Source organism: Megascapheus bottae, chromosome 11 (assembly GCF_031878675.1).
Source record: "Megascapheus bottae isolate mThoBot1 chromosome 11, mThoBot2.hap1, whole genome shotgun sequence".
Classification (NCBI taxonomy): Eukaryota; Metazoa; Chordata; class Mammalia; order Rodentia; family Geomyidae; genus Megascapheus; species Megascapheus bottae.
In genome coordinates, this window is record NC_143519.1 from 41,885,932 (window position 1) to 41,988,948 (window position 103,017).

Genomic DNA, 103,017 nt, shown 5'->3' on the forward strand with positions numbered 1-103,017 from the left:
AGAAGGCTGAGATCAGAGGATCTAGGTTTGAAACATCCCAGGCAGAAAAGTCTGCGAGATATCATTTCTGATTAAAAAACAAATTGATGGATGTAAGCATGGCTCAGGTGGTAGAACACCAGCTTTGAATGAGCAAGCCAAGCTAGAACTTGAGGTCCTGAGTTCAAGCAAGATACCAACACCCCAGAATTAACTGAAAACAAAATGATAGCATCTTGGTCGTGCAATTGTTATAAAATATATAAAATACTATCAGCATAAAATACTATACTTACTAAAGCTAAAAAAAAGCAAAAAAAAAACCATGATATTAACACTAATGTTGAATGTCACAAAAGATGCACCCATATGTTGATGTTAATTAACTATGGAAATGATAGTACCAACAAAAGCTTTTATGAAGTCAAATTCATTAACTCATAATATATTTGGCTCTTTGTACCTATCACTGCTTGGTGACACTTTCTAGAAGATGGGAATTCTGAACTGGCCTTGAAAACAGAGGGAACAGTAGATACTGAGTCTCAAACTGCATTTGTAGGACTGATAAATCACTTGAAAGAAATAGCTAAGACTTGGATCCTTTTAATGACTAAAATGAAATTGTTCAGAGGATTGAACTCTGTACATGCTAGGCAAAAACTCTACTTGAGCCATGTCCCCCAAAAGAATTACTAATATTTTTCCACTCCTTGGATTAGAATTTAGGGCTTTCCACTTTCTAGACAACTATGTTTCCAACAGAAGCTTTATTTGGGGGAATTGGTGTGTGTGGGTGTGTAGGTTGGTATTGAGGCCTGAACTCAGGGCCTGAATGCTCTCCTGTAGTTTTTTTGCACAAAGTGACATTCTACCAACTTGAATCACACCTTCACTTTCAGCCTTTTGATGGTTAGTGCTAAGAGTCTCATGGAGGAGCTAGGAATGTGGTTTAGTGGCAGAGTACTTGCCTTGAGCAAAAGAAGTTCAGGGATAATGCCCAGAGCCTGAGTTCAAGACCCAGGACTGGAAAAAAAAATCATTGACTTTTTCCCCAGGATAGCTTAGAATGATATCTTTCAGATCTTAGTCTCCCGAGTAGCTAGGATTATAAGTGTGAGCTTCCAGCACCCATCTCAGAGGCTTAATTTTAACAGTGCAGCTCTAAGCTCTCCAGGATAAAATGAATTGACTTTTTCTTTCCTGGCAAGGAAAAGGTGTGGGACAAGCTGATGTTGCATTATAAAAGCTGAGAGAAATGTGGGAACTGATGCACCCCTGAACCCTCTCTACTGCTTTGCAGACAGATCCCCAGTCCTGCACTACCAATGACTCATACATACAATACCTGGATTCTCCCTGTGCAGTCAGAGGCCCTTGGAATTGAACCCAGGGCTTCATGGATGCTAGGCAAGCACTCTACCACTAAGCCACATTCTCAGTCTGGGTCTTGGCTCTTGGGGTTAATAGAGAGCCTGCGGCAGCAAAGTAATTACAAAATCCATCCTCTCAGAGGAAGAAGGGGACTTAGTGGCAATCCAGATTCACCATTACACAGGATTATTCAGTTTTAGTGATAGACACACCACTTCTCTGCTACATTTCCCTTATGTCCTTGCTGGAGCTAGTTGTGTAAATAGCACTATTCCACACCTTACTGATCTTCCTGTTTTCTGTTTTTGTTTCCTGAAATTTATGATTCATCTTAAATGAAGGATTAATGGGTAAGGACAAGTAATGTAGTTGACAGAGACAGGTTTTTTTAAAATCATGTTTTGAATCATGTTTCTCTGTGGTTCTCACAGAAAACCAAGAGTAGGGAACAGCTCTCAGCTGAATTGTGGGCATTTCCAGCAAGGCTTTATGAATTGTTGTTTACCTGACATTTCTTTGGCACTCACATCATGCTAGGTGTGATAAAGTGAGGACTGGCAAAAAGCCATTTGTGCTTTTGAACACAACAGAAAGAGAAGCAAAAGCACCCCACCTACAGCAATTGTCAAATCTTCTATACCTGTTTTATTGGCTTGTTTCACTCTGTGGAGAAGCAAGGTGACATTTGGGAGATTGTTCCAGAGGTGAGAGGTGTAGGGGCGACATCTGGTGATGTCTTCTTTGGTGGCAGTCTGAAAATGGCTCAGGCATCCCATGGCAAGGGACATGTGTCTTCCTTAGCTTCTATTGTCCAGTGAACTCTGATGAAGGAAATCTTTTTTGGGGAAGAGGTCATTCTGTTTATTCATTTATGTGGGGAACAGACACTGTGGCAATGTATAAAGGGCACTTATTCTCGGAACTAATCAATAAGCTCCAGTTGGGTGTTACTGTTCACTTGTAAAAGTGATTAGGTGAAAGGGGACAGAGGTGACATGTGTGTCCTTTTGGCCTGATTGCAGGGTTTTCCCCCAGACTATCGGAAAATCCAAATTCAAAGGAGTCCTGAACGTAGAGAGTTTTTAATCAATCCAAACTGCTTTTCTGGTGTTCAAAGAACGAATCTGGCATGGCAATGAATGTACATGTGACTCAGCCATCAAGTAAGCAATGACCTTGAACTGTTGGGAAGGACAAGAAGAGAAAGAACAACATGGTGCTGTTATGAACCCCCAAGTAAGCACAGTGTGAGCGTGGGCTCTGCTGGCTGCTTGAACTGGCCCTCTGCAGAGGAATTTGCTAGTTAACCAGCATCTGTCGAGAGAGTCACGAATTTGTAGTATGATATCCAGATTAGGCTCCTCACAGGGTTCTTTTTAATTCTTTTACCTAGAGTATTTTAATTCATAGCTTCAATTGGGTATAATCTTTATACCCAAACTGTATATATCTAAACTATACATACTTTCTATATAAATAAATATTTATATATATTTTGCAATAAATTTTATTTTTATGTATTTTATTTTTACACATTTCCATTGTTTTATTTATATAAATATATTTACATATGTACATATAGAATATATGTATATGACATGTATATATGTGTAAACTGTACATGTTTAAAGTATATATGTTATATAAATATATTTATATATAAGTTATATATAAATATATTTATATATATGTTATATAAATACATATAAAAGTATATAGAGAGAGAGAGAAAGAAAAAGAGATAGAGAGAGAAAGAAATAAAGAAAGAAAAGAAAAATAAACAAAGAATAATTTTCACTAAATATCCCAGATAGCCTTGAACTTTTCTGTTTTTTTTATTACCATTGATTTTGACATCATATTTCAAATGACATGCTTAACAAACAAGTGTTCAAGAAGGGAATCTCTCTATATAATCACTGGCATTTAGTTTTTAGAACATAATCAAAATTAGGCTAAGGGTTTGTATATCATAGATACATATTAATCTATGTAATAAAGCATTATATCTATAGAGTCAAACATCCCAGAGAGCCTTGAACTTTTGATCCCCTGTTTTGGTTTCCTGACTGACTGTTGGACAGGCATGCCTCTACAGGTGGAATAAGGTATACAATTTGATGAGTTTGGACATGAGATATACGTGTGTGTGTGTGTGTGTGTGTGTGTGTGTGTGTGTGTGTTATTCTGCTTCTCACTCTCTCTATATGTATTAAAAACATTTAACATGAGCTTTAACTGTTTTCTGTGCTGGTATTGGGTCTTGAACTGGGCCTCCTGCTCAATAAACTTCTGCACTCAGGGTTGTTACTCTATCACTTGAGCCATTTCTCCACTTCTGGCTTTTTGCTGGTAATCAGAGATAAGAATCTCTTGGATTTGTTTGTTGGAGCTGGCTTTGTATTTCTCTCTTTCTTCTTTCTTTCTTTCTTTTTTTTTTTTTTTTTTTTTTTTTTTTTGCCAGTTCTGGGCTTGAGCTCAGGGCCTGAGCACTGTCCTTGGACTTTCTCAAGGCTAGAGCTCTACCACTTGAGCCTCAGCACCACTTCCGGCGTTTTTCTATGTATGTGGTACTGAGGAATTGAACCCGGGTCTTCATGCATGCTAGGCAAGCACTTTAACCACTAGGCCAAACTCCGGCCCCTCTTTCTTTCTTTCTTTCTTTCTTTCTTTCTTTCTTTCTTTCTTTCTTTCTTTCTTTCTTTCTTTCTTTCTTTCTCTCCTCTGTGTGTGTCTATCTCTGTCTGTCTCTGTCTCTGTCTGTCTCTCTCTCTCTCTCTTTCTTCCTTTTCTTGACAGTAATGAGGCTTTCACTCAGGGCCTGGGCACTGTCCTTGGTCACTTTTTGCTCAAGGCTAGTGCTCTGCCACTTGAGACACAGTGCCCACTTCTGGCCTTTTCTGTGCATGTGGTACCAAGGAATCAAACCCAGGGCTTTGTGTATGCTAGGCGAGAGCACTCTATCGTTAGTCCACACACCCAACCCCTGGCTTTGTATTTCAACCCTCACATCTCAGCCCTTCTGAATAGCTAGGATTACAAGCGTGTGCAATCAGTGCCTGGCTCCCAAAATTAGACTTTTTGTTTTGTTTTGTTTGGTCCTGGGGTTTGAACTCAGAGCCTGGGAGCTGTCCTTGAGCTCTTTTGCTCAAGATGAACTCTACCACTTTGAGTCACAGCAGCACTTCCTGTTTTCTGGTAGTTATTTTGAAATAGGACTCTTATAGACCTTTCTGCCCAGGCTGGCTCTGAACCGTGATCCTCAGATCCCAGCCTTCTGAGTTGCTAGGATTACAAGTGTCAGCCACTGGCACCAGGCAAGATTTGATTTCTGAACACAATTGTTTTTGCCAGTCCTGGGGCTTGAACTCAGGGCCTGAGGGCTATCCTTGTGCTTTCCTCAAGGCTAGAGCTCTACCATTTGAGCTACAGCACCACTTCTGGCCTTTTCTATATATGTACTACCAAGGAATCGAATCCGGGTCTTCGTGCATGCTAGGCAAGCACTCTACCACTAAGTCAAACTCCCGGCCCTTGAACAAAATGTTAAGTGTGCAACACTACTGTGGGAGATAAGCATAATTATACAGCAGGTTCTAGAACCCAATCATCTTGTATATCTATAACTTCCTTTTTGTTGGTGGTGGTGGTGGTCACAGGGCTTGAACTCTGGGCCCAGGCACTATCCCTGAGCTCTTCAATTCAAGGCTAGTGCTCCACCACTTTGAGCCACAATACCACTTCCAGTTTTTTGGTGGTTCATTGGAGATGCAAGTCTCATGGACCTTTTGTGCCTGGACTGGCTTTGAACCACAACCCTCAGATGTCAGCCTCCTGAGTAGTCAGGATTACAGGCATGAACCACCAGCACCTGACATATAATTGTAACTTTCTACCCAGTGCACATTGCTTACTGCTTCCCTCTGCCTTTACCTCTTTTTTGGCAACCTCCACTCTATTTTCTGCTTCTTTAAGCTTGATTACCTTATATTTTTATTTTTTGCTGGTCTTGGAGCTTGAATTCATGGCCTGAGCACTGTCCTTGGGCTTTCTCAAGGCTAGAGCTCTATCACTTGAGCCTCAGCACCACTTCTGGCTTTTTCTATGTATGTGGTACAGAGGAATTGAACCCAGGTCTTTGTGAATGCTAGGCAAGCACTCTACCACTAGGCCAAACTCCCGTTCCTCCATTATATGCTTCATGGAAACGTTATATGACTCAAGAGGTATTTGTAACTGACTTACTTCACCAGTACGGTATCTTGGGAGTCCATGTGATTGCTGTGATTTGTCACTGACACTTTTTGGGGACCTGAACTGATTCTATAGACACCCCCTGTCCTGTGAGTACTGATAAAGAGTGCTTCCCTGTGTGTGAACCAGGTCTTCACATTCTTACTGCATGAGACCCTGTGCACCAGGCTGCAGAAGTAGTGTCTGTGGTGCAGTCCGTGGCAGTCATTCCCTTTCTAGCCTGCCTGCAGAGCTTGTCCATTGTCATATGCAACAAACTGTAGATGTCCTGCGTGCAGGGACATTGGCAGTAGGTTCTCCTTAACCCAACAGTATTTAAAAACAACTTGACGTACAGGAAATCATTGGAATAATCTTATTGTGGAATGAACGGCATGTAGTTTGTTTTTAAAAAGGTTGTACATTCAGGCTGGGAGTTTGGCCTACTGAAGACGGAGGTTTGATTTGTCAGTATCACATCCATAGAAAAAGCTGGAGGACCGGGAGTTTGGCCTAGTGGTTAAAGTGCTTGCCTAGCATGCACGGAGACCTGGGTTCAATTCCTCGGTACCCCACATACATAGCAAAAAGCTGGAAGTGGTGCTGAGGCTCAGGTGGTAGAGTGCTAGCCTTGAGAAAGTCCAAGGACAGTGCTCAGGCCCTGAGCTCAAGGCCCAGGACTGGCAAAAAAATATACATTCATGATCCATACCTCATTAGTTTTACAAACACAGTGTTAACAGTGAGCAAAACTCCAAGTTTGCAGAACCCAGTGTAAGTGGTACTTTTCTCGTGGAACAGGAAATAAGGAGGTTGGAAGTAGCTGTTAGTCTAGCTGTCCAACAATGCTTGTGAGAACCTTAACTCTTATTCTTTAGGTCCCACACTTCTTAGTATGTGGTATTTATTTACATGTTCGTTTATTCATTCATATTTATTTATTTAACATGCTATTTTCTTAGTAAGATGCTGGCCACTGGTGCAGTACCGTGTTCACATTTAAGAATGGACGACTAAGAAGGGACAGAGGGGTAGATAACCTATTATACCTAATAGGATTATAAAGGCTCTGTGCCTGGTTCCAGGTGTCCAATTGCTTCTGTACTTGGTCCTTTTGCAGGTGTTTCTTGGAATACTATGGGAACTAATTCCAGGACTCTTAGAATCTGAGAACAACAGCTGGGCACTGATAGCTCACAACTGTAATCCTAGCTACTCAGGAGGCTGAGGCCTGAAGGCTTAAGGTTCAAAGCCAGCCCGTGAAGCAAAGTCAGCAACTCACTAGAAAAATGCTGAACTGGAGGCATGGCTCAAGTAGTATAGTACCAGCTATGAGTTATAAAGCTAGTACAGAGTCCAAACCCCATTATGTGTGCCTGTGCCCACTGCGCACACTCATGCACACGTTCTGTCTCTCACACACACAAAATGAGGATGCTCAGGTCCCTTATATATTTGCACATCCACCTACAACTTCCTCTACTTTAAGTCATATCTAGAAAACCTACAGTACCTAACAGGATGTTAGGTACCGAGTGGTTATTATGAATGCTTAGGAAATGATGAGAAGAAAATAAAGCCTGCACTTTTTCAGTACAAATCAACCATTATAGGCCAGATACATGTTACTCACATGAGACATATGAAACAATGTCTCAAGAGTGTTGGAGAGAGACAGGGCCTGTGGAGCAGTCGCAGTCCCTTGGTCCCTTTTCCTGAACTCTACAGAGATGAGGGCTATTTTTTTATAGAGAGAATAGCCCAGAAAGAGTAATGGTCTTAGGGGGTTTTGCTTTTGTTGTCTATTTTGTTTCAGTGTTGAGGACTGAATCAACGACATCACACTGCCTAACACACATACTATTGCTGAGATACACCCCTAGACCAACAAGGAACATAGTTTGATCATATTTGTGTATGTAGAATGCCTAAAACAGGACATATAGTTTTGTAGGCTGTGAACAAAGTAAACCCCAAATGGGTTTATGGAAAAGAATAATAAATAGCAGAGTGCATCACAGTCCTTCCTGCTATGGCATGAATCCAAGCCTCAGGACTGGCACCAAAACCAACAACAAAACAGAATCAAATAACTAAAATGAATGGTATCAGACATTAGGTGTGGTGACACAGGCTGTAGTTCCTGCATTTGGAAAGCTGATGCTGGAGGATTTTGAATTTGAGGTTAGTGTGGGCTGCACGTCAAGACATTTTCTCAGAAAAAAAAAAGTATAAGGAAAGAATATCCTCATATCATTCTGGGTTTGCTATCTCTGGCTATTCTACAAATTACTGGAATGTCCTGGAACAGTTCTGCAGCCGCAGGCCAGGCTAGTGACCTCCCATACACTCTAGAGGCTGCTGCAGACATGCTAGCTATAATTACCATGTAGGCGTCACCTGTTTATTCCCTTTATGTTTGTGTCTTTCAGCATTAGTCCTTGCTGGTCACTTACAGTTCCCCAAATTCTTTTTCCTGGAAAAAGCCATTCAGTCTATCTGCTACAGATTGCGATGTGTCTTTAAACTTTGCTACTGGTAGGTAAGTCTGATTGTCTTGGCACTATCCACAACATGAAAGCAACCCAGAAAATTAGAGCATAAAATATTTAGTTAGAAAACAGGCAATTTTGGTGAGAGCTAAGACTGATTTTGTTGTTGGTGGTGGTGGTGGTCATGGGGCTTGAACTCAGTGCCTTAGCTCTGTCGCTGAGCCTTTTCACTCAAGGATAGTGATTTATCACTTTGAGCTATAGCTCCATTTCTGGGTTTCTAGAGGGTGATTGGGGATAAGAATCTCACAAACTTTCCTGCCTTGGCTGGCTTCAAGCTGTGACCCTGAGATCTCAGCCTCCTGAGTAGCTGGGATTATAGGTGTGAGCCATCAGCATCTGGCTTAAGATTGATTTTTTTTTTTTTTGCCAGTCCTGGGTTTGGGCTCAGGGCCTGAGCACTGTCCTTGGACTTTCTCAAGTCTAGAGCTGTACCACTTGAACCTCAGCACCACTTCCAGCTTTTTTCTATGTATGTGGTACTGAGGAATCGAACCTGGGTCTTCATGCATGCTAGGCAAGCACTCTACCACTAGGCCAAACTCCCAGCCCCTAAGATTGACTTTTTGATGCACTGATTTCGTTAGTTTTCTTTGGGTCTCATCCCATAAATAAGCTATAAAAATTAGTATATAGTCATATGGTATGGTTTCCTCATTAGTCAGCTTTCATCATTGTTGTGGCCAAACAGCCAGAGCAACGGGTGTGTTTTGCTTATGCTTTTAGACTCTTCAGCTATGGTTGCTTGGCCCCACACACTGGGGCAGACTAGCACAGCAGTGGGGAATGTGCTGTAGTAAGGAGTTTCATCTCCTCATGGTGAACAGAAAGCAGAGAGGAGTGGCAACAGAAAGGGACCAGGACAAGATACAGCTCCCAAGGACAGGTTGCTCAGTGAGCTGCTTCCTCCAATCAGGCCCTGCCTTCCACAACTCCCAATAGTCTATTCAAAATTGGAATTCATGAATGGCATAAACCATCTATTAAGTCAGAACCCTCATGATTTAATTGCTTTGTCTTTATTATTATTGCTGTTTGAAAGTTCTCACTATCCTGCTCAGGACAGCTTCAAATTTTGAATCATTTTGCCTCTGTCTTTCAAATATGGGACTATAGAGTATATGTCCCACCATGTTCAGCTATTGTTTTTATTAAGATTTTATTCTTGAAACTGTATTAGTAAGTTGGGTAACAGTGATTCCTAGCTACTCAGGAAGATGAGATTTGAAAATGATGGTTCAAAGCCAGATCAGGTAGGAAAGTCCAGGAGAATCTTATCTCTAACTAACCAGCAAAATCCAGAAACATGGCTGAAGTGGTAGAGTGCTAGCTTTGAATGAAAAAGCTAGAGGATAGCTCCTAGGTCCTGAATTCAAGCTCTAGTGCCAGAAAAACTAAACTGAAACAATAAGTATATATATATATATATTAATGAAAAACTGAGCTAGGACCAGTGGCTTAAGCCTATTATCCTATCTACTCAGGAGACTGAGATGCAGAGAATCTAGTTAAAGCCTGCCTGGAGCTGAAAAGCCTGAAAGACGTCATCCCCTAAAGAACTAGCAAAGAGCTACATTGGAGATATGGCTTAAGTGATAGAATGTTAGCATATCAAGTAAGCCAAGAAAGAAAGAAAGAAAGAAAGAAAGAAAGAAAGAAAGAAAGAAAGAAAGAAAGAAGAGAGAAAGAGACGAAGAGATGAAGGAAGGAAAAAATGAGAGAAAGTTCTGATTATAACCTACTGAGAAATATTAAAAGCTTTAATCATATATCGTTAACTGTTTGACAGTATTGTTTTTCATAAATTTAGTGGAATGTTTTGTTTCTACCATGAAAGAGACAGTTGGAAGGCTTGGATGTAAAGTCCAAAGATATATAGTTCCTCTATAAAAAAGGGACACACAACAGTATGACCCCTATGTCTGAGCCCCAGGCTCATATTTTTTCAAGATAAACAATATCAACTATGTCCTGATTTTTTCCCCATCATTCATTTATTCAGTTGATCTCAGCTGGCAATTTCATTGTTCTTTACATAGTTATATAACTGCCTCGTGATAGTTTTTACTATAAGGCACTACTAGCAAGAAGGCTATCACCAGATATGGCCCTGCAACTTTCATTTCCAGAACCATAATCCCAAACAAACCTTTCTTCACAATGCATCTGGTTTATGGTATTGTGTTCTTGGCAACAGAGAAGAGACAGAAACATGTTAACAGAAATACACACAGGAAGTAACATCACATGAAATAAACTAGATTGCCAGTTCATTAGGGCTGTAGTGCTGGCTTGTGGTTCTGTGGGCCTTACCACACATGCAGATTACGCTAATACAAGGCCTCAATGCAAATCAGGCTAAAAGTTCAGGATCAGACTTAAAATGCATGGGTGAGAGGTGGGGTGAATGAAGGAGGAAATGGGGAACTGAATTCCTGTACCTGGAAAGATTTAACAAGTCTAGGTTCATGGGTCTTTTTTTATCAGGCTTAAGGGTTTACTTGCCTTAACCTGAGCACATTGGGAAGCAATAGAGGACTTTAAGTTGCCAAGGGATGGGTCAGATGAATTTGGAAGACATTTCTTTCTTTCTTTTTTTTTTTTTTCCGATCCTCGGCTTGGGCTCAGGGCCTGAGCACTGTCCCTGGATTTTTTCTCAAGGCTAAGGCTCTACCACTTGAGCCACAGCACCATTTCTGGCTTTTTGCTATGTATGTGGTACCAAGGAATCAAACCTGGGTCTTCATGCGTGCTAGGCAAGCACTCTGCCACTAGGCCAAACTCCCAGCCGAATTTGGAAGACAACTCTACAGCAACTCTATTTCACAAAGTATGTTTTGTATACTGCTATAATTGGGGTCTGGAATATTTCCCAGAAGTCCATGCTTTAGAGCCTTTGCTTCCACCTTGGTACTACTGAGGAGTGGTGGAACTTTAAGAGGTGGCGTCTAGGAGGAGGCTTTAGGTCATTGGAAAGGGCATGTCCTAGAAGGCAGTTTGTAGGACCCTGCTTGCTTCCTGTTTCTCTTAATGGGCTTCTCTACTGTGAGGGAAAATGTTTTTCTCTGTCACATGCTGCCACCATGTTGTGTCACCTCCATCAACAGAGGTTTAAAATCAATATGTCTATCTAATCACAGACTGATTGTCTCAGTTAACAGTGGTGCAAAGCTAACACACACACACACACACACACACACACACACATATTCTTCACTTCATTTAACATTCTCTAGGCTACTGTTTTGCAGCTTAGGACTTTCATCAACTGAGATGTTAATCAACCAAGGCCAAAGAGCTAATAAAGCTGTGGCCAGGATAGAACAGAATCAAGGTCTTTATTTTATATTGCCACCTGGGTGTATTTACCATAGTCAGGTAAAACACACACACACACACACACACACACACACACACACACACACACACGGTATGAGGCAAAAGTAGAAAGCAAACAATAGATAAAAAATAAGTTGTGTCCAGCAGGAGCTAGCAATAAATGGTTAGTAAATACAGTTCTATATTAGTTGCATTTTGTTTTTCTTATTTCTAAACCAATTATGCTGTTGTGTTTTTTTTTCCCCCAGTCCGGGTGTTTGAACTCAAGGATAGTCCCTGAGCTTCTTTTGCTCAAGCTACCACTCTGCCATTTGAGCCACAGCACCAATATTGGCTTTTTCTGTGCATGTGGTACTGAGGAATAGAACCCAAAGTGGAGTTATGGCTCAAAGGGATAGAGCATGAATCTTAAGGGCAGCACTCCAAACTGAAAAAAACAAACAGATGAACAATAACTTTAAAATTGTTACAAATGAAAATAGCAATTGGGGGCCTGGAGTTTGGCCTAGTGGTAGAGTGCTTGCCTAGCATTCATGAAGATATATGTATATATATATATATATACATACCCAGGACTGGCAAATAAAAATAAATGTAAAAAACGAATGAACTGCCAAGTCACGGCACTATAACAACTATAGAAAGTTCACCACTGTATGCTATTCCGTTGACTAAAAGGGTTGTCAGGGTCAAAATATTCACCAGGTTGCAATCTATGACTGAAGTACTGATCTCCATGGCAGAAGGCAATTTCGTGGGAGAGAAATGAGCCAGAAGTTACCCGGATCTAGTAAGGGTGATGACGTCACTGACCATCTGGGGCCCCCCCTCCCCGGAAGTAAAGCGAAGTAACGGAAAAACACAGCTTTTCAAGCTTACTTTCCAGCTTACTTTTTCTCATTAAAACGTTTAGCATGGATCTGTTCATAAGGGAACAATTGCAGGACGCGATGCGGTCTGCAAGACGACTGGCCTGCACTTCAAACACTACGAAGTTACGTCATTTTATAAAGCGAGGAGTTAAGTAGAGATCTGAGATCAAATGCATCAGGTTAGTCCTTAGTAGATCTGCAATCGAATATAGGTGTGAATGTCCGTGACATTTTGGGACAGCAAAGAAAATGCAAATGTGGATGTTACATCAGACATGATTGAAAGTATATCCTATTTCTTGCGCGTGACAAATGCCAATTTATCAACTTAGTATTACATCACATTATTAATCTGGCTCAAGGAGAAAATACAGTGACAGGGTAGACAAATGTGGTGAAATGTGTGCTTTCGGCGTCTGTCTAAACCGGACGCTCTACAAGGTCCGTTTCCTCCACTTTTTCGGTTGGTGTACACATTTTCAAATCAAATACCTGGGGTGTGAAAACTAAGAGCAAGTTTACTTCCTCTGGATGGTGGAGGCTCTCGGGGACAGAGAACCACCCACCTTAGAAGGCTCCTGCTGCGAGGCCTCCCCACGTTTTCTCTAATTAGAGGGATCGCCTCTCTGCCGGGAGTGGTTCCCGGTTTCCCCGTCCCGGCTCTGCCTGGGCCCGGTCACTCCGCGGACCACTCACCGCAAGCGTGGGGCGGGTCCAGGGCGGGGCCGGCTCTGATGGAGACCAATGGGAGTGGAGATGGGCGTGTCCTCGTATGGGCGTGGTCTGAGCCGGGCTATGCGCAGGCTCCTGGGCAGCTCCCCTCGCCAGCTTCACAACCCTTTCTCGTCGTCTCCCCATTCAGCTGCAGCTGATCCCGGGTGGAAAGGCGGCGGACGGCAGCCATCGCGTGGTAAGTTCCTGGCTGGCGCTTCCTTCCGCCCGCTGCCTTTCCCTGCAGTGCTTCGTGGTGGGGTGTGTGTGTGCGGGGGGTGTGTGACTGGGGCCTCCATCTCCCGGGAAGCGACCTCCGGCCAGGCGTGCTTAGGGCTGCCCGGTGCTCTCGGTAGGCTCCGTGCGGTGTGGCGCGCGGTTCCCGGGCCTGTTCTGCGGGAGCTGCTCTGGATGGTTGCGGGGCAGTTCCTCTCCCGACGTCCTGAGGATGCGGGCGTGAAGCCGGTTCTGGCCGCGCGGTGCGGGCGCCCTGGCTGCAGCGGTTAGTCCCTCCTCTGGGTGTCCGCCCACTCGCGGGCTCGTGCCCGGTGCGGCCCCCGAGCCCAGCGCGGCCCCCGGCGCCCGCCAGCTTCCGATGCCGGGGACGACAGGCAACTGCTCGGGCAGCCAGCCAGGTCGGCCCACGTTTGCAAGAACCGTCTGAATGAATTTGCGCGAAGAGTTCGGGAAGCTCTGGGTTTTAAGGTCTTCGTGGGCCGAGCGTGTCTTTCTTAGTCATCTGCTGCATTGTTCCTGCGCAAGAAGAGCAAAGCGATGTTGGAGCTGCCCTGCACGAGATGCACTCCTCCTCCAGCTTGGGTAGTGAGGAATCTTGGAAGCCTTGCAAATGGCCTTGACTTAGCTGTGGCTACTGCCAACCTTTGGGCTCAGTTAGGAGAAGTGAGGCAGAATTTTCCAAGTCTGTTTTTTTCATTTTTTTAAATTTATTTTTATATCAGCAAGGGGTTTGAATTAAGGGCCTGGATACTGTTTTGCTCAAGGCTTGACACTCGAATCCACTTTCAGCTTTGTGCTGGCTAATTGGACGATAGGAATCTCACACATTTTTTCTGCTCTGGCTGGTTTTGAACCAGGCTTTCAGCCTCTTGAGTAACTAAGATTACAGGCATGAGCCACCAGCACCCTGCTAAGACTTCTTTAAAACCTAAGTTTTTAAGTCCGTGCTGATTTTTTTTTTTTTAATTTCGTTTTGCACTTTAAAAAAGAATAGGAAACGGGAAATGCTCATGAAAGGCCAATAAGATTAATGAGATCACATTTAGATGGGTTACCATTTGAGACTACTGAAAAGAGAACACCAAGTAAAACTGGAAGAATTTATGAAGAATTATATAAGAGAAACTTGGAAAGCGTTCAGAGGTTCTAGCAGCAAGTACTGTACTCAATTACCTCTCCTCATAGCTGTACAAATAAGGTCAATAATATTAAGTAAACATAGGAGACAATATATAGTAGAGAGGATGGGTAACTTAACCATATCTTTTTTTTTTTTTTTGTCCCTGATCTTTGTGCTCAAGGCTAGTACTCTACTGCTTGAGCCACAGATGCAGTTCTGGCTGTTTGGTGGTTAATTGTAGATAAAAGTCTCAGGGAGTTTCTTTCCTGGCCTGGCTTGAAACTGGGAACTGCAGTCCTCAGATCTCAGCTTCCTGAGTAGCTAGGTTTACAGGCTTGAGGATGTGGGCATGTATGTTGAGTGTGCTTAGCTTTTTCTTTTTGGCGATTGTGGGACTTGAACTCTGGGCCTGGGTGCTTTCCCTGAGCTCTTCAGCGCAAGGCTACTGCCCTACTTACTCCTTGAGCCACAGTGCCACTTCCAGTCTTTTAGTGGTTAATTGGAGATACAAGTGTCATGGACTTTAGCGTTTAGGATAACTTTGATCCGTGATCCTAGATCTCAGCCTCCTGAGTAGCTATGATTACAGGCGTGAGTCACTGAGCCTACCTTAGCTTTTTCTTCTTAATGCTGGAGCTTTTACCACCCCTCCCCCCCATAACTGGAGATAACTGATTAACTAGAGTTGCTGGTTAAATGACTGTCATTGATCTTGGGTCCTCAGATCTCAGACTCCTGAGTATCTAGGATTATAGTCTTGAGCCACTAGCACACAGTTTAACCATATATCTTGAGCGTGAGGAGAATCTTTGAAACTCTTAATTTATATAGATATTTTTTCAGAAGTTACTTAAATATAAGTTGTTCTGTATCACTCCAGAAAAAAACATCATGTTTACCCTCCCGTGTGTTTTTGTAGTGCTAGGAACTGAACTTAGGACTTCCTCTATACTAGACAACTGCCCTTCTTTTGAGCTACACCTCCATCCTTAATATTTGTGTGTGTGTGTGTGTGTGTGTGTGTGTGTGTGTGTCTGTCTGTCTGTCTGTCTGTGTCTGTGTCTGTGTCTGTGTCTGTGTGTGAGAGTGACAATATTAGGGCTTGAACTCAGGGACTGGGCTCTGTCCCTTAGCTTTTTCATTCAAGGCTGGTGTTTTACAACTTGGACTATAGCCCCATTTTGGCCTTTTGGTGGTTAATTAGAGATAAGAGTCTCAGACTATTCTTTTTTTTTATTGTCAGGGTAATGTATAGAGGGGTTACAGTTACATTCACCAGATTTTCAGACGATTCTTGCCTGTCTTTGAACAGTGATCCTCATATCTCCAACTCCTGAGTATATAACTAGGCTATCTCCAATATATCTGTCTCTCTGTCTCTCTCTATTTTTTAACCAGTCTTTGAAAGAAAGTCTTTGGCTACAAAGTAGTGCATAGAGGGAATCTTGTGATACCCTTCAGAGAAGCATTGGTTTGAATGCCCTGTACCAGTGACTAAGGAATGCTATTTTTCTCCTGTTTGGAAGAGTAGATGAGTAATGACACCTATTTCATAGGTGAGGATTAAGTCAAGTTCTTTGTGTGGAAAATGTATAGCAATATCTGACATCAAATAGTGATAATAGCTGATGCTGGTGGCTAGTGGCTCATATCTGTAATTTTAGCTATTCAGGGGGCTAAGATCTAGAGAAACACCATTTGAAGCCACTCACTCCTGGCAGAAAAGTCAAAGAGATGCCATTTCTAATTAACCAGAGAAAAGCTGGGTTGAAATTGTGACTGAGTAGTAGAGTACCAGCCATGAGCAAGAAGGCCAAACATGATCAAGGCCCTGAATTTAAGCCCTAGTACATACACACACACCCCACCACCACTACCACCACCAAACCACCTAAAACTGGGTTTATAATGCAGCAAAGAAAAGTGAGATTTAGTGTGACTTACCGTGCGTGCGACCCAAGCAGGAGGCCCGTGGGAAGTGATTTACAATCTTTTGCTAACCCTGGATTTCTGTCAGTTGTAATTCCTTCCCTGACCTCATGCAGAGATGCTGCCCAAACAGTGTTAGTTGCAAAGAACAGTCTCTGACTGCCTTGGCCTATATCACTCTTGGTACTTCAGTAGAAAGATTTCCTAAAATTTGGTTGGAAGGTAAGGAATGTATGGGAGGAGATCTCTGAGAATTGGCTTACTGACGAGAGATTGCAGCCAAAAATAACAGAAGCTCTCCTTTACCAATACAGTTGACCAAACACCAACTCACCTATTCTAGCCTTGACTGGAACCTATCCACATTTGCATGTTTGTCCACCACCCTCAGCTTTCTGGTTCTTAGTGTAAGCCAATTTTTTTTTCCTTTTTCTTATCAAACATTAACTGAGGAAAGCCTGGTAGTCTTACTACACAGGGATCTACGCTTAACTATTTGAAAGGAAAAAGAGATGAATCAGGAAGAAGTTTGTCGCTGCCTTAGATTTTTTTTGGGGGGGGGGGGGGAATTCCAAGGATTTAAACTCCCAGCCTCACGCCTGATAGTCTAGTGAAATTCTGCTTGAGTCATGCCTCCAGCCAATTTTTTTTGAGATGATGTCTAGTGAACTTTTCTATTCAAGCTGGCTTTGAACATTATTTCTCCAGACCAGAGCCTCCTCCTGAGGAGCGAGTGTAAGCTACCAGCACCCTGCTACTAGCTAACTTTTAAAAATTGTCATTGTCTTTATGTAGTTGTGCAGAGGAATGTCAACTCAATATATTAGATTATGAGTATACTACATCTTGGCCAATGTCACCTAGATAACATTTATTTATTTATTTATTGCCAGTCTTGAACTCAGGGCCTGAGCACTGTGTTGGGATTTCTCAGGGCTAGAGCTCTGCCACTTGAGCCACAGCACCACTTTCAGCTTTAAAAAAAAAAAAAAAAAAGAGCGAGAGAACATGGGAAACCAGGAGCCAGTGGCTCCTATAATCTTAGCTACTTGGGAGACTAAGGATCAAAATTCAGAGCCAGCCCTGGCAGACAAATCTGAGAGTCTGTTATCTCCAGTTAACCAGCAGAAAAGCTGGAAGTAGAGGTGTGGCTCAAGTGGTAGAGTACCAGACTTTAGCAAAAAGGCTGAGCAAGCTTGTTCAAGTCCAGTTCCTGTGCATATTTAAAAATAAATAGAAAAGCTTGAGAAAAAAATCATAAACACTAGTGTGTTCATTGCTGTACAGTATACTGTTTATTGGAAAAATAAATGATTGCCTTTCTGAATATTTTTTCTCTTAAATTAGGCTTTTTTTTTTGGTTGTTATTTATAGAATACATGCTGTCAGCCATGACCTTGTCAATTGTCTTTAAATGAATGGAATCTCTTCAATCACCACACCCTCCTTGTGGTTCTTTATTTTTAAAATATTTTCTCCAGTTTGTGATAGCGAATAGCCTAAGGCCGCAAGTATAAAGAACTTAATCCTCAAAGTCTGAACTTGGGGTTGTCAGTCTCATCCTGCCTGCACCAGTTATGTGGCCTTAGGCTAGGCAGTTGATGTGCCTTGGTTTATGATCTGCTTGTGAGAATGGTAGACCTCGGCTTCCTAGTCTGTGCTTGTTTTTTCTGGGGGTTAGGGCTCTGAAAGCAGTTCAAGGTTGGTTACAGAACTTCCATGAGCCACTGTTACATAATCATTGTTTTGTTTTTCAGTTTCAGCAGTCAGCAAAACAAAAATGAGCTGAGGAAGTTACTAGTGGATGGTAAATAAATGATTAGATTTATTAATGTCTATTCTTATGGACATTATCATGCTCATAGTAACATCATGTTGTTATCTTAGCTCTAACTTCAGTACAGGCGTTAAAGGTTCCCAGAGTTATTAGGAAGATAAGAGTAGTTTTGAGACAGGTATTGAAAAACATACAATGACTTTCAGTGTCTATGCCTGAGAAGCCTTCTCCCCCACTTGTTTGTAACTACTCTAAATTTCATTAATCACCACAAATGAGGAATCATGTGTTTCGTTTTTGAAGGGTCCATGTTTGAACTCCTGTGTTTCCTGTTAGTTTAAGGCCATCGGGCTTGTTGAAGCTGACATTCTGGGCCAGAGTGACTTGTGGTGGGTTCTGGACAGGTAGACTTGGGAAATAACTAAACACATACAAAACAACAACAACAACAACAACAAAACCCCCCAAAACCCACTGAGCACATAAGCCAGGCCTAGGGGGGCTCATGCCTGTAGTCGTAGCTATTCAGGAGGCTGAGATCTGAAGATCGAGGTTTAGAGTCATGTTGGGCAGAAGTCTGAGACTTTTACCTTCGATTAACTAGCAGAAAGCTGGAAGTAGAGATGTGACTTAAGTGAGTCCAACCTTGGTTGAAAAAGCTCAGGGACAGTGCCCAGGCCCTGAGTTCAACAGCTTGCAGATCCTGTCTTGATTTTGCAGGAACTCGGGCACAAGCATGAATGTGTAGCATAGTGAACAAAGACAGAAAGTCAGAGGCAACCATTTATTGAGTGTTTTTAGCACATATGTTATTTAACTCCCACTAGAGGCATTCAAGCTAGGCATTTCACTTATGTAAGTGGCCTACTGTTAACTGCTTGCATTGTTAACTGCTGATCATTAGCAGGAAGTGTGTGGCTTTGACCTGGCTCTGTCTCTTGTCATGCCAAGCTCTCTCCCAGCTCGTAATGTAATATGGCTCAGAATGAGCTGACATTTACAGAGTGTACGCTACAAGTAGATTGTGGCCATTTTAAGTAATTGTCATTTATCATATGACGCAGGTCTATAACCTTTTTCTGCTCTAGTGCACCCAGGGGTGCCTTCCTTTAGGGACTCACTGAGAGAATGGTGAATGAATAGTCAATATTCATTACATAATGAGTTACAGATCTAAGATAATATAGACTGAATGCATACCTGAGTATCAAGGCATCAACCCAGCAGATTATATTTTGATTGCTGAATGAAAATTAAGGCCACTGATGAAGATTAAAATGTACTGAAAACCAAGAGGGGTGGGGGATGTGGGGGGGGGAAGGGAAATGGGTACCAAGACAGGTGAAAGGGTATCAATGTATGTGAATTAATGCACCTTCTATCTGGCAAATATCATGTAACCCTTTTACTAATTACATTAAAAAAATTAGAAAAAAAATAAAATGTACTGATCTAGGTCAGATGCCAGTGACTTACATCAACACTCCTAGCTACTCAGGAGACTGAGATCTGAGGATTCAGGTTTGAAGATAGCCTGTCAAGAAAAGCTTATTGGGACTCTTATCTCTAAATATCCCTCAAAAACCCAAAGTGGAGCTATGGCTCAAGAGGTAGAATACCAGCCTTAAGCAAAAGAGCTAAAGGACAGTGCCCAGGCCTTGAATTCAAGCCCTTAGTACTGGCACACAAAAAAACGAAGGGACGGAGGGAGGAAGGCAGGGTGGAAGGAAGGAAGGAAAAGGAAGGAAAAAGAAAAGGAAAAGGAAAGAAATTGCTGATCTAGGGCTCAGGTGGTGAGAGTACTTTGCTTTATTAAGGTGAGACTCATCTTGGGGACTGATACAGGGGTCTTCAGTGATAGCCCCTGATACCACTCCCTAAATAATTCCCAGAGAAAGACTAGAGAAGCAGGCACCTGTGTGGGACGTTACAACTTGCAATGATCTTTTTGTGTCTAGGAAAGCCCGTTTGGAGGTGATGTTTGCATAATTCAAGGGTGAAGGGACAGTGGAGATGTCATCACTCAACTGGAAGCCCTTTGTCTATGGAGGACTGGCCTCCATCACGGCCGAATGCGGTAAGGAGCCCAGGACTCTAAAGTGTCCTCACTTGCCCTCTGTGACAGCATTTGAAACCTAATGTTGATACTTGGTTCTTGGTTTCATTTTGTTAAGATTCCCAAGTCGTCCAGCTGATTGGGAACTCATTATTATCTTGCTTCAGTCTCCCAAGTGCTGGCCTTGTGAGCCTGAGCAAATACAGAGTGAGTTTGTACAAACATCAAGCTCAAAATTCAGAAACACTTTGTATGGTCTGTAATAGTCATTTTGGCTACTTATTAGCAGCTTAGGGTTGAAAGTTCAATGAGGAGAAGGTTGGGCCTGTTGATCTATTCTATGAGTGCTGTTTGGATTGCATCTGACTCTGTTTTCCTTAAACTTCCCCTACTTTGTCATTATTAATCTATTTGGCTGTAAAAAAAAAAGTTTGGGAAGCTCAAGGGTCTCAGAGCCAGATTAGATGAATTGTACTTACTTTCTAACCCTGTGATTGTCTGTGTTCTGCTGCTAAATTCTTTATCCTTGGAGTTTCCCATCTGACCCTAGTTGTCCCTGTGTTTTTGCTCTGAGTCATTCATTCAACCTGTATTGATTGAGTCAGGTACCAGTGGCTCATGACTATAATCCTAGCTACTCAGAAGGCTGAGATCCGAGGATCCAGGTCTGAATACAGCCTGGGCAGATCCACTCATGAGACTCTTATTGCCAATTAAGCAACAAAAATCCCAGAAGTAGAGCTGTCGCTCAAGTGGTAGAGTGCTATCCTTGAGTGACATAGCTAAGGAAGAGTGCCCAGTCCCTGAGTTCAAGCCAGGCAGAAACACACACACACAAACCCACAAAAAGTAACACTCATGGATTGAGCAGCACTGAGTCCGCTGCTGGGCTGGACGGTCATTTGCTCAGTTATCTTGTTTGACTCATTGATCACCTACCCACTAGCTTACGTCCTCTCTGATGGTGGATTTTCAATAAATTAATTGATGAATTTCAATGAATTATTCAATGAATCAATGTTGATTTTCGGAATCAAAGGTACTATTTGAAAGACAGGTTTATATACTTGGGCCAGCGTTAGGTATTATGTTAATTTAGGTATTATATGAATGTATTTACATTATTAGATTTACACCTTCCATCTGGATCTGACGGCGCTCACCACCTGTAAGGCTAATATGTGGGAGGCTGAGGTGGAAGAATTATGGATTTGAAGCCAGCATGGGCTACATAGCAAGCCCCTGTCTCAAACCAAAAAACAACAAAAAGACCACCACACCTTTTCCTTTCTAAGTGAGGATTCCTTCAGGAAATGAACTCTTTTACATCTTTTCAGTTATATTGAACCCAGTTTTAGGCTTGGCATACATTATGAACATTAACTTTAGGATTATGAATATTAGAAATGCAGCCTCAGATTATTTATAGTTTAAGAAAAGTAAAAATGTAAGTCAAGAAAAAATGTGCTGGGTATGTAGCTCAGTGGTAGAGGACTTGCTCAGCATATGTAAAGTCCTGGGTTTGATCCCCAGCCCTGCAAGGAAGGAGGGAGGGAGGAAGGGAGGGAGGGAGGGAGGGAGGAAGGGAGGGAGGAAAGGGAGAGAAACATGTATGCTTTTTATTTAAAATTTTTTTTTGGTCTAGTCCTGGGGTTTGAACTCAAGGCCTGAAAATTTGTCCCTTAGTTTTTTAATTGTTGTTTCGTTTTTGCTCAAGATTTTTGAGCAAAAAAACATGTGGCTCATGAGCTACAGCTCTACTTCTAGCTTTTTACTGCCAAGAAGATAAGAGTCTCAAGGACTTTCTTGTGTGGGCTGGCATTGAACTAAAATCCTCAGATCTCAGCCTTCCGAGTAGCTAGGAGTACAGAGTTGTGTCACCAGCACCCCGCTATTAATTTTTTTTCCAGTCTTGGGGCTTGAACTCGGGGTCTTGGCACTGCCCTTGGACTTTCTCAAGGCTGGAGCTCTACTACTTGAACCACAGTGCCACTTTCAGCTTTTTCTATGAATATGGCATCGAGGAATTGGGTCTTGGTGCATGCTAGGCAAGCACTCTACAACTAGGCCATATCCCCAGCCCCCCCTCTTTTTTTTTTTTTTTTTTTTGCCAGTCCTGAGTTTGAGCATTGTCTGAATTAGAGCTCTACCACTTGAGCCTCAGCACTATTTCTGACTTTTTTCTATGTATGTGGTACTGAGGAATTGAACCCTGGTCTTTATGCATGCTAGGCAAGCACTCTACCACTAGGCCAAACTCCCAGCCCCCTCTTTTTTAAGGGGAAAAAAAGACTGTATAGTGTGTATACTATTTCTTAATGTTTCTTCCTCTGTGTTTTAGTTTGGATAGCTCTTTAGTAATGCGTCATCATAGGTACTTTGCTTACTGAAGTTTCTGTAACACTTAAAGGTACATTTCCAATTGATTTAACCAAGACACGACTTCAGATTCAAGGCCAGACAAATGATGCCAATTTTCGAGAAATTCGGTACCGAGGGATGCTGCATGCGCTGGTGCGGATTGGTCGGGAAGAGGGGCTGAAGGCCCTGTATTCAGGGTGAGTGAAGCCTGTGTGCTTCCTTTCCAGTGGAGATGGATGAGTAGGGATTTGAAGTATATTAGAAAACAATAACTAAGCATGGTAGATTCTAACATTTTAATTTCAACTCTTACTTTCTATATATTTTATGTAGGGATTGTTTTGGTGAAATGTGTTTATTATATTTAAGTGCAGACAACATTGCAAAAAATGGCATTTGTTTAAAATAGCCTGCTCATTGGTTTTTCACTCTTGGAAAGAAAAGCTCTTAGTTATTCTAGTGAGTGCCATAATGAAAATGCTACAGTGTAGCACTGAACTTCTTTTTCTGTCATTTAGCCTTGAGTGGCTACTGCTGGCTTGTTTTAACTGTTTTTTTTTTTTTTTTTTTTTTTTCTGGTTCTGCTCGGCTACTACCTCACTTGGCTTTTTTCGTTCAAGGCTCGCATTCTACCACTTGAGCAATAGCTTCATATCTAGCTTTGTGTTAGTTAATTGGAGATGAGAGTTTCATGTACTTTCCTGCTGGAGTTGGCTTTGAATTCTGATCCTTAGACCTTAGAGTCCTGCATAGCCAAGATTATAGGCATGAGCCAAATAGTGTTTACCTGCCTGATAGTCTTGAACTTATTTCAGTATCATGATCTGAAAACTTAGGAAAAGGAAATACTAGATACGGAGATATCAGAGGTATCAGAGATGAACCCCAGAGCAATAGCAGTATTCTTTCTAGTACTTGAGCTATACCTGGCTCAGGGCTGTTTTCCTAGTACTTTGTGCTGAGAAGGGATGTACTGAGAATCCATTTAAGTGTAGTTTGAGTTGGTTGTGATGGGCTCACGCCTGTCATCTCAGTTTTTCAGGAAGTGGAGGTAGGAAGGACGGATATTCAAGCTTGCCTGGACAAGAGTGGAGATCTTGGACAGAAGGGAAAAAGCTGGGAAATACCAAGGGAAGGGATGCCATTGTCCAGAAAGAAATGTACCCTTTTACCTGATTTATGTAACTGTAATCCCTCTGTATATCACCTTTGTAATAACACTAAAATAGAAAAAGAAAGTGAGACCCTATCCAAGAAATAGCTAGAGCAAAAAAGGCATGGGGGAATGGCTCAAGTGATAGATCACTTGTCTACCAAATATGAAACTCTGACTTCAAAGCTTGTTTCACCAAAAAGCCCCCCTCCAACCCCTCCCCCCAAAACAGTGTTGTTGGATCATGTTGATCTTCTTGAGGATATGAGTGACCTTTAGATGTTGTTTGTCCCCCTGCATGGTGGTGTGACAGGATTGCCCCTGCAATGCTCCGACAAGCCTCCTATGGTACCATCAAGATTGGCACTTATCAGAGCTTGAAGAGATTGTTCGTGGAACGCCCAGAGGGTGAGTGGAACTCTGTTTTCTATCTGGAAACAGCTGATGGACTATTGAGAGAGAGAGAGAGAGAGAGAGAGAGAGAGAGAGAGAGAGAGAGAGAGAGAGAGAGAGAGAGAGGGAGAGAGAGGGGGAGAGAGACAGAGAGGGAGACAGAGACAGACAGAGAGAGAGACAGAGACAGAGACAGAGAGAGAGACAGAGAGAGAGACAGAGAGAGAGAGAGAGAGAGAGAGAGAGAGAGAGAGAGAGAGAGAGAGAGAGAGAGACAGAGAGAGAGAGAGAGAGAGAGAGAGAGATCGAGCATGTGTGTGAATACGCCAGTCCTGGAGATTGAACTCAGGGCTTAGGTGCTGTCTTCTGAACTTTTGACCTCAAGTCTAACACTCTACCACTTGAGCCACAGCTTTGCTTCCAGCTTTTTTTGTGTGTTTGTGGCTAATTGGACATAAATAGTCTAATGGACATTATTGCCTGGACTGGCTTTGAAATATGATCCTCAGATTTCAGCCTCTTGAGTAGCTAGGATTACAGGCCTGAGCCACCAGTGCCTGGCTTGTTGATCTTTTCATTTCAGTATTTTTGGAGGGGATTTGTTCATCTTGTAATCTTACCATGGCAAAGGAGAATGTTTGGGTGTAAAGTCTCAACAAATTGTGCTTATACAATCAGCCAATAACACTTAAGGAACCATCTCTACAAACATTTTAATTACTTATTTTCGTGTCCTAGACTAGGGGGTATGTTATTATTTATTATTATTATTATTATTATTATTATTTTGCCAGTTCTTGGGTTTAAACTCAGGGCTTGAGCCCTCAAGGCTACCACTTGAACCACAGCACCACTTCCAGCTTTTTCTATGTATGTGGTACTGAGGAATTGAACTTGGGTCTTTGTGTATGCTAGACAAACACTCTTATCACTAGGCCAAACTCCCAGCCCATGTTATTATCATTTAATTTTGGGTAAAACATCTTTAAAATCCTGTGTATTATCACCTGTTTTTCAGGAAGGCATTAAATACTTCGTGTTAAAAGCTCTGTGCTCTTTTTCTTTCATTGGTACCCGTACTGGGGCTTGAACTCAGGACCTCTTGCTGTCACTTGACTTTTTCCTTTCACAGCTACTTGAGCTATGCTTAAAGTATCAAGAGCTCCATGTTCTCATAGTCTGTGACTGGTTGGTTCAGGGCTTTGTTTTAGTCTGGAAAATTGCTTCTGTCTCTTTCTGTCTCCTTCAAATGAGATGGATTACCAGTCCCTGATACACAAGAGTGATGAACAAGAGTGTTGAAAGTATCCATCTATATCAAACTAAATGCCTAGCATGTGCTTTAGAAACTTCCTATGTCCAATAAACCCTTGTGTTATCTCCTGGGTACATCTCTTACTCTATTGTCTGCCTCATTTTAATCATGAAGCCCTGAAGCCACACACAAAATTAAATTGGTACATAGTTCCTTGTTTTGCATGATGATTTGAATTGATTTTTAGATATCAAGAAATTTGGCCAAGTAGAACCCCTTTAGTCAGCAGCATTCCTTTTTAAATTGCTTGATTCATAGAGACACCTATCTTCATTCTAAGGTGAATGAGTAGTATGTTACTGAAGTACACAGGAAGAGCTCTGTGTATATGAAAAATCACATATGTTGTCTTTGTTTACAGATGAAACTCTGCTGATCAACGTCATATGTGGAATTCTCTCTGGAGTCATCTCTTCATCCATTGCCAATCCAACTGATGTGCTAAAAGTAAGCTGTGCGGGCTGGGAGTGGGACCTAGTGGTAGAGTACTTGCCTAACATGCACAAAGCACTGGGTTTCAGTTCCTCAGCACGACATTCACAGCAAAAGCGAGAAGTGGTGCTTGGCTCAAATGGCAGAGTGCTAGCCTTGAGAAAGCTCAAGGACAGTACCTAGGCCCTGAGTTCTAGCCCCAGGACTGAGGAAAAAAAAAGTAAGCTGTGCTAGCTATATCTTAGGAACACAGGAACACATCCTACACTTTCCTTCTTTTCCTTTCCCTTTTTTTTTTTCTTTTCTCTTTTCTTCAAGACAGGGTGTCATTCTCCAAGACTAGCCTTGAACTTGCAGTCATTTTGCTCTGTCTCTCAAGAACTAGGATTATAGACTTGTGCCACCATGCTGGTCCCACATGCTACTCTTATTGGGAATAGCATTCAGATAATGAAATTATGTGCATATAACATAGGTTAATCTGTTGATAATTTATGTCACACAGTCTAACTCTTAAATATTTACTTAAGTGGATTTCCCCATTGATACAGATGAGTCTAAAGTAGAATTCATTTTGGGGACAAGGTTTTTAGTGATTGAACAAAAAAGAAAAATTTAAGTGTGCATGTATGAGTTCTTTGTTCATAAAAGATCCCCTTGTTTTATTGCTTCATTAAAGTTAGATGGGATGGCAACATCATGGCATATATGCATGTAGTCTCAGCTACATGGGAAATGGAGATTGGGGTGATTGTGGTTCTAGGCAATATACTGCAAAAAATGAGAAGACTCCATCTCAACAAATATGCCAGGCATGGTGGTATATAATCTGTGATCCCAGATGTGCAGGAGGCCTTGGTTGTGTAAAAATGCCAACACCCTATCTGCAAAGTATCTAATGTGAAAAGAGTCAAAGGTGTGGCTCAAGTGGTAGAACACCTGTCTGACAAGCATGAGACCCTGAGTTCAAACCCTAGTATTTGCCCCTGCCACAATAAAAGATGGGTTGCCAAGTGTGGCAATATATACCTGTAATCCCAGCTACAGGGGAGGCAGAAGCAGGAAGATTGTGAGTGGGAGTTCAACACAGAAAAAATTAGTAAGTCTCTGTCTCAGTAACAAAGGGGCTAGGTTAAGTTGAATATATTGACAATTACTAGCAGTACCACCTCCTTAAATCCTTTTTGGAATAAGACTGTGGAATAACTAAATAAAAAGTTCCATGTGAGTCACTTCCTGAGCCTTCTTAGAGTAACCCTCCCTCTTCCACTATTTAAGTAGTAATCTGTGTTTCTGTTTTGTTCTTTATGCGGGCATCCTACACGAGCCCTCAGAAGTCCCTCAGTCTCATCGTCTAGCCTCAACACTAGGAAAACTTGTTAGGTAGTTTTGCATATATAAGGCCACAGGTTTATTTTACATTGGGGTAAAATTTCTATTTTAGTTTATTTCCCCATGTTAGGGTAGCACCAAACAGTTCCCTTAGAAGGCTGTGGTGATATATTTCCTTTCTAAATAACTCCCCAAAAGCTGGAAGTAGAGGTGTGGCAAATGCTAGAGCATCAGCTCTGAGTGGAAAAAGCCAGGGGAGAGTGTGAGGCCCTAAGTTTAAGCCCCAGAACTGGCAAAACAAACCAACAAGGTCAAGCGCTACATCAGCCATGTTTTGAGGGTCACTAGTAAGTTCAAGTGCGGTAGAGTATGACAGTATCAGGTGGCCATCCTCTGAGCCAGCTCACCTGTGTACCTTTTGGTCCAGTGGGTTGGAAATACTAATGGCTGGGAGCGCATTCAGAACCAAATTTGCTGGATGCATCTGATTTTACTGGATAACTAATTAATCCCATCAAGTCTCCAGAATTGTCATCACTTCTTATTTCCTGTTTAGTTAACCTAATGTGAAATATATTTTCTGTCTTTCCCAGAAGTCTTTTTCTTTTTCTTTTCTTTTGTGCTAGTCTCGAGGCTTGAACCAGGGCCTGGGGACTGTCCCTATGCTCAAGGTTAGCTCTGTACACTTGACCACAGCTCCACTTCTGGATTTTTAGTGATTAATTAGAGATAAGAGTCTCAAACTTTTCTTCCTGGGCTGGCTTTGAACCTTGATCCTTAGACCTCAGCTTCCGATTATATATGAGCCACTAAGAGCTTGGCTCCCACCCCTTAATTTTGTATTTTTTGAGACTTAATAAAGGAGTTTACTTAGGTACTTTGTAAAAATTGCAGTGTTCCTAAGAACAAATCCTTTATAGGCTTTTTAGTCTACTGAGGACATTTTGAAAGTAGCATTACAGTCATATTTGTATCAAGTTTGTCCTAAGAGTTTGTTAAGCAATAGCTAGAATGATTTTCAGAAGTGGGTGGTGGCCGTGGTGAATGTACTGGTTTTCTTCTCATGTTGGTCTTTAAATAATCCCTAGATCAGAATGCAAGCACAAAGCAGCAATCTCCAAGGAGGAATGATAGGCAACTTCATTCACATTTATCAGCAAGAAGGAACAAGAGGGCTGTGGAAGGTAAGCTAGAAGAATAGATCCAACCACCAATTCACTTCTTAACTTTCTTCCTATTTAAAATTTGTCATATTTCTTCTTTGCTTGGGTCATGGGGCTTGAACTCGGCACCTCAACACTGTTCCTGAACTCCTTTGCTCAAGGCTAGCACTCTGCTACTTGGAGCCACAGTATCACTTCTGGTTTTCTGGTGGTTAATCGAAGATAAAAGTCTCATGGCCTTTCCTGCCTGGGCTAGCTTTGAGCCACAATCCTCAAATCTCAGCCTCCTGAGTAGCTAGGATTACAGGCAAGAACCACCAGTGCCTAGCTTAAAACTTGTCGTATTCTATTATTTAATTTTAGCCACTGGTGTCTGGCTGTTGTTTAAATCTTTACGGAGTTCTGCTGAGTGATTGGTCAGTATGCTTTGGAGAATAGTAAGTGAAGTCTATTTTTAGTGCTGGTATGGTGTACTGTAACCTTAGTGAGCCTGTAGCCCTTGAGTGTGATCAGGAAAACAGAGCCTCTGAGAAGTGAATTATCCCCATCCAGATCTGCCCCCAGACCATACAGTTAGTGTTAGAGTCCGCAGAGTCAACTAGAGTCAGTCAGACCAGAGAGCTTTTGAGCTTTTTGAGTGCCCCCTGTGGGTTTTATTACTTTTCTACCTACTAACAGAAACATAAAACATATCCAGTGCTAGTGACTCATTCTTGTAATCCTAGCTACTCAGGAGGCTGAGCTCTGAGAATCATAGTTCACAGTCATCCTGGGCAAGAAAGTTTATGAGACTCTTATCTCAAATTAACCACCAGAAAACTGGAAGTAGTTCTGTGGCTCAAAGTGATAGAGTGCTACCCTTGAGCAAAAAAAGGCTCGGGGATAGCAAGCACTCAGGCCCCGAGTTCAAGCCCCACCAGGGATAGCAAGCACTCAGGCCCTGAGTTCAAGCCCCACCGTTGACACACACACAAAACCAAAACCAAAAGTCTTGGTTGTAATTTGTGGAATGGAAACCTTTGAACACTTGTGTTCCATAGAGCAGTGTCTGAATCATCTCCTCATTCATGTTTTCACCTAGGGCGTGTCCCTCACAGCGCAGAGGGCTGCTATCGTGGTTGGTGTGGAGCTTCCCGTCTACGACATTACCAAGAAGCATCTCATGCTCTCAGGTCTCATGGGAGACACTGTCTATACCCACTTCCTGTATGTTTATGGAGTTTAAAAACTAGTTATTATCAAATAGTTGTACAAAGATGTTTCGATTCTTTAAGTCAGGATATGAGTACAGTGCTTTTTGGACAATGTTACCTCTTCCTTTATTTTCCCCCATTTTTCCCCTGCCTTCCCTACCCACAGGTTGTCATGAGGTTAGGGTGGAGATAGAGTCTAAATTTATTAAACTGTTATAGTAGTTTATTATAAAAGTATTTACATATTTGAAAAATTATGCCAGTGATCAGCCAAAATAAAAGACTATCTTTCTACATAGGTAGGTGTGGCTGATAGTTTAACAGGCAATATGTCTACAGCAGTGTATTAGGTAGTGCATTTTATTTGTGGTGGTACTAGGGTTTGAACCGATGGCTTTGTGCTTGCTAAGCAGATGCTCTTCTGCTGAGCAATGCCTCTCACCCCTTTTTTTCCCGACTGGTTATTTTTGGGATAGCATAGCTCTCTCTAACCCAGGCTGGCTCTCTAACCCAGGCTGGCCTGAAGGGAATTCCTACTGCCTCAGCTTCCCAAGTGCTGGGATTAAAAGTATATACCACAATGCCTACCTTAGCTTTGTTTTTTGTTTTTGTTTTTTTCTGTTTCTGAACAGTGTATTTCCATGGCTTTTTTTTCCATATATTTTTTATTGTAATTAATAGAAAGGTTACATTATATTCACCAGATAGAAGGTATATTACTTCACAAACATTGATACTCTTTTTCATGTCATGGTCCCCATTTCCTTCCCCCCCTCCTCCCGCTCATCTTGATGCTTTGTTTTTAATAGCCATAGGTGATCAATGAATTTATTATAGATTCTTTTTATCCATTAGTGGTGTGTATGACTGCTATGTCATGAACATTGTCAAAGTGTGGAGACTATTCTGATTGCCACCACTAGAGGTAATGCTATTGGCATCAAGTAGGTGGAGGCATTGAGCAATATATACAGGTAAATACCATGTCCTGGACAGTCTCCACACCCAAAGGATGATTAGAAGGCTGAGCTTGGTGGTACATACTTTCAATTCCAGCTATTCCAGAGGCAGAGGTTGAAAGAACACAGACCCTGTCTGAAACACAAACTAAGAGCAAGAGGTTGGAGGCATGACTCGGGTAGAACACCAACTATGAGCAAGCAAGCCAAGCAGTCTTGAAGCCCCAAGTTCAAGCCTCTGTGGCAGATGGGGACATGGCCTAACAAGGGCAAGTGTTCCAGGAGGGAAAGACAGAGTTGAGGGAGAGGGGAGGAGAGGGGAGGAGAGGGGAGGAAGGGGAGAGAGAGAGAGAGAGAGAGAGAGAGAGAGAGAGAGAGAGAGAGAGAGAGAGAGAGAGAGAGAGAGAGAGAGAGAGAAAATAAAAGGAAGAAGGCAAGAAGGAGAAAAGAGAGAAGTAGGAAGGAAAGAGAAGATAGTTGAAACTAAATTATAATGTTCGTTAAGTTGGGTGAATTAAGTGCACTTTTATGTTTTCAATTTATGGCAGATTTTTTTTTGGGGGGGGGGGGCGTTGTTGTTGTTTTGCCTGTCCCAGTGCTTGAATTCAGGGCGTGAGCACTGTCCTTGGGCTTTCTCAAGACTAGAGCTCCACCACTTGAGCCACAACACCATTTCCAGCTTTTTTCCATGTATGGAATCAAGGAATTGAACCCAGGACTTCATGCATGCTAGGCAAGCACTCTACCACTGGGCCACACTCCCGGCCCCGACAGATTTTTTTGTGTGTCTTGTCTACATCCATCTATATATTTTGACCCAAAATATAAATAATGAAAAATTTACTATTTTGACTGCTTTGAGGTCTTGCCAGCCATCTCCTCTCTCCTCCATCAGCCCCTAGAAACCACTCTTATGACAGATTCATTGGGACACAGTCCCATCACGAATTGATAAGCATCTGTCTAGAGCTAGTCTGAGTGCAGTTTTGAGTTTATCTTGCCTGGACATATTTTTGCAGTGCTTAGCCTGTGATTGGCTTAGACTTAACTGCTTGTAATTGTTCAGATCAGGTTATTTACACATTAAGTTACATCCTATTCAGTTAAGTACTGAGGCAGCTTTAGGCTCCATGTAATTTAGTTTAATAACACCTAGTAAGTTCTGTTGTAAAACAGAAAGTCTAGTAGAACCTACCACGTGTGGAAAGCAGGATAATGGGGAGATCTTTGTGTTTGATCTGTAGGAACAATGTGAACTTGATATGGCTAGGATAACTCTAACCTGCTACTTACCCCGACTCAGGTAACGAAATGGAATAGGTCACCTTTGGAGGATGTGTCTTCATGTTTCACTGATTTTTTTTTAACTTTCTACATCATAGGTATTCTTAGCTATAACTGGAGTTAATAGCTATGGTCAGTGCTGTGTTTAAGAAGTTTATATTCCATATTCATTGTACATGGTTTGGCAAGAAGGCTGCTTTCTGCTTTTGACAGTAGTAGTTGTAGCTGAGCAGTGGCTGACTTTTTGCTTTTTTCCAATCCTGTCTTCATAGCTCAAGCTTCACCTGTGGTCTTGTGGGGGCCCTGGCCTCGAACCCTGTGGATGTTGTGAGAACTCGAATGATGAATCAGAGAGTCCTTCGAGATGGCAGATGCTCTGGCTACACTGGTACCCTGGATTGCTTGTTACAGGTGAGGACAGTCATGTCTGAACATGTCTGTGTAGGGTTGTGAATTGTATGCACATATGTATTGTTATTGACATAATTAAGTTATGGTAGCTGGGCCGGGAGTTTGGCTTAGTGGTAGAGTGCTTGTCTAGCAAGCACGAAGGCCCAGTTTCAATTCCTCCATACCACAGACATAGAAAAAAGCCGAAAGTGGTGCTGAGGCTCAAGTGGTAGAGCTGTAGCCTTGAGAAAGTCCAAGGACAGTGCTCAGGCCCTGAGCTCAAGCCCATGACTGGTAAAAAAAAAAAAAAAAATATGGCAGCTAAGCTAAGACGAAACTGGTGGCTGGAAACTGGTGACCCATATCTATTATCATAGCTACTCACATGACTGACACTTGACAATGGTGGTTCGAAGCTAGACTGGGCAGATCAATCCAGACTTTTAACCAGCAAAAAGTCACAAGTGACTAAGGAGGTTTGATTAAAGTATCCTCTAAACACTGGGAAGAAAAGAGAGAGAAAAGCTAGAAGTGAAGGTATGCCCTCAAGCAGTACAACCCCAGTTTTGAGGGGGAAAAAAAAAGGCTAAGTGAGATCTCTAAATCCTGAGTTTAAGCCCTAGTACAAACAACCGCTGAGTGATACTCTACAGCCTTAGACACATGACATCCCATTTTGGCCACATTGGGATTAGCTTTTTTTGTTTGAACTACTGGCACAAGCCACCACACCTTGCTGAGGTTAACTTTGACAAATACAAAAATGTAGTTGAATCCTAGCTACTCAGGAGACTGAGATCTGAGGATTGAGGTTCAAAGCCAGCCCATGCACCGTGAGACTCTTATCTCCAGTTTTCCACTAGAAAACCGGAAGTGGCACCGTGGCTCAAGAGTTAGGGTGGTAGACTTGCTCTGAAGAGCTATGGGACAATATCCAGGCCCAGGGGTAGGGAGGTAGCCTTGAGCTGAAGAGCTCAGGGATAGCACCCAGGTCCAAAGTTCAAGCCCCATGACTAACAAAAAACTAATGTTGAATATTTAGAAATAAAAGCTCATTTTATTTTTGTACACTGTCACTCTGCTCTGAAGGGCAATACAGTAGTAATTCTTTCAGTACACCCAGAACTGTATCTGAAATCCACCTTCTTCCTGAAACATGAGATTGGACAGAGCGTCCCTGTGCAGGCTCCTCTTAGAAGAATAGTCTCCCTGTAACTCCGCGTTCTGATACCTGGGCTTCCTCATAGATGGATGAATGTTGTCATTGTCTTCCCATTGGATTGGTCCAGGAATTCTGGACCACGTGTTCCCAGTTCTCTCGCATAATGCTAGTGTATCATGTATTCAAGTATCGCTTTAATGAAGCAAAAAAATAGTGTCTTTTTTTTTTTTTAAGGAGAAACAGGTTTACTTGAATCATTAAAGAAAAATGGTCAACTAGGCAAAGAATGTAGTGCTTCTGTTCCTCCTGCCACAAATGCCTTCTTTTTTTTCCCCATGTTTTTTAGTACCCATCACTTAGTTGAACAAAGGGAGATTCATTTTGACACAAAACATGACCCTGTGTACAGTAGTTTGATCAGACATAACTCCTTCATTATTCTTCCTTGTCTCTCTTCCTCTATCTTGTCTTCTTTATCCACTCAGTAATTTAGAAAGTAGACATTTCTGAGTGATAGCTTTTAGGGCCTTGGACAGTGCTCTACCACTTCAGCCATGCTCCCTGTTCTCTGAATGAAATCCTTACTATCATCCACGTCTTCCTTTCTGACCTGTTACGAAGCCCCAGGGGCATGGAAGCAAATGATCCTATTGAGATTAAATCTAATTTCTTGTTCATTCAGTTTCATGTGGGGTTCTATCTTTTTTTTTCTTCACTCTGCTACTTGAATCACACCTATACTTCCAACTTATTAGAGATAAGAGTGGCTTCCGTTTTCCTGGGCTGATTCTGAACTATGATTGTCAGATCACTAGTTACTCTCCTGAGTAACTAGTATTATAGGGGTGAGTTACTCACTGATGGTTGGCTTTTTCTTTTTCTTTTTTATTCATATATTTTTATTGTAATTAATAGATGGGTTATATTATATTCGCCAGATAGAAGGTGCATTACTTCACATACATTGATACCTTTTCTCATGTTTTGGTCTCCATTTCCCTCCCCCCACTCCGATCCGTCCCTCATCTTGTTTTCCCCCCCTTCCCTATGGCTTTTTCTTTTAATATATATATGTGTATATATATATATGTGTGTGTATATATATATATATATCCTACATAGGAACTTCATCATGGTAATCTCAATTTTATATAATTTAATCAGATTGCCAGAGACCAGTGGCCCATGCCTATAATCAGGAGGTTAAGATCTGAGAATCACTGTTCGAAACCAGCCTGGGCATGAAAGTCTATATCTCAAATTAACCACTATAAAACCGAAAGTGGTGCTGTGGCTCCAAGTGCTATGCTAGCTTTGAGCAAACAGAGCTCAGGGACAATGCCTGGGCACTAAGTTCAAGCACCGTGATCGTTGAATGAATGAATGAATGATTTAGTCAGATTAACCTCATCTATTATTCTCTTTTCCTGACTGTTATTCCGTAGCTTTTAGTGAGTTTCTTTATATCATCTTCACACATAAACATCAGTATTATTTATATTGGTCTTTCCACTCAACCACTGAGCCATAACCCTAGCCAGGATTTAACTTTTAAGGATTAAGCATTCTATGTAATTGGAAAGTTGGGCACTAAATCGTTTTTTCTTTTTTCCTTTGTAACAGACATGGAAGAATGAAGGATTTTTTGCCTTGTATAAAGGGTTTTGGCCAAATTGGCTGAGGCTTGGTCCCTGGAATATCATTGTATCCTTTTCTGTTGTAGTGGATTTGAAAAAAAAACAAACACGTAGCAGAGTGTTATTTATATAAACTAGCAAAGTATTAACTTAAAAGTAAGTTCTTATGCTTGAGTTCTTCTGATTCTAAGATGTAACTATTCAGTTTCTGTTTCAGGAAATACAAAATCTGGGTGCTGGACATTGTGACCTTCGTTTAATGAGATAAATAACTAAAATGTATTACCTTCTAACTAGGCACTGGTGGCTTATATTTATAATCCTGACTACTCAGGAGGCTGAGAAAAGAATAATCTTGGTTCAAGGCCTGTTTAGGCAGAAATGTTTACAAGACCCTATCTTGAAAAGTAACAGCAAAAAGCAAGCCTAGATGCATGGCTCAAGTGGTAAACACCAGGGTAGCAAGTGAGAGGTTCTGAATTTAAAGCCCAAATAATAATAATATTAATAATAATAATAATAATTTAATAATAATTGAAAGTTGGATTCTGCTATATGAGCTGAAGGTATTCATAATTTCAAAGAGACAAGGTTTGATATTTCTAGCTGCTCTGGGGAAGGATGTGGTTCATCACAAGACCCAAGAATATTTCCTGTTGAGACTGCCTGAAGGTAACCACACAGGAATTAGCTGTGGGGTTGTTTGGCTGGCCTGGACTCTTCCTTTACAGAAAAGCCAGAGGCAGGAAAAGGCAGAATTGAGAAGGGAGGAATGTTGGATTATTTGTGTGTGTGTGTGTGTGTGTGACTCTTGGGGCTTGAATTTAGGGCCTGGGTTCTGTCCCTGAGCTTCTTTTGCTCAAAGGCTAGTACTCTACCACTGAGCCACAGTGCCACTTCAAGCTTTTACAGAGTTAATTGGGAGTCTCATGGACTTTTCCTGCTGCATGGCTTTGATCTACAATCCTCAGATCTCAGCTTCCCGAGAAGCTAGAATTGAAGGTGTGAGCCACCAGCACCTGGGTAGGTTATGTCTCTTTATGTTTCTTCCTCCAAAGCAAGGCTTACCAAGGAAGCTGTCTAGGGCTCGCTGCTCAAGAAAGTCTTTGTGCCTCAGCAGTGTCACAAAAACCAACCAGATCAGTTGTGGTCTTTCTTTTCCAAATTGACCTTGGACACATTTATGGGGTGGTAACTTGAGGTAGTTTAGGGTGTGGCTCCTAAGTTTGATTATGTCTGGGGCATGGGTCTGCAAATTGTAGGTGTGCAAATTGATAGCTGACTTGAGGAGATCACATTTAATGTAGGATTCGTTTGGCAGCCTTAAACCATTACCCCAGTTCTTTGTGACCTATGAGCAGCTGAAGAAACTGGACTTGTGACCCAAGTTCAAGGCCACCCGTGACAACCATCTGAAAGCGCAAACTGGCAGTTGTTGAGCTTTTTGTATTCCACTCTGCTTCTTGCTTAGCTCATCACAGGTCTGAGATGGGAGCCACAGGTGAAGACTGGGTTCGTTCAGATCGCTGTGTGTCGACATCGGATGCTCTTCACCACTGCTCATGGCCTGAGTGGTTACCTCCAAACACCAGGCTTTACCACTGAAGTGCCCTTTGGCATCCAAGATCATACACAGAAATATGTATTTCTTGTTAAAGAAAACTCACCAAAAAAAATAAATAAAAGATGAGGAAGAAGAAAGGAACCCCCTCCCCTGCCACACAGGAGCTGTACTTTCGTCAGACTGTTCTGAAAAAGCACTAGAAACTATGTGATGCAGCCTGTGAGACGATGTTACTGTTTCTGAACTGCTGGGAGTTCTTGCTGCTTGTCAACTGAAGATATTTCAGGCCCTGGAGACCTGGACTTTTTAACCCGAGGTACAGACAGTGCTGGAAGTAGATCCTCAGAGTATTGCACTGCTTTTAAATTTCTGACTTTTACATGATCTCTCACTTATAATAAGTGATTTTAAGCCTTTGAAGATTTGACCTTTGTGAGGAATTGTTAAAATATGTTAACACCTTGATTCAGGGTGGTGTGATGTGCTGGCTTTGAAAGTTACCTAGTGTATGTTGTTTTGGTGTATGTTGGTGTAAGATGTTTCAAGCTGTTTGACTTCTGTCTTAGGTAATTTTAGGAATCCGCTGTGTGGTTCTTTTAAAAATTCTTTTTGGGCTAGCATTGGCCTCAGCTCATGGGCTTGAGCTTTTTGCTCAAGACTGGTGCTCTACTGCTTGAGGTACAGCTCTACCTCCAACTTTTTAGTGATTAATTGGAGATAAGAGCTTCATGGATTTCCTTGTCTGGGCTGGCTTTGAACTATGAGCCACACATCTCAGCCTCCTCAGTAGCTTAGATTGCAGCTATGAGCCATCAATGCCATACCACTTTTTCTTTTCTTTAAAAAATAATGTATTAGCATATATTATTTGTATGGGGGGAATTTCCTTGTGATACTTGTATAGATGCTTCTAGTGGACTCTGTCAACCTCACACTGTCTATGGCTTTTTAGCCCCTTCTTAAAAACAATTTCAATTGGTTTCACTGTTTTGTTTTCATGTAGGCATCATAGTCTACTATGTTCATCCTCAGTCACTCTCCCCCTCCAGCTGGTACCCATCCCCTGCTTTATCTTCCTGTCATTCTTTTCAGTGTATATCAGTTATACCAAAGAATTTAAAAAACAATTTCACACCCTTCCTTCTCTCATTCTGTCTTTCGTCCCTTCCTCTTCCCTCCCTCCCTCCCTTTCTTTCTTTCTTCCTTCCCTCCTTTCTTCCTTTTCTTTCTTCCATGCTGGGGACTGAAACCAGGGCCTCGGACAAGGAAAGCTCTTTTCCACCACTGAAGCTATAACCCCAGACCCAAACAGTATCTTTTTTTTTTTTTTTTGCCAGTCCTAGGGCCTGAGCACTATCCTTGGGCTTTTTTTTCCCTGAAGGCTAGCTCTCTACCACCTGAGCCACAGCACCATTTCCAGCTTTCTCTATGTATGTGGTACCAAGGAATCGAATCCAGGTCTTTGTGCATGGTAGGCAAGTACTCTACCACTAGGCCAAACTCCTGGCCCCATAATATCTTCTTTATCTAGTTTCTGATCATAGGTACCTGCTTTCATCCTGCTTCTAATGATATATCAAATCATTTTTCTTGCTTGTCATTTTGTTTTCCCCAGATTTTCAAAATGAAAGATAACTTTTAGAACCCCAAGAACATCCTACCTTAGAAAGCTGGAATAGGACTAGATATACTTGATGTCTTCTAGCCTACTCTTTGGTTATTCCTGGTGCTGGAATGGAATCCAGTGCTTTATGCATTTCAGGCAAGCACTACTCAGGCCTGCCTTTGAGAACCATACACTGTTCTAATGCAGGCTACTTCCACATTATACGCCATGCAAATTTTCACTTTAGTCCCTGCTTCTTCCTCTTTGAGACAGAAGGAATACAAGATTTTCTTAGGGTCATGCAGTTTTTCTTCCAGTCATTTTCGCTTTTTCTTCAATAATGTTTCATTTGAAAAGGACTGTGAAGCAGAATTTACTTCTGAATATAAGACAGTCTTGAAGAGACCAAGACAAAAATTATTAAAGGGGCCAAGACTGTAGCCTAGTGGTAGAGTGCATGCCTAGCATGCAGGAAGCCCTGGGTTTGATTCCTTGGTACCACATACACAGAAAAAGCTAGCAGTGTTCCTGTGGCTCAAATAGTAGAGCTCTAGCCTGGTCAAAGCTCAAGGACAGTGCCCAGGCCCTGAGCTCAAGCCCCAGGACTGGCAAAAACATACACAGATATATTTTATAAAAAAGGGCCTGGGCATGTGGCCTAGTGGTAGAGTGCTTGCTTAGCATGCATGAAGCCCTGGGTCTGAATCCTCAGTACCGCATACACAGAAAAAGCCAGAAGTGGTGCTGTGGTTCAAGTGATAAAACACTAGCTTTGAACAAAAGTGCTTAAGGACAGTGCCCAGGCCCTAAGTTCAAACCCAGGACTGGCAAAAAAACAAAAAACAAAACAAAAAAAACAAAAAAACCCAACCAAAACCAAAAAAATATTAAAAAGACAGAAAAAAGGATCATTGGTGGCTTATAAATATTGTTTTTGACAGATAAAAGTCTGTACTAAATGGCAGTAGAGCTCATGCCAGCCTTGTTTCTGGTACTGAATTACATGTTAAAAGATTTTTGTTTGTTTTTTTTTTTTTGATTGAGGAATGGAACCCAGGACTTGGCGCATGCTAGACAAGCACTCTACCACTAGGCCACACTTCCAGCCAAGATTTTTTTTCTTATCAGAACATTCCATAAAGCAATAGGCTTTCTGTTGCGAATCTTTCATTTTTGATTTCTTCAAATTAAAAGGATTGCTTCTTTTGTACTACTATTCTACAATGTTGAAATACACACACACACACACACACATGTATATACATACATATGTACATAGGTACATGTATATCAGTAATGGGGCTTGAATTCTGGGCCTGGGCACTGTCCCTGGACTTCTCAGTTTAAGGCTAGTGCTCTACCACTGAGCCACAGCACCACTTCCAGTTTTCTGGTGGTTAATTGGAGATAAGAGTCTCACAATCTTTTTTTGAGCCAGGGCTGGCTTTGAACCTCAGTCCTCAGATCTCAGCCTCCTGAGTAGCTAGGATTACAGGCATGAGCCACCGGCACCCAGCTTGAAAAATGTTTTTATAAAGTATGTTTGTAATTTCTGAAATAGAAACACATCTTAAAGATGGTTATGAAGGGTGCAAGCATCAAGACATGACTGTCAGTTTATTCAAATTATGGACAAAAAACTCAAACTTCACTGTAAAACTTTGGTACATTTTAAGACAAAAATATGGTATAGATTTATTAAGTGCCTTATAGAACTGGATCTCAACTTGCCTTTTCTGTTTCCTGGAGTTAATTCAGTGGTTGGAATTTTTAATCAAGAAACAACATAAGGTATTGGGATACTCGATCCTCTTGTTTTCTGGGTGTTGATACAGCCCTCTCTTCCTTTGGATAGTGCTCAAATATGGCAAAAGGATTTATAAATTTTGTTTTTGTTTTGTGTATGTGTATGTGCTGATACTGGGACTTGAACTCAGGGCCTGGACACCATTCTCTTAAGCTATATCACTCAAGGCTAGTGCTCTACTACTTGAGTTACTGCTTCACTTGAGGTATTTTGCTGGTTGATTGGAGATTAAGAGTCTCATAGACATTTTTTTTCCTTGGACTGACTTTGAAACATGATTTTCTGATCTCAGCCATCTGAGTAGCTAGGATTACAGGTATGAGTCACCAATGTCCAGTAGTTTGTTTTGTTGTAACTTTATGACTAAGTGGAAGGAACTGTTTTGCTTCTTGGTTTCTTTATGGATTTGTGAACTTATGATTGTAAGCATTTCTGATCTATAATACTAAAGAGTGGCTCCTATTCATCTTTAACCATGTGCTAGTCATGTTATGTAGACTATACCTTTATACTATGGCCTTTATACTTCATGTTCTATTTAAGCATTGTAGAAAGATGTAGTGTAAACCTCATTTCCTATATTTAATAAAATGGAGTAATATATAAAAATGCAACGACTGTGGCTATTTCTTTTCTTTGGTCCAAGATGGGAACTTGAATTTGGCCCTGATACTTTTACTCATTGCTAGTGCTCTGCAAATTGAGCCATACCTTTAACCTGGACACTGTTCTCTTAGACTTATTTCTCTCCTCTTCTCCCTCCTCATCCCTCTCTCTTTCCTCCTACACCCTCCCCCCCCAGATAAATAGGGACATTTAGACAAAGGCAAACCCCAGAGAGTCCAGAAGGCTGGGTGGACACAATATGTGTGGGAGCGATGACAATCTTTTAGTCAGCATGAACAACTTGGTGGGATCATCTTCCTCATGGCCAAGTACCCGTAGAACTGCCACTCTGTCATATGAAATACCCTGCTGTTCAGTGGAGGCCAATGAACTTGACTCTGAAGTGGGTTGGCAAGGCAGCACATTCACAACACGAATGCAATGGGATAGAAGTACTGTAAATTGTCACGTCCTTTCAGTCCTCCTTCCCACGGAGGGCAATGCTGGAGGCAGGGCTGGGATCCTTGGTTGGCCATGCAGGGACAGCTGTGAAGTAGCTGGGCCCCACAAGAGGCATTCTGGAAATGATAGCAGGCTGTTCTTGCAGAGCTGAGAGAGGTGAGTCTCTCTGATTTCTTCATTGTCAGGATGGATCCCTGGCTCCTTCTCCTTCCTTTTCTCCCCCTTCCTGACCTGGAACATGCCTGCACACTCATTCCCAAGACATTTTCCTCTTTCCAAGGACTCAATTTAAGACATTACTAGGCGAGGAAACTAAAGAAGCAAAGGCATGACTGGAATGTGGCAGTTCGGGCATCTGGAGCAGATAATAGAGAAGTTACCATTGGTGCCTCTACAGGAACAAAAGTAGGATATAGTGTAGTCTTCTCAATTAGAGCCTGTCAGAAAGTTTTAAAAGTGTGTGTTCATTTCAATCTATTCTTTTTTTTTCATCTTTAACTTGAATTGTACAGAGGGGTTTGATTCAATAAATCAGGTTATGAATGCAATGCTTCTTGATCAGTATCACCTCTTCCATCATTCTCCAATGTACTCTTAAAAAACTACAATTAGTGCAACTGGGCATCAGTGGCTTATGCCTGTAATGCTAGCTACTCAGGAGGCTGAGATCTGAAGCTGCTCTGGCAGGAAAGTCTGTGAGACTCTCCAATTAACCAGCAAAAAGCTAGAAGTGAGACTGTGGCACAAGTGATAGAGAATTAGTCTTGAGTAAAAAAAGCTCAGGGACAGTGCTCAGGCTCTAAGTTCAAGCCTCAGTACTGGTGCGTGTGCATCCGCATGCACATTCACACCCACACCTACTACATGAATGCATATTTTGAATCACTAATGTAACTTCAATAGTTTAGGATTATCCTGCCACTAGGCTACACCCCCTGCCCAAGAATTATTATTTTTTAAGATAGCTTAAAGCAAATGCTTCCTGTGCTCTCTTCTGCTTGTCTTTCTGCTTTCTTGTCCACACAATGCTTCATTGCTGGGCAATGAACTCTTTTTTATTTTTGTCTGTATTGGGATTTGAATGTAGGACCTTGAGTTGTTAAGCAGGTGCTCTACTATTTGAGCAATGCCTCTTGCCAATTTTTCTTTAGTTGTTTTGCTCTTTTTTTGTGCCAGTCCTGGGGCTTGAGGGCCTAGGTGTTGCCCTTGTTTTTTTTCCTTCTTCTTTAGCTAGTGCTCTAATTCTTGGTCCACAGTTCCACTTTGGGCTTTTTTTTTCTTTTTCCTTTTTTTTTTTTTTCCAGTCCTGGGCTTGAGCTCAGGGCCTGAGGATCATCCTTGGATTTTTCTCAAGGCTAGAGCTTTACCACTTGAGCCTCAGCACCATTTCTAGTGTCTTTATGCATGCTAAGCAAGCACCATTTCTGGGTCTTTATGCATGCTAAGCAAGCACTCTACCACTAGGCCAAACTCCCGGCCCCACTTTGGACTTTTTGATGGTTAATTGGAGACAAGAATCTCATGAACTTTTCTATCCAGGCTGTCTTTGAATTGAACTGCAATTCTTGGGTCTCAGACTCCTGAGTAGCTAGGATTACAAACATGAGCCACCATGCCTGGCTTAAGATACTTAATGAATGCTTTTTTTTTTTTTGCCAGGCTTGGGGCTTGAACTCAGGACCTGAGCATTGTCCTTGGGCTTTCTCAAGGCTACAGCTCTACCCTTTGAGCCACAGCACCACTTCTGGCTTTTTCTATGTATGTGGTACTGAAGAATTGAACCCCAGTGTTTGTGCAGGCTAGGCAAAGCACTCTACCACTAGGCCAAAATCCGGGCCCGAATACGTGTTTTGTTTTGTTTTTATTAATAAGTTTACATTTATGCCTGGGTGGGAATGAACTGTGTATATTTCATCACATTATCTGTTTAGCTCACACATCTTGGTTGTGAAGGGCCCTCATAAACATTTTGTCTTGAGAGGTATCAACCCATAGTCCTCCTTATTTCTGCCTCTGGTACAGCTAGGATTTACAGGCATGAATCACTGTTCCTAGCAAATTTCCTTTCCTTTTAATAATTGTATGGGATCTGTGACAGATTAAACATGCGGTGACTTTTTTTTTTTTTGCTGCTTTTCCCATGGAGAGGTGGATCTAATTCCCTACTCTTGCATCTGGCTCCCAGTGACTTGTCACTGGACACATGCTAGGAAGAGCAGGAGGAACTAGAGGCGCAGAGACCCTGTGAAGATGTTGCATTGACCAGTCCCCAGGTATCCAACCTGTAGCTATCCATTTGAGTTATGCCAACCATGTCATCACACTGTGAGAGAAGAGAAGACAGGCCTCAACCAATGGAGATTCTTGTCTCACAAAATCATGAAAAGTTATAATAAATGGTGGTTAAGACAGAATTCTTGGATTCACTGTGTTTGTGCAGCCAACTACAATTTATATACCCAATTCTAAAACGTTGGGATTTTTAGATTGCTGACAGCTACTATTAATATATCTAATAAGTCTGGAAAAAATGTTTTGAGTGTTTCCACAAACTATTTTTGTGACAGAATATTCTTGGATTTTGGAGATGTTATGCTCATACATTCGATCTAAGTGGGCGCGGGAGAAAGACTGTCTACATGAAACTCACCCTCTGTGAGTAGAACCCTCTGAGCAGCAAAGCCTCCTGCCGGCTGAAGGACTTCCTGCAAGCTGTCAATAACCCGAACAACACGTAACAATAAAGTTATTGTTGTTGAGGCGGAGACTTCCGGTCGGGGCATTTCTATTTCCGTCTGAACCAGTCTCCTTTACCACCTTCTGAATCTCAACCGGAAATATTTGTGCCGGGTAAAGAGCCACGTCTGTTCTGGTGTAGGTCCCGCCCCCACGCCGCAGGAGCGTTTCCGGGGTCAGAGCCCTCCGGCGCGCCCCGCCCCGCAGCTGCCGCGGTGCTTGGAAGCCTCGGGTCTCCCGGAAGTGGCCTGGGTCTCCGGGTCCGGGTCGCCTCCGCTCTGTGCTGCAGCTGCCGCGGGGACGCGGGGCGATGGCGGGGGCGGGCGCGATGGCGGAGGCGGCGCTACTCCCGCCGCCAGAGGCTGCGGCCGAGCGGGACGCTCGGGAAAAGCTGGCTCTGTGGGATCGGAGACCCGACAGCACGGCGCCGCTGACCGACCGGCAGACGGACTCGGTGCTGGAGCTGAAGGCGGCGGCGGAAAACCCGCCAGTGCCGGCTCAGGTGAGGTGCTAGCCGGAGCGGACCGGGGCACGAGAGGCCCCGGGGGCGAGGTCGCCACCCTCCGTGCCCGGTCTCCGTCCACTCCTCCCCGGCCACCGTGGCCGGGGCGGGAGGGGTGGCGGGCGCTCGGGCCGCGGGGCCTCGAGTCCCCCCCACACCCTGTCAACCTGGCCCCGGGAGCACCGTGACCCCGTTTTGCGCGCTGAGGGCTGCTCCGAGCGGCGTGGCACGGTTGGCCCCGAGCTTTGCCGCGGGCATCTTGCTCCGGGTCTCCCCCACGTCTGCTGCTCCCACCCCATCTCCCGCCAGGGCCACGGAGGCCGAGGGTCTTGGCAGCTGGACGCTGTCCGGTTGGTGCCCACTGGCCACTTTGGTGATGTAGCTCCCTTGCCCCGGAGAGGACTTGGTGGGGAAGGGACCACAGAGCTCGGTCCTGAGTGGATTCAAGTGTAAACTCATGGGAGGTATTTTTTTTTTTAACCTCCTAGCCAAAGTAGTTAAAAGTTAAGTTTTCTTTGCAAGTGAAATCAGGACGTTATTAAATAATATTTTGATGTCCTCTTCATCCTGTCGCTGCTGGGGTGTTATGCATCTTTCTTGCACATGTGGTTCAGTTCAACCAGTTAAGATAGCAAAAAGTATGTTTTATGTTGGATAACCTTTGTCGCATTATTTTACAAGCAAGGGTGGTTTTGATATTGGAGGCATTCTTTATATACGATCTAGAATTTATGTCCAAATGCAGATTAGAGTGTAGTCTTCACCTCTGTCAGCCCTCGAACTTCAGAAAGTTCTCTTTGGAAAGTTCTCTCACTTTTACTGTTGTATGCCTTCACCTTTATGGTTGTATGCACTGCCATAAAAGTAAATATTCTTCCTTGAGTGTGTCTGTTTACCTCTAGGATATTGAGCGGGAAGTGGGTCGTAAGTAGATAAATGAGGAAGTGAACATTTCTAAATCTTCTTCAGGTCTTTTAGGTTCTGGAAATAGAAGGTTTTTGTTTTGCTTTACTTGTGGTGCAAAGGTGGAACCCAAGACCCTATGCATGTTAGGCAAGTAAATACCTCACCCTTGCGCTACATTTCTGTCTTTTGATAACTGGTTTGGTTTATTGCTGTAGTAGGATATCATGGGGTTTGTAGCACACCGGGAAAGGGACTTACTCTACAAGAACATTTGTATTTATTGCATTGGGTTATTTAAGTTTTATTCTCTTTGAGCATGGGATCAATTGGGGAGTGAAGTAAATGGAATTTTGTTTTCACCCCATTCTTCCTTAATTATCTAATCATACCTGTCATTAGCTGCATGCATGTATTGAACATATCCATGCTCACTCTTAGCTAGGAGTTATAGAGGAAAAATGAAATTCTAGCTTCATGGAAGGATATTATTATGAGGATTATGAGAATGTTCTGAAAAGAACAAGGGTACATGTAGAGATCCATGAAATAAGAACAAAGTTAGAGGGGAGGTGTGCCTTTTTAGCGAAGACCTAAAAGAGATGGAGAAGCCTTTCTACCTAAGTGTAGAGTGAAAATTGATGGTGTAGTGTGAAAACTGATGATGGGAGGCAAGAAGCCAGCCTCAAAAGGACTAAAGACATTCTAGCTGGAAGAAAAAGCATTGCAAGGTCATCGATGGAGAATGCTTCATCAAGTTCACGTCTTCAGTGAGGGTTTCTGGTTCTGCAAAAAGTAGAGCTTGGGAGAGGAAGGTAGTTTTGGTTTTGCCTGGACCTACCGACCTGCCGATGGTTTCTTGTAATTATTATTTAGTGTGTTAGTGTCTCCCTTTGCATAAGCTCTACAATAGCTCTCTAGCACTACCTAGCAAGGTCTGTGCCTTGCCTATCTGTTAGTAACTGGTTGTGCCACTGGAAGTCAGGACAGTGAGAGTGAGCGTGAGCTGGAGGTATGTCCTGAGTCACCTCTTTTTCAGAACTGAATGAGCAGCCAGAACAAGGCAAGTTTGTGACCCCACCACACTTCTTGAATTGTCACTTTATTCTAGCTTTTTTTGAGACAAGATAGTGGGGCATCTGTACCATAAAAATGAAACTAGGTTTTTAGACCACTTATGCAAGGTGAAAAGCACAAGAAGGAGATTTATTACATGGCAGCCAAGGAGGACAGCACTCAGATCATCGTTAGCCATCTTCAGCTGTCCAGGGGTGCTGACATTTGTGTTAAATAGGGAGAATTAGCGGTAGAGGATGGGAAGGTATGTATTACTAAAAGCAGTCCCAAGCCAAGTCGCAGGTATGTTTAGAGGTAGTCAGAGGTGGCATCAGATGAAGTGGCATCAGGTGGTCCCACAGCCCAGTGTCTCAGGATTGCTTGAGGGGGGGGCATTCAGAAGAAGTTGACAGAAACAAGTCAGTCTCTGCTACCTGGCAGGTGGTCTACTTCCAGCTTTTGGCTGTTCTCTCTGGGGGCAGCTTCACCATTTGCCACAGGTGATAAGAAGATGGCCTTGCTTGTTATAAGTTTCTTCAATCTGTGGTAAATCCTGTTCTTCTGGAGGTTATTACAAAGAGATTACAGGCGAGAATGGCTTAAATCAAAGAACAGAAATACAACCTTGGGGTGCCGGGAGTTTGGCCTAGTGGTAGAGTGCTTGCCTAGCATGCATGAAGACCGGGGTTTGATTCCTCGGTACCACATACATAGAAAAAGCTGGAAGTGCTGCTGTGGCTCAAATGGTAGAGCTCTGGCCTTAAGAAAGCCCAGGGACAGTGTTCAGGCCCTGAGTTCAAGCCCCAGGACTGGCCAAAAAAAAAAAAAATGCAGCATTGAGGACTGGGTGCTCAGATTTTATCCTGCTTTTAGTTTATTCATGGGGTCCCCCAAAGCAGCTTTCAAGTTGTTTTCTTAAATGGGGCCAATTTTTCTTATGGTGTGAACAAGCAACTTGTTTTGTTAAAGTATCATTTTGCTTCTATAATAACTGCTGCTGCTTCTTCCTTTTTAAAATATTTATGTATGTATGTATGTATGTATGTATGTCAGTCAGTCTTGGCCCTTGAAGTCAGGGTCTGAACACTATTCATGGCTTTCTCAAGGCTAGAGCTCTACCACTTGAACCACTTGAGCCACAGCACCATTTCTGGCTTTTTTCTGTGTATGTGGTGCTGAGGAATTGAACCTGAGTCCTTGTGCATTCTAGGCAAGCACTCTACCACTAGGCTAAACTCCCAGCCCCTTCTTCCTCTTTTTAAAGTAAATCATATATTCTTTTTTTTGATAATTAAGGCATTTTATTAGAAATAATTGTAAATAATTTCACAAAATAAGTCATATCTAAAACATTGAGAACCAATTAAATATACTTATAGTCTTTAACTTCTCTCCATTTTTACAATTATTTTTTTTCTCTTCCTCACATGAGCTTTATTTTTTATTTTTTTGTAAATCATATATTCTTCATTTATTTTTCTTTTTTTTGCTGATCCTGGAGCCTTGAACTGAGAGCCGGGGCACTGTCCCTGAGTCTGTGCTCAAAGCTAGCACTCTATTACATAAGACACAACACCACTTCTGCTTTTTATTAACATTGATTTTTACACCATAATTCAAATGATGTATTTAACAAACAAGTATTCAAGAAGGGAATCTATATACAATCACTGGCACTTAGATTTTAGAATATAATTAAAATTAGGCTGTGAATTTGTGTGTCATAAAGATATATTATTCTATATAATAAAATATGTCTTTAGTGCTTCTTTTTTTATTATTAACATTTTTTTTTTTTTGCCAGTCCTGGGCTTGAGCTCAGGGGCTGAGCACTGTCCTTCCTTGGACTTTGTCAAGGCTAGAGCTCTACCACTTGAGCTTCAGCACCACTTCCAGCTTTTTTCTATGTATGTGGTACCGAGGAATCGAAGCCGGGTCTTTGTGCATGCTAGGCAAGCACTCTACCACTAGGCCAAACTCCTGGCCCTTAACATTGATTTTTACATCATATTTCAAATAACATGTTTAACAAGCAAGTGTTCAAGAAAAGAATCTCTCTATATAATCACTGGCATTTAGTTTTTAGAACATAATCAAAATTAGGCTAAGGGTTTATATATCATAGATATATATTAATTTATGAAATAAAACATTGTCTATAGAGTCATAGGTTTTTATGTCTATGTAGTTATTTTTATATTTCCAATACCATGTTCATAGCATTGGGTATTTAAATATTGAGTCATCGCTCTTATACTGTTTGGCTCTAATAGCCACATATTAAGGCTACCATGCACCTTTTGTTCCTTTGGTCTTGACTTGTCTCACTCAACATGGTTCACTCTAGATTCATCCACTTCCTATAGTGCTTTTAAAAAAATTATTTTATTTTTTATTGTTGTGATAATGTAAAGAGGGGTTACAGTTACATTTGCCAGGTAGTAGGTGCATTACTTGTCACACACTGAAACTCCTTCTCCTGTTTTTGTTCCCATTTCCCTTCTTCTATCCCCGATAGCTTCTTTTTCAAGTTTTTTAATGTTATTTTTGCTCAGTCGTGGGGCTTGAACTCAGGCCTGGGTGCTGTCCCTGAGCTCTTCAGCTCAAGGCTAGGGCTCAACCACTTGGAGCCACAGCTCCACTTCCGGTGGTTAATTGGAAATAAGAGTCTCACAGACTTTCATGCCAACTGGTTTTGGACAGCAATCCTCAGATCTCAGCCTCCTGAGTAGTTAGGATTACAGGCATGAGCCACCAGCACTTGGCAAAATTTTATTATTAGTACAACATTGTAAAGGTAACTTAGTGACTAGTCTTTTCCCAGTAAACAGTGTACATTTAGATTTATAAATGTATAATATAAATGTAAAATTGCTGAAAATAGGAATAATAAAACCATTACTAACAACAGTAGCTTAAATGTATTGAGTGATTGATTACTATTCAGTGGGTTTTAGGCTTAGTGCTTTACATGCTGCATTGTCTCTGGTGGGTAATAGTCCTTCCTCACAAAGACAGCTCTTTGTAGTTTATTGGAGTGATTCCACAAAGCAAGAGTAGATCCTGTTTAGTGTCATACAGCTCCCTCTGTTCTCTAGAACCCTCAGTGGCAGCCTACAGTTGCTTTGACACTTTATACTCAACATAGATTCTCACTGCATTTGAGAAACTTAATTCGTGCTTGGGCACAGTCTTTTTATACTCAGGGATTATATTACCATTCAGGAATAGTTTATACAAATAAGAGCTGCCCTAATAAGACATATTTACCTACATCCTGGAGTGGAGAGAAAATATCAGGGACCTCCCTGATCACATTTGTCTACAGCTTTCTAGTAATTCCAAGAAGCCAGTTTTCTCACACCTGTTTCTTCTGCCTTGCTCTTCACAGGAATTTATGATACACGTACTGTTTCTGTATCAGGTAAAGGAAGGTATTGAGGATTAGAAGCATTAAGTAATTTTTCCACTTTTCACACTCCAGTTTACAAGTCAGTCTTCCTCTAGTGTACTTCACTATGTCTTAGATATAGCCTCATTTGAACCCTTCTTAACAAATTCCCCATCAAAGGGTCATGTTTCTACATTCATTATGATGCGATTTTGATCTTTGAAGAGAAAATATTTCTTTCAGATGAAACATCTGTATTTAGAAAAACAAGAGGCAATTTCTTTTTTTTTTTTCTTCCCGGTCCTGGGCTTGAGCTCAGGGCCTGAGCACTGTCCTTGGACTTTTCTCAAGGCTAGAGCTCTACCACTTGAGCCTCAGCACCACTTCCGGCTTTTTTCTATGTATGTGGTACCGAGGAATCGAAGCCGGGTCTTTGTGCATGCTAGGCAAGCACTTTAACCACTAGGCCAAACTCCTGGTCCCAAGAGGCAATTTCTTAAGGTTTTGGATTATGTCTTATATTGATTAACCTTGAAGACAAAATTGGAATTGAACCTAAAGGAGAATCCAGTTTTATTTTCCCCAGCTTTGTCCTTTCTATCAGGTCTAAAAGCAGCTTGTATTCAGGACTTACTCAGGTAAGTTAATACCTGATCTCTGGGCCATCCTGACCATGATCCTCTTGAGTACTTGTTTGGAGGTTCTTTTAGAGAAGCATAGATGCTCGTGTACTTATGACTGAAAAGCAGTCCTTTTTGATAGGATGTTTGTCCTCTTAGAGTGAGTGCACAGCTTCGGGATTGATGCACATGGAAGGGTGAGGGAAGAAGGTGGGGGGTGGGGATACCCTCCTAGCCAGTGAATCAAGCCTGATGACCAAAGGAGTAACAGATGTCACAGTCATAGTGTTTTCAAATCCCATTATAGCTGGGCATGGTGGCTCACACCTGTAATTCTAGCTACTCAGGAGCCTGAGATCTGAGGATTGAGATTTAAAGCCAGCCTGGGCACTTGAAGTCTGTGAGACTATTATCTCCAGTTAACCAATGGAAAACCAGAAGTGGCACTGTGGGTCAAGGGGTAGGGTGGTAGACTTGAGCTGAATAGCTTAGGGATAGCACCCAGGCCAGAGTTCAAACCCCACGACCCACCAAAAAAAAAAAAAATCCTATGATAACTCTTCTTCATGCTTCTTGTGTAGCTGGAATGATACACATGGTTGGGATGGCAGTGGGGTGGGAGCGTGGAGGTGGTTGAGGGGGATCACCAACCTTTTCCCAAGCTGGCCTTGAATGATAATCTTTCTGATTTCCACCATGTAGGTAGCTAAGATTACAGGTGTGAGTCACTGTGTTCAGCTTCTGAACTTGTAAAAGTGAGCTCTTGTCCTTGGGGCTCTTCTGAAATTGATAGGTAGCTCTGAAATTCTTTCCATTCTGGTGTAATTTCAAACTCTGCTGTGAGAGTGTAGGAGGGCGTGTCAGGGGATGGAAATGATAGGTGAAGGTAGTTTTTGTTTGGCTAATATTTGGGTGTGGTTTGTCAGGTTTTTGTGTTAAATCTTGGGAGAGCAAGCTACTTTTTTTTTTTTTTGCCAGTCCCAGGGCTTGAACTCAGGGCCTGAGCACTGTCCTTGGGCTTTCTTAAGGCAAGAGCTCTACCACTTGAGCTGCAGTGCCATTTCCAGCTTTTTCTATGTATGTGGTACCAAGTAATTGAAGCCAGGTCTTTGTGCATGCTAGGCAAGCACTCTACCAACCTACTTTTAACAGCTCAGATATTTCTTTTGCTGGTAGTTAAGAGATTCAAGTAAGAAAATGTGTGGTTGAAGCTTAGCGCTGGTGGCTCATGCCTGTAATCCTAGCTGTTCAGGGTGCAGAGATCTCAGGATCGTGGTTCAAAGCCAGCCCAGGAGCGAAAGTCTAGGAGACTCTTATCTCCAGTTAACCACCAGAAAACTGGAAGTGGTGCTGTGATCAAGTGGTGAAGCACCAGCCTTAAGCTGAAGAGCTAGATTATAGGCCTGAGCTATCAGCACCTGGCTATGTTTATACTTTGAGAGTAGCATTTAATATAGAGAGGACCTCATTTAATGTGTTAATACTAATAGCGTTAATTAATCTCTTTTATCTTTAAGAACAACTGAGATGCTAATCATCTTGAGTTAAATTCAGAGAAATTTGAAATTTCTTAAATATCTTTCTTTAAGCTTCCAATGGATGACTTGTGCAGTTTAACATCCCAGTCGCTGTCCACTGAGCCGGCTTCAGTAGTGCCTGAGTCTACAGAAGACATTCTCTTGAAGGGCTTCACTTCCTTAGAAATGGCAGATGAAAGAATTGAGACTGCACAGCAGGTAAATGAATGTACCTGTTTTATTTGTTTATTTACCTTTTTTTGCTTGTCCTAGGGCTTGAGCCTGGTCACTGTTCTGTGCCTCTCTGTGCTCAAGGCTAGTGCTCTACCACCTGAGCCACGGTGCCACTTCAAACTTTTTCTGAATAGTTTACTGGAAATAAGAGTCTCATGAACTTTTTTGCCTGGGCTGGCTTCACCATGAATCTCAAATCTCAGCTTCCTTAGGATTATAGGCATGAGCCCCTGGTGCCTGGGTGAATGTACCATTTTTCCTGAAAATGTTTATATGTTTCAGGACAGGCTTAAAAAAAGTTTCTTGCCTGGTGCCATGACTTACGCCTGTAATCCTAGCTACTCAGGAGGCTGAGATCTGAGGATCAAGGTTCAAAGCCAGCTCAGCACAAGAACCTAAGACTTAAAAAATTTATTTTTTTAAATTGTAATTAATAGAAGGACTACATTATATTCGCCCAATAGAAGGTGCATTACTTCACAAACATTGCTACTCTTTCTCGTGTTTTTGTCCCCATTTCCCTCCCTCCACCTTCTCCCCTCATCTTGTTTTCCCCCCTTCCCTATCCTATTTCAAATAAACAACTAAACATAATCAGATTACAAGGTAAGATACTGTAACAATATGAGATAACCAAGGGACAACATAAGAGATGAGAAATAACATAGTACATTAAGAACAACAATCACACATTATATGGCTCTAATGTTTCTATATCCTGGAGGTCCTTTCATTTAGCCTCATCCTATATGGCCTTTTGTATCTAGGTTTTGCCTTAACTTCTGTCCAAGAAGATTTATACTAATTATGACAAATGAGGGAAACTATTGAGCCTATGTTCCTTTGGGTCTGGCTTACTTCACTTAATATGATTTTTTCTTTGCTTTGCATTTCATTCATTTTTTCCATATATTTTTTATTGTAATTAATAGAAGGGTTACATTATATTCATCAGATAGAAGGTGCATTACTTCACAAACATTGATACCCTTTCTCATGACATGGTCCCCATTTCCCTCCTCCCCTCTCCCCACTTATCTTGATTTCCCCCGTTCCCTATCCAATTTCAAATAACCACTTAAGCATAAAATATCTCAGATAACAAGGTGAAATATTGTAACAATATGAGATAACCAAGGGACAGCAAAAGAGATGAGAGATAACATAGTACATTAAGGACAACAATTATTATATGGCTTTCGTTTCTATATCCTGGGGGTCCTTACATTTAGCGTCATACTATATGGCCTTATGTATCTAGATTCTGTTCTATTGTAAATCTCTGCTATGAGAGCCCAAGGTTTCTAGTGATTATGACAAATGAAGGAAACCATTGAGCCTATGTTGCTTTGAGTCTGGCTTACTTCACTTAATATGATTTTTTCTAAGTCTTTCCATTTCCTTACAAATGGGGCGACGTCATTCTTTCTGACAGCAGCATAGAATTCTATTGTGTATAAATACCACATCTTGTTGATCCACTCATCAACTGAGGGACATCTGGGTTGGTTCCATATCTTACAAAAGAATCTAAGACTCTTACCTCCAATTAATTTCTAGAAAACACAAAGTGGGGCTTGGCTCAAGGCTAGGGTGGTAGCCCTAGCTTACTTTACTTAATATGATTTTTTTCCAAGTCTTTCCATTTCCTTACAAATGGGGCAATGTCATTCTTTCTGATGGCAGCATAGAATTGCATTGTGTATCTTACCAGCACAACCATGTTCATCACAACATTATTCACCATAGCTAAATATGGAACCAACCCAGATGCCCCTTAGTAGATGAATGGATCATGAAGATGTGGCATGTATACTAAGGGGTTTTATTGGGTTTCTGATGTGTATATATATGTATGTATACATATACATGTACATATGTATACATATATGTATATATGTACATGTGTATATATACATTACATTGTACAAATCTTAATACTGCCTTTTCCCTCTCCCCAAACCCTCTGTTGACTAGTAGCTGTTATTGAGATTCCTTATGCTATCTTTATACATAGTTGCAATGTATTTCAAAATCATTCACCCTCCATCTTTCTTTTCTCACTGTGAGTGCCCCTCAGTTTCTTAATATCTGTGTCTTAAATGTCTGTAGTGTTATTTTTGAGTTTCTACTTTTATATTTCTTACTAGATAATACTAATTGATACTTATCTCAAGTCCTATTTTATTAGTATTGGTGGCAAACTAGTTAGTAGCATTAACCTGGGGGCTTGAATTCTGGACCCATGCACGGTCCCTGAGTTCTTCAGCTCAAGGCTAGCACTCTACCAATTTGAGCCACAGTGCCACTTCTGCTTTTCTGGTGGTTAGAGATAAGAGTCTCATGGACTTTTGTGCCCTGGCTGGCTTTGAACCGCAATCCTCAGATCTCAGCCTCCGGAGTAGCTAGCAACCCACGCCTGGCTAGAACATTTATTTATTTATTTATTAACATATTGTTTCTTTAATGATGTTCCTTATTTGTTTCTGGAAATGACCAGTTTTCTTAATATCCTTTTCTTAGCATGTAGGTATTATGTATGTATTATATATGTTTAAACCTAATTATTGGTGAGTGAATTTAAACAATACAGCTTAGTTAGTACCTACTCTTTTGATTGATAATTCAGCATGTAGTCACTTTTCATGTCAGTTTTTCATTTGGTTGATAACAATATAGTACTCTTTTTTTTCTTCCAGTTTTTCTCATGGTTTGCAAAGCTGCAAACTCAGATGGATCAGGATGAAGGAACTAAATATAGGTATGTGTGGCTCTTATACTTGTTAGCTATCTTAAGTTTTAGTCATCTCAACATTTCTTGCTCTGTATCTTTACATAAATAAAGTTGCAAAGACATTCTTTTTTTTTTTTTTTTTTTGCCAGTCCTGGGCTTGAGCTCAGGGCTTGAGCACTGTCCTTGGACTTTCTCAAGGCTAGAGTTCTACCATTTGAGCCTCAGCACCACTTCCGGCTTTTTTCTATGTATGTGGTACTGAGGAATTGAACCCGGGTCTTCATGCATGCCAGGCAAGCACTTGAACCACTAGGCCAAACTCCCGGCCCGCAAAGATGTTCTTAACAGCTACATTTTTCTTTAAGAGTAGCCAGAGAAAGGATTTTATTATATAACTACCATGAGAAGTTATATCATTTTTTTCTTTTGAAAGAACTGAGTTCAGGTAGGTGTTTCACAGGCATCCTGAGAAGTATTTGTTGGCTTTCTAAAGGGAAGCATCTGAAAAAGACAAAGATGGCATTTAGGTTGGGTTTAACTCTCTCCTTTGTGTGTCCTGATAACATGGGAAAAAGTTTCTAGCTGATCTTGGGACTGTAGGTTCCACATTCAATCTCAACATTTATTGATGCCTTTTATTGTGTAGACACTGTGTTAGGCTCTTTGATACATGATCTCATTTAATCTCCATAGCATCTGGGTGAGGAAAGATATTAGTAATTCCCATTTCACAAATGTGTACACATAGGCCTGGAAATAGTAAGTGAGCAGTTCATTGTTTGGATTTAGGCAGACCTGGAATTTGAGCTCTCTCATCTTCTAACTCAAATCGAGAATTCTTTTTACAACATGACATCATGTTTCAAAAATGGCAACGATCTGTGGGATTGACTTTACTTGCTGCCTTGGAATGTTTGTGTGTGTGTGTGTGTGTGTGTGTGTGTGTGTGTGTGTGTTCCTTTCTTTGAAAATCAAACCAGTGATTTATTAAAGCCAGGTGAAGGTTTTAAAATTACTTCCTTTTATTGCTTATAGTATGGAAACAATTTTGTAAGGGAGGCTTTGCTGTATTTCTGAATAGAATCAGCTTTTGTTAAGTAGCTCATACTTTCCTCCTGTAGTTCAAGTCTTTGTTGTTTTATTAACTATGGTCACACTGGGGGAAAATATTATTGCCAATCCCCTTTTGGTTCTGTTTTCTAGACAGATGAGGGATTGCTTGTCTGGGTTTCAGGAGCAGTGCGATGCTATACTGACTGAAGTGAACAGTGCCCTGCAGCACCTGGAGTCACTGCAGGAGCAGTATCTTTTTGTGTCCAATAAAACAGGAACTCTCCATGAGGCTTGTGAACAGCTCCTAAAAGAACAGGTAACTGGGCAAAGGGCACACTGGGTATAAAAGGAAGATTATGTTGAACACTGTATTTTTCAGTCTACTTTAGTAATTTCCTTAATTTAGCCAAGTAGATGTTGAACATTACGATGCGTGATACCTCTGCTAAGCATTTATGTTGCTAAAAGGCCAACTTACTTTCATTAATAATAGACCCACATAAACAAGCTTTTCTGTAATGTTAAGTCTCAGTACAGTTTCATAGTGTGGTGGATGATGTACTGATTGCACTGCAGGCTGTTACTGACATTTTTCAAGCACTCAGGATGGCTGCAGCAGATCAGCTGATCAGTGTTACACCTAAACTCATGATCTGGAGCGAGAGCATTCGCGTTACTATATCTCAGGATTGCTCCTATAGTTATTTTTGTGTGCTTTTAAAAATCTAAATGTCTAACAAATCTATTAAATAATTTTGGTATGAGAATGTTAATTCTTATATGTTCTTATAATAATTGATTTTTCTTTTTTAAAAAATGCAAGTCGGAACTTGTTGATCTGGCTGAAAACATTCAACAAAAACTTTCCTATTTTAATGAATTGGAAACTATTAACACAGTAAGTGATTTTTACATTTTTATAAAGTTTGTGATTTTTGTTTTATCCCTTTTTAGTACAGTCTTCTAATTTTAAATTGGCTTGAGTGATATTTTAACTTAATAAGGTATTTGTAACCAAGGGACCTACATTACCTGTTGTACAATTTTTCAATATTATTTAAGTAGTATTTCTTAAATTGTGTTATTTAAAAAATATCTTTGTTGATTGTCCCTTCTAACATCTCGTCTGTAAGCTGAAAACATTAAGAAAAGAAATACTCCATTTTAAATCTTTATGTGATTATGGTTGCTATAATAGTAGTTATGACATTAAAAAATTCTCATATTTTAATTTGGAGAAACATATAATCTTGATAAAGTATCCTGAATTCCAAATAATAGCCAATATAGGCTGGTATGTAAATTATATTTCTAAATGTTCCTGACTCATAAATTATAGTAATTATAGGTAAAGTATGTTATAATAACGATTAAAGTTTAATAAATACAGTAATAAAACTGGCATCCAGTTAGCATGGAGTGCAGTGGAACTGAATTCATTGGTATACTTGCATATCAAGATAAATATTGACTAGGCCGGGTGCAGTTGGCTTACACCTGTAATCCTAGCTACTCAGGAGGCTGAGATCTGAGGATCCAGGTTCAAAGCCAACCCCAGGCACAATAGGACCTGAAACTCCAATTAACCTCTAGAAAATGGGGAGTGGGGCTTGGCTAAAGGGTAGGGTGGTAGCCTTGACCTGAAGAGCACAGGGACAGCTCCCAGGCAGAGTTGAAGCCCCATGACCCACACACACAAAAAAAGATAAATATTGACTAGTAATATTTGACTTTTTTGTGTGTGGTTCTTGGGATTGAACCCAGACCCTCCTTTTAGGCAGGTGCTTTATAATGGAATCTCTTCTTTCCTACTCCTAGGAGTAGGAATGCTCAACAAACTATGAGCACTACAAGTAGTCAAAAGTAGAATAATCATAAATGTTACCTTGTAGAAAGTAGGGATAAGTAGTTGATGTATTTCATCATATGTGTAGTTGATAATAAAAATATTTGCTAGCTTGTACAGGATTCTATTAAAGTTTCTTAGGTATAAACTCAATTAAATTAGTATTGTTTCCTATTTATTTTTCTTTATTGTTATACATGGACTTACTTGAAGATAATTTTAATGACTTTTAAATTTTACTGTTAAAAATATTATACAATTTTAGATCTCAAAGGAAATATGTTAATACTAATTCATAATTTTCAACTATTTTTTTTTGGTCAATCTTTTTTCCACTTGAAGAAACTGAATTCTCCTACGTTATCTGTGAATAGTGAAGGATTTATACCTATGCTGGCCAAATTAGATGATTGTATAATGTATATTTCATCCCATGTAAGTTTTTTTTTTTTCTGTTTGGTGGTATTGGGGTTTGAACTCAGGACTTTGTGTTCCCTAGACAGGTGCTATAACACTTGAGCCATATCTCCAATACAATATGATGTTAGGAAATCTTAATATTCCTATTACATAACTTCTACTATAAAATAGTAATTTTTTTCTGTGGGGAAAATAGTCACACCTTTTAGCCATGGCTTCTGCATCTGTGGATTCAACCACAGACTTAACTATGAATGGAAGACTTAGGAAAAAATAAACTGAACATGTATGCTATTTGTTATTGCTTCTCCCTGAACAATATAGTGTGCCACCTGTTCAAAAAATTCATGTTGTATTAGGTGTCGTATGTAATCTACAATTATTTATCTGAAGTATATGGGATGACACACGTAGATTATATGGAAATACTATGCCATTTTATGTAAGGGACTTGAGCATTCACAGATTTTGATATCCTTGAGGGTCCTAGAATCAGCCCTCTATGAGGATTGAGTATATATAGTATTTGTCACATGTTGGACAACGGCAGCAATAAGGTCTTTGTTGTCAGGAGTGGAATAAAAGGTGCTTTGAAACAGACTCTATGGAGATCTCAAATAGTAAAATTCCTTATAATGATTAAGCCAGGGGCCAGGAGTTTGGCCTAGTGGTAAGAGTGCCTGCCTATCATGCACAAAGGCCAGGGATCAATTCCTTGGTATCATATACATAGAAAAAAGCTGGAAGTGATGCTATGGCTCAAGTGGTAGAGCTCTAGCCTTGAGAAAGCCCAAGGACAGTGCTTTGTCCCTGGGCTCAAACCTAAGAATGGCAAAAAAAAAAAAAAAAAAAAAGTCAAAGCCCAACAAAATAAGCACCAGGAAATGAGTACTTGCAAGAGGTGGTGGTGGGGCCCAGGGGAAAGTTGGATGATGAAGGGAAGAAGGAGAGGAAAAAGCAGTCAAAATTCACTGTCCATACTACAGAATTAAGAAAAATAAGGGAGGGGGTGTGTTGATGGGGCAACACAGATCAAACACAGATCGAGATGCATTTTATTCATGAATTATTTTGTTAAAAGGCAAAAACATTCAATACATGCCCTATAAAATAAAGAAAAGCAAGGGAAAAGAAAAGTAAGTTGGGAGGGATGAGTTAGAATGTTGAAAGGAGTTTCCTTTCCTGTCCCTATATAAGTGTTTTTTAAAAATTTATCAATGTTTGTTTCTTCTTTGTAAATCCTTCTCTTTGTTTTACAGCCTAATTTTAAAGATTATCCTGTATACTTACTGAAGTTTAAACAATGTCTTTCTAAAGCTTTGCACCTCATGAAGATATACACTGTGAATACACTACAGACCCTCACAAATCAGTTACTAAAAAGGGTGAGTTAATCTTAAGAGCAGCTTGGTTTTTGATTCGCTTATCTACAGTATTCCTTAGAAATTAGTATTTTGCAATTCTAACTACCATCTTTTTTTTTTTTTTTGTCAGTAGTGGGGCTTGAACTATGGGACTGGGCGCTGGAGATAAGAGTCTCATGAACCTTAGTACCTGGGCTGGCTTTGAATGGTGATCCTCAGATCTCAGCCTCCTGAGTAGCTTGTGTTACAGGCATGAGCCACTGTGCCTGACACTACCGTTTTATTTATAATAGAAGGGGCCATATTATATATATCCATTCTAGTCTTATTTTCAAATATTATATAACATATAACATAAAACATTGTAACGTATACCATATAGTATAAAAAGTCCCTAGAAATATTTTGTAAATTAAAAAAATTGAGGAAATGGTGCTGGGACTCAAAAGTGGTAGAGTGGTAGCCTTGAGCACAAAAGCTCAGGGGCAGCACCCAGGCAGAGTTTAAGCACTGCAATAACAAGGAAAAAAGAAGTAAATCAGATTTTAGTCAGGTGCCAGTGGCTTATACCTGTAATCCTAACTACTTAGGAGGCTGAGATCTGAAGTTTGTTGTTTAAAGCCAGTCTAGGCAAAAAAGTCTGTGAGACACTTATCTCCAGTAAAACTACTCAGAAAAAGCTGGAAGTGGTGAGGTGGCTCAAGTGGTAGAGCACTAGTGTCGAATACAAAGGGGCTGAGTGGCAGTGCCCAGGCCCTGAGTTCAAACCCCAGAACTGGAAAAAACAATAAAGAAAACAAAAACAATTAAGGGTAGAACCGAAGTTGCTTTACCATTGAGCTACATCTCCAGCCTTTCTTTCTTCCCTCCCTCCCTTCCTCCCTCCTTCCCTCCCTTTTTGTCTGTCTGAACTCTGGGCCTGGGCACTGTCCCTGAGCTCCTTAGCTCAAGACTACTGCCCTACCTCTTGAGCCACAAGGCCATTTCTGGTTTTCTGGTGGTTAATTGTCAGTAAAAGTCTCTCTTGGACTTTAGTGCTCACACTGGCTTTGAACCTTGATCCTCAGATCTCTGCCTGGGGCTTGAACTCAGGGCCTGGGCACTATCATTGGGCTTTCTCTAGGCTAGCCCTCTACCACTTGAGCCACAGTACCTCTTCTGGCTTTTTCCGTGTATGTGTGTATATGGCATCAAGGAATTGAACCCAGAGTTTCATGCATACTAGGCAAGCACTCTACCACCAGGCCATATTCTCAGCCCCTTCTTTTCTTTTTGGGGGGACTAGAGGTTGAACCTGGGGCATTGCAGTTGCTAGGTAAGCACTTTGCTACTGAGCTCCATCCCAGGCATATTTGCCTGTGGTTGTTTAGGAGCAGAAATAAATAAAGAAGAAGACAAACTAGTTACAAGTTACAGTATATGTTAGAAAATTAATAGTCTCTTATGTAGGTTAGAAAATAAGAGTAATGTTCACTAGGATAGTCCTTGGGTGTAGTTCCTTCTTAAGAAAATAAAACTATAAAGGATATATTTAATTTATTTTTATTTTTATTTTATTTTATTTTTTTTTTGCCAGTCCTGGGCTTGAGCTCAGGGCCTGAGTGCTGTCCTTGGACTTTCTCAAGGCTAGAGCTCTACCACTTGAGCCTCAGCACCACTTCTGGCTTTTTTGTATGTATGTGGTACCAAGGAATCGAACCCAGGTGTTCATGCATGCTAGGCAAGCACTTTAACCACTAGGTCAAACTCCCAGCCCCATATTTTATTTTTTAAGATTACTTTCTAATGAAATCTGTAGGATTTTCTTGATTTTATAATTCAAAGCTAGTGATTTTGGTTTGCATTTTTCTATTCTCATTGCTCTTGGCTGACATGACAGCTAAACTATATATCAGTAAGTTTAGGAAACTGATGCTCTGCTAAGTGCTTTCCAATATTGAACTTCACTAAAGATTTGTGTGTGTGAGTGCCTTATGGTAATTAATGAGTGTGCTGTATCTCAGAAAGGCTAAGTAATTTGTCCAATCTTACATGTAATAAATAACAGTATGAATTCTAATTTAGGGCTGTTTACTGCCAAAATTCAAGTAATATAGAATAAATCTTAAATATAAGGGAGAGATGTTGCTGTTCATAACTATTTCTCATTTGTAGCAATGAAATTATGTAATCTCAGATTTTTCTAAGTTAATATGGAGGCTATATAGAACATAACATGAATATTTATTATTATATTTTCTGAGTCTTTATTTGCTAATTGTCCTCTATGTTTCTTTAGGATCCTTCATCTGTACATAATACAGACAATGCCTTTACACTATTTTATGTGAAATTTCGAGCTGCTGCCCCCAAAGTCAGAGTAAGTCCATTGGCATAAATAGAGTGTTGCCATGAAATGTTCTCAGCCAGCCCTTTGGAGATCTTTTGCTTATATCAGGGATGTGAACAGGAATGAATAGATGGCATTATCTCTTCATATTTCAACAGGGTATCAAAGAGGTGTGTCCTGGGGAAGGGTTCTAGATGCAAGTAGTATAGACTCGAGAGGGTTGATAAGGGTATTTTATACAGAAAACATTACACGGAAGGCTTCAGAGTCAAAAAAGAGATGTATTTGGGAAGAATCCATGGATTCATTGAGACAGAAATGCAGTGTGTTTAGAGTGAATGCAGGTGTGATGAGAAGGAAGACAGAGCAATTAGATACAAGCCTGGGTCTGTAAAGTATAAAAACAACTAGACTGTCTTTGAGATACCTTCTATGCTTAAGATCCTGAGTTGAGGTATCTACCCATCTTTTTTTGGTGCCAATCCTAGGGCTTGAATTTAGGGACTAGACACTGTCTCCTGATTTTTTGCTCAAGGCCAGCACTCTGTCACTTGGTCCTCAGTTCTATTTCTGACTTTTTAGTGGTTAATTGCAGTTAAGAGTCTCATGGTTTTTCTAGTTTTGAACCAGATCTCAGATCTCAGCCTCTTGAGTAGCTAGGATTACAGGTATAAGCAACCAGCACCCAACTTAGAAAAGCATTTTAAGTGAATTGCTTCCTAAAATGTATTTTAGCAGAACACATCAAAGTCTGTTTTGATCCAGTAAATTGGGTTCTTCAGTAGAGGGGTAGATGGTCTTATTATACCACTGTTCTAAGAGAAGAAAATCCTATCTCAGAAAGGTGAACTAGAGCTTTCCAGGGGTTAAACGATGGAGTTTGAACCTAACCAGTCATGGGGATCCTTTAGAAACACCTTAAATTTCTGAACAGTAGAATTGTTGACCTAGGGTCCATCACTTAATATGATAATATGTAGCCAACTTTACATAATGTTTTGTATATTATGTATAGTGATTGAGATTTATTAGCAGTCAGAAGTTACTACAGCTTTCTATGCATATTACTGTAAAATGGATGATTATTTAATGGTGCCAATGTTATTTCTTAATAGTTAAGAATATAAAACAATATATAGTATAATTCTAGTTTTAAAAATAAATGTAGAACTGTAGGTGTAAAATAATTAAGTGTCATAACTTTTAAATATATGGCTTTAAACATTTTTTGGGAGGGGTGTTGGTTGTGGGGCTTGAACTTAGGTCCTGGACTCTGTCCCTGAGCTCTTCTGCTCAAGATTAGCACTCTACCACTCTGAGCCATGGCTCTACTTCTGGTTTTTGAGGAATTAATTGGAGATAAGAATTTCACATGGCCTTTTCTGCCTGGGCTGGCTTTGAACCATGATCTTCAGATCTCAGCCTCCTGAGGCAGCTAGGATTACAGAAATGAGCCACTGTTGCCTGGTGTTTTTTTTTTTATTATTAAATTTAATTGTTGGGGTGATATACAAAGGTGTTACAGTTAAATTCATCAGGTAGTGGGTACATTACTTCTTGAACATTGATACCCCTTCCAATGTTTTTCTCCTACTTTCCCTCCCCCAACCCCTCCTACTCATCTTGTTTTTCCTTTACCTTCCCTATTTCAAATAAATAAATGTATATATAATATACCAAGTACCAAAGTCAGCTACAGTAACATGAGATAAACCTTGAGGGAAAAAGAAGAGAAAAGAAATGGCTTCACATAGTACATTAAGAACAACAATCACAAAGACAAACCTCTTGTTTCCGTATCCTGGAGTACATTTCACTTAGCCTCATCCTATATGGACATACGTACATAGCTTTTGAGATATTATGATCCTCTGTTAGGAAAACCATGGAGCTTATGTTTCTTTGGGTCTGGCTTACTTCATTTCATATGATTTTTTTCTGAGTCTTTCCATTTCCTTACAAATGGGGCAATGTCATTCTTTCTGATGGCAACATAGAATTCCATGATGTAAATATATCACATCTTCATGATCTATTCATCTACTGTGGGACATCTGGGTTGGTTCCATAACTTAGCTATGGTGAATAATGCTGCAATGAACATGGTTGTACTGGTAGGTTTAGTATGGTTTTGTTTCTGGATATTCGGGTTGATGCACAGAAGTGGATTGCTGGGTAATAGGGGAGCTCTATATTTTTAGTCTTTTGAGGAATGGCCATACTGCTTTCCAGAGTAGTTAGACAAGTTTACATTCCCACCAACAGCAGTAGCAATCCCTCTGGCCACATCCCCGCCAGCATCTGTTGTTATTAGATTTCTTGATCTTGACCATTCTAACTGGAGTGAGGTGAAATCTCACAAAGTTGCTTTGATTTGCATTTCTTTTATGGCCAGAGATGTGGAGCATTTCTTCATGTGTCTATTGACCGTTTTTATTTCCTCTTCAGAGAAGTCTCTCTTTAAGTCTTTAGCCCACCTTTTAATGGGATGGTTGTTCTTTTGAGAGTTTGTTTTTGAAAGATTTAATTTTTTGAGCTGTTGGTATATTTTAAATATAAGACCCTTGTCTGTTATATGGCAAGACCTTTTCCCTCTCTGTGGGCTTTCTATTTATCTTGCTGCCTAATGTTCTTTGCCATACAGAAGCTCTGCAGGTTTTTTTTTTTTTTTTTTTTGCCAGTCCTGGGGCTTGAAATCAGGGCCTGAGCACTGTTGACTGTCCTTGGGCTTTCCAAGACCAGAGCTCTACCACTTGAGCTACAACACCACTTCTAGCTTTTTCTGTGCATGTGGTACCAAAGAATCAAACTCAGGGGTTTGTGCATGCTGGGTGAGCACTGTACTACTAGGCCATGCTCCCAGTCCTGGTTTTAAACTTTTAAACTTACTTACATATGTATGTATGTATGTATGTATGTATGTATGTATGTATGTATGTATGTATGTATGTTTGTATATATGTATGCATGCATGCATGCATGTTTTGCTAGTCCTGAGCTTGAGCTCAGGGCCTGAACTCTGTCTTTGGACTTTCTCAAGGCTAGAGCTCAGCACACTTTCGGCTTTTTTCTATATATTTGTGGTACTGAGGAATTGAACCTGGGTCTTCGTGCATACAAGGCAAGCACTCTACCATTAGGCCAAACTCCTGGCCTATATTTATATTTTTTAAGTGAATGTGTGATGAAGTTATAGTCAGAAAGTAATGAAAAGTACAGTTAAAGTAAATGGCTACATATTTTTCTTTATTCTGCAGACTCTTATTGAACAGATAGAACAGCGATCTGAAAAAATACCTGAGTAAGTACCCAGAAGATCTTTGGCTGCCAAATTATTTTGTATTTTTGCAAATCTGGTTATGGTCCTCTTATTTTCTGAGCAATTGCTTTCAAGCTTGTTCTTGTGTCATACTCTGTAACAGACTCTGAGTTCAGGCCCCACAATCGACCAAAACAGAAAAATTAGACTTCACTAAAGATTTAAAAATATAATCTTTTCAGTGGCTCTCTAAATAAGTCATACTATCCCTTCATTATGAGGATGCTTTACAATGATATTTCTAACCACTTTAGGTGGGTAGAAGAGGTGACCATTATTACTTTGTGGTAGTACCAGGGCTTGAACTCAGAATCTTGCACTCTCACTTTGTTTTCTTGCTAATGGCTAGTACTCTACCTTTTGAGTCATTCTTCCAGTTCAGCTTTTTGCTGATTAATTGGAAATATAGCCTTTTGGACTTTTTTTTTTTAATCTGCACTAGCTTCAGATCATTGTTTCACTGTTTTGAATAGCTAAGATTTCAAGTGTGAGCCATTGGCTGCCTGGCCCTATTCTGGGATCTGCCTGGCCCTATTCTGGATCTAAAGTGAGATTTAATTTACATATCTAAAATCAAAAGTTTCCACCAAAGTCTTTTTTTATTTGCCTTTCACCAGATACCAACACCTGCTAAATGATATCCACCAGTGTTACCTTGATCAACGGGAACTCCTTTTGGGTCCTAGTATTGCCTGTACTGTCTCAGAATTAACTAGCCAGAACAACAGAGATCATTGTGCCTTGGTAAGTTGCTACCTATTTTTGTTTAATGTTAATTCTACCTTCGAGCTATTTTGATATCTTACCTGATTTGCCTTTCTCTTTTTCTCTTTTTTTTCATATATTTTTTATTGTAATTAATAGAAGGGTTACATTATATTCACCAGATAGAAGGTGCATTACTTCACATACATTGATACCCTTTCTCATGTCTTGGTCCCCATTTCCTTCCCCGCCCCACCTCATCTTGTTTTCCTTCCTTCACTATCCAATTTCAAATAACCAAATACAAATATATCCAATATATCAGATAACAAAGTGAAATACTATAACAATATGATATAACCAAGGGGCAGCAAAAGAGATGAGCGATAACATAGTACATTAAGGACAACAATCACTCATTATATGGTTTTTGTTTCTATATCCTAGAGGTCCTTTCATTTAGCGTCATACTATATGGCCTTTTGTATCTAGGTTTTGCTCTATTGCAAATCTCTGCTATGAGAGCCCAAGGTTTCTACTGATTATGACGAATGAGGGAAACCATTGAGCCTAAGTTCCTTTGAGTCTGGCTTGCTTCACTTAATATGAGTTTTTCTAAGTCTTTCCATTTCCTAACAAATGAGGCGATGTCATTCTTTCTGACAGCAGCATAGAATTCCATTATGTACAAATACCACATCTTGTTGATCCACTCATCAACTGAGGGACATCTGGAATGGTTCCATATCTTTGCTATGGTAAATAGTGCTGCAATGAACATCATTGTGTAGTGAATTTAGTATGTCCTTGTTTCTGGACAATTGGGTAAATGCCTAGTAGTAGAATTGCCGGGTCATAGGGAGCTTTATGTTTAGTCTTTATTTTTTTATTTTTTATTTTTTTTTGCCAGTCCTGGGCTTGAGCTCAGGGGCTGAGCACTGTCCTGGGACTTTCTCAAGGCTAGAGCTCTACCACTTGAGCCTCAGCACCACTTCCAGCTTTTTTCTATGTATGTGGTACCGAGGAATTCAACCCGGGCCTTCGTGCATGCTAGGCAAGCACTCTACCACTAGGCCAAACTCCCGGCCCATATGTTTAGTCTTTTGAGGAACTGCCATACTGCTTTCCATAGTGGTTGAAGGAGTTTGCACTTCCACCAACAGTGTAGTAGTGATCCCTCCTGGCCACATCCCCTCCAGCATCTGTTGTTATTAGTTTTCTTGATCCTGGCCATTCTAACTGGAGTGAGGTAGAATCTTAGAGTTGTTTTGATTTGCATTTCTTTTATGACCAGAGATGTTGAGCATTTCTTCATGTGTCTGTAGGCTATTTTTGTTTCTTCTTCAGAGAAGACTCTCTTTAAGTCTTTGGCCCATCTTTTAATGGGATGGTTGTTACTTTGGAGATTAGTTTTGGAGTGATTCAATTTTTTGACTTGTTGATATATTTTAGATATGAGGCCTTTGTCCATTGTATGGTTGGTGAAGATCTTCTCCCACTCTGTATGCTTCCTAATTAATTTACTAGCTATCTCCTTTGCCATACAAAAGCTCTGCAGTTTAATGCAGTCCCACTTATCCAGCCTTTCTCTGATTTGTTGTGATTCTTGGTCCTTATTAAGAAAGTTTCGACCTGTGCCAAGGAGGCCTAGTGTATCTCCTATTCCTTCTTGTAAAGTTTTCAGAATGTCGGCTTTTACCTCCAGGTCTTTGATCCATTTGGAGTTAATTCTAGTTGATTTGCCTTTCTGTTGTAGTAATGTTTTGTCAAATTTGGTTGTGTCCCTGATCTTTCTGATAAGTTGTCTCCAAACTTAATTTGTATCACACAGTTTATTTTAGGGACGTGCTTTCAGTTTCCATATCAACAAACTGATTTTGTTTTCCAGATAGGGCAGATTAACTTAGTAATTATAGCCTTACTCAACTTTGCAAAATATTCACATTTTATTTTAATTAATTACATTTTGTGTCAGTCCTGGGGCTTGAACTTAGAACCAGGGTGGTATTCCTGAGCTTTTGTACTCAAAGCTAGTGCTCTGCCACTTGAACCGTTGCTCTACTTTTGGCAAAGAAGAGTCTCAGGGACTTTCCTGTCTGGGCTGGTTTTGAACCTTGATCCTCAGATCTCAGCCTCCTGATTAGCTAGTATTAGTATAGTTTTTTGATGGAGAAATAACCTGTTAGTTTAGTGTGTTTTAAATTCATACTATAAAAAGATACATAAAGCAGAACTTGGGAGTGTGGCCTAGTTGTAGAGTGCTCGCCTAGAGTGCAGGAAGCCCTGGGTTCAATTCCTCAGTACCACATACATAGAAAAAGCTAGACGTGGTGCTGTGGCTCAAGTGGTAGAGCTCTAGCCTTGAGAAAGCCCAAGGACAATGCTCTGGTCCTAAGTTCAAGCCCCAGGACTGGCCAAGAAAATAAAAGAAAAAAGAAAATACATAACGCAGAGTCTTTTTGTATATACCTTTCTTTTAACTAGAATACTAATATGCGTTCATTATTAAAAGTTTAGAAAATAAAGCATTAAGAAAGTTAAGGGTAGGCCAAGAGCGTGGCCTAGTGGTAGAGTGCTTGCTTAGCACACATGAAGCCCTGGGTTCAATTCCTTGGTACCACATACACACAAAAATCTGAAAGTGGTGCTGTGGCTCAAGAGAAAAGCCCTTGAAAAAGCCCAAGGACAATGCTCAGGCCCTGGAGTTCAAGCCCCGGGACTGGCCAAAAAAAAAAGAAAAGAAAGTTATGTGCTGGGGTTGTGGCTCAAATGGTAGAGTGCCTTTCTGGCCAAGTGTAAGGTCTTTAATATTCCCTCCATTCCCCTACCAAAGAATGGAGGATTATCTATAATCCCATTTTGCAGTTACCATTAAAAACCAGTAATTTTTTGTTGCTTGATAAGTGTTTTTAAAATACATGTGCACACATCTCTGGAATTACCACAACAAACCTCTTGTCAGTGTATGCTAATAAAAAATATATGAAAAATAAGTACATGTGCATGATCCCTTTGCAAATGAAGTGTATTCTTTATTTAATAAGTTCTGGCAATGTGTGTGTAACTGTAGATGGTGTGTGTTTGTTTATTGCAGGTTCGCAGTGGCTGTGCCTTTATGGTCCATGTATGCCAGGATGAGCATCAACTTTATAATGAATTTTTTACAAAGCCGACATCAAAATTAGAGTAGGTGGTACATCAAACCTTGTTCTTGTTGAGAAGATTTAATTTATTACTGGCTATAAGAGACTAGTATATTATGAAATATTATTCCACAGTTCAGTGCTTTAGCTTATCTGTGTATATGAACAGAATATTGTCAGGTGGGAGAGTGATTATTTTCTTGAAATAAATGTGTAGTTGAAAGGCCAACATGCTTTCCTATTTTCTATAGTACAATTGTGGAGACAATTGCAATTATGCAGTGACAGCAAGAATTCTCTCCAGGGAGCTCTAAGTCCTGGGAGTTAGATCCTCTGTCTCCACCATGACAGTCCTTGCTTAAAAATCTGTGTTTCTGGGGCCGGGAGTTTGGCCTAGTGGTTAAAGTGCTTGCCTAGCATGCATGAAGACCCGGGTTCGATTCCTCACTACCACATACATAGAAAAAAAGCCGGAAGTGGTGCTGAGGCTCAAGTGGTAGAGCTCTAGCCTTGAGAAAGTCCAAGGACAGGGCTTAGGCCCTGAGCTCAAGCCCAGGAGTGGCCAAAAAAAAAAAAAAAATCTGTGTTTCTAATAATGAATGATACTAATACACAGATATTACTGAATATTGCTTTTCTGAATGTTTTTCGGATTCACTGTCAGACACTTGATTTCTTCGTGGTGGCTATTTTAACTCTTACAATGATTCTAAGTTTATAACTCTGAATGAAGAAGAGAAAGATGTGTTTTTTGGGTTATCGCTTGGTAAAATACTCTATATAGAAGAGTATTGTTGACCACATGACAGATGTTGACAGACGAAGTTTTCTTCCCAAATGTTTCAAATTTTTTAATTTTTGGTATATGGTCAGGGCCCTTTGATTTTTGTTTTTATTTAAACTTGTTTGTATTCTTTTTTTTTTCTGGGAGAAAATACTCTTTGATTTTCAATGAAGTAGAATGTAAAAGGCAATCAGATCTATAGAAATAATTTTTCTTTTTTTTTGTTACAAGAAAAATTTTATTTTCTCATTTACATAATTCAACAAAAGACTTCTGTTTTGCTTCTGTAATATTCATTAGATTGCTTTAGATTTACTCAAACATTAGGACTCAACCTACATGTGGCATAAATTTACTTAGAAAGTGGCAGGGCAGAAAACCATATCTGGACAGCATGCTGACCTTGGGCTTTCTTTCAGGAGTCCCTATACCAGAGCGTAAACAGTATCCATATTGTGCTCCAAACAACCAACATCCCCCCAAGCTCAGGGTCTCTATAAGGGCAGGTAGTTGTAAGAGTTTTCTTACTCAGGGAAAAATCCCAATTATAGAGCTTCCTATTATGTTTCTGGAGACTTTTTTATTCCAGATGCACTTTATCAGTGTCACTTTTAACCTTGATAATTTTTCCTTTAAAAGACATAAGCCTGGCAACGGTGACTCATGCCTATAATCCTAGCTAGTCTAAAGACTGAGATCTGAGGATTGTAGTTTGAAGTCAACTGGGTCAGGAAAGTCCATAAGACACTTATCTCCAGTAAATCATAGAAAAAGCCAAAAGTGGAGCTGTGGCTCAAGAGTACAAGCCTTGAGCACAAACGCTCAGGTATAGAGCTCAGGCCCAGAATTCAAGCCTTAGGACCAGAAAAAAATAAAAAAAAAAAGACAGTAATTGTTCAAATAAAAAAAATTGTAATAGCTTAACTTTTGGCTGGGGATAGCTAATTTAATTTAACTACTGTAGATAGCCTATTGATTGAGTTTTTTAAAAAAAGCAGTTTGCAAAATTACTCTCTTTCAGTTCCCATTCTGTAATGTTTGAGGTACTGTTTTTCAGTATGTCCTGTTTTGTCAAAAAGAAATCAACGAAGCTTTTAAAGTATTAGAAAAATTCTAAAAAGATTGCTATTCCTAATCATATTTTATTTCATTTTAGTGAGCTTTTGGAGAAACTGTGTGTGTCATTGTATGATGTCTTCAGGCCATTGATTATTCACGTTATTCACTTAGAGACTTTATCAGAACTTTGTGGGATTCTTAAAAATGAAGTTCTTGAGGATCATGTACAGAATAATGGTAAATACAGAGAAGTGATCATTTTAAAGATATTTTAAATTATATCTATGGCAGTATAGATTTGAAAGATACTAGATTATTATTTTATTTCTCACCCCATATCTCAATATTTAATAATTTCAAAGTATTTGGCTGTACTGAAAATGGAACCCAGAGCTTTGCTCTTTCTAGGCAATTGCTGTTATCACTTAGGCTGCACTACCTAATCCTTTTTGTTAGTATTTTGTTTTTGAGATAGGATTTCCTTAACTTTTTCCAGATCTCAAACTTTTTGCCTGCCTACTTCATGATCTTTTTTCTTATATGTCTTGCATAGGTGGGATGACAAGCAGGTGTTACCATACCTAGTTTCAGATTCATTATTCATATCAATAAAAACACTTCGATAGGACCAGGAGTTTGGCCTAGTGGTAGAGTGCTTGCCTAACAAGCACGAAGACCTGGGTTCAATTCCTTGCTACCACATACATAGAAAAAGCCAGAAGTGGTGCTGTGGCTCAAATGGTAGGGTTTTACCCTTGAGTAAAAAAACAATCCAAGGACAGTGCTCAGGCCTGGCAGCACTGTCCAGCCCAGGACTGGCAAAAAACAACAAAAAAAATAGAGTCCCAGGAAGAAGGGTTGAGTCAATTTATTCCCTATGAAGTAAATTAAATTTTTTTTTTACAGTACTGAGTTTGAAACTAGGGCCTGTGTAGAGAAACATTTTGCCACTTGAGTACATGCCTAACCCTTTTGTTTTTGAGGTGTGGTCTTGTTACATTTGCTTGGGCTAGCTTCAAGCTCTAAATCCTCTTGCTTCTTCCAGCTGAGTAGCTGGTTTTACAGGCATGTACCTCTACGCCCAGCTTATTCCCAGTTTTAAAATTGTGGGAATTAAAAGTCATTTTAAAGCTTTTTTAATGTCCTCAAATTGTACAGAAATAGCATGCAGCTATAATTTCTGCAACAAAAGTGGTTCATGCTGTTTCTGAACAATTTACTAGTACCTTTGCATATTTATAAGTAGTTTCATAATTATTTTTTTTTATTAGCTGAACAACTGGGAGCATTTGCAGCTGGAGTAAAGCAGATGTTGGAAGATGTACAAGAGCGGCTTGTGTATCGAACCCATATCTATATTCAGACGGATATTACCGGCTACAAACCAGCGCCGGGAGACCTGGCATATCCTGATAAGTTAGTCATGATGGAGGTAGGGTTTCCTAACTTCCTTTCTGTTACACTTTTCCTTTAAGTTATACTTTCTATGTAGTTCTCTTTACCAAGACATAGTCATTCTTGGTGTGGGTGTGGATGTGATACTATGGATTTTTGACCCAGGGCTTCTTGCCAGGGCCTTGTCCTTGGCAAGTGCTTTACTTGAGGTACATCCTCCAGCCTTTTGTTTATATTTTACTTTTGAGATGGGTCTTTGTTAACTTTGTCCAAGTTGGTCTTAAGTTTAGTATCTACCCACCTGCTGAATAGCTGATCTTACAGCTATATGCCAACATACCAAGCTATATTCTTACTATATAAATTCAATTACTTCCTCCTGCAAGTTTTCTTCCAAGTAGCATAGGAGGATTTGTAACATAAGAAGCCACAATAGTTGATGTTTACATTCAGTCTACATTTAAATTTTCTTAGTCTCCAAATGTCTTTTATAAAGAGACTAAAAAGTGGGCCAGGAGTTTGGCTGCTGCCTAGCATGCATGAAGAACCAGGTTCGATTCCTTGGTACCACGTACATAGAAAAAAGCTGGAAGTGGTGCTGAGGCTCAAGTGGTAGAGCTCTAGCCTTGAGAAAGTCCAAGGACAGTGCTCAGGCCCTGAATTCAAACCCCAGGACTGGCAAAAAAAAAAAAAAAAAAGAGAGGGACTAAAAAGTTTATAAAGAATTAGATCCAGGGCCTGGAGTTTGGCCTAGTGGTTAAAGTGCTTGCCTAGCATGCATGAAGACCTGGGTTCGATTCCTCCGTACCACATACATAGAAAAAAAGACGGAAGTGGTGCTGAGCCTCAAGTGGTAGAGCTCTAGCCTTGAGAAAGTCCAAGGACAGTGCTCAGGCCCTGAGCTCAAGCCCAGGACTGGCAAAAAAAAAAAAAAAAGTAGATCCACACAAGGAATCTGTGTTGAATTTGCTTTTCTTATCTGTAATCCTTTGAATCAAGTTAAGACTTATTCCTTTTACTTTGATTTTTATTTTCACACCACTAACTTTTCAGAAGAAACTGAGCACCTTTATGGTAAAATGTACATTATAGAAATCTTTTTGATAAGAATACCAAATATCTGTGTATGCTTTGTACTTTAGTACATCATTAGTGTTCCACTAATGAATTAAGGTAGTGATTATGAAAGTGAATTTTCCCTTTTGTAATTAATAAGTACTCATGGTATAATGTTTTGCTTTTCTGTTAGTTCCTTAACATCTTTCAGCTAGTTCATATTGCCACACACTGCTGAAAACTAATGTTCCTTGTGATTTCTCTATGCAGCAAATCGCACAGAGTTTGAAGGATGAACAAAAGAAGGTACCTTCAGAAGCTTCATTTTCAGATATTCGGTTAGAAGAAGCAGAGTCTAACAGTCTGACAAAGTCTGGTATGTTAACATGTTTTAAATTCCAGCATTTATTCCTTCAAGTTAGAAAACATTTATTGAGGACTTGAGTCCTTGGCATGAAAAACAGCTTATGCTTTTGAGTGTTCCATGGTTATGGGGAGAATTTGAACCCTGCATATCATTCGGTGGTGAGTGAAGGGTAAGCTCCCCTCAAGCCACATGCTATCTTTGAAGTGAGAAAGTTCAGAAAAGAATGTGCTGTGAGTACAGACAGGTAGGGCTGGTGTGAGGTGTGACATCTGAAAGCTGGAGGCAAAGAAATCAGGTTATGATAGCTGGAACAGCATGGAGGAATGGAGGGTTATGACTCCTTTGGGAATATCCAGTGACTTGGTGTGTGGGAGGCCAGGTTGTATGTGGGGATGGGAAAGAACAGGTAGGACAGGCCAGCTGTGATTTGTGTTATATGATGCTGTGAGCTTTGAGTTTAGCTAATATAATGTGTCGGGTTGATTGCAATATCAGATTTGCATTTTATGAACATATTAGTAGCTAGGACTGGGGCAAAATATTAACAGGCAGGTATGTAGATAGTTTGGATTTTGTGAGGAGAAAGATTGTCCAAGAGTAATTACTTCTGAAGCAATTTTGATACCGCACTAGATACTTTGTGAGACTCCTTCTGAAGCCATGGTTGGGCATAGTGTGGTGTATGTGTATCATCTCAGTTAATATAGGAAGCCTAAAATTGGCAGATTGTTCTGCAAGTAGGAATCTAGAAAGGTTAAAAAATAGCACATACACAAAACATAGTGGCTAGAGTTGTGAGTACTTGCCTAGCAAATGTGAGGTCTATTGCAAGAGAAAAAAAAGAAAGCCCGCCACCAGTGACTCAGGCCTGTCCTAGCTACTCAGGAGGCTGACATCTGAGCATTGTGGTTTGAAGCCACCTGGGAAGGAAAGTCTTTAGAGTCTTATCTCCAATTATCTACCAAAAAAACTGAAGTGGAGCTCTGGCTCAAGTGGTAGAATGTCAGCATTGAGCAAAAGCCTCCAAATAGTACCCAGGCCTTGGGGCCAGGACTGGCACCTCCCCCCACCTCCCTCCAAAAAAAAGTTGTCGGAGAAACTGTTGGTGTGGCTCTATTGTAAAGAGAGATGCAGGACAGACTTACCTTTGATGACACCTGAGGAAGTAACTTCTAGACTTTTTATTTTCTGCTCTGAACCGTCACATTTCACTAGTACCATTCACTGTTTAGATGGCCATATATGTCATGTAATTTTCACCTCAACAGCCATTTAAGACTGTTAATTTTTTCACTTTTAAAATAAACAAGCTGGCTTCTGGTTTCAAATTATTCAGCTATATTTTTTCATTAATCTTACTTGAGGTACATTTTTGGCTCTTTCTTTTGAAGGAGGGTTTTTGCAGATAACAAAATCATTGGCCTCCTCTGTCCTCCCATTTTTCTGTGGAGTTGCTATTGGAGTTTGAATTAAGGGCCTAGTACTTGCTAGGCAGGTACTATGCCATTTAATCTAGTTTTTTGTTGCTGTTGTTTTTCTTTTTAGGTATTTTTTTTTGTCTGTTGTTGTATCTTGTCTCAGTTTTTATTGATTGAGATGGGATTTTATTAATCTTATTTGGTGGTAACAGTGTTTGAACTTGGTCCTTACGCTTGCAAGGCAGGTGTTCTACTACTTGATCCTTCTTTTTGCCTTTGGTATTTTCAAAGTAGAGTCTCATTTTATGCCAAGACTGGCCTGGGCTGTAATCTTATTTCTGCTTCCATGTTTTGTTAGGCATTGCTTTATGTCTAACCACTGTGTTTTCTTTCTTTTTTTTTTTTTTTTGGTCTGCCATGGGACATGAACTCTGGGCCTGGGCACTGTCCCTGAGGTCTTCAGCTCAAGGCTACTGTCCTACCCCTTGAGAAACAGCGCCATTTCTGGTTTTCTGGTGGTTAATTGGAGATAAGAGTTTCACAAACTTCAGTGCCCTGGATGGCTTTGAATTGTGATCTGCTGTAGGTAGACCAATATACCTAGCCCTAGATTGAGACAGAATCTCATGACTTTTTACACTTGGCTGGCCTCAAGTTGCAGTTCCGTGACCTCTGCTGTCCAAGTAGCTAGGATTATAGGCTCAAGCCCCTTCACTTGGCTTCTAAATATCCTTGATCCAGTTTGTTTCTGTATTTTTCTTAAGAAACTTTATGCAAAGTTGATCTTAAAGTGAGGCCTTGTTATAGAAGAAATAAATTCTACATGTTGCATGCCTTTGAAAGAAAAAAGTTTTCCATCATTCTCTCCCTACAAATCCATGCCATACAACTTTTAGCTATTTGAGCCACATCCAGCCCTTTCTGTTTTATTTTTTTGGATAAGGTCTTGTGTTTTTGTCCAGGGTCAGCCCTCATCTGTGATTCTCTTATCTAAGCCTCCTTTGTATATTCAGTGCCTTTCCTTTTGGTTGGGATAGAGTCTTGCTAACTTTTTGGCAGGTATGGCCTTGAACCTCTGTTCTATTGCTCTCTGCTTCCCAGATACATGTCATTATAGGCTTACATCACTACACCTGGCCTTCGCTTTGCCTCCTTGTCATTCTGCTATTTCTATGGCTCCCACTAACTTTTACCTCACTATAGACTGGCCTTTAGATCTGGCTGAATTCCATAATATAAAGCCTGAATTATGTGTTTTCTTTTTTCCCTGTTGGCTTTTAGCTTCAACAGAATCCCTCAATCCTAGAACACAGACCACAATTTCTCCAGCAGATCTGCATGGGATGTGGTATCCTACAGTTCGAAGAACTCTTGTCTGTCTCTCCAAATTATACAGATGTATAGATGTAAGTGTGCACATTCTTTTACTTGTATTGTGAATTACTTTTTTTTTTTTTGCCAGTCCTGGAACTTGAACTTAGGGCTTGGGGGGTTGGGCACTTATTGCTCAAGGCTAGAGCTCTACCACTGGAGCCACAGCACCATTTCTGGCTTTTTCTATGTATGTGGTACCGAGGAATTGAACCCCAGTCTTTGTGCATGCTAGGCAAGCACACTACCACTAGGCCATGCTCCCGGCATGAATTGCTTTTTAATCTGGAACACTTAAAAATTTCATTAAGATCTTGATTCAGTATTTTGTTTGCTATTCTTAGAATCATGGTTTTTAGATAAAACAAGGCTCATCAAAATTAGAGATTCCTTATCTGAGCCTCCTATAGATCCCTAGAATCCACCAGTGGGCTCTGGGGAGTTTCTGAACACCTGAGAATTATGTGTCATGTTTATATTCTCATGTCTGTATAGAAGAAAGTTTGAGAAGAATATGAGTTTCCATCAGTTCTCTCCCCCTTCTCCCCCTCTCCCCGCTCCCCCCTCTCTCCCCTCTCCCCCCCCTCCTCCTCCCTCCTCTCCCCTCTCCCCTCTCTCCTCTCTCCCCCCCTCTCCTCCTCCCTCCTCTCCCCTCTCCCCCCCTCTCCTCCTCCTCCCTCCTCTCCCCTCTCCCCCCCTCTCCTCCTCCTCCCTCCTCTCCCCTCTCCCCTCTCTCCCCTCTTCCTTCTCTTCTCTCTCCCCTCCCTCCTCTCTCTCTCCTTTGTCCTGGGGCTTGAACTCAGGACCTGGGTGCTGTCCCTGAGCCTCTTTTTGCTCAAAGTTAGCCCTCTACCATTTGAGCCACAGCACCATGTGGTTTCAAGCTATGATCTTCAGATCTCAGCCTCCTGAGTAGCTAGGATTAGAGGTGTGAGCCACCCACACCTGGCTCCATCAATTCTTAATAAGTCCATGCCCACAAATAGGTTTGAAATTAATGATGTGTTTGCCTGCTGAGTTTGTAGATGAGAAAAAGACGCAGAAAGGTTAAATAACCCATCCAGTGTCATATATAGTTTTCATTTTGCATGAACTGCAGATGCAGTAATCATAGTTTTTTTTTTTTTTTTTTTTTTTTTTTTTTTTTTTTTGCCAGTCCTCGGCTTGAGCTCAGGGCCTGAGCACTGTCCTTGGACTTTCTCAAGGCTAGAGCTCTACCACTTGAGCCTCAGCACCACTTCTGGCTATTTTCTATATATGTGGTACCAAGGAATCGAACCTGGGTCTTCGTGCATGCTAGGCAAGCACTCTACCACTAGGCCAAACTCCCGGCCAGATTATTTTGTTTTGTGACAAAAATCCTCTCTTTAGTCCATGGTGGTCTCAAATTTGTGATCCTTCAGTTTTAGCCTCCTGAATGCTGAAATTATAGGCAGAGTGCTATTACTTCCTCTTTTCTGTAATGTAGTTTTGTTCTCGCTTTGAATGAACACCCTTAATAAAAAGTCTAAGATGAATATGTTCCCAGCTATGGAGTTAGTAACTTGCTGAAGTTACTTTTTTTTTAAAGCCCCGTCTTAAACTGTACATTGATTTCAGTGAACAGTTATTTTAAGGGCTCCATCTAGTAATATGGTTGCCATTCTCTGTAACTGTATATCTGTTTACAGATTTTCCAGAGATGGTTTATTTATAAATGAAACTGATTTACTTACTGATCAAAGGTGAGGAAGGCAAACTGGACAGATTTACTGCAGAGCAGAAAGCCAGTAGCATATAGCCTTCATCCCTCTTTCCTACACTGGCCTCTAGAGGGAGAGCAATACAAAAAAAGAGTAACATCCAGCAGAGACCAAGGCCAGACCAAATAATAAATGTCTTGTACATATGCATTCCTGTCAGTTCCATCTCATAGAATAGAGACTAGCTCCCCTTCCTCCTCCTCTTCTCCTTCTCCTTTTTTTTTTTTTCCTCCAGTCCTGGGGCTTGAACTCAGGGTCTGGGCACTGTCTTTGGTCTTTCTTAAATTAGCACTCTACCACTTGAGCCATAGTACCACTTCTGTCTTTTTCTGTGTATGTGGTACCATGGAATCAAACCCAGGGCTTTGTGCAAATATCTACTACAAGGCCACACTCCCAGCCAACAAATTTTCTTTTTTCCACTTGATTAAGAATTTCATCACCTCCCTTAGAATCCTTGTGTTTACAGACAATATTGTATCTATTTTCTTATTTTATTGGCTAGCCTCCCATCATTGAACATTTGTATTTTTTCTCTTTGTCTTTCCTTCCCTCTCTCCCTCTTTCCCTCCCTCCTTTCTTCCCTCCCTCCTTGCATCCTTCCCTCCCTTCCTTTGATACTGTAATGAAGAGCTGTGCACTTGAATCTCAAAACACAGTACTGGTTAATTGCCTGGGATTTTTGTCAGTCATAGGGTTTTCTATTCCTGAGCTCTTTTGTTTGAAGCTAGTATTCTGCCACTTCGTGCCATAGCACCATTCCAGTTTTCTGGGGGTTAATTGGAGGTAAGAGTCTTATCAACTTTCTGCTCTGGCTAGCTTTGAACCTTGATCCTCGAATCTCAGCCTCCTGAATAGCTAGGATTAAATAGGTATGAGCTGCCAGTACCCAGCTTGAGTTAAAGATTTGAATAGTATTTACTTAAGATTTCTTTTATAGTTTTTTTTTATATGCCATTTTTTAAATTTATTTTTTATTATCGGGGTAATGTATAGAAGGGTTACAGTTACATTCACCAGATAGGTGCATTACTTCTTACACATTACTACCCCTTCTCATGTTTTTATCCCCATTTCCCTCCCCCACCCCCTCTAATTCATCTTATTTCAAATAAACAAATGTATACACAGTATACCAGGTAACAAAGTCAGGTACAGCTTTAAAATATATCTCCATAAGTAAGATTATATCGGAGTCAGAACCCTGCTTGTCTGCATCTAGCATGGCGTGGAACATGTGCTAGTACATATTTATTGAAGAGGCATGTGACTATTCTAGACATGTGTGCATGTCACAGCCCCTTATGTTGGGGCTGGGAATGTGGCTTAGTGGTAGAGTGCTTGCCTACCATGCATGAAGCTCTGGATTTGAGTCCTCACAATCACATAAACAGAAAAGACTAAGAGTGGTGCTGTGGCTCAAGTGGTAGAGCTCTAGCCTTGAGACAGTGCGTAGGCCTTGAGTTCAAGCCTCAGTACTGGCAAAACAAATAAAAAAAACCCCAACCCCTTCCCTCCCAAATAAATAAAAACCATGTTTTGGTCTAGGAAGATTGCATAGGAATAGAAAACTCCAGAAGAAGTGGGACCAGTAATAGATAAACCCAATGATGAAAGCAAGTAATATTTGTGGCCTTTAGGGCCTAGGGGATTTTCTCTTTACTATTTTTGTGATTTGCCACATATTCATGTTTCTTTTTTTTTGCTCCACCAGAGGGCTGTGTTCCAAGGATTATCCCAGGAAGCCTTGTCTGCCTGCATTCAGTCCTTACTGGGAGCATCAGAGTCTATCAGCAAAAACAAGGTTTGATGAAGTGTTAGGTGAAATTTTATTACTTATAATAATACTGTACAATATATTCTTTATAGGCATGGAAAGTTAAAGCCAGTTTGGCAGAGAGATTTGTGTAGTACAATTGAATTTTGAGGTCCATTGAGGAAAGCTAGCATTTCATTGTAGTGCTCAATAAAGACTACTCTATCAAAAGTCTAATTTTGCTAATGTATCAAAAACTGTACTTACATCATAAATTCTATAGGGTGAAAGATTCTTGTTGACAGCCTTAGCAACTGGGGAGATGGTATTATAGTTTCCTTGTAATAGCAAGGGAAATATTTTTTAAAGAAACAGAAATTTAATCATTCCTTTAATAGTGTTTTAAATAGTTAAATGACCTTCTCTGGAGGAAATCCTTGTCAGTTCTGAGAGCAGGCAGCTGTAATCCTTCAGTTACTTGGCTGCAAGTAGTTTGCATGGCTCAAGGTTTTTAGTCAGGATGGGCATAGAGCTGTGAATTTACTGGTGTATGCTGCTTTCATGGCCTTGTCAGGAAGTACAGTATGGTCAGTGGTGGTGTTCTGTTTATTTCTGTACTTAAAACTCCTTTTGCCTGTAGTTAAAGGGATGTGGAGCTTGTTTATAGACATAATTTCATTTTTGCTTGGAGTGTTTAAACTCTGTAACTTCTGTATTTGCAAACTTGGGTTCTAACTTTTAAACTTAGACAAAAAAAAAGTCTTATCAGAATTTGGCATTTTGTTGCTGGAAAAGCTTTCCCTTTGTATGTGAACACTCCGTTTCCTCATTGATGGATGGAGAGTTGAATGAAATTTTGATTTAGGGACTAGAAGAGGATGGAAAATAACATTATAGATGAACAAGTTTTAATTAGTGTTCATGGTATAACAAAGGATTATTGTTGATTAATAACATGTTTTATGTGCTCCTGTTTGATTTAATCCTGTGATTTCTATTTTTCCGTCTTAAAATTTAGACTCAGATTGATGGACAACTTTTCTTAATTAAGCACCTTTTGATTCTTCGTGAACAAATTGCTCCATTTCACACTGAATTCACCATTAAGGAAATTTCCCTGGACCTCAAGAAAACTAGAGGTACTTGTTCTGGCTGACATGAGTGTTTGACCTATCCAAATGTGTCAGCACAGATTATAGGTTTATTTTATGTTCATCTGCAATTCTTTTTGCATGCTTTGCTTGCTAAGTATGTTATTTGTTCATACTAAACTGAGCTGTCAGTATCCTAATTACTCCTAACTAGCTTTATTTTCTTGATGAGGGAAACTGTAGCTGAGCATTTCAATTTGTGATACAGTAGTCCCTCCCTTAGGCTCTACCACATTTTTATTATAGTCAGAAAATGAAAAATCAGTCTAATAGCTACCTACTAAATAAATAATATGTATTAGCTAATTGGACTGATGGACTTATTAACTTGTTTGTGACAATTCCTGAAGCTAGATAAAATGGGAGAAATGCTTATTGAGACAGGTTTTGTTTTTGGCTTGTCATTTCCTGGCTCTTACGTAATAATAGATGGATATTTTAGCATTCCTACTCTACCTTCCTCCTAGATAAAAGGAACACAATGAAAGTGTCATGATACCTTCACTGATAATTAAAATCATTAAGAATGATTCTGTATCCTATATGTTAATATGGTTGTTAATTTCCTTAAGTTTTAGGGAATTAAATAAACTAAAGGAACTGTCATTAAATTAGCTAGTTAAGTTGTCATGTCAAGAGGGTCTTCGAAGTGGAAATATCTATCACCTTACCATGGGGAAGATGATTTGTCCATTCTGTTGATTTGGCTCTGAATAAATGAGAGATGATTTTTTAAAAGATCAAAATACTTTCTAAGTTACTGATCTTAAACATAAGTTAAGGATGTACTGTAAATACCATTTTCCTTAATTCCTTATGAATTTTTGTAAATGTTAATTCTTTCCAAGAGATTTAAGCTCTTTTGCCCTAAGCCAGTTCATTTATGTGATAAATTAACTGCTGTCCTATGTATTGGAGCAATTGAGACCAAAAGTATTTTTTGTGGTCTGTGATTCAGAGCAACTCACAAATACATAATTTCTGAAGATGTCAGGAGTTTAGTTTCCTAATTACTATGTTTATAATAAGTGGAATTAAAAAAAATATTTGAGAGTGTACTTAACTCAATGGGCTTTATTGTGACCTGATATGTTAAAGCAGCCTGCTGTTTTCTCCCTGCTGTTCTACCCACCACACAGGATAAGCCCATGTGTCTTATTCTTATTCTTGGCCATTTTTCCCTAACAGAAGTCAAATTTCTTGCCTTTAAGGGATGTACTTTTCCTGAGGCTTGAACTCAGGGCCTGAGCACTATCTTTGGACATGTTTTGCTCAGGCCTTTTGCTCTGCCACTTGAGCCACAGCACCATTTCTTACTTTTTCTCTGAATGTGGTGTGGAGGAATCCCAGAGTTTCATGCATGCTAGGTGAGCACTCTATGACTAGGCTCCATTCCTGGCCCAGGAATGTATAATTCTTCTAAACAAGTTTTTTGTGTCTGAGACTTCCATCTCCCAGCTCTTCAGATTGATTTCCTTCTTGTTTTCTTTTCAATGTGAGGTCAGGGATGATGGGATATGTCAGGGTGGATTTTCTTTTTCTTTCTTTTTTGTGTCAGTACTGGGGCATGAACTCGGGCCTTCTGCTCTTGCTTGGCTTTTTCACTTAAAGCTGATGCTCTTATCATTTGAGCCATACCTCCATATTTGACTTTTTGCTGATTAATTGGAGATAAGAGTCTTTTGATTTGTCTGCCTCTGGACTGTGATCCTCGGAGTGTGTGTGTGTATGTAGGTATTGGGGCTGACACTCTGCCGCTTGAGCCATGACATTCAGTTCCAGAAAGTAACCTTTATTTTTTTGTATTTTTTTTGGATGCCAATCCTAGGGCTTGAACTCAGGGCTTTGTGCTCTTTGTTGGCTATTTTGCTCAAGGCTGCCACTCGTAACACTTGAGCCACATATCCCCTTCTGTTTTTATTTTTACTTTTTAATTTTTGTTTGACTTGGGGCTTGAACTCAGAGCCTGGGCACTGTCCTTGAGCTTTTTTGCTTAAGGCTAGTGCTCTACTACTTAGAGTCATAGTGCCACTTCCAAGGTTTTGGTAGTTAATTGTAGATATGAGTCTCATAGACTTTCCTGCCTGAGCTGGCTTTGGACCTCAGTCCTCAGATATCAGCCTCCCGAGAAGCTGGGATTACAGGCAGGAGCCACCAGCACAAGGCTTATTATTTTTTTTTCCTCCTAATTTCTGAATTGTTGCCATTTGGTTCTAAATACAGATTTAACTGAGGTGTGAAACAATGACGGAACCCAAGATTTTGGCAGAATTTGTTTTTCCAAAATATGTAAGCTTACCATATGGTGATGTGATCTGTTTATTGCAAAAGGAATCTTTCAGGTCTTATAGAAAAGACAACAGAGAGCCAGTTATTGAAGGTTTACTTTGACTACTGAATCTGATACATGTTCTTTTCATTAAAACTGAGGTCAAGGCAGTAAATATTATAGTGGCATTTGCTTGACAGTATTTTTTTTTTGTACAATGACTTAAAGATTTAAAGAAATGCAAAATGAGCATTAGAAACATTTCATGCTTTGCTTTCTGTGGTTTGACAAAGCTAAGCAAAGCAACAGTCTGTTTTAAACTATCATTTAATATTTGCTGTCTTCACTTTTAATCCTCTAACCTCTTGACTAACGGTATATCTTATTGCATTTGAACATCAATGAAACCTCAGTTAATACTTTGCATAGATTCTAGTTAGTCTGGAGGTTGAGGGGTAAATATGTCCTTTTGGTGTTTTCTTCTTGGCTGACACATTAGTTTATTCACTCTGCTTCAAGTGGATAAATTTCTGTGCCAGCCAAGACCTTAACAAAGAAGCTGGGTAAGTATGTACATACTATATGTATATTTAAAAACTGTTTATCATCTAAAAGTAAAGCAATGAACATTTACACGTATCATTTTTTCTTTTTATTCTGTAAGTGGACACTATTCTGGAAAATAACTGTGTGGGGACTGTAGCCATCACTAGTGTGCATCTTGCCCTCAGCTGGCCCTGGAGGTGACTTAGTGAAGATGAGTGCCTTGTGTTTTACCACAATAGAGAGCTTGCGCATGTTACACAGGGCTTCTCTGTTGAAATTGTACATATTCACTGGATGAGTAATTTTGTTTCACAGATGCAGCATTTAAAATCCTGAATCCTATGACTGTTCCAAGATTTTTTAGGCTGAATAGCAACAATGCCTTGATAGAGTTCTTATTGGAGGTGAGAAGGAGTCTGTTTCATTGGTGGTGGGTACTAAGCCACATTCTTTACATGTCCATAATTTCTTGGCATATAAAAAAACCAGGAGGAAATTGTCTTTTTTTTTTTTTTTCAGGGTACTCCTGAGATAAGAGAACACTATCTTGACTCGAAGAAAGATGTAGACCGGCACCTCAAATCTGCCTGTGAACAGTTTATTCAGCAGCAGACCAAGCTGTTTGTAGAGCAGCTGGAGGAGTTCATGACAAAGGTACAGATGGAGGTGTCTTCTTGGGAAGGCGTTTTCATTCTTCCCTAGTTTTCCTTTGACTTACTTCCTGGTGAAAATCTTCACATGAGGAGACTGACAATAGGCCCATGGTTTAGTGACTGTTTAGGAAATCACTGTTTCCTGTCATGGAAGTTTTACATTTGCGGACTTTTAGGTATGCTGTAGAGTTGTTGTGAGGAAGAAGAGTGCAAACACTGCAGAGGTATCCTTATGCTGTCTTCATTGTGAGTTACCTGCATGTGGGCAGGGACTCAGCACTGTCGAGTAACTTCCTCTGATACTGAGCCTCAATCTGTATGTCTAAATTTTCTACTATTAAATGGGAGATTTTTCTTTTTCTAAATTCAATTTGGTTCTTTTATTTTTCTGGATATTTGAGAATTGAAGAATTTCTACTGACATGTTAACTGCTAAATGTATACATTAAATATAAGCAGATACTGCAGTCAGACTTCCATCACCTGGACAAAAATATACCACCTGGCAAGTGCTATTAAAAAAAAAGAAAGGTGGATCACGGCCATTTTGACATTCTTACTTCAACCTAACTATTTAAAAAATAAGACAGAGCCAGGTGTGGTGGCTCACACTTGTGATCCTAGCTACTCAGGAGGCTAAGATTCAAAGCCAGCTCAGGCACTAAAAACCATGAGACTTTTATCTCCAGTTAACCACTAAAAAACTGGAAGTGCTGCAGTGAACGTCTTTGTTTCTGGATGTTTGGGTAAATACATAGGAGTGGCATTGCTGGGTCATAGGGGAGCTCTGTGTTTAGTCTTTTGAGGAATCAACAATGGAATTCTATGGTGCCATCAGAAAAAATGACATCACTCATTTGTAAGCCAGACCCAAAGGAACATAGACTCAATGTTTTCCCTCATTTACAGTAATTAGTACACATCTAAGACTCTCCTAGCAGAGGATTACAATAGCTTAAAACTTAGGTACATAAGGTCATATAGAATAAGACTAAATGAAAGGATCTCTAGGATATGGAAACAAGAGCTTTATCTTGTGTGATTGTTGTTCTTAATGTACTATGTTATTTCTCTTCTCTTTCGTTGCCTTTTGGTTAATCATATTGCTACTGTATCTGACTTTGTTTTCTGGTATATTATATATACGTTTATTTGTTTAGTTGAGATAGGAAAGGGGAGAAAACAAGATGATTTGGAGGGGGTTGGGAGAGGGAAATGGGGACAAAAACATGAGAAGGGGTATCAATGTGTAAGAAGTAATGTACCTACTATCTGACGAATGTAACTGTAACCCCTCTATATATTACCCCAACAATAAAAAATAAAATTAAAAAAAAAAAAAAGAAAACTGGAAGTGGCTCTGTAGCTCAAGGGCAGTAGCCTTGAGCTGAAGAGCTCAGGGACAGTGCTCAGGCCCAAAGTTCAAGGCCTCTTCCCCTTCCCCCCCCCCCAAAAAAAAAACCCCAAAAACTAAACAAGTGTTTTAAAAGTCTTCAAGCTAACTTTCATTAAGTCTCTCTCTCTTTTTAAATATATCAGACTGATATTTGAGGATATCATATAAAAAATAAACTTGTGGAAGTATTTTCTCTCAAGTTGGATGAATCTTACCTGGTTAGCTGGCCAGATAGGGTGTGTCTGTGGAACAACAAAGACACAACTATACAGCTTGTTCATTAAGAACGTGTTGCTGGTCATCAGCTAGTATGCCTGTGGTACACACAGAAGATGCCAGTTATAAATAACAAAAACAAGCCAGGTACCAGTAGCTCACATCTATTATCCTAGCTACTTAGGAGGCTGAGATCTGAACATTGTATTTTGAAGTCAGCCTAAGCAGAAAAGTCTGTGAGACTTCTTAAAAAAAAAAACACACAAAAACCCAACAACAACATCAACAAAAGAAAACTTAGCTGAGCGTGGTGGCTCATGCCTGTATTCCTAGCTACTCAGGAGGCTGAGATCTGAGGAGGACTCCAGTTCAGAGCCAGCCCAGGCATTAAAGACCATGAGACTCTCATCTCCAGTTAACCCCTACAAAACCAGAAGTACCACTGTGGCTCAAGGAGTAGGGCAGTAGCCTTGAGGTGAAGAATTCAGGGACAATGCCCAGACCCAGGGGTAGGTAGTAGCCTTGAGCTGAAGAGCTCAGGGACAGCATCCAGGCCCAAAGTTCAAGCCCCACAACTGACCCCCTTCCCCCAAAAAATAAAAAACCCTAGGTTTTTGTGTGTATTCCCTACCACCCCACCCCCCACCCATGCCAGTTAGGGTGTTTGAACTCAGGGCTTGAGTATTATCCCTGAGCTTCCCTCAATCCTAGTGCTCTACTACTTTTAGCCACAGCACCACTTCGGGGCTGAGTAGTTTATTGGAGATGAGCATCTCGTGGACTTTCCTGGGTAGCTGGCTTCAAATCCTAGATTCTGACTTTTTTTTGCCAGTCCTGTAGCTTGAACTCAGGGCCTGAGCACTGTTTTGGGCTTTCTCAAGGCTAGAGCTCTACCACTTGAGCCTCAGCACCACTTCTGGCTTTTTTCTATGTATGTGGTACTGAGGAATTGAACCCAGGTCTTCGTGCATGCTAGGCAAGCACTTTACCACTAGGCCAAACTCCCGCCCTAGATTCTGACTTTTTAAAGAAGAGTGTAAGTACTGTTTCTTTGTAATATACAGGTAAATTACCATTTTTTTTCCTGAAATTGTCTGCATAGAAAAGCAGTTTGTAGATTGTAATATGATTTGAGGGAGAACATTTATGTGATACTGGTGGGAAATTTTGTAGATGAATATTGTTAATATCAGAGCAGAATTGAAATCACCAAATAGATTAAGGAAAAAAATCTCCAGTTAAAAGAGTTATTCTAGACAGCAGGGTTTTTTTTTTGTTTTGTTTTGTTTTGGTGGGTCTTGGGGCTTGAATTCTGGGCCTGAATGCTGTCCTACGGCCTTACCTTACCCCTGAGCCACAGTACCACTTCCATTTTCTAGTGATTGATTGGAGATAAGAATCTTAGGTTCTGTCTTGCCCAGGCTGGCTTTGAATGGGGATCTTAAGATCTTAGCCTCCTTAGTAGCTAGGATTACACGTGTGAGCCACCATGCCCAGCTTAGACAGCAGTTTTTCTGAAAATGAAGAGAATCGAAATCAGTGATAGAGTTGTCCAGTTAATCCTTGTGTGTTTGGTAAGTCTGGCAAAACTCTGGTTATATGTTTTAGATGTTGTGTAGAAAATCTTCTAGTTCTGAATTATACAGTAGTTCTCTAGGGATATGCTATATGTGTATAGAAGGGCTCCTTGGACAGCTGTTCACAGGATTTTTTTCCCCTAGTATAGCCCAGGCTGAGTCTGAAGTAGGACCAACACTCAAAAATGGTCGTAAGGCCAGATGCTGGTGGCTCACACCTGTATTCCTAGCTACTCAGGAGGCTGAATCTGAGGATCACAATTCAAAGCTGGGCATGAAAGTCCGTGAGACTATAATTGTGGTACTGTGGCTCAAAGTGGTAGAGTGCTAGCCTTGAGCTCAGATGCTCAGGGACAGTGCCCAGGCTCAGAGTTCAAGCCTCATGGCTTGAAAAAATAAAAAATGGCCTGAAGAGTAGCCTAGTGGTAAGAGGGCTGGGTGAGTATGCACAAAGTCCTGGGTTCAATTCCTTGGTACCACATACTAAGAAAAAGTTGGAAGTGGTACTGTGGCTCAAGTGGCAGAGCACTAGCCTTGAGTAAAAAGTATCAAGGACAGTGCCTAGGCTCTGAGTTGAAGCCCCAGAACTGGCAAAAACAACAACAACAACAACAAAAAACAAAACAAAGAATATTGCTGGTGCGGTGGCTCATGCCTGTAATCCTAGCTACTTAGGAGGCTGAGATCTGAGGATCAACATTCAGAGCCAGCCTGGGCACAAAAGGACCTGGAACTCTTATCTCCAATTAACCACTAGAAAACAGGAAATGGGGCTCAAGAGTAGGGCAGTAGCCTTTAGCTGTAGAGCTCAAGGACAGCACTCAGGCCTAGGGTTAGGGTGGTAGCCTAGAGCTAAAGAACTCAGGGGTAGTGCTCAGGCTGAGTTCAAGCCCTATGACCCACAAAAACAAAACAACAATAAAAACCCTGAAAGCAAACAAATGTTGGAAGAGTTATAGGGAAAAGAGAACTCTCTTACACTACTGGTGAAACTATAAACTTATACAACCACTATGGGAAACTAAAAATAGATTTACTTTGACCTCATCATTCCGTGATGGAGCATGTAACGGAAAGAATATGTTAGTATATAAGGGTACCTTCATGCACTGCTGTTCAAAATTTCCAAATGGAATCAGTTGAGGTGCCTGACAATTAATGAATGGATAAAGAAGATATGGTGCATGTATACCATGGACTAAAGCCATATCTAAAAATGAAGGGTCATTTGCAGGATTGGGTAGAATTATAGAGATTAAGCAAGCTCAAGGAAAGCCAATACATAAGCTTTGCTCATATATGGGAGCTAGATCTAAGACATACATACTAGACCAAGACATACATATTCATGGATTTGTACATCATACAGATATATATTTGCACAATAAATGTACAAAACATACCTGCATATATGTATATACACACAAATATGCATATATATGGAGACAAAATAATGAGAGAAGGCTGGAAGAGACCTGAGTCAACATTATACCCGTCTAAATATTTATTTGAACCTTTTTGTAAGAAAACCAAAGAATTGATGCTTAGGTTTTTCTTTCTCTTTTTTTTTGCTGGGAGGGAGGGGGTTGTGGGCTTGAACTCTGGGCCTGGGTGCTGGGCCAGTGCTCTACCACGTGAGCCACAGCATCACTTCTGGTTTTCTGGTGGTTAATTGGAGATAACAGTCTCACATACTTTCTTGCCTGGGCTGGCTTTGAACCTCGATCCTCAGATCTCAGCCTTCCTGAGTAGCTAGGATTGCAGGCGTGAGCCACCAGCACCTGGCTTCTTTGTTTTTAACAGCATTTTTCCTGCCTGTGTTACAATTAAAAAAAAAAATCTTGCATATGGACCAGAGTTTTTTTATTCAGCTGTGGATGACATATTTTTTAATAAAGTATAGTAATAATTTGGCACTAATGTAACAGTGCACTTAAAGACTTTCCTAGCTGAAAATGTTTCTGGAAGAATGCCTTTGTAGGACTTTGGCATGGTTCTTTTGTAGGATATTATGTACATTGAATCACAGAAGTCTTGCTAAAAGTTTTTACTAACTGTAAAAGATTGTGAAACATTGTATTTTTATTAGAGTTGTACATTTATCAGTAGGGTTTAATAGGTTGAAACAGTATTGGTACTCTTTGACGTTTTATTTTTTCACTGTTGAATGAAGCTTTCTTTTCTTTGTTCTACTAGGTTTCAGCATTAAAAACAATGGCGAGTCAAGGCGGCCCCAAATATACCCTTTCCCAACAGCCTTGGGCACAACCAGGTATTCAGATTTTATTTTTTATTTTTAATTATTTTTGCCAGTACTGGAGTGCTTGGGCACTGTCCTTGAGCTTTTTCTAGGCTAACGGTCTACTATTTGAGCCACAGCACCACTTCTTGCTTTTTGTGTGTATGTGGTACTGAGGAATTGAACTCAGGGATTCCATTGTGTGTGCTAGGAAAGCACTCTATCACTAGACTACACTCCTGGCTCCAGGATTGCTTTTTCAAGATTGCTATTCATTTGCATTTACATGGCCCTTGTTGTGACAGTGTGGAGTTGACTTCTTACTCTGGGATGCTAGATTGGAGTTGATGCAAGCTAGCAGGTTTTACTAGGCCAGCACTACTCATATCTCAACAGGCTTTCCAAGAAAGAAAGAATTAAAAAATAAAATGTAAGTGGTTAAAAATAAAACGTGGCTTAGATTAAGGGAACATTTTTAAGTCACTTGGTTTCTGTACCACACCATTCATTAGGATCGAGCATGTGTGAAAATTCTGTATTTGACAGTGAAATTATGAGAGACTATATCTGTTTTCAAGTAAATGAAGAAATGTTGGGTCACTTTTCTTACACATTTTTTCGAACTTACATTGTCTGGTGACATTTTGGAGTGTTTGCAAAAAAAAAAAAAAGAATTGTAAAACTGAGTTATCTGTGAGACTCAGCAGGTAGTATAATCACCGGATTATTTTTGATACATTGTGTGGTATTTTATGTAGACATACAAGCAGAATAAATAATTTTAAGTTGATATTATTGCTCATCTCCTAACTTATATTAAATTTAGAAATGGTGACAACATTCAGATACCTAATCACCTTTCTAATATAGTTACTGTTCCATATTGAGTGAATGGTAATGTCTGATAGATATTTCCTTTGAGTTAAAATTAAAATTTTTAAAATTAGAATTTTCACTTATGAATGTCTTAGGTTAATTTGAATGTGTCTCTCAGGAAGATGTGTAAATATACAAGGGTTTTTGGTTTTTTTGTTTTTGTTGGTCCTGGGGCTTGAACTCAGGGCCTGGGTACTGTCCCCAAGCTTCTTTGTGCTCAGGGCTAGTGCTCTACCATTTGAGCCACAGCACACTTTTGGCTTTTTTGAGTAGTTTATTAGAGGTAAAAGTCTCAGACTTTCTTGCCTGGCCTTTCTTTGAACTGTGTTCTTTAGATCTTAGGCTCCTAAGTATCTAAGATTACAGTTGTAACCTACTGGCACCAGGTGAGACAAAAGTTTTATTTCAATATTTCTTTTGTATACTTTCAGAATATCAATCTATATATTCTGTATTTGATATTTAGATTTGTACTTTGTTTCTGTTTTGTGTTTCTGGGATTTCAACTCAGTGCCTTGGGCTTTCCAAGCAGGCACTTAACCACTTGAACCTCCCGTCCTGTACTTTGTTTTATGGCAAGTAAACTTTGTAACATGTTTATTGTATGGAGACAGTTAATATTCTACCCTCGTTATTCATGCATTTGTGTATGAAATTGAAATCTTGGACATTTTTTAACAGCACCTGGCTTTCTGATTGTTTTTAATCTGTAGTTGGTTGAATCTGTAAATTAGGAGCTTGAAAATATAGAGAGCCAGCCACCTTGTTTTTCACATGCTTGTCAATTTGTAACTATCTCACTGCTTGAATTTACTTTTCTTTAATTTTGAGCATCTGTGAAATGAATCCTCTTTTCCTTTGCAGTCATATAAGGGTCTGCTCTGTTCCATATAGTTCCTTCAGATATTGACTGCACTTGGTTTATGTAATGGAATTTTATTCCTTGTCTGTAAATATAGTATAAGAATATAACAAATGGATATTTCATTCCCTTAAACTTCTGTGGTTCAAGCAAATTGGTTAAAGTACCCCTGACTGCATCAGTTCGTGTGTGTGTGTGTGTGTGTGTGTGTGAGTGAGTGAATCTACGTCCTATTGCCAAATCTAATGATACCTATGATAGGTCCTGAAGTGTGTTGAAAGGAGTAAGGGAGAACCGTTAAGGGTGGCAGTTTGTTACCTTAGCTGTAAGGATTAGAGTTCATATGTTGTAGCAACTTGAATGTTTTATAGGGCTTGGGATTAAACCACATAAACAAGAACTATAAAAGGAATTCTTGGGGGAAATAGAGTCGTTTACTGTTTTTCTTAAGTCACCTTTATTTTCTCCATTGTGACATTAACAAGGGTAATTTCTTTGCAGCTAAAGTTTGTGAACTTGGGACAACTGCCTATAAAGCATTAAAGACAAAGCTGCCACTGATGTTGAGAAGCATGTCACTGTACCTGTCCAACAAAGAGACAGAGTTCATTTTGTTCAAGCCTGTTAAGGTGAGTGGCTTTTCTCATCCACCATTTCCTCTTATAGACATTGAAAATGTTGGGGAGCACTTAGTGAAGCGGATGAATGATTACTGTAATTCTTGAAAGGCCTCCAACAAGATTCTTTTTCCCTTCAATGTCACTTTGTCTTAAGTTTTCTATGTTAAGTTTGAAATAGCAGTTAACAAATCAACCAAAACTCAAACCTTCCTTCACATGATGTGTGGCCCCACATTGGACCATAGCATTCCAGGAATGAGGCCCCATTTTCCTAGTGAATAGTGGAAATAAGTGGCTTCCAGCAGCCTCCAAGAGATTGAGCATCAGAGAGAATTTAAGACTTACACCTTCCAGTTTGTGTTAAGCTTACATCATTACCCAAAGCATTTCCTCTACCTATTTTTGCAAAACTCATGATGATTTAACCTTTCAGTGCTTGATATTTAAAGTGTATGTGGGTTTTCTTTGACTTACCTCATATAATCTCCTGCTCTTCTTCCTAAGAATAATGTTCAACAAGTCTTCCAGAAGTTCCACACCTTGTTAAAGGAGGAGTTCAGCCCTGAAGACATTGACGTCATTGCTTGTCCTTCCATGGAACAGGTAACAGCTCTTGAAGACCTGGTATTAGGTTCTGGTATTTTATTTGAGTGGATATGCTTGAGCAATTATATTTTTAGTTTTCATTTTAAAACTAAGCAATGCATTGTTTTGTTTCAATGAGCAAGAATTTGAACCTTGAATTGCTGTTTCCAGCTTTAGGGGATGGTTTTTGAGTTTTCAGCCGTATTTTAATTTTCTGATAGTGAAAATTACTATGTTTAAATTGAATGGCCTGTTTGTGAAAGACCCAAATATTGGTAGTTAATTTGCAATTTGTCTGAAATATACCTAGTAATAGAAGTTATTTTAGGGATTAGAATAGATACTAGAGGTGGTTCTGTTTTTTCCCTCTGAGTGTGAAGCCCAGTTGTTAGCTCCCATTCCATAGTTAATCCAGTCGTCATTCCAGAACATTTCTCTCATTCCCAAATGGCATTCCTTTCCTAGGAGGTGGTTCGGTTTTTCTCTCCTGTTCATTTCCTTTTTGTCTCTAGATTTGCTTTTTCAGCTTCTGGATATTTCTTTAAATGGAATCAGATAACGTACAGTCTTATTTATTTTTTATTTTTTTTGGTCAATAGTGGGGATTAAACTCAGGACCTGGGTGCCGTCCCTGAGCCTCTTTGTGCTCAAGGCTTGCCGCTCTACTACTTGAGCTACAGCACCACTTCTGGGTTTTTAGTGATTAATTGGAAGTAAGAGTCTTGTGGGGACTTTTCTGCCTGGGCTGACTCTAAACTGTGATCCTCAGGTCTCAGCATCTTGAGTAGCTAGGATTACAGGTGTGAGCCATGGGCACCCAGCTTTATAACTAATCTATTTTCCTCCCTCCAACCCTTCCTCTTAATTGGCACCTTTTACTTACATGTTTTGGCATGGTTCAGAACATTCTTTTTTTCCAGTCGGTTGTAGGGCTTGAACTCAAGAAGTGGCTTCTGTCCCTGAGCTCATTTGCTCAAGGCTAGCACTCTACCACTTTGAGCCACAGCACCACTTCTGGCAGTTAAATTGGAAATAAGAGTGTCCTTTCCTTCTTGAGTTGGCTTTTGAACCTTGATTTTCAGATCTCAGCTTTCTGAATAGCTAGGATTATAGGAGTAAACCACTGCCATCCATCTAGCATCATTCTTTTTTTTTTTTTTGCCAGTCCTGGGCTGGGCTCAGGGCCTGAGCTCTGTCCTTGGACTTTCTCAAGGCTAGCACTCTATCATTTGAGCCTCAGCACCACTTCCGGCTTTTTTCTATGTATGTGGTACCAAGGAATCGAACCCGGGTCTTCATGCATGCCAGGCAAGCACTCTACCACTAGGCCAAACTCCCGGCCAGCATCATTCTTTTTGATGTCTGTATATATTATACATATATATATATATATATATATATGTCTGTGTATGTCCCTAGATATAACTTTTTATGAGTTATTGCTTTTTTTAAATTTTAAACTAAGAGAAACGCACGGTTGCATGTTCATAGGCAGATCGTGAAAGAGCATATGTCTTGGGGACAGAATGCGGCTGGAACCTCAGGAATGGTCAGGGTGGAGCTTTTGGTAGGCCCGTGGAGCTTTGGTGATTGTGACAGCAGGGACTCATAGGAGGTGACGGGTGTGAGGGGAGCTCATAGAAGTGCCATCTGAGGACAGCACATCTGTGAGTTCAGTAATAAGCCAGGTCACTGTGGAGAGTGAGAGGCTTGAAAAGGAAGGCTCAGTCCAGGAGACTTTAATTTGGCTGTCTAGACTTCTGCAATCTGCGTGGGTTGTAGTAACAAAGATGTGGAGTTGCTGGATCCTGAGATTGTTGTGTTACTTTGTTTTCTGTCACTGGGTGAGGTAATCAACTTATACAGGGAAAAGGTTTATTTTGGCTTATAATTTGGGGTTCTTACTTTGTGGCTTATTGGTGTAGTGGCTTTGAGGCCAATGGTGAGGCTGCACAAAGTGGGAGTCTGTGGTGCAGCAAAACTGCTCACTTCTTCATGGCATGTCCCAGTGACCCAAAGACCTTCCCATGTGTGGCTCCACCTCTTATATCGTACGCCACCTCCTAGTAGCACCGTTGTGGGGACCAAGACTTGAATATATGGCCTTTAGGGAACAGTCCAGGTCTAATCTATGGCAACAGAATGTAGCAGTGCAAAATTTTGAGTCTGAATTTCATTTTGTTATAATTCCATACTTTGAGGGAAAAATGCAGGGATGGCGCCAGGAGCTCCCATATATCCTTTACCAACCTTTGACCAGTTTGCTTCACCTTCAGTCTGCCCTTCTTTAAGCCCCTTTTGAGTCATATGAGAGTGTGTTGGGTGACACTTGAGAGTTTGTTTTTGGCCAGTCCTGGGGCTTTCTGAACTCAGGGCCTATGCTTCTTTTGCTTAAGGCTAGCACTCTACCACTTGAGCCACAGTGCTACTTCTGTCTTTTTCTGTTTATGTGGTACTGAGGAATCGAACCCAGAGCTTATGCATGCTAGGCAAACATTCTATCACTAAACTACATTTCCAGCCCTTCAGAGTATTTCCTAAGAGAGAGAAAGATGTTTTCTTACCTTCTTCTTACTTCTATACAGTCATCAAAGCAGGAATTTAATGTTAGTACTGTTGTCTGATCTATATTCAAATCTAGAGTCCCAGTCATATTCTTTATGTTCTTTCCAATCTGGTCTAGTCTCAGTTGATTGGTTGTCAGTGGTCGCATCTATGTGGTGCATATATTTCTGTCATTATAAGTGCTGGAGTGATGTGTAAAGTCCCTGGACTCTAAATGACTCTTGGGCCTGGATTTGGTGATGGAGGGTAGCTCCATATGGGCTGAGTGGCTCTAAAAATTTATCTTGATTCCCCCAGCACTTGAGAGGCTGAGGTAGGAGGATCATGGATTTGATAACTAGCTGCACCAAATAACAAGACCAAAACAAAACCAGCACCATGAAAACTTGTTCCCCCACTTCCTGCTTTTATGTGTCTAGGCACCGTTTTTCTAGGTGATGTTCCCCAGCACAGCTAACACAGTCATTCACATTGCTTTTCAGGTGAACTTCCTGCTATCCGTGTCTAACTAAGCAGGCCTGCTGGGCTGGGCTGGGCTGTGCGTCAGCGGTGTGTCCTATGGGCCAGTGCTGAGGAGTCTTGCGGCCTGCAGGATGCCGAGGAAGGCTACATGGGAATCTTGAGAGCCACCTGGGCACGCTGCTCCGCGCTGCCGGCAGAAGTAACAGAGCGAAGTGGAGAGATTGGTGTTACCCTCTCACAGACACCATATGCCAAAGATTGACTGACGAGCCGTGGTAGTCATCCTGTGTCAGCGGTCCGCCAAGCAGAAGCTTCTAGAGTAGCCATGGGGGGAAGGTTTCCTTAAAAAAGTTGTGCAATAAAAATAGGTTACAATAAGTAGTGCAAAGAACTTTATGGAAATACAGCTAACTGGAAAGCTGCTAATGCGTGAGACACTGCAACACTTTTAATCAATGAGCATTCCACAGTGACTGTTTTTGTACTTCCAGAAATCTTTATTTCTACAATCTATTTTATGTCATGTTTCTTCCACCGGTTTGGAGTTTAGTTGGGAGTAGATGAGTTACTTCTAAGAATGCATCTTCCTTGCTCTCCTGGGAATTCAGGGTGTCATCTTTGTCTGGGGGAGGCAGAGGCCTCATGTAACCTGTGCCCCTTGAGCTGCTGGTGTGCGGGCATTCGAGTGGGGTACTGGAGCTGCCCTAGGCACAGGTGGGGCTGACACTTGAGTGCCGATCTTCAGGACACTATAGGCTGTCGGTGTGTGGGGATTACGAATTAAGGTGTCTTGAGTCTGGGACATCAAGGAGAAGGACATGAATGAGGGACGGGGTCTCACAAACGAGTTACTCCTCTTCTGTATACCACCTTTGGTTACAGCTGCCCTTTAAAAAACAAACAAACCTTGCTGTGGATCTCTTGGCCTGCCCGCCCGGTGCCGTGGCAGCTCTGCCACAGTAGAACACATTCACCCCCAAAGGGAAAGACGACAAACACTGCCCGCACTGGATCAGGGATCACAAATTATGAGCACCTGCCAATTTCCCCACAGATTCTTCAGATTCAGAATTGGGTTGCTTTTTGCCTCTGTAGCTCTGTGTTTTATATATATGTATACACACACACACACATATACACACATATATGAAAAAGAATTCTGAGTCATGGAGAACTCTCGAGCAGTGGGCTGCTGCCGAGGGTTCTGGAGTGGAGCTGGTGACCTCGTTTGCAGGCGGTGTGAGGAGTGTAGGCTCCTGCATAGCGCTCTTGGGGCCTGTCGCTTTGTGGTATGGGTTACAAGATTTTTCAATCCCATTTGAATTGGTGGTGGATGTTGTTTGAAAGAGATTATAACTCTCTATTTTGGGAAGGTAGAGGGTCCATATTCTATCTTTGCCATAAATGAATTAGGAAAATTGTATTTACTTACATTTACTGTTTTAAATATGTTTAATGAAATAAACTGTAAAATAGCCAGTTTTGTGTATTATATGTATATTAGGTTTTCCAATAGCCTTTCCAAAGAAATGAAGGCATGATTATTGTACAGTACTGTCACTGATTAGTTTGCTGTACACAGTCGAGCGTGTTCTTCGGGATACGAGTATGTAATGGCACTTGTGCCTGTGGTTTGATCTTTTATTTAGGAAACACTCTGATACCTTACAAAGTGCTGGGTAGGTAATAGTGATCCAACTTGTTTGCTAAATGAATATTTGTTTAAATCTGTACAGTTTCATGTGTTTACTTATATAAAGAGTGTATATACTTTGAAATAATTTAAAGTGCTTTATATTATTTGGCTAGAAATTGCTGTTTTTAATAAATGAATTTTTAAAATACAGGTTTTTTTTCTTTCTGTCCTCATGGATTTGATATGTATGTGGATTCTTCTTTAAATTTTTTTTTCTAATGGATTTGAATTCAGGGCATCTTGCTTGCTTCCTCAACTGGTTCTCTACCACTTGACCATGCCTTCAGCCTCCTCTCTCCTCTCTCCCACTCTTTCTCCTCTCTCTCCCCTCCCCTCCCTTCTCCTCCCTCCCCTCTCCTCTCCTCTCTCCTTCTCCTTTCTCCCTTCCCTCTCCCCCTTGCTTCTCCCCCTCTTTCACCAGTCCTGGGCCTTGAACTCAGGGCCTGGGCACTGTCCTTGGCTTTCTCAAGGCTACCACTTGAGTCACAGCCCCATTTCTGGCCTTTTCTATGTATGTGGATGGTACCAGGAAATTGAACCTGGGTCTTTGTGCATGCTAGGCAAGCACTCAACCACTAGGCCAAACTCCTGGTCCTCCCTCCCTCCCTCCCTCCCTCCCTTTTCTGAAATCTCAATGTGAAGCATAAAAAGGAATGTGCCACGTGTTTGCTGTTCTGATGAGTTCTTACTCCTTTATTAACTTGTTAATATTACATATCCCTGTTTTAACTAACGATGCACTTTTGGACTGAACCCTGACTGATAGAACCTTTGGAGTTTGTATGGTTGGGAGCAGGTTACAGCTGCCAGTAAATTGTCCTAAAGGACATTCCCTCACAGAAAAAGTAAATGATGGAGGACAGCTGGGGAAAAAGTAATCTTCCAACATGCCTGCAATGCCATATTTATTTATTTATTTATTTATTTATTTATTTATTTATTTATTTATTTATTACTATAAAGGCCATGTACAGTGGGCTTACAGAAGAAAGGCAATGTACATTTCCTTTTGGTTAATGTCACCCCTTCCCTTCCTCTCCCCAGTATTTCCCTCACATTCCATCCACAAATTGTATAGTTCATTGGTGTGTGGGCATGTGTGCCAGTCCTGGGGCTTCCCTGAGCACTGTCCTTGGGCTTTCTCAAGGCTAGCACTCTACCACTTGAGCCACAGCACCACTGCTGGCTTTTTCTGTGTATGTGGTACAGAGGACTCAAACCCAGGGCTTCATGTGTGCTAGGCAAGCACTCTACTATTAGGCTACACTACCGGCTCTGTGTAATTCTTTTTTTTAACATAATGTCTAGTGAATTCAACCACTACATCTGTTCATCCTTTGTCCCTCCATTTCTGTGCCCTCCTTGCCTTCCCAAAGGCAGCTAAATGAGAGAGAGAGAGAGGTGGAGGGGGAGCAAAACAAAGACCTTGTTTTTATTCCCTGGAGTTCATTTCAGTAAAGATTTTACATGATCAGATATACACAGGCATTGTATAGGCCTTTGTGTTCCTCTCCTAAGTATCCTCCTTTGGTCCGACTGTGTGAATGCCTAGGGTCTGTGTCATTTATCATCTCCCAGTGTATTTTAGATAGCTTTTCCACATGAGAGAAATGTGCTGCCTCAATGTGATTTGTTCCAGGCTGATCCATTTCTCTGTAACTAACAAGTAATTCGGTACCATAAGATCATATTGGAGTAGAGTGAGCCCTATTCCAGTACAACTTGCATCCTTGTAAGAAGAGTGATTGGATGCCTCCCCGTCCCCGCAATACACATGCATGCATGTATGCATACCTGTGCACACATGGCCTTGTGGAATTTTTGGAAGTTGGAGTTTGGGGGAGGTGGAGAGTGACTGGGGACAGTTCCTTTCAGAACCTGTAGAAGGAGCTGCCCACACTTTGGCCTTAAGATTCCTTTCAGGATTGTGAAGTTTGTTGTCATCCAATTTGTTTTCATCACAACCACCATCTTAGCAAGCTAACACAGAGGTGCATTTTGCGGTTGGTTGGCCGTATTATTTTCAGGCCAGAGGCCCCCCTATATGTGACCTTTTTATGTGCCGTGTTATTTTCTCTAGCATTTCACAGCTGGCATTCAGTGGCAGTTACAGTAGATGCTGGAAATTCATTTCTATATGAAATCTTTGTTTTTAACTGTTAGGAACAAAATATTTGATCGAACAAATGCCTCTGCACCATCAGGTGTAATTAGTAATAAAGAAAATAATGATTTTTAGAGTGATGAAAGGAGCACTATCAGGGAGAAAAACTGATAACTGTGTGAGCCAATACTAAGCACAGCTTTGAATGATTTTTTTACTTAGTCTTTCCTGATTGTAGCCCTATATACTTTGTTTTATAATTCTCCCTGTGTTATAAAGAAACTGAGTCATAGAGGACTTGCTACCTTGCTCAAGGTCACTCAACAAGTGGTAGTGTGACCCAAACTCAGGCTGTCTGATTTCAGGACACACGTGTCTTTGATTCTGCAGCAGACACACTCCAATTATTGTATGTCAAAAGGCCCAGGGGCCTAGGGAGGGGAAACATTGAGATTGGATTTGAGAGCTGGCTCTGGACTTGGATGACCTGTTTGTGGCTAAGAACTACTCAAAAGCTGTCTTTGGTGCATGTGAACTGTTCCAGTCAGCTTTCTGTTGCTGTGATTAAATGCCTGAGTTGATTGACTTATAATGAAGAAAATTTACTTTTGGTTCACAATTTCAGAGCTTTCAGTGCCTGGTTGCTTGACTCATACCTCTTTGGGTCTGTGGCAAGCAGAATGTCATGCTAGGGAGTATGTGATGGAGAAAGGCCATTCACCTCATGGTGGTACAGAAGTTGAGAGGGGAGGGGAAGAGTCCTACCATCCCCTTCAAAGGCACACTGCCAGTGACCCAACTTCCTCCCACTAGGCTTTACCTCCAAAGTGTGTACTACCTCTCAATAGTGTCACAGGCTTTAACACATGACCATTGAGATACAAACCATAATAGTAAGAAAAAAAGGTTATCTGTATATGGAAGAGAGCTGCAAAACTGGGCACTAACACTTTTCTTTTTGCCAGACCTGGGGCTTGAACTCAGGGCCTGAGTCCTTGGGCTTTCTCAATGCCAGCACTCTACCACTTGAGCACCACTTTTGACTTTCTCTGTGTATGTGGTATTGAGGATTCAAACCCAGGGCTTCATGCATGCTAAGCAAGCACTCTACCACTAGGCTACACTCCCAGCCCTGATCACTTTTTTTTATTGTAATTAGTAAAAGGGTTACATGATATTTGCCAGATAGAAGGTGCATTAATTCACGTACATTGATACCCTTTCACATGTCTTGGTACCCATTCTTTTTTTTTTTTAAGAAAAAACTAATTTGTCTTTTTGTACTGGAAATAAAACCTAGGATATGGCACTTATAGTCAGTGTCTTGCTACTGACTACAACCCAGCCCATGGCACTAACACTTTGATGTTGGGATGTGACTATAGTAGGTGTGTGTGTGTGTGTGTGTGTGTGTGTGTGTGTGTGTGTGTGTGACTTATGGCTCAATATCTTGCATTGAAGTGTTGTACAAGGCCTTGTTCTGGGATTGCTTCATGCATGCAAAGATTCAAGCTCTGGCATATAGGTACTATTTTAGGTCCATTACAGATGTGGAAACTGAAGCATAAAACTGCTTGCCCAAGGACACACAGCCAGCAAGAGGAAGAGCTAGTGAACCTGAGTCTTGAGGGAAAGCAACTACTACACAACAGTGAGTGGGGAGGAACAACAGACTAGAGGCTGATATGAGTCATTACTGAAATGACTGGATCTCCAACGCTGTCAGGGACCATCAAGTCTTCTGCATTCACCAGTGAAGTGTGGCAGTCCTACAATGGATATGATTGTTTAACATCTCCACCAGCCTTCCACGCTTGTTCTACCATAGCTTTTCAGGAGATAACTGGGTAAGGATGAAACATTCAGTGAAGGTGGTTGGCAGGCAGTGAGAGCTCATCAGAGGAGAAGACCACAAAGATCTCACTTGGGTGTCACTGTGTTCTCTATGGACTGGCTAATTGTCAGGCTCAACTAAGAAGGGGGTTCCAACCTGTCCTGATGGAAGCTGGGGTTAAGATTGTCTCAGGAATGGGCTGGGCCAGGAATATACAAAAAGTACCTTGTGAGAGGTTGTCCCACTTTAGCCTGCTGTTTCTAGAAACTCCACTCCATGCCTGGCATCCATTGAAGCTGTGCATACAAGATAAAGGCTCTTGCTTCCTTTGCTACGCTAGGTTTAACCAAAGGCACTTGATTCAAACAGAGCAAACCAGAGAGCAAGAGGTTCTTCCAAGAGCGCTCAGGAGACTTGGGATAAGTGAACGGAGCTGTGCAGGAAACCTGTCTCCAGAATGAGCTGGGCACAGCAGGACTGATGGTTGCCCCTGAGCTCGGCAGGCCTTTCAGGCTGTGATTCTGAGGCTCATGGCAGTGCATTTGAATCCATGTTCTATCTAGCTGGACATGTCTGCTTTTCGTTTTACCCATGGACTTCATGATGGTAGGTCGCAAGAATTCCACATGGCTCCATTTGGGCTCTACGTTGGTTCCTGGGTTGGGAAGTGGATGTGGCAGGAGTGGGTGGATGATGGGGGCAAGGGGAGGAGAAGGGGTGTCTGTGATCAGGCCAGGGTTGCTGAGAGCCACTGGAGCTGTTTTACCCATGTCTTTGACTCTATGTTCTGAGCTTCTGCTCAGATTCTCTGGAGCCAGGAGGAATGGCTTGACTTCTGGAGGCTGGACACCCTCCAGACGTGCACTCAGCAGCCTCTTGGAAGAACTAGGGAACTAGTATTTGGGATGGGCCTTGAGCCATTGAGATGCCTTGGTGTTGGAAGTCATTTTAAAAGAAGAAGAAAAAAAAGAATCCAAATTAAACAGACATGTCACCAGAATGATGCTTTATAAGTAGGAAGGGCAGAATGTCACTCTTCATTGTGCTAGTGTGTGAGATCCATTTTGAGCCCCAGCTCCTCAAAATACTATCCATGTCATGTAGCCATGATAATTATATGGTGCTGAGCATAAGCCCACCTGCCTTATGGTATGTGTATAGTGATGGTATGATGATGATGAGAGAAGCCTAAGAGAATGAAACATCCCAACTCACCCAACCTCCACCCCGCCCCTCCCCCACTGGAGTAGCCAAGATATGAAGGAAGGAGAAAAACTCACCAAGTGGCTTCTACTGGCTGAACATTGTTGCAGAAATTGCTACATGCATGAACGTGTTCAATGTTCCCAGCTCTATTGTAGTAGGTTGCATTTTTCTAATGTAGAAACTGAAGCATAAAGCTGTTTGTTGAAAGGGGCAGAGCTAACCAGTCCGTAACTTGAGGGAAGAAAAATGCTGGTGGCTGCAAAAGAACTCTGTATTTCTGGGTACTGGTGGTTCACACCTGTAATCCCAGCTACTCAGGAAGGTGAGATTTGAAGATCAAAG

The 103,017-nt window shown here is 40.8% G+C and overlaps 2 protein-coding genes across 5 annotated transcripts; both read left to right on the forward strand.

The window, feature by feature from the left end:
- The first annotated feature begins 12,405 nt into the window (after positions 1–12,405).
- On the forward strand, positions 12,406–40,520 carry Slc25a30 (solute carrier family 25 member 30). 3 transcript variants are annotated; one of them, XM_090342109.1, is made up of 10 exons: positions 13,171–13,259; positions 20,082–20,200; positions 22,590–22,737; positions 24,007–24,101; positions 25,763–25,848; positions 28,254–28,349; positions 29,410–29,534; positions 32,037–32,175; positions 34,940–35,020; positions 36,294–40,520. In XM_090342109.1, the coding sequence occupies exons 2-10, from the start codon at positions 20,137–20,139 to the stop codon at positions 36,333–36,335; spliced, it is 876 nt and encodes a 291-aa protein (XP_090198235.1). In that variant the 5' UTR covers positions 13,171–13,259; positions 20,082–20,136; the 3' UTR covers positions 36,336–40,520. The 3 variants fall into 3 exon arrangements, with proteins under 3 accessions (XP_090198234.1, XP_090198235.1, XP_090198233.1); XM_090342108.1 differs by lacking the exons at positions 13,171–13,259; positions 36,294–40,520 and adding an exon at positions 12,406–12,528 and having other exon boundaries at positions 34,940–35,095; XM_090342107.1 differs by lacking the exon at positions 36,294–40,520 and having other exon boundaries at positions 34,940–35,095.
- On the forward strand, positions 35,540–97,667 carry Cog3 (component of oligomeric golgi complex 3). 2 transcript variants are annotated; one of them, XM_090342106.1, is made up of 23 exons: positions 35,540–35,625; positions 51,796–51,942; positions 54,657–54,718; positions 55,895–56,060; positions 56,568–56,642; positions 57,933–58,025; positions 59,270–59,395; positions 61,653–61,733; positions 64,961–65,004; positions 65,640–65,766; positions 68,822–68,913; positions 70,811–70,950; positions 71,985–72,145; positions 73,435–73,540; positions 76,231–76,355; positions 79,777–79,866; positions 80,837–80,957; positions 84,100–84,188; positions 84,304–84,438; positions 89,823–89,898; positions 92,105–92,232; positions 92,728–92,826; positions 95,856–97,667. In XM_090342106.1, the coding sequence occupies exons 2-23, from the start codon at positions 51,802–51,804 to the stop codon at positions 95,883–95,885; spliced, it is 2,307 nt and encodes a 768-aa protein (XP_090198232.1). In that variant the 5' UTR covers positions 35,540–35,625; positions 51,796–51,801; the 3' UTR covers positions 95,886–97,667. The 2 variants fall into 2 exon arrangements, with proteins under 2 accessions (XP_090198232.1, XP_090198231.1); XM_090342105.1 differs by lacking the exon at positions 35,540–35,625 and adding an exon at positions 43,963–44,236.
- Positions 97,668–103,017: the final 5,350 nt, after the last annotated feature.

Excerpts from the sequence above, each read along its gene's own strand:
- Slc25a30 (XM_090342108.1), top strand. The coding sequence starts at position 20,137 with ATGTCATCACTCAACTGGAAGCCCTTTGTCTATGGAGGACTGGCCTCC. Across the intron at positions 28,350-29,409 it reads GAACAAGAGGGCTGTGGAAG|GGCGTGTCCCTCACAGCGCA; the intron begins GTAAGCTAGAAG and ends GTTTTCACCTAG. Across the intron at positions 29,535-32,036 it reads ACTGTCTATACCCACTTCCT|CTCAAGCTTCACCTGTGGTC; the intron begins GTATGTTTATGG and ends CTGTCTTCATAG.
- Cog3 (XM_090342105.1), top strand. The coding sequence starts at position 44,045 with ATGGCGGGGGCGGGCGCGATGGCGGAGGCGGCGCTACTCCCGCCGCCA. Across the intron at positions 56,643-57,932 it reads AATTGGAAACTATTAACACA|AAACTGAATTCTCCTACGTT; the intron begins GTAAGTGATTTT and ends TTCCACTTGAAG. Across the intron at positions 65,767-68,821 it reads ACAGAGATCATTGTGCCTTG|GTTCGCAGTGGCTGTGCCTT; the intron begins GTAAGTTGCTAC and ends TGTTTATTGCAG.